The 144179-nt window shown below is 39.2% G+C and overlaps 1 protein-coding gene across 1 annotated transcript; it reads right to left on the reverse strand.

Annotated features, from left to right (window-relative positions):
• Positions 1-14592: 14592 nt before the first annotated feature.
• On the reverse strand, positions 14593-55819 carry LOC130923249 (uncharacterized). Its single transcript, XM_057848796.1, has 16 exons — positions 55009-55819; positions 52014-52064; positions 46629-46732; positions 44563-44692; positions 44435-44484; positions 43618-43723; positions 42978-43112; positions 42797-42908; positions 42650-42711; positions 38505-38630; positions 38337-38428; positions 38132-38245; positions 35473-35669; positions 35072-35201; positions 19563-19756; positions 14593-19461 (listed from the first exon to the last, which is right to left on the reverse strand). Exons 1-16 carry the CDS (start codon positions 55817-55819, stop codon positions 19227-19229), a joined length of 2649 nt encoding a protein of 882 aa, XP_057704779.1. The 3' UTR covers positions 14593-19226.
• Positions 55820-144179: the final 88360 nt, after the last annotated feature.

Here is a 144179-nt window from a genome sequence, read left to right on the forward strand (position 1 = left end):
AATTTGACATCATCCCATTGCTACCCTCTAAATTAGTGCAGCTGAGGTTACACAGGTTTACCACACAGTAAAACATAGCCAGCCAGAACTACAATAGTGCTGACTGTGGACACAGGCTCAATCAGAAGATTTTGATGTGATTCCAAAATGGTGAAGAAAATGACTTTGGGAAGAATAAAGCAAGAGGCACTGTTGAAAAAAGTCCTGGGTCCAAAGGCAGTGGGTGATCTTAACGTCACCCATCCCATTCTCCATACAGACCGATGCCTCGAATAAATTGAGCAGGAAGATGCATCCCCTTGCTGTCCAGTACTTCATTCCAGAGTCTGGGCTCACCAACAAAATGCTGGACTTCATAGAGAATGCAGACGAGTCAGCTGCTGGAATTGTAGCTCTCCTGGAACATTCCCTTAAGAAACTTGTCAATGGATCACGTGACCGGATTCAGTGCCGACAACACAAATGGTGATTATGATATTCACAACTTCGTTTTCACTAACCTGCAGAAAAAAACAAAACAATCTGCTGCAAGGAAACTGCCATGCCCACATAGTGCACAATACAGTTTTCTCATCTAAAAATAGATAGATTTCTATGCATTTTAGGAGTTTTGGGGGTGCCCCTTTTTTTCGCCCGTAAGGCTTTGGGCGCGAGGGGGGCGCCCCTTATTTCTATTTCTGAAAGGTGGCAACCCTACCTCTAGCTCTAAAAAATAACTTGCCCACAAAAGTGCTACCACTGGGTTTATTTTCCAGTCTTTTAAAAAGGAGTAAATCTCTCTCCCAGTAACTGGGAGCATCCAACATAACGTTGAGCATGCGTCCGTTAACGGTGTCAGGGCGGCAGACCTGTCTTGAATTTTGTTCGGCAACGAGCGGCTGTCATAAAGTTATGAATGAAAATCATTGTTTTTGAACCTTTATGAATCATAACCGAATCGTCACGTGTCGAATCGCGATGCATGTAATAATTGATTTTTCTGAACTCCTCTAATATATGTATATATATATATATATATATATATATATATATATATATATATATATATATATATATTTGCTTTATTTTTATTGTATTCATATAGGACAGCGGTTTCAAACGTGTGGCCTAGGCTCTGATTGTGGTCCATCGGACAATATTTTTTGCTACAGTGCCCTCCATAATTATTGGCACCAGCTCAAAGCTCAATCTTGGTCTCATCTGACCAAAGCACACGGTCCCAGTTGAAGCCTGGGAACGTGTGTATTTTTGTGTGAGACCAAGATTGAGCTTTTTGGCAACAAACACTCTAGGTGGGTCTGGCGTGCCACGAAAGATGCGCATGCTGAAAAGCACCTCATACCCACTGTGAATTATGGGGGTGGGTCAGTGATGCTGTTTCGCTTCCAAAGGCCCTGGGAACCTTGTTAGGGTGCATGGCATCATGAATGCTATGAAATACCAGGACATTTTAAATCAAAATCTGTTGCCCTCTGCCCGAAAGCTGAAGATGGGTCGTCACTGGGTCTTTCAGCAAGACAATGACCCTAAACATATGGCCAAATCTACACAGAAATGGTTCACCAGACACAAAATCAAGCTCCTCCCATGGCCATCTCAGTCCCCAGACCTTGTTTTGTTGGCAAAAGGGGTTTTTACAAAGTATTAATACCAGGGGTGCTAATAATTGTGACACACATTATCTGATGTCAAATAATTTTTTCTTTATGTGGGATTTTTTCCCCACTGAATGAATGCACTTGTATTGAAGGTTGGATTTTTCCTTTTTTTTCCATGAAGGTCCAATATTATTTGAATTAAAAAATATATTAGAAGCCAAAAAACACATCTTTTTCACGGGTGCCAATAATTATGGAGGGCACTGTATTTTGGTATATTTGGTACCTAATTGTAGCATTAGTGTTCCCCACTTTTATCTTGCAATGGAAATTAAAAATATATTCATATAAAAATAATTTTAAATAAATAGAATTATCCCTGTTAAACAAGACTGTAAGATGGATATTCAATAAACATTTTTTTAATATTTGCGTGTCTGTTCTAACAGGCGGATAGTGGATTTGACATTTATTTATCTCCTCGAGTTGGCAGAAAAAAAACGCAAGTTTTTCTCAATGTTTAAATAGTCCACATATTTTTATGATCATTATAAATGCATTTATACAACGAAATAAAGCTGGAAAACCTTGTTAAATATATTTCTCGTATGAGACCAAAGCACCACATTCGTTTACATTCAGCGAAGCCGACACAGGTTTCAGTATAGCACCTTCAATAATCAATTTAAATCCTTTCCATATCCCGCTCCTACCGCAGTTGTTTGCTTTTCTATTCCCCTGTCTTTAGTTTGTTTTTCACAAGCTGCTCCATATTGAAAAGGAAATACCGGGATGCCTGCGTAGGGGCCAGGGCGGGAGGAGAAGATTGAAAATAGAGCAGGGCCCCTGCGTTCACAAGCGCAGGCATGCACAGCGCCTTCTCTGTTTTATCCAAATTATTTATTTTATTTAACATCCATACATCTTTTTCGCAAAAATATATAAATACATATTTATTTTTTTAAAAAGTTAGCGAGAGAGAAGTCGGCCCGGCCCGACCCGACCCGACCGTAAATAATCACACATGAGTTGCTTCAGAGTATAAGACGCATCCTTTGCCAAACTATGAAAAAAAAACTGCGACTTATAGTCCAAAAATACAGTACTCGATGACCTGAGCTGGCAGTGAATGAGTTAAGCCATTGATCATTTTTGAATAGGTCTCTGCTGTCATGACCACTGTCCATGAAAGAGTTAAAAGGGAAAAAAATGAAGATATGAAGCCTTCCACTGTCATTAGAGAAAAAAAGACATCCAATAAACCTCGTCTCTTTCAGGGGAGAAAGCAAGCATTTACATAATTTGTCATTTTGGTTATGTACATGAAAAGGTCACCTTGTTATCTCATACATGGCCGCATATTGCATCAGTTTTTGGCCTGAAATCTGTTTATAGACCACAGCTGTAAGAGTGACTCTCATGATGGAATGGGAGAGTAACCTTTTACCTCATGTTTTCTGCAAAGGCCATCTTGTATGTGTGTAGCTCTCCTCTCTTGTGCGTGCGCGTGTTTGTTGAGGCAAAGCTGCTGGCTGCTTTTGTGAAGCAGAAGAGTGTATCCATGCTGAAATGGCTAATTAAGAAGTACAGTGTAGAACCTCATATGAGGCACCAACAACATATTAACACTGCATGAACAACTGCAGGTTTTAGCTTGAATTTGACTTCTAGCGTCAATGTAGTCTGCTTATTGCTGATTATGAGGCCAGTGAGAATTTCACGAATGCAGCATTATCCCTTTTTTGGCCTCGTGTGTGCATTGTGCTCTCGACCCTGCGGGATTTCTTCCACCCTCTGTCGGCACCTCTGCTGATGCCACAAGCTTGGCATCAAAGGCCCATTAAAAGGGGCTTCTTCTAAATGAACTTGACAGCAAAGCCAAGGCATGTTGATGTGGGTGGACATGCAAATCAATATTTCACATCATCAGCCGCTGGTTGGCGGAGCATAGAGGCACAGTCAATGTCGCATGTGATTTGGACCACATGAGAAAACCAGGTTTCACTTTTCTAAATTGTGTTGCAGCGAACAGGATTGTGTCTTTTGTTCCCATTCATGCAAGAAATACTGCTGACTCCGTTTAGAGAGAAAAGATCACTATGAGTGAAGCAGATTGAGGGCATATGCAATTGTATCATTTAGGTTTACAAACCTGTCCAGTAATGTGTCACAACGCATGCATGGTTGACGCCGCTCAGCATGCCCGTGAACAGCAAACATGTCATTCAGCTGTAAATTACACTTCAGACAAGGTCACCTTGGTTCGGAGGGGGAAAAACGCGAGCAGAGGGTGTAATGCACTCAACGTGGCAGAGATATATACCGTATCATTTCGGGAGAATCAAATTACATATACAGAAGAATTGCAATGTTAATTTGGAGTACCTAAAAATGTGCGATCAGTTTTGCTGTTCCTATTGTGCTTTTGACAACCTTTCAAAAATTGCAGATATTTGAAATCTGATTAAATTTAAATAATAACATTTTTTTTAATTATATTTATTATGGCCTCCAATAACTCAAGGTGATTTTTCTTAAATTCAAAATATTTAACACATTAACTGCATTTGACAGAGATCAACATCAAATCCGTTTTAACTGGGGTAACTGACATTGACAGCTCATGTTTCAGTGCCATAGATGTCGTTAGATGTCCAATCATTTGACTGGGAGAAAATGATCGCTGCCAGCCCTCCCACTTAAATAAGTATAGTCAAATAATAACATTTTGTTTCATTCAAATTTGAGGTACATCGAGGTTAAAAAAGAAATTGTCAAAATGACCGAAGAAGATAAGACACGCTTGGCTCAGAAGTCTTGAGCAAACATGCATATATGGACACATGGACCATGTACCATAATTTTCGGACTATAAGGCGCACCTGACTATAAGCCCCCACCCACCAAATTTGACACGAAAATGGCATTTGTTCATAGATAAGCCGCACTGGACTATAAACCGCAGCTATACTCATTGTATTATGGGATATTCACACCAAAAGATATTAAACGGTAACAGTTTATTTGACAGTGGCATCATAAGACTGCCATAAGACTAAATGAACCACCACATTTGCAGCCAAATAGTTCAAAGCTTCATTAATTCAAAAAGCTTAATTTGGCCATCACTGTTCACTTGGTGGAAACAGTCAACCTCTGCTGCCACCTGCTGTCAGCACTGTTGTCGTCCAACATGCCGCCTAGCATGCATTGTAGTGCTACAGATGTAAATAACAATCAAAATTCATGTTCTGTGCTAATTATTTCTTCAGTTACTGTTCCAGTGGCTACATTAATTTCTAGTTAGGTATTTAGTAACACTTCATTTGACAGTGGCACCATAAGACTGTCATAAGACAATCATAATTATGACATGACACTGTCATGAGAGATAATTAATACTTATAAGAGAAGTCAGTGGAGTTAGTGACATAATTTGCCGAATGAAACCTCATGACATCTGTCATAGGCATTCAGTAATGCAAATGATAGTGTCAATTCATAATTTGCGGGATGACACCTCATGACATTTGTCATAAGCCTTAAGTAATGCAAATGAGCAAATGATCGCGTTAATTCATAACGATGACGGTCTCATGACAGTCTAATGACGCCACTGACAAATAAATGGTTACTAATTAACCCAAAGAAATCAACAAATAAGCCCCACTGGACTATAGGCCGCAGGATTCAGAATGAGGGAAAAAAGTAGCAGGTTATAATCCGAAAATTACGGTAAATTATATTTCTAGTATAGTATAATGAAAGCCACTTGAAAAATAGCAACTCTTGAGTGTTTTTTTTTTCTTTTTCTTTTTTTCTCTTTTTCTCAGAGCTTATTATGGCTGTGTTTACATGAGAGCACTCGAGACAACTTTTAAGATGCAAACCTTAAAATGAAAGTTTCTGAGCGGAGAGTTTATTCAAGAATCATTTAAAAACTAACCACCACAAAATGTTCATAAAATGCACACTTTGCATCCAAGGGGCATAATGCCTTATTCAAAGATACATTTTGTTGTACACTTTATTTAAACATAGCTATAACAGAAAAAGCGAGAAAAGCTAGGCTTCCTGTGGCACTGGAACAATCTCCGTCCTTGAATGACTTTCAACTCCACACCATGCTCCCTCAAGGAGACATGTCTTAGCATAATACAGAGAGCTTAGGAGTCATTGATATGTGCTCTCTCAGCTCTGACAAGCCCACCCTCCCAGGCAAGGAGTCCCCCTTCCCCCACGTGCCGGCTTATTGCCAGAATGGTTCCAAGTCTTTGCCATGCCAGCTTTGGCACCCTTGACCGTTAACTCTGTTTCAGTCACACTTCCCTCCCCCCAGACATAGTGTATAGGACACACGGCTCAAAACAACATCAAAGATTCTCACTGGGAATGATACATTAGTAGAAGAAATGTCATCCCCACTTGTTCAAATCTTTTTACCCCATTAAACCGGGGTATTTGAGTATCTTGCAATATGTTTCTTGTGCATGGGTGCTTTGCCAGATATGAGCATGGGCGGGCAAGGTCAAATCCATCCCTACAGTCCCCAGCTGGCACTAACCCAGTCACAGGGGTGCCTGCAAGTTGAAGATGTTTTCATGCTGGATGAACAATTTCTCCAGCATTTTCCCCCCTGTCCATTTGCATCACTGACAGTCGACCTGAACGACATCAACATGGAGCCACTGTAGCAAAATACTTTTATTCTGGGCAAGTAGGAGCGAGAGCCTCTTGATACCTCACGATACGATAAGATTTGTGATACAAAGCTCACGATAACGATGATCTGACGATTCCATCATTCTAGCATATTCTACATACAACTAATAAACAAAAAAACAAGCGTCTGCTGTGAATTGGAATGAGTTTATCATTAGTAGACATCCAACTTTTGAACTGGAGGGGGGCAGCGAATGAACATTCGTTCATTTGCTGCCATCCCTCCCACTTCAAACGGATTGAACGTCTATGGCCGTCAGTGGCAGCCAATGCCAGGCAATGAGGTAATTTTGGGCAATTTAAGGCCATTTACCTGTTGATTTTCAATTACTTCCTGTTGATTTTGGGGTATTTTATGGGTCGCTTCCTGTTTATTTTGAGTTACAAAACAGGACGTGACCTGGGAATCACCTAAATGAATAGGCAGTGACTTAAACTCAACAGAAAATGATCTGTAAATGCCCTTAAATGAACAGCAAGTGATCTTTAAATGCCATGAAAATCGGACAGAATGACAGTGAATGCTCTGGTTTCGAATGAACGAACGTTCGCAGTCTAAATGGATTGGGCGTCGAGCACCGTCAATGGCAGCCTTAGAGTTAACTGTGACACTATTATGGTAGAAGAATTTTGTAGCAACTTGTTGGTTCCTTTTTAAAAAAAATTTTTTTAATTCAAACGTTGACACCTTTTTAAAACGATATCTCAATTCAAGGCAGGAGCATATCGATAACCTTTTGGGATACAAAATATCACGATATATCACCATTTTGATATTTTGTCACACCCCTTTGTCAAGTTTGAAGAAAATGCTTGATTTCATGCAAGTTAGATTTTGTATTTCGCCATTTGCTAAAATATTCAAATAAATCATTCTCCATTTGTATTATTATTTGCATGGCCCTTGGCAGTGGGTGTGTCGATGTGCAAGTGTTGAAACTTTATAAAGACAAAGTAAAATAACTCATGCATTAATCGTTTCAAGTGTGGTGTTTAAGACTCATTGACACACTGTATTAAGTACTGGAGAAAACTAAAAAATGTATTCTGTTAAGTATTATGTTTATATGAAAACGACAGCAGCTCGGCACCCTGCTGTCAAAGAACCAGGACATGCCCACGAAAGCGATTTCGTTCTAATCACCGAGACTGCAAAACTCGACAGACAAACCTGCGCACTGTGCATGTTTATTTTCAAGATCAGGCTTTCGTTTTTTTTTTACCCTAATTTTTTTCCCTTTTTTTCTTCTTCATTGGGTGAGTCGGGCTGGGGTGCGAAGCAGGGCTGGGCGCGCGCTGCGGCTGGGGGAGCAGCCGCCCCGCTGCCTCCCCCTCCCCACCGCCGGAGAAACCACATAGATGACAAAATTCACTACACACGTTAGCCCCTTTCACATATACCTCTACACCGTTAAAATCCCAGGATTTAAACGGGTAGCCCTTGTGTGTAAAAGCAATGTGCCGGGCCGACTGACACAGAGATTATGGAGACATTTAAGGGGCAAGGCACGTTTGAAAGCATGTGTTTGATTCCCAGGTCACAGCACAATGGCTGATGACGTAAATATCATCACGGGCCAATTCTCATTTCCTCTTTCTTCACAGTAAGAAGAAAAGCGGTAAACAAACATCACAATTTTCAACATGGTAAACTGGAAATGGCAAAGTTAAACTGAAAACATAACAAAATTAAATAGCTACTGGATTGTAGAGCCGATGAAGAGAGTCTATTGTCTATCTTTGGAAATGTGTGAGGTTTTTTTCTTGCCGATGTTGGGGTCTGCAACTGCGGAGACAAAGTTGTACCTCAAAGCAGAAAACAATAAAGGGATGCGTTCAAGAGTTTATTAAATACAAACAAAAATACACATGCATGTCCACGTTCATGACAGCGTTTTCCCCAGTTCCTCGTGTTCCTCGTCCTGCCTCTAAAGTAAGTTGATTTGTTAGCCTGACTTTTGTTTGTTAAGACTTTTTGGATTCCTCGGTCATTTTGTGGGTACTTTGTTTTTTGTTGGCATTAATTAAAACATTATTGCACCGCCTTTTATGCCTCGCTTCTCCTTTCCTGCTTTTGGGTCCACACATGTCGAATGGCGGCCAGCAAGTTAATATCTCGGCACCCTTCTCTTGGATCGCTTGGGCTTAAATACAGTCTTGCTGAGCTTTAATTGACTGCAGGTACAACGTCATGAACGCTCCCACGACCGGCTCTGTAACAAAACATGATCTGACCAACAGAATGTGACAGCCAATACCGACTGAAAATGACGTAATGTCCGGGTTATAAAATTGCACCAGCAGCCCTCCCCGCACAGAGAGCGCCGAGCCGGCAACACGGGACAAGTCTGTGAAAGTGTCCAACCCGCGTAATTCCCGGGATATCTCTCCATGCGTGACAGCAATTACACGAGTAAATCCCGCGTCACTTTACATGGGATTTTACTGGGATATGTGTGTGAAAGGGGCTTTATTTTATCCTGTCATATGCGTGAAACAGTGGTAAAAACTGGAAATCAGTTTTGAATAAATGATTGAGAAAGTGTAGTTGTAATTTCTTGGTACTTAGACCCATAAAACACAAGCAATATCACCTCCTGTCATGACCTAAAAAATGAAAGAAAGGGGGAGCTTCCTCATAGACATGAGACAGAATTCACAGCAATTACTAAAACAGTAACAACAGAACAGTAACGGGTGAATTATCTTTGTGCAAAAGTGAGAGATGAGGCTAATTCTCTACGAAGATGAAGACCCTGTCACCCAAAGCTGATATATGATGTACTAAAGAAGGGCTTTAATGGACTAGTCAGTGAAGGAGAGAGAAAGATAGAAAGATAGACGCTGAACATGACTGCTAAAATTTTATACCACATACAAATACTGCAATTAACTTTTTTTTTTTTTTTTTTTTCAAAATTAGGATTGGGTTTTTCAAAAAGAATGTTTTTAAATGATCCTGGATTAACAATGTACAGTAGGTTATGATCAGTTTTTATGTATTTTATTGGTTACGGATTATGACAAACTCACATGCTGTTTGTCCACATCAGACACTGACAATAATCTGTCATAATCTTTCACCAACCCTTTAGTGCTGTTTTAATACTCACATCATTTATTAAAACTAAGCCGAGAAGAGGATTTAAGAATGCTGCAGGTAATGTGTGCCTGTATGCCTTCTATTACATAAGGCCAGCATGTTTCCTTTCTTGCAAATGTATCCTTACACCTGATGAATGACCTGGTTTCGTTTATCTCAAGAGACATCTCCGCGCATGAAGATGCATGAAACGTCAGGCCTCTGTTTCCCCTCTCCAACCGCCTGTCATGGACTCAATCCTGCCTTTAGATGTGCTCTCCTCAGGGCATGAATCAGAGAAGATGTGATGCGTCAACCTTCCCTCTTTCTCTAAAAGTATCATCCATCCATCCTAATATTTTGTCATGCCGTCCCTTTTTTCCTCCTGCTGAGATTAGCTCTCGTTTTCTTCTTTTCCACTCACCGACTTTGTTCACGCCTCTCTGTCTCTTTTTATCTCTACCAACCCCCCCTGAGCTCCCACGCCTCTCTCACTCATGTCTTGGTAGCGTAGCATCTCTTGGAGCTGAGGGACGCCCGTGATTAGGACAGAAGAGAACCGGCTGTATGAGAGAGGCAAACTCAGAACTGGGTCATCATTGTTTCTCCACGAGACTCTGCAGATGAAAAGCTTGAAGACGAACGCAGAAAACGATGCACGTCGCAGCGGCGTCAGACCGAGACATTTCTGGGTCTGCAAAAAAATATTCATACAAACGAGTCAGCACTAAAACATGAAATTCAACGTAATAGGAGCTGAATAAAACATGCTGCTAACCCCATTCCTCATCTCTGAACCCTTCAACGTAATAATCATCCATTAGTCTACTCGGGCTATATGGTAGTTATGGGGATAAGAAGTGCAGTGGTCATGAAACAAGGCAGAAAATTCATTGGTTGTCAGACAGGTAATAATATTTTGGAACTGAGAGACTTTTTTTCCCCCTCCCACTGTCTCTAATTCCTGTCCTCTGCAGCCATTTCTCTCTAGGCATCACAGCCCTTTAGCAGACACTCTTGACAGGGTCTGTCCCACTGGCCTACCATTCAGCACTCATCATGTGCACCATTTCCTCTCATGGTTCCCTTCTGTGTGCTTCTTCCATCTCTTCCTTGTCACAACACCTTCAGTTAATCCCCATAAAGCCACTTTGATCGGTGTATAGTGAATATGTGTAAGATTTTGCATGTAACCTGTTCCACGTGTCGCAGTCCTAAACCTATGCCCTGAAGCAGGCTCCACACGTACCAATAATCACAAAAATTTTCAGCAATACCTTTTTACCAGAGTTCAGTATTTATACAAGTAGGGAACTTTTTATGTCGAGTGTTTTTACATTGTTTCTCTAAAGTCTTAACACAAATGACAAAAAGAAAAGCCTTACCAACCTCAACTTACCCACATAGCAAAATATCACTGAGGCCAACATGTGCCAGATGTACTGCAAATTTTAGCTCAATTTCGTAAAATGGATCCACCCCAGTGTCTTTTGAACAATGGTCCAAACTCAATATGGATTCACTTGCTGGATCAGCAAACGGTTTGGGGCCGAAACTGGTCCAAAGTAGCAGAAACCATGTTAATGTATGGCCTATATATGGCAAACGTTACCCAATCTGGGGCAGCACTGGGCCGGTTTGGTATCAAAACCATTTTCAGTATTAAAGTTGGGGTCCATTTTGTATCTTTTCGTGCCACTTATTAATGCTAACATAATAATGGACCATAACATTACAACTTTGCTTTTTCACAAAATATTTTAATTGGAGCAAGCAACTCCACATTAAAGATGACCCATTTTTAGACTGTAAACAACATATTGTATTTGTTAAGGTTCTGGGGTAATGGGGGACCTAAGCGTAGGGAGATGAGAGGCAGACTGGCATTGGTAACAAGAGTTTATTGACGATCAGAGGGAGTGGCAGATATTGTCCGAAGAATCTGGTGGCCAGTTTGGTGATAGAACAGGTGAACGGGAATGCAGGCGTTCTGGCAGGCAAGCAGGACAGGATCTAGGAAAAAAAATAAAATAAAAAAAAAGCTCAGTATCAGGATTACAAGATTCTTTGTTAGATGAAAGCTGGAGTCTCAAACTTGTGTAGTTGAGTTGTTGATCTGGCGATGATGTGAGGCATAGGACTCGTTTAAGTAAGCTGCTGACGATGATCACAGACACCTGGTCCCAGGCTCACCCATATGTCAGATCCTGCAATCAAGGCAGTGACACACATAAACAAACACAAGGAGGAGAAGTGGGGCTCCGGGAGCAGGGGCCCTGACAGTATTCCAACATTTAAACATATATAGCAATACAGAGTAAATGTTTGTCAGGAAATGCGGGCAGGCAGGTAGTGTGGACCCAATTGCAGGGAAACAAAAAGCAGCAAGGCAGGTGGCGGTGAACTCAAAAAACGTTTTAATAATAACTAACCAAAAGCACAAAGTACAACCAAAAGGACTGTGGATCAAAAAGGCAATGTTCAAACCAAAACTTACTTAAACGGAGGGACTGGTACACGAGGGCTTGGACAGGACTTGAAATTGACATTGACATAGACAATGACGCAACAAGCAGTGAAAACAAAATGGGAGCTTGTACACACACACGCAGACAAGGGGTAACGAGACAACGGGGAACAGCTGGGCAACACATGAGGATGCAGGTTGAAGGATACACTAGGAGCAGGCAAACAGGTGAAATCGATGGCCAATCACAGGGACAAGTCACATTAGGAGAAAACCAACACAAAACCTAACATGTTTTCTACCTCCATACTTTGAATTACTTAACTTGGAGACATGGCAGATCACTTGAATACATCGGACATTTATTAACGCTCGATTGTATAACTTGTTTAACAGTCAAGCAGTGACTTCAAATAGGTCAAAGGACGATTGTGACTTATAATAAAGCACTTACCATAATAATTTGCCGTCCGCTGAGATGCTGTTTCCTGACTCCTGCGTGTTATCCTGTTCAGTGTCGCAGCGCGGATGCCCGCCTTCAGGGTTCATGCTGTTGTGACGTCTCAAATCAACCGTTAAATTTCAGATTTTGAGCACATCAGGTCTGCACGGTCCGCCCCAGAACAGTGCGTAACCTATCATCTGGACTGTCAGATTAATGATCCTGGCCGCATCTGGCGCACTGACGTTCAGTGAGTGTGATTGCTATGTGAATCTGGCGAGCTGACGCCGGATCTGGCACATGGTCACCTGCTATTGGGATAGTTAATAAATAATCTAAGGGTTAGCCTCTCTTTTTATTCCTTTTTGATTGCTGTTTAAAAGCACTTATTGAGGTTAAGGCTGATTTATGCTTCTGCGCTGCGGTGACGGCAGACCTATGCAGTTAACGCAGACCAGGTTTACGATTCTTACATGCGCCGGCAAAAAATGCTGACTACGCGTCACATCAACGTGTCGTGACGTGACGTCAAAGGACTGTGATTCAGAATGTTGTTTCCAGTTCAGCACAACAACACCGCCATTTTCAAACATTCGCAAACATCTTCTGTGTCGCATACGCTTCATCATTTGTATTAACATATGTTGTTCAATATTAATTAGCTGCAGCTGCAAATATACACGTTCCATCTCCATTGCCATTGCTGTCTATGACCGGAGGAAAACTAAAGGAATTCGACGAGAGTCCCCCCAAAACCGTACAAAGACAACGCCACACCCCTGTTATGGCTTGGTGGTGAAATACAGAGCAACACAATCCTTGAATTTCGGTCTACACTGTCGCTCAGCCGTCAACGCAAAAGCCTAAATAAGGTCTTACCTACATAATGTTAGAACATGTTTTCTAAAACTGATATTTAAACACATCACTGTACCAGCCCATTATAAACAGTCGTTGTAGAAATTGCACCGAGAAGTTTCAATCTATTTGGTCAGATGCCTTCACTTTGTCACAAAAGTAATTTAAAATGACAGAAAGAGAAAGAAATCAGGAGGTTAAAAAGTCCAAAACTTGACAATAACTTTTAAAATGGTAGGAAGAGCATACATTGAAAGATTATAAGGCGACCAGATGTTGAAAAACATAGTACCACTGATCAAATAAAGACTTAGTTACATATTAACTATTAATGAAAAATCCATCCATTTTCAAAACAGCTAGAATAGCTTGAAAAGGAGCATTATTGGCACTTCTGTTCTCTTCAATGTGATTGAATACACAGAAGAATAGAAAGAAACTAGTAAAACCAACAACAGATTAATGCATTATTAAAGAAAATGTTTTCAATTTGATGACAACAACGTTTTTAACACACAAACATACAAAAACTGCATGTCTCCCCCCCATATTCTGGGAATTCAGGGGGTCACTGAAAGTAAAGATATCGAGTCCTTTACTGCCACCTAGTGTGTGACAAGGCATTTGGTAGAAAAATAATCAGGTGCTGCATGTTCTGTAGGTTCTTAAGCACGTTAAAATACTGTATACTGTACATACACATTATATATATATACTGTATATATATACTGTATATTTTTATTATATTATGTATATACAGGATATACTGTATGTATATATTTTCCCCAAGTGGAAAAAGTTTAGGGTCTAAGTGTATATATATATATATATATATATATATATATATATATATATATATATATATATATATATATATATATATATATATATATATATATTTTTTTTTTTTTTTTTTTTTTTTTAAACCCTTTATTGCCAAATGCATCACATTTACCTAAAATTTCATGATTTTGAAACCAATTCAGAATTTTGACATTTCTTTTTGGGAAAAAAAATGATGGATGCAAGTCAACACATGCATCTGCAGGTTCCATGAGGGAAAAAAAAAAAAAAAAAGGATTTAGCAAGGGTTATAGATATTAGAGGGCTTATTACACATATTCATTTGTACTTTTCTTTTTACAAATTTGAAAAAAAAAAAGCTTTCATCAGGACCTTATTTTTCAAATTTTGGGATTCTCTGATAATTGCTTCATGTTGCAGGTATTTAAGGGATATATATATATATATATATATATATATATATATATATATATATATATATATATATATATATATATATATATATATATATATATATATATATATATATATATATATATATATATATATATATATATATATATAAAATATGTATGTAATACTATAAATGAAATTTCTTCTCATCACATTTCCCACCATTAAAAATAGCCATTAAAATTTTCCATTTTCTTTTAATTAAACCTTTTCAATAGACTCACACAAAGGCCATTGTATTCTCAATTTTTCAAAAAGAATGTACTATCGTTGAATAATACAATGTGCTGACCTTTCTCAACCATTGTCAGCCAAGAAATGTAAGGAAATTTCCCTAATATATTTATCTCATGCACAGCACACCTTATACTTAATCCTAATGGCCTTTTCATTAGCCTTTTATCTGTGTAGTTGGGTATATGGAGTGTTACAGCTTCTGTAAAGTGGTTGGTTCTCGCCTACATCCTGTGCATTCATTTTAAATGGTTAAACCATTATTAACCTTACAGTGCACTCATCATTCAATCATGTTCCACAATTATTAAGTTGTCTCTCTGACTTAATATCATCAGAAACTCATACTGTATTTATTGACACATTTGTGCGGTTTCAAACTTAACGTAATTTTCAGCAGCTCCAAAACGTACAATGTGTGTCAGAAAATAGCAGAACTGGTGTCACAGAAGATAGATTAACCCCCCCCACACACACACACACACACACTTCGAGCTTCTCATTCAAACCTCTCTATACGACCGCATCACATTTTTAGTCCACATCAACAAATTTGACCACTGTGTCTAATCATATTATTCAACATACTGTGAGTTTTATTGATGATATTTCCTTGCCTGGTTGTACCTGTTATTTTTCCTAAACGCATGGGAATCACCATGCAAACCAGCTGTGACTGAAAATATGATCTAATTAGATTCCTTCATAATGAAACCCTGGAGACAATATCGCAGTGTGAAAAAGTTTTTTCCTTCAGTCTGCCGGTAGATGGCAGTATATCCTCAGGTTATGTGGTTTAGCGGTCTACAGCAATAATCTAGGCGGGAAAGAGGTCAACACACCGCACATTTGACGGGGAACGGGTCAATACACAACCATCTCCTGGGACTCTCCTAAGTACCAAATTCAGCTACTGAAAGTGAGAATTGCCAGAGGAAAGGAGAAAGGACAGAAGCGCCACCTCCTCCTCAATCAAAATGAATGAATAAATGAATAAATAAATATATAAATAAAAAACAAAAAAACTGATGTTTAACCATAGTCGGAATTTGACCTTTGGGATGGGGGAGGGGGGCACAACATGTTGATGATCCTGAAACAGAGTGTCAGCAATACAATGAACTTACAAGAATATTTATAATAATAAGTTGAAAATGAGCATTTTCTGTTTCCCATCGTTCTTGAGGGGAATTCTAAATCAGGCTGCTTAAGGACAGCTATAATTTTCACCAAGCTCGTCATCCACTGAATATGAAAGACCCGCCGCTGTCGTGCCAATGTAGTTACCCCCGTCAAAAATTGTATCCCCTGGGCGGAGCCACTGCGCTGCACTGATTTGCTTGATTTACGTGTTTTGGTGATGTAGTTATCTACGCGATTTTAAAACATGGCCCATCCATAAAAAAAAAAAACTTTTTTTTTTCTGTCGTATAACTTAACATACGTACTGAACGAAAAAAAGGCAATATTTTACCGTTTTACTCGTAGGATGACCTATAACTGTTATTACTTTAATTCAAGTCCTGTATGGCGTTTCTCCAGTTTAATAAACTTCTATGTCTAAAACATAAAACAGTGGTTCTTTTCTGGGTTCAATTAATTGTTTAAGTCGTCATAACTCATAACTAATGTGTGTGTGTGCCCTCCCGCGGCCAGGGGATATAATTTTTGACGGGGGTAACTACATTGGCAAGACAACGGTGGTGGCTCTGTTCTACAATTAGTGTCTTTAGCGGGGCAAACTGAAACTCTGCTCACCATTTTGATGGTGCTCTCTGGCGTTTCATGGTCCACATTTTCAGTCTTTGGTTTTTGCTAATTAGTTGTCGCTTTTGAAAGCTTAGGTTTGAAAAAATTACGTATATCCATCTTGCCTCTTCATTTCTCCGGTGCTTTTGGCTAAGCAAAGCAAATAACCGCCTAAGGTGCTAGTCACATGATCTGTCCGAAAAATAATTTTGACCGATTAAAGAATATCTTTTTTTGTTCATTTCATTCATTTTTGTTGTTTGTTTTAATGCTTTACAACTTTTATAGACAATATTTTACCAGAAAATGCTCAATTTTAAATTCATATGTAGGAAAGTCAATTACATGCAATTACACTTTTCGGCCACCAGAAGGGCCCCCTTAAACTCTGCGTATGGGTTTAACAATGATCCATAAAACCATCCTGCACTAGCACAAAATCATTCCTGTAATGAAATTTCAAAACAAAGGTACTGTATATGATTACATTCACTCATTTCCTATCCTAACCAACAAGAGATGGGTTATACTCTAGACTGGTTGCCGGGCAATCCCTGAGCATACAGTATACAAACAAACAACTACTTACACTCACATGTAAATTTTGTAAAATAGACAGTTGCATTTTTTATTGACAGGACCAAAACTACTAAATCTCTTCCGGGTAAGCCCAGCTTCTGCTACAACCAACCATAGATTCTAATTTAGGAATGAGTGTTTGTCTAGCATTTAGTGGACAGGAATTCCCTTGCTTCACATCAGACATCTATGCTTTTGTATTGGCTCGTGTGGGATTTGGGCAGGAAACCAACGCTAATGCCACCTCTTCCACTTCAAACAGATGTTAGGCTCCCTGAAATGTCAAGGGGGGGTTAAGGCGGTGCAAGAGAAATGCAGCCACAGCACTTACCTACGAGCTTATCGGTGTGCGCTGGATGTTGTTGCTGAGGCTTTTAAGGCGAACCAGATGTAGTACAGGTTGCGCAGTGCCACTACGTGTTAGGCACAGCCTGGGTCAACTAGAGGCGCCTTGGCAGTCAAATAAGAGCAGGCTGATGTTCATTTAAATGTGCTACAGATGTTTTTGACTAATATACTGTACAAGGTCTTATGGCTCATCTTCCTGACTTGAGAATGGTAGCAGGAGTGTTACATCCTGACTGTGTTTTCTGGTTTATGTTGGTCACCATGGCTTTCTTCTCTTGCCAGCAGCAGTGTTTATAGGATTGTGTCTCATTTTCCCCAGTGTTAATTCATTTCCATAAAGACAGCCATGACACATAGTCTCCTCTGACCTGAGTGTTGCTCTACTTTTCGTAGCTTCATCGCAAGCAGGATTTGCTCCTACGCGTGGTATTTTAACTCACTGGCTAAACGAATGTTCATTCAGTGCCAGCCCTTCCGGTTCAAATCGGACATGTACCTGTGGCAAACTAGTTTAAATTCACTGCAGGCTGAAAAGAGCCACATGATTGAACGTCTATCATCGTCAATGGCGCTGAAAGTATTCTGATCACTGTGAGTTATTCTACTACTTTTTATATCCTGGTGTCGCATTGTCGTGCAGTTTTGAATAACGTCTCAGCTATAACTTCCTGAGGTATGACATTATCTGTGTCAGCTTACAAGTTGTGGCTTGGTCAACTTTATTTTCCCATGTACGTGCCAATGTTTTTCCGATGTGCCAGAGTCGTATTTCTCCCTCTTTGTGAATATTTTTTGGCAAGCTGCAGCTCCCGCCCGGATGACATCGAGCTCCATTTCTTTTTATTGCCAAATTATATTACGATTGTTAGTGACCGTTGACCTTTGCAGTTTGGTTTTACGTCCTTGGGCTCTTTGGACCCCCAGCAGCCTTGGTCAGCAAGTGGTACTGTTTGCACGGTCAGGCTTGCACGATCCACTGCCTCTTAACGAGGGAGAACAAGGCTGAAATGAGGCATTTCTGCAACCAGGGGTTTATTCCCACAGCCCAATGGTTTACATTACAACATACAAAAAGCCAAACGTGACTCAGCTCCCAAAGAAAATCGTCCGTGTGTGTCCTGAAACGAGAATCCGCACAGCATTCAAGCGTGTATGTAACTACGTTTCATGTTCCTGATATTCCAAGGAATTCCTCTGCGCCGCAGCAAGCATGCATTGTTTCACCCTTAGGAATATACTCTGGCAGATGTTGGACAAGCATGCGCCTCAAAAATCTGTGGCGCTAAGGATTTGTATTCTTTTACTCTTAATTTATGGCTCTCTCAAGTGTCATTAAATTGTACAATGATAGCCAATGGAATACTGAATGGATATTAGCAGGATTATTAGCGATTGAGAGTAAAGACAAGTATTTTAAGATCCAGATTGGGTCGATTGTGATGGGAAAACACAAACCCTTCTTGAAAATGGAGGCGTGTTGACCAAATTGTAGCACGCTTTCACGTAATAACTAGTGCCACTTTAACATTCACTGCATGTTTTAGTAACAGTCTGTCTGCTGGACATTTAATTTAAATAGAGCCTGTAACACAAGCCATATTTAAGTCAAACTTATAGTAGTATAGTATAGTACAGTATAGTAGTCATACAACTTTTGCAGTCGGAAAACATTGATGAAAATATACCGAGCACTGTGACACTCCCATGATACTTGGTATGCAACTGCAATTAGTAATTATTAGCACCGGTAAAAAAAAAATAATAATAATAGTAACCATAATATTTGAATTACCCCCAAAGAACATCAATACAGTATAATTTCACCACCATTTTCATCAGTTTTCACTTCTTAATCCCTTTTTGTTTCCATCCCATGAACCCCCATTGACATCAGATGGCCATTAGCTTGCGCAGTGATGGAGTTTCCATGGCGATCACATCTCTTTCTGCTTGGAGAGGATTAGGCTTAACCACGTGCTGCAGGATAAGTGGGGGTTGGTGTGAAGTGAGGGTCGCAGGGGTCTGCCGAAGCACAATGATTTGAGCGCTGGTTAGATGGAGAAGAAGGTCACAAAGTTCTTCTTCTGTTGAGTTGACCACTGGCGATCCATTCACCTCGACAAGTCTACAGAAAGATTAATGCTCATTATTTTTTTATCTTACGGAAACGACCATTTTGTACTTTTTTTGTGTTCTACGGTAGGAGTGAATTTGTGCATGTGATACCTGTCATCCACACACAGTTGCGAGTTTTCCACCTTGACCACCACTAACCCAATGCCTTCTGTGTAACAACATGTAAACCCGAAGCAGCCACCAGGTCCACACTGCTCCTGAAAGACCATCAGCATGGCAGGAGACTGTGGTGACACAAGCTGGCTCAGACTCCCAATGGTCGTATTCTTTCTCTGGGTACTCTCCTGAATGCAGAAAACAATATTACTCTATCTCTCTCAATGACAGAAACATACAATTCTAGTTAGTGATATCCCTGTATCGGTGCCCGTTATGAGTATCGGACGGTATCGGTCTTGGTCACAAGATCGGATACAATCCAGTAGTCGTGTATTTACACTACGATCGGGCTTTTCGGATTCTGTAAATCAAACCACCAGGCAAATTTGTCCACTAAGTGAGACTACTGCTCTTTAGAAACTAATGACAGTAACAAAGCATTGTGTAATATTTGTAAAAAAAAAAAAAAATTCTTGAGGAGGTACCAGCAGGGCTCAGTTTAAAGCAAATAATATTATTTGTCATTTACTGGTTATATTATTTTTTGATTTATTTTTACTACCGAATTTTTCGGACTATAAGTCGCAGTTTTTTCATAGTTTGGCTGGGGGTGCGACTTATACTCATGAGCGACTTATGTGTGAAATTATTAACACATTGTGATATCATTTCACATGTTAGTTTGGTGTTTTGGAGTGACACTAATGGTTTGGTAAACTTGTTAGCATGTTCTTTATGCTATAGTTATCTGAATAACTCTTAATCGGTATGGCCACGTTCGCGTTCTGCCTTTGGCAATGTGTGTTCAATTGAATCATTGACTTTTTCATATTGAAATGCATGCTTTTTGTTTGTGGCGCTTTCACGCCCACGTGGGGGCGAGCTCGCACTTGTTTACGCGAAGAAGAGCGCTCACACGCCAGAAGAAGGCCTGCTACGCAGCGTCTCTGAGCAAGTGAGCGAGAGAGAGACACGGCTGCGAACCTACGTTCATTGTTTATGCTTGTAAAATATTTCTACAGAGGCAACGCCTGTGTGTATCATCTTTTCTGTTGTTGTGTGTTTTCCACCCGCGATCGGACACTTAGAGCCAGTTGTGTGGTTGTTTGAACGATGTGCTAATGCTAGCGAACACATGCTAACCGTTTGTTTTGTTGCTGTAATAGCACCTGATTATCATTTATTTACGTTGATGCCAACCTGTTTGGTATCAAGGACGAAATTGATTCGGCAAATTATACGGACGTCCAGCATCGTCATTTGGGAGTTTAGCTCGCTGTATAGCCAGGACCGAGCCGTAGCGTCCTGGTGAGGACAATATATTCGCATTTCGTTGTTCATGCACTGTACACCTATTCAGCATGTTGTTCTCTATTGTATTGTTTTATTAAATTGCCTTTCAAGATGACATATCTGTTCTATTTGTTGGATTTTATCAAGTGAATTTTCCCCAAAAAATGCGACTTATACTCCGGTGTGATTTTATATTTTTTTTTTCTCTTCGTTGGGCATTCTATGGCTGGTGCGACTTATACTCAGGTGCGACTTGTAGTCCGAAAAATACGGTAGTTAAAAAATATAAGTATCAGATCAGGTATTGGCTAAACATATCTTGTAAAATATTGGCTGTGTAGTCAAATAGCATTTGGACAGCGCTAGTTCTAGTCCCAATATTTGATACAATGTGCTAACCGCTCGACAACCAGTGTTGCCAATAACACCTTACTAATCATTGCGTTATTGTAATCTGATTACTTTCTTTCAGTAACGAGCAATCTAACACGTCCATTTTTCCAAACCAGTAATCTGATTAAAGTTGGTTTCCTTAGTGTCTGTGCGTTACTATTTTGTTATTCCCTCACAATATATATGTAGAATGAAGAATATTGTAGTCCTGTACGAAGAGCATTTTGATTAAAAAATGTTAGAAAGGTTCCCGATTTGCGTTCAATTCCATAGTAACCGATCATAGTTACTCCCTGTTTTGAGTCACACACACAAAGTGTTTTGGGACTGAGAAAGGCGTGACGAACGCGGGTGCACATGCGAGCCGAGTGCAGCCATTTGTTCAGATGTACGAGGGAATGTTAATCTGTGTGCGTCCATGAAAGAACTTGAGTATTTTTCCTTCATTCTGGAGGGTTCCAGCGATAGGTTGGAGCCGCTACATGCGCAGCCATTTCGTATCTTTGCCGTTGCAACGGCGGGGAGTCGGCGAGCATTTTTTTGGTATCATATTCCTATTGCACATTTATGCCGTGAGGTGTTGTGTTTGTTTAGCATCTTTGGGATCTGTTGTAAGTCTGATTGAGTGTAAAAGTGCTTAGTTGCCCCTACGTTTTGTGGCCAAATTGACCTCGTGTGTGTACGCCATACTTTCCGGTTGCGCACGCACATTCGTGCCTGCCCCCTCCTTTATGTTTATTACACTGTGCTATTTATTTGTGTGTTGTTGATTATTGTGCAGTCAACTGGCATTGTTTTACATTGGCACTGATATGGTGTTAGGCTTAAACTCTAACCCGAAGTTCAGAATTTTTGACATTAGGCTTAATCTTTGAGTTAGCGGGGGTTTAATTAGTCGGTGGAGTTGATTCCAACAAATTACATGCAATTTGTCGGTTATTTGTTAGTTTCAGGGCTGCGGAGTGGCTAAGCTAGTGCGAGTCAATTGTGGTTGAAATGAACTCCATCGACTAGTTAAACCCCTCTAACGCAAATATTAAGCCTTATGTGAAAAAGTCTGACCTTCCCCTTTAAATTAAATTATCGGAAAGTCAATTGCATGCGATGACATTTTTCTGTTGTCATTCTTATGTTGAGGCAGCAAAGGGAGAGAAATTGGTAAAAAGTAACCGATAACTTACTTTTAAAGTAACTTAGTTACTTTGATAATAAAGTAATCAGTAAAGTAACTGGATTACTTTTTAGGCATAATCAGTAATTAAATTACTTTTCCAAGTATTCTGTGACAATACTGTCAACAACCATAATAATAATTAACAGGAAGATACCCAATATGAAAGGAAGAAACCTAGAAATGGCCCAAAATAAACAGGAAATGACCCGAGATCAACAGAAAGTACATTGGAAATTCCACAAAGCCAACAGGATGTCACCTGATATCAACAGGAAGTGAACTAGAAGTACTCCAAAATAAACAGGAAGTGCCCTAATTGGAGTTTACTGACCAGCAGAGCAAAGCATCCCCATTTCTGCAGAAATTGTATCTTCTAGTAATAATCATACTGTTTAAAAAAAAAAAAAAAAACGTTGATGTTGCGCTTTTATTGGATTGTGTATGTTTATCGTATGAATACTTACATAAATATGTTTAACTGAAAAAGTGAATTTTCATTTAGAATTTGCTAGCATTGAAATGCACAGTAAAAGCTTTATTGCAATGTTACAAATGAAAACAAAGGTAACATACTGTACAGGAGTTGGACAAAATAATGGAAACACCTTGCATTTTGCCATTATAATCATTGAACATAATTGTTAAAGAATGACATGAGGAACATTCTCATGAAGTTGAGCGTCTCGTATGGCCGGCACAATCCCCAGACTTCAACTTAATTGAGCATTTATGGTCAGTTTTAGAGTGTCAATTAAGATGTCCATTTCCACCGCCATCGTTTGTAAAAGAGTTTCTAACTGAAGAACGGCTTAAAATTCCTTTGGAAACAATTCACAGTTTTATGAAAATTAAGGCTGTAATTGCAGCAAAAGGCGGACCTACACCATATTAAATTAGTTTTTGTTGATTTTTATAAGGTGTTGCCAATTTTTTTTGTCCAACCCCCGTACAAACCCCAATTCCTCGTAAATGAGGCAAATTTTTTGGGCATTGTTTTGTTTTTCAAAGGACTATAAAGTATGTGTACATGTGTCTTTGTCCTGACAATGGGACATATGGTCACACTTAAAAAATCACTTAAAATAAGTGCACATACAGTACTTTAAATCACATCATCACATGTAAACATCGTTAAAAGGTTGTGGCATATGTCTCTCGTATATGTAATTTCCTCGGCTACGCAACTTCTAGAAGGGAGACTATTACAGATCCGCTGCGGCGAGGTCCCCGGAAGATAAGACTGAGTGTGCGTCAAAGCTTGCAGACCACCAAGACGTGATGATTAGCGTTTGAGGACATCACACCACAAGTAGCTTGTGGGGATCAGAAATAACTTGTGAGTCTGACCGCTGAATTCCTCGGTTCCCTTATCCAGCTTCTTGGCGTCCTACCCCCGCCCTTTCTCTGTTAGGCGTGTGAATGTTTTACAGCAATTGATGTCGCTTCACAAAGGTCAGGGGTCAAAACAAAAGCTTCTCTCGCCTCAGACATGAGAGCCAGACAGGATGTATCCTCAGAAATGCATCTGAATCTCCTTGGAAAGTACAAGCCAATGCGCACCATTTTCTGTTAGTTGCCCTCAATGTTGGACCGATGCCGAAAGATGGTGGAATTTTTTTTTTTTCATGTTTATCCGCATGATTTGATCAAACACTTAACCCAGTGAGGGCAGCCACAGGCCACATGAACTCAAGACTACATAAGAGATTGAAATGTTACTACAGGCAAGCACTGAAGAAATATGATTTTCTGAATAGAGATTACTATACTGCTACTTACAAAAAAAGGTGCAATATATTTTCTCTGCCATGAACAGTAAAATGATATAGTTTGATGTAGTGTGACAAATCAATCTTTCAACAGACCAGCAAATATGATGACAGATGTTAAGTGATTTTCACCAGTTTGCACACATTCAAACTGTATGGAAAAGAAATATGATATTCAACATACACACTGTTTGGAGGACAGGTGTCAAACTCAAGGCCCGGGGGTAAGACCACACATCATTTTGTGTGGCCCGCGAAAGTATATTCGACTTCATGTTTCTAGCTAAAATAAAAATTTAAAGTGCTCAATGTACGGATTGACAGAAATAAAATTTTTAAACAATCTGGTGCGCACCAGAAAGTTCCCTTTTATAGGCCACAAACTGCGAGTGTGCATCGGACACCAGCAGTTTCGGCGTGCTAAAATGATAATACAGGATTTAGTCGAGCTTTATAGCTGAGTCCAAGATTGAAGTATAGATATTACTTGTTCATCATTACTATTACATTGTCTCATAACGCACTAGAAACAATCGGTGTGCACCAGATAGTTTCTAGTGCGCACCACATACTATCTGGTGCGCACCAGATAGTTTAAATTTATTTTATTTCTGTCAATGTTCCTTTAGGGGCTCTGCATCAATGAAAGATCGAGTACTATAGAAACTACTTAAAATTAAATTAGAGAATATTTACATTTTCCCCATTTTAAAACTTCAAATTAATAGATCTCATAAAAAAACATCGCTATATAATCATAACATGTTTAAAAAGTATTATGATCATTTTTAGAAGTAAAATAAGACAGTATTGAGTTTTATCAATTAAAACAAAATAATGAAATAAATGAGAATATGTATAGTGTTTTTTTTTTTCCTTGAATAAAAATGTTATGAGAATGAAAAAAAAATCTATGAGATAATATGTGCTATTAAAATGCTATGCAAAATTTTGGAAACATAGGGAAACATTTTCTCTCGAATGAAACCTTAACACCAATATGGCGACACCAATATGATACGCACCGGGTCCAGGCTGTGAAAACATTACGAAAACTATTCTGTCCCAGCAAAAGCCGGGGCCCCATGGAGTACAGTCTGTATGCTCAACAATCCCAGTGGTGATAAACAACAAAAAAAGGGCTAGATTGGCGCGAAATAAAAAACGTTCAATCAACTCTGCCAACCTGTTAAGCATAGTATGTCATTCCCAAAACTCACCAGTGAATCCAGTCTGGAATCTGCAATTGGCTCTGCTAAATATCAGATCTTTAGCTGGCAAATCTTTCTTAGTTAATGATTTTATCAGCAAACATAACCTTGACATGATGTTCCTAACAGAAACTTGGTTAGATCAAGATAATAGCTCTACAGTTCTGATTGAGGAAACTCCCACAAACTTCAATTTCTTTAGTGTGCCAAGAACCCATAAGAAAGGAGGTGGGGTTGCCAGTCTGATTAGGGACAGTTTTCAATGCACGAATATTTCATGTGGTCAGTTTGATTCCTTTGAATATATTGTCATTCAGCTAAAAAGTCCTTGCAGAGCTGCCTTGGTAACAATTTACCGACCACCAAAGTATAACACAATGTTTTTTGATGAGTTTACCAAAATGCTGTCTTCTGTCTGCATGGACTTTGATTGTGTTGTTTTAGTGGGTGACTTTAACATTTATGTTGATAATCCTGAAGAAGGATGTGCTAGAGAGCTTTTAAATATTTTGGATACATTTGGTTTATCTCAGCATGTCACAGTTCCAACACATAACAGAGGGCACATACTGGACTTAATAATATCCAAAGGTCTTAACATCTCTGAGGTCACAGTGAATGATGTTGCTCTGTCTGATCACTACTGCATTATGTTTAAAATGACCACCCCTGTCTATCCTCTGAAAAGGGAAACGGAGATGATTAGGAAGCGTTACATAAGTGATAACACTTGTGCGTTATTCACACAGGCCTATGCCTCACCATTAACCCCTACAACAGCTCCAGTGGAAGAACTTGTAAATAGTTTCGGTTCCAGTGTGATGACTGTAATTGACACTATTGCCCCGATTAAGACAAAAACTTTGTCAAGAAAGAAGAGGTCACCCTGGAGAAATGCCATACTAGCTTTAAAACAAAAGCAAGATTGTAGACGAGCAGAACGCAGATGGCGAAAAAACAAACTCCTAGTTTTTTATGTTATCTACAAAGAGAGTCTTCGCAAATACAACCAGGAACTGAAAAATGCTAAACAGTCATATTTTTCAGAGATCATTAGTAGAAACACCAACAATACTCGAACACTATTTTCTGTTGTTGACAAACTGACAAACCCACAAGCATCAATACCTCAGGAATTGGCATCTGAGGTGTCCTGTAATGATTTCGCAGCATTCTTTACACACAAAGTACAAAAGATTAGACAGACTGTGTGCAACTCCAGATTAACAATTGTTACACTAAATGCCTCCCAAAATGTCCCCCACGTCAATCTTAGACAGTTTAGCCTCTTGGACTATGCCACTTTAACAGAAATTGTGTCAAAATTAAAGCCCACAACATCCTGCCTTGACATCCTTCCTTCAAACTTTTTCAAACTTTTTCATTGCATAGCCCCAGACATACTTCAGATTATACTGTAAATACTTCTCTCCAAACAGGAGAGTTTCCACAGACTTTAAAAACTGCAGTAATAAAACCTCTCCTAAAAAAATCGAATCTGGATGCCTCAACCATTAGCAATTACAGGCCAATATCAAATCTGACATTCCTGGGGAAAATTATCGAAAGGGTTTTGTTCGAACAGATCCAGACTTTTATGATGCAAAACAATCTTTTTAACTCATTTCAGTCTGGATTTCGGCCACAACACAGCACCGAAACCGTGCTTATCAAAGTCCTAAATGATATTCGTCGGAATACCGATGCGGGCAAATCATCTGTTCTGTTACTATTGGATCTCAGCGCCGCATTCGACATGGTTGATCACAACATACGACTCAGCAGATTGGAACAGTGGGTAGGGCTTACTGACACTATTCTTCAGTGGTTCACATCCTATTTACATGATAGGGATTTCTTTGTGTCAATCAGAAACTATCAGTCAGAACGAACCAAATTCACGTGTGGAGTCCCTCAAGGGTCAATTCTTGGACCACTCTTATTTAACATCTATATGCTTCCGTTAGCTCAGATAATGGAACAGTATGACATCTCCTATCACGCCTATGCAGATGACACACAACTGTACATTTCTGTGTCCCCACATTATTATAGTCCCTCAGTCTCCCAGAGTAAATGCATTCATCAAATCAATGAATGGATGTGCCAGAATTTTCTCCAGTTAAATGTGGAGAAGACAGAGGTGATCATTTTTGGGCCAAAAAAGGAAAGGTCAAAGATTAGCAGCCAACTTAGCACAATGTCACTTACAGTTGCAAATCAAGTCAGAAACCTTGGCGTAATTATTGACTCAGACCTAAAATTTGATAGCCATCTAAAGTCCGTCACTAAATCCGCTTATTACCACCTAAAAAATATAACCAGAATTAAGGGGCTTCTGACTCAACAAGACATGGAAAAACTCATTTTCAGCAGATTGGACTATTGCAAAGGTATATTTACGGGTCTTGATAAAAAATCAGTCAGGAAGCTGCAGCTAGTACAGAATGCTGCAGCCAGAGTCCTCACAAATACAAGGAAGCTGGACCACATTACACTGGTTTTGAAATCGCTACACTGGCTTCCAGTGAGTCAAAGGATAGACTATAAAATACTGCTCGTCTACAAAACACTTAATGGCATTGGACCAAAATACATGCTTGACTTGTTAGATTCCTATGAGACATCTAGACCCCTAAGGTCGTCTGGAACCGGTCTTCTGCATGTTCCAAGAACAAGAACCATGCAGGGTGAGGCAGCATTTAGTTATTATGCTCCTCCCCTCTGGAACAAGTTACCTGAACGTCTGAAGTATGCTCAAACTGTTAGCTCTTTTAAATCAGGGCTAAAAACGTTTTTGTTTAGCATTGCATAGCCATAACTGGCTATATATTTCAATCTACCTGCTTTCTATTCCTCTTGTGCTTATCTCCATTGCTGATTTCAATTATTATTAGTAGTAGTAGTTTTTGTTTTTGTTTTATTTTTATTTTTGTTTTATTTTTATTTATTTATTTTTATTCTATTTGTGATTAAATGCGATCTTTTGTCTTGGTTTTTACGTTGTATTGATTTAAATGTGATTTGTATGATCTTCATGTGATGTAAAGCACTTTGAATTGCCTTGTGTTGAATTGTGCTATATAAATAAATTTGCCTTGCCTTGCCTTAACTAAGACGTAGCAAGTGTTAAACAAGTATTTAACATCCTGGTTTGGAGCCAAGTGAAATAATTCATTCCAGCCTAAAACTGCCGTGTTACGTGCGATGCATCCTATTTATAGCCCCTTTCAGATATACACTGAACACCGGTTAAATCCTGGGATTTGAACGGGTAACCCTTAAGTCTGAAAGCAACTTCCTCGGTCGACTGACACGGACATTAACCAGGTCACGTCCTAGTATAATGTCTGAGATTTACCCGGGATGCGGCATGTGTGAAAACAACTGTTTAATTCCAGGGTCACAGCCATACGCGGAGATTAAGGGTGTGCCGGGGGGTATAGCCCCCCTAGTGGCTAAAAATGTCATTGCATGTAATTGACTTTCCAATATATGAATTGAAAATTAAGACTTTTAAATTAAAATTAAGCCGGTAAAATGTTGTCTATAAAAGTTGTAAAGCAATAAAACTCACACACGCACACACACACAGCTGGGATGCCTGTATGTATGAGCACGGGCTGACCTAATATCCGTGCATATGTCTTGTAAGTTCATTTTATTGCTGACACTGCGTTTTGGGGTCATCAACATTTTTGCTCCCCCTGCCACAGAAGTCAAACTCCACCTATGGTCACAACGCGAAGGCTGATGACGTAAATATCATGGCAGGCCGATCGTCATTTCCTCTTTCTTCGCAGTAAGATGAAAATCGGTAAACAATTATCGCATTTATCAACACGGCAAACTGGGAAGATGGCAAAATTAAACTGGAAACATAATGAAAATAAATTATGTTCGCATGGACTCACCCAGTAAAAACGTTTTTTTTCTTGGTTATCGTAATTGATATTTTATCCATTGTGCCGCTCATATTATGCATGAAAGTTGCATTTGTTGTTCTTTTGTCTCTTTATCACTCAGATTGCCCCCATTTCAATCTTTTCCTATGCTTACTAAAACACACTTGCATAGTTGATTCTTTAGCTGCACTGCAAAAACACACCTCTAAAACTAGTTAAATTCCCTGGTTTTCAGTGTAAATCTATTAGAAATAAGTGAAATTATCTGTCAGAGCTTAAAGTTAATTTTACTTACTTAGATTTCTTGAAATAATAGAAACGGCTGGCTGAAAATAAGCTTATTTTAAGCAATAAATCAGTATATTAAATCATAAAAAGGCTTGCTTGTAGAAATGTTCTTAATTAAAATAAACATAAAAATAGACATTGTTCAAAATATTATTTGAAAGCAAATATTTCTTGATTTAGGTGAAAAAAGGTTTAGATGTATGGTCTTAATAAGAACAAAAATAGTAATACTTACTTTAAGTAAATGGCCGAATCCGACATGTTAATCTGTTAACTAGTCTTTAACACTCAAAACAAAATGGAGAAAATTATTTGACTACATTTAAGAAAAATTATCTAATTAAGACATTATATATTGCAATGTTCTTAGTTGGTTGAAGTTTGACAAGACTTTCAGACCATTTACATTTCCTAATTCTACACCATTGCAGGACTACACTGCAAATTCCTAACGTCTTAATCAGATTATTTTTCTTACATCTAGTCAAATAATTTTGTCCATCTTGTTTTGTGTGTTAAAGACTAGTTAACAGATTAATGCGTTAGAATATCCCACTTTAAGTAAACATTACTATTTGTTCTTATTAAGCCTATACATCTAAAGGTTGGTCTTTTTTTTTTTAACCTAAATCAAGAAAAATTTGCTTTCAAATAATGTTTTGAACAATATTCTTGAATTAAGAACCTTTCAATATTCAAAAGCTTTTTCTAAGTTTAAATATATTAATTTATTGCTTAAAATAAGTCTGTTAAACTGATTTTCAGCTAGCTACAGTGGGGCAAATAAGTATTTAGTCCACCACTAATTGTGCAAGTTCTCCCATTTGAAAATATTAGAAAGGCCTGTAGTTGTCAGCATGGGTAAACCTCAACCACGACAGACAGAATGTAGGGAAAAAAAACGCAGAAAATCACATTGTTTGATTTTTAAAGAATTTATTTGCAAATCATGGTGGAAAATAAGTATTTCGTCAATACCAAAAGTTCATCTCAATACTTTGTTATGTACCTTTTGTTGGCAATAACGGAGGCCAAACGTTTTCTGTAACGCTTCACAAGCTTTTCACACACTGTTGCTGGTATTTTGGCCCATTTCTCCATGCAGATCTCCTCTAGAGCAGCGATGTTTTGGGGCTGTAGTTGGGCAACACGGACTTTCAACTCCCTCTACAGATTTTCTATGGGGTTGAGATCTGGAGACTGGCTAGGCCACTCCAGGACCTTGAAATACTTTTTACGAAGCCACTCATTGTCATGCTGAAAGACCCAGCCACGTCTCATCTTCAATGCCCTTGCTAATGGAAGGAGATTTTCACTCAAAATCTCTCGATACATGGCCCCATTCATTCTTTCCTTTACACAGATCAGTCTTCCTGGTCCCTATGCAGAAAAACAGCCCCAAAGCATGATGTTTCCACCCCCATGCTTCACAGTGAGTATGGTGCAATTCAGTATTCTTTTTCCTCCAAACACGAGAACCTGTGTTTCTACTAAAAAGTTATTTTTTGGTTTCATCTGACCATAACACATTCTTCCAGTCCTCTTCTGGATCATCCAAATGCTCTCTAGTGAACCACAGATGGGCCTGAACGTGTATACTTTCTTCAGCTGAGGGACACATCTGGCAGTGCAGGATTTGAGTCCCTGGCGGCGCATTGTGTTACTGATAGTAGCCTTTGTTACTGTGGTCCCAGCTCTCTGTAGGTCATTCACTAGGTCCCCCCGTGTCATTCTGGGATTTTTGCTCACCGTTCTTGTTATCATTTAAACGCCACGGGGTGAGGAGGGAGTTGAAAGTCCGTGTTGCCCAACGACATCCCCAAAACATCACTGCTCTAGACGAGATCTGCATGGAGAAATGGGCCAAAATACCAGCAACAGTGTGTGAAAAGCTGGTGAAGAGTTACAGAAAGCGTTTGGCCTCTGTTATTGCCAACAAAGGGTACATAACAAAGTATTGAGATGAACTTTTGGTATTGGCCAAATACTTATTTTCCACCATGATTTGCAAATAAATTCTTTAAAAATTAAACAATGTGATTTTCTGTTTTTTTTTTTTTCCACATTCTGTCCCTCATGGTTGAGGTTTACCCATGTTGAGAATTACAGGCCTCTCTAATATTTTCAAGTGGGAGAACTTGCACACTTAGTGGTTGACTAAATACTTATTTTCCCCACTGTATCTTTCTTATTTCAAGAAATCTACATGAGTAAAATTTACTTGAAGCACTGGCAGATGAATTTAATTATTTCTACTCGATGTACACTAAAAACTAAGGAATTTAACTAGTTTTAAGGAGGTGTGTTTTTGCAGTGTATAAGAAGTTCCACAGTAGTGTAATTTCACTGTCATTGTATAAATACAAACCACTGGGTATGCGCATGCAAGTACACACAGGTTCTTTTCAAACAAAAGTCCATGAGCGAGCAGAGACAAGCCAATACATTATTCTTTCAATTTCCCCTCTTTAAGAGTCTGTCTGAAGTTTTTTGTCCGAGCTAAGACGCTTATTTAAAATCATTTCCGCTATTTGTTGTGCTTCCCCTCCACCCTTCGCACTCTTCCCTCTGTTTCTCTTTCCCTTCCCTCTCGACTGCTTTATTGATGCTCGCCAGTTGGAAGCGATCCGTGGAGATTAGACGGCCAATGATGAAATATTTCCTTATTGTCTGCAATGCGGGGCAGCCTACGAGACCAAATACAGGGCGGTCTGCTCCTTATTAGAGCAGTGGCTCCATCAGTTCCCAGGCTGCTCCTCAGTCCTGACCTGTGTGTTAACTCTGATTAGGTCATATGATAAACATTTACGCTGCTGCTTTTCCCACAAGCTCGGCACCTAAAAAAGCGTGGCCCTGGGGCAGCAACGTGACACGGGGCACCATTCAAAGCCCAAGCCGCGTGTGTCCTTTCATGGCACCTCGTTAGGCCTTCTGCAGCGGGATAAAAGGCCCACATTAAAAAAGAAGTGGGCTCCTCCGGGGATAGATGGAGATAGTTTTACACATCCTGGTCTATTTCTCTGTTGCACTTTCCCGGTGCCTTTTGTCGCGCACATTCCATTGTTGGTATGGTCACAGGCTCTCGGATGTCGGCGTTAAAACAACATTTTCTCAGATGATGTGCATGACCATCCAGAACTTGTGTGTGGGACACCCTGCCCAGCTTCAACCGACGGCCGAGTAGAGTTAATGCGCCATTGTGTTGTCACTCGGGAGAATGGTTGTGATAGGATCAAAGATGATGGCCATAATAGGGTCACTGACCTTGACACGAGGAAGTCATTTATACCTTCTACGTCTCACATCTATTGTTACTTAAAGAACAATACAAGAGCTTCACAGTGATGAACTAGAATGTTAGTCAGCTCATTACAAATCTGTTAACTTTTTGTTTTTTTAAATGATGCACTTACTTGTGTGTGTGTGTTTGTTTTTTTGTGCCTGTGCATCTGTTTATTACGAAGGGGTATACTTCCTATTAAGTAGCACAAGGTAACATAAGATACTATAAATGAACAGACATGCCATTATTGATTCTAGAAACTGACAGGGACAGACAACACCTTTATCATGTGCCAGATATATTCTCAATCCTTGCACTATTTTAACTAATCAAATGACAGTATTGCAGATTGCCCGCCCTTCATAATTCAACAGAATATTATCCAAAATGTACTGGAGTAACCCCAGAATGCTCCAAATTGTCCAGACTGTTACCAAAAATCAACAGAAGATGACTCCGAGGTGCCCCAAACTGGCTGGAAGTGACACATAAATGCCCCCAAATCAACAGGAAGTGACCAGTGAACAGGAAGTGACCCAAAAATGGCCAAAATGAACCGGAAATGATCTAAAATGTACAGGAAATGACCCCGAAATGCCCCAAAATGTACAAAATGTGACCAAAAACCTATAGAAATTGACATACAATTTACCCATTGCCCGGCATTGACATCGATAGACATCCAATTCTTTTAAACTGGGGGGACTAGCTGTGAATGCTTATCTTCCAGTGTCATTGATGGCGCTAGCCATCCAATTCATTTTTACTGGTATAGGCGAATGAACATCAGTGGCAACCAATGAGTTAACAAGGAAGTGACGAAGACCATGTCTACGTAGCAGGGTATTTGGTAAAAATAACTTTTTCTACGGTTTGGCCTATTATCCACACGTACATTTTGGGCATTGAAAACAAGGGTTCTTTTTTTGTTCGTTTACATTTTTTTCTTTTCTTTCTTTTCTTTTTTTCTTTTCACCTGTCCTGTTCAGCTGCTTGACATAGAGAGTGGGATTCTGACTGTTCTATTGGTTTGAACAGTTTTAATGTATAACGTGGGGGGTGTTACATACTCCCATTTTGGAGCGAGGGCTCTTAAAAACTCCGTCCAAAGTGAAGATGGGCGAATTCTGCATTTGCGGCGCCATCATGTGGACACTGATAACCGAAGATTTAATTGTGGAAACGTCACATACTGGGAAAAACTTTGTCGTCACACATGAGACCAATGTTTACATCATTTACGGTTTGATCTAATCATTGGACAGGTGCTTTATGCGTATGTTTATTTACAAACTCTTGCAGTGCTTCATATTTATTAAGAACACATGTGAAGGCTGAGGGTATCAGGGACAATTATATTTCGCGCATTGTTATGAATGTACTTAAAAATGAATGAATACGGTTGGCTATGGAAGCTTTTTTTTTCTACAAATGTGCTGGTGTAGACATGATTATTTTCTCCGGACGTATTCGGGCAGTATTCTTGGTTTTAAAAAAAAAAAACCCTGCTAGGTGCAGACCCATAGGGGAGCATAGTACCACACGCAATTGCATTTTCTACTTTATATTAGGTGTTGTTTTGTCCCTTTAAGATGGCAACACTGATGGCGCAGTGACCAAAAGTTTGTATGGTAAATGGACAGTACTTATATAGGGCATTTATGTACATGGTTACCATGCCCAAAGTGCTTTACATTAGCACACATTTACCCATTCACGCACCAATGGTGCTGCTGCCATGCATTGGAGGCAAATTTTGGGTTCAGTGCTTTGCCCAAGGTCACTTCGACAGTGGGCAGTCGTAGCCGGGAATCGACCCGCTGAAGGACAACTCCAGCTACAAACTGGGCCACGGCCACATATGTATAAAATTCTGGTCGCTGGACTCAAAACTTCAAAATTGTTAGACTAAAATTTCAAATTATGTTCTTACAATACACCGTTGTATGTAATCCAAACTAATTGAAACTTGACCATGACATCAAATGCTCCTTGGCTTTTCCTGCTTGGTGGCAAAATGCACTCTGAACTCAGTATATATTTAGCAATCAAAACCTGATTATTCACACACTAGACCTTTTCTCATATACAAACTGATATTTTGTCAAGCTGTTCACTAAACGTGTTTTAATGTCAACATTATGCCATTCCATGCCAGTCTCATACTACATTTTAGCTAAGTACCTTAATATAACTGTCCTGCAGGACATTCTGGAGATGTGCAACCTGTCGATTGAGATGTACCATGGAGATTTCCTCCTTAAACACCTGGCAGTTGAGCTTCATCTTCTCCAAAAGACGAACATCCAGCTGTCTGGATGGAGAGACAAAACGTGAAGTCACTGGAACAAATGGAGTAAACTTTATTTAAATCGTATATGACAATGGCAATCAAAACCAAACCATGTTATCTTGGAGAAGGCACAAGTGTTTGTCACTTCTCATATATTAGAGCTTGTTTTAGCCATATCTAATCAAATGGCCAGTAAAATGTAACACATTTTAAATATTTGGCTACAAAATACAATCAGGTGTCTTACAAATACCGGTCTATAATGAGATTGTCAGCAAAGAAGACATTTTACTTCTTCCTGTGGGCAGCGGTGTTGTTGATGTGCTCTCGGAGGGTGTGGAGACTTTCTCTCTTGTCAGTCAATCTTCTGTGGAGAACTTTTAGTTTCTGCTCCAATGCAGCTGAGCCCAGCATTTCTAAATTCCCATCCCCATCTGAGTTCTTTAATTCCGAGCAGAAAGCCACTAGGCCGAGGTGGAGCTCTTGCACCTTAAAGGCATGAGAAGTCAATCACTGCACAGTACATTGATGGATTATATTGCAATTGCAGAAAAATAAGTTAACCCTTTTTATGGAGTATAAAGTATGCAACTCATTGACTGCCATTGACAGCACTAGACGTACAATCCATTTTAATTGGGAGAGGCTGGCAACGATCATTTGCTGACAGCCTCTCCGAGTACTATTTGATTTTTTATTTTATTTTTTTTAAGTAAACTTTAGTGTGTTAATAGGGACCATCACCAAAGTGTATTTCTCATTTTATTCCTATTAAATTCATCAATTTTGCTTTTATAAACATTTTATGAATGTTATACTTCATTAGAAAATTAAATTAAAAAAAACAACAAAAAAAACCATCAGTAATGAATAATGATTATAATGTGCCCAGAGATGGGTAGAGTAACCAAAATTTTACTCAAGTAAGAGTAGCATTATTTCATAATAATATTTTACAAGAAAAAAAAAGTAATCATGCAAAAAATATACTCAAGTACAAGTAAAAAGTATTTGGTTAAAAGAATACTCAAGTAATGAGTAACATTGTGAGTAACTGCTTAAGATGTTTGATTTTTTTTTTTTCTCGGCACCAAGTTATCTATATGAACTGTTATTATTATACTGTACTATAGCATATAACATAACCACATTAAGCCAAAGAAATACAAAAAAACAACAACATTGAATTCCAGCGAGAGAAAAAAAATCTACAGAAATTAGACATTATTCATCCAAAGACCATGATTGCCCTCTAGTGGAGAAAACATATTTCCTATTATGAAACTAAACGAATCATATCTCCGGTTTTCCGTGGTCAATCAATGCCAAAAACTGAACGATATTAAAATTCGTGCTTTCCACTCATGCTGATGGCTATGTAAAACATTTTTTTTTTTTTTTTTTTTTTTTAATTTATATAACAGTACTTTAAAGATGCCACATGATTGAACAGGCTGGCGTAATCATAGATCGGTAAGCTTGACTGCAAGCAAGATTGGTATAATGGAGTCATGTGATTGTTGTTGCAACGTCTCATCAGTGAAACTGGTTGAGCTACTGTTGGCATCTGTGGCAAAAAAAAAAAATCTATCTATCAATCTAATATGTAGAATAAAGATCAACCAATGAGGTTTCTGCTAAAACAAGCAGCACCTGACTGCAATCAACTGATTACAGGTAGTCATTGAATATAACGGCATTTAACACAATGTGCCTCACAGTATCTTATTTTTGACTTTTTCTTATTAATATGATGTTTAATATATGTTTGTTGAAAGTTACCGTAATTTTCGCACTATAAGGCGCACCTGACTATAAGCCGCCACCCACCAAATTTGACACAAAAACATCATTTGTTCATAGATAAGCCGCACTGGACAATAAGCCGTAGCTGTCCTCCCTGTATTATGGGATATTTACACAAAAAGATATTAACCGGTAAGACTTTATTTGACAGCGGCATCATAAAACTGTCATAAGACCAAATGAACCACCATGAAGCTTTGAACCAATTGGCTGCAAAGCTTCATTGCTTCAAGGAGCTTCATTTGGCCATCACTGCTGCCTTAGGGGAGACAGTCAACCTCTGCTGCCACCTGTTGCACACACTGTTGTAGTCCAACAAGCCTCCTAGCATGCATTGCAGCGCTCAAGATGTACTGTAAATAACAATCAAAACTCATGTTCATTCTAATTATTTCTTCAGTTACTTTTCCAGTTGTATCATTAATTGCTTGCTCTGGTATTTGGGGACACGTTATTTGACAGTGGCGCCATAAAAGCCATCATAATTATGACATTACACTGCCATGACCATTAATGAATGCTTATGACAGATGTCATTTTGTGTCATCCGGCAAATTATCTCACTTTTGAATAGATGTAAAAGATCCGAGCTGGACATAAATGGAGTGTAGGTGACATAATTTGCTGAATGATACTTAATGGCATTTGTCAGAAGCATTCATTAATGCCCATAATAGTGTCATGTGTCATGGCAGTCTTATGACGCCACTGTCAAATAAAGTGTTACCAAATAAGCCGCACTGGACTATAAGCCGCAGGATTCAAAATGAGGGAAAAAGCTAGCGGTTTATAGTCCGAAAATTACGGTAGCTTGAGGTTATGGGGTATTTTGGGGTACTTAAAGCGTTAATTCTGATTTACGCAGAAATTCGGGTTACTTCTCCAGCCTAGGAACGGAACTCGTTCACAACCCGACTATCTGTACACATACAAAACACCAGATTCGTGAAAATATATTCATCTCGTTTGGTTGGAATGAAATCCAGCAACCATTGCAGCCCTTTGAGGACCGGTTTGGCACCCTCGATGTTAATATTTTGGACTACATAACCAAAAAGGCTGTTGTTACGTCTTTATGATGTTAAATTATTTTAGATTACCAAAAAAACTCATTTCCTTATTAAGGGCTAAAGATCAGCTCTAACCTGGAGGATGACATTTTGTAGTGACTCCACCTGCAGGTTCAGCTCTCTGATTCTGTCCTCCTTTTGTATTCCACTGGACCTGTTGACCTCTGGGCTATTCTGGGAGGTTGGATTCTGTAGTGCAAAGCCAGTAATTATTATCATTTTTGGAAAATATCAGAGGATTTATGTTTTTAAAAACAGCAACAACAATTACCAGCCTTACTCTTTTACACAAATGCAGCTCCAGCTGCCTGTCAGATGGGGATGTCAGCAGACTCCCAATCTGCTGCTCCTGTGAGAGCTCAGCCGTGGAATCTGGAAATAAAAGCAGATGTGCACATGATGTCTTCATGCCGTTGGGATGAACAGCAATATGTTTTTTTTTTGGTACCTTTCTGCTCTTTCAGTGAAAAAAGGCTCCTGTCATCCGTCATGCCCAGCATTCTGAGACATGAATCAATTATTTTGCAAATTGTTGTTTCCTTAGGGGTTCTGAGGTGAACTATTCGCTCTGATGCTACAACACATGACACATTTATGTTAGCACACAATACTTACTGAATATGTCCTTTTCATGTGGGGTACAGGTGGTGTACCCCTCTGTATGTGTCCCCAGCATTTGCAAAATATAGACAAATAACAATACACATTCACATTAACTCATATAATATGACTTAACGTGTATATTTTCAGAATGTAGTCGGAAGTATGTGTATTCTGGGAACTCCCACACAAGCACAGGGAAGAGTATGCAAACTCCACACAAGAAGGCCAGAACCGAGATTTGAACCCAAGCCTCATTGTGAGACAGACGTGCAAACCACCAGACCACCATGTTGCCTCCTATAATTATAATTTAACTAAATAATATTGTCCTCCCAAATCATACAACCGCATTGAATGCAGTGCCATTTTTCATGTCAGCTCCATACAAATTGGAATTCCATATAATATCCGGAACAATATCCCGTTCTGAAAAATTCATTGTGCACTGCCAAAAATAGGAGTACCGTAAGAGTTGAAATTTGTCCCTCAAGTTGACAGGGATTCTCAAATAAAAGTTAAAGTTTGCAGAAGTTATATAAACCCTTGGTCGGGAAGAGCGAAAGACAAACATGAATTATAGACGGATTATGGACAAAGAGTGTACCGTATATTGTTGGTTTTCACATTGAAACTAATGTAGTAATAATGTTGTTCATTGTTGTATATTGACTAAAGTTAAAAAAAAAAAAAAAAAAAAAAAATCATAATGAAAATTTCAATTTGGTACACTCATTCCTGAACTCCCCCCCCCCCCCCCCCCCCAAAAAAAAAAAAAAAAAAATGTAGTTCAAAATGAAACAATCAATCAGCTTTCACATGTTTTTCTTTCTGTTTTGCTTGAAATTCTTTCCTGGATTTATCTTCTGCACACTTGTTAGCGTCACACACGCACAGCTCCGCCTTATCAAGTCAACTTGGCACAACTTTATTTATAAAGCACTTTAGATCAGACCTGAACTACAACATCGACAACAATACAAAAGAACTCTCTTTACATTGGCAGTTCGTAAACATGATGACTTATTGGCAGAGGTGGATAGAGTAGCGAAAAATTTTACTTTTAAGTAAGAGTAGCTTTACTTCAAAATAATGTTACCCAAGTAAAAGTAGAAGTAGTCATTTAAAAAATGTACTCAAGTACAAGTAAAAAAAGTATTTGGTGAAAATAGTACTCGAGTAATGCATAACATTGTGTATAACCGCTTAAGATGTTTGATTTTTTTTTTTTAAACAATTGTATTTTTTTCTCAGTTATTACATCACAAAGTTTTATTACAGTAATCTATATGAACTGTTATTATTGTACTGTACTATAAACTATTACATAACCATATTAAGCCAAGAAACAAGAAAAAAAATATCATTGAATTTATTGAGAAAAAAAAATACATAAATGAAGCATCATCCATCCAAAGAGCATGAGTGCCCTATAGTGGATAAACATTTCTTATTATGACATGATCGTATCTCCGGTTTTCCGTGGTCAATCGGTACCAAATAAAATCTTCAGAGACAGGTTGAAATCCGCGTTTACAAGTCATGTTGACCACAGCGCTCTCAGTAAAATAACAGTTTATTTTGCTTTAAAGATGCCACGTGATTGAACAAGCCGACGCTTTAACAGAATGGCAAGCTTGAGTCTGATTGGTATAATGGAGTCATGTGATTATTGTTGCGACGTGTCATTGGTGAAACTGGTAAAGCCACTGTTGACATCCGTGGCAAAAAAAAAAAAAAAAAAAAAAAAAAAAAGTAAAAGTAAAATCTAATATATTGAATAAAGAAGAAAAATGTAACGACTGATGTAGTCCAAAGTAGTGGAGTATGAGTGGTGTTTCTTCTTCACAAATCTACTCAAGTAAAGGTAATAGTATGGCTTTGTAAAACTACTCTTAGAATACATTTTTCTCAAAAAGCTATGCAAAAAGTTACTCGAGTAGATGTAACAGAGTAAATATAACACGTTATAACCCACCTCTGCTTATTGGCACTTATGTAAGTGTAGTAGTGGGCGATATGACGATATTAAATCGTTAAGTACTTAAATATGTTGGCGATCTCATAAAACTGAAAGATCATTAAATCGTATATGGTGTTCCAAAAGTGTCATATTTTGTTGTTCATTGACTTTTACTTTCACGTTGATTGCATATGTTGATAACATATGTACTATTTATATTAAGACATTTTCAGAAAGCTTATTGGCTTAAACTGTTTTTTTTTTTCTTTTAGGGTTTTACTTTCATGTTTTTTATGACAAAATGGTCAGTAATGTGCAAATTATTGTGACGAAATTATGATCATGATTTTTCTTTTTTAAAATCGTGATATGATCTTTTTGCCATATTGCCAACATCATTGTGAGTTGTATAGTGGTATGAAAAAGTATCTGAACCTTTTGGAATTTCTCACATTTCTGCATAAAATCACCATCAAATCTGATCTGATCGTTGTCAAAATCACATGGATGACAAAAAAACTGTCTGCTTTAACTAAAACCACCATTTATAGATTTTCATAATTTATCGAGGCTAGTATGCCAACAATGACAGAAGGGGGGAAAATAAGTGAGTGAACCATCACATTTAATATTTTGTGGCCCTCCCTTTGGCAGCATTAACTTAAACTAGATGATTCCTGTAGCTGCAGATCAGTCGGGTACATCGATCAGGACTAATCTTGGCCCATTCTTCTCTACAAAACTGCTGTATTTCAGTCTGATCCTGGGATGTCAGGCATGAATCCCTGTCTTTAGGTCATGCAACAGCATCTCAATGGGGTTCCAGTCTGGACTTTGACTTGGTCACATCACAATGTCTATTTTGTCCTTCTGAAACCATTTTGAAGTTGATTTACTTCTGTGTTTTGGATCATTGTCTTGTTGCAGCATCCATTCTCTTTTTAGCTTCAACTGTCTGACAGACGGCCTCAGGTTTTCCTGCAAAACATCCTGATAAACTTTTGAATTCATTCTTCCATTGATGATTGCAAGTTGTCCAGACCCTGAGGTAGCAAAACAGCCCCAAATCATGATGCTCCCTCCACCATGCTTCACTGTGGGGATGAGGTGTTGATGTTGGTGAGCTGTTCCATTTTTCCTCCACAAATGACATTGTGTGTTCCTCCCAAACAATTCAACTTTGGTTTCATCAGTCCACAAAATCTTTTGCCAAAAGTTCTGTGGAGTGTCCAAGTGCTTTTTTGCAAACATTAAATGAGCAACAATTTTTTTTTACTGCAGTGGCTTCCTCTGTGGTGTCCTCCCATGAACACCATTATTGGCCATAGTCATCTTTGATGCACGGCCACTGCTTGGGAGAGAAGCAACAGTGCCAAACTCTCTCCATTTGTAGACAACTTCTCTGACTGTTGATTGATGAACATCCAGACTTTTAGAGATGGTTTTGTATCCTTTCCCGACTTTATACAAATCAACAATCCTTGATCGCAGGTGTTCAGACAGCTCTTTTGACCGAGCCAAGATGCACATCAGAAAACGCTTCTCATCAAGACAATTCTTACCAGGTTTGTGTTTTATAGTGGGCAGGGCAGCTTTAAACCACTCATCAGTGATTGGGCACACACCTACCTGATTTAAATTGTTTGGTAAAAATTATTGCTCTTGAAAGTTTCATTTGGCAGAGGGTTCACTTACCTTTTTCCCCCTTGTGTCATTGTTTGCATGCTATCCTCATTAAAATATGAAAACATATAAATGTTTGGGTGGTTTTAGTTAAAGCAGACACTGTATTTTCATCTTTGTGATTTTGACGAAGGTCAGATAACATTTGTTGGTGAGTTTATGCAGAAATGTGAGAAATTCCAAAAGGTTCAGACATTTTTTCATACCACTGTATATAATTCACCCAGAGAATTCAATTTCCAACTACCGTGATTTTGTTCACTTCTGATGGGTTTTATCTTGGGTCTGTACCAGTTTCCTGAATTTTCTGAATTTCATCAGAAACCACTTCCTACCCCAATTCTTACCATTAATAGTGACCTCGATCAAATGTGAATTCCTCTGTGCCAAGCCATTTTGGTTGTTGTGCCTAGTATTGAAAAACCCAACAACAACAACATTGACTCAGGTTTATAATGCAAATAGGCATTGTGAGCGACAAGGGTAGATTGTACCTGATCCTGAGGGACGGTCTGCTCATGCTCAGACAGTTTACGTGTGGAGAGGATTTTGATTTGATCATTGGCGTGAGATTCTCTTCGACGTGATTAAACCTGAAAGATCCTACTGAAAAGTGAACATTTCAGTTTACTTCAAAAGTGTTAAAACATTTGTCTTGGTGTATCAGAAGCGTACCACAAGTATTTGGTGGGTGCAGCTCATTATAAATAGCAGAAAGTAGCTGCTCTTTTTCTTTTAGTGTGTTGATGTGGAGGGTGTCGAGGATGTTGACATCAATAGACGCGATGTCTGCTCCACACAAATTTGCCTCTGCAACACAAAGGGTCATGTTGATGCTTAAAATCTAATTATTTTAGTACATTTGGATATAATGAAATGTCTCAGTAATCCAGTTTCCAAATCAGATATTTTTATTGTAATATTATCATTTATTTCACCCATTTCATGAACTTGATCAACATACTCTGACATCAGTTTTAAAACTGGAAAGAAACATCACTGGAGCAAATCTATTCGATTATTGTGATGGCCATGACAACTTTATTACCGCAGGAACTAAATCTTGGTTGTGCGCTATAAATACTCGTAAAATGTAAATCGTAAATCTATCACACCAGAGCCCTTTGAAGAAAATACGATCCTGTATCTGACTCTGATTATGAAATTGTCTATTTAAAATTGAATACATGAATTCTTTTATCTTTGATTTTATTTGAAATAGCTGAATAACACATCATCTGCCTTGCACGTTAACATGAAAATGTCTGGCTTTGTTATGCAGCCACTGGGTTGGGAAGGGCGGCATGCAACTTACCTTGGATGAAAGGGAGACATTTTTGCAATCCAATGCTGGTGAACCACTGGCAAGTCTCATTTGTGTTTCGCTCCCTTAGAGATTTGGCCTCCTGCCTGTCAGCCGTCTAGAGGGCGAAGAGGAGAGCATTCATACCTACGATTCATGACTAATGTGCTTTCCAATCTGTGAATAATTTTGAACAAAGTTATAATGATGGCGTAATTATATCATCCTACTCAATAACCCTTTTGTGTTTGTGTTAACTGTAGTTCGTTTGATGAAAACAGGAAACACTCCAGTAAGCATCTGGTGCTTTTACTGCAGAGTGAAAAAATTTGTGTTTGATATCAAACGATGAATCATGAAACATGATCCACAACAGTTCAGACTTTAGTTTCAGGTATTTGCATCTGGCTCTGATACAAAATTTTAGGGAATGCAATATTTTTCCCCAAAACATATTTTCATTAATCATTAGTATTGGCCAGTGACCACACCTAGCTGACCTACTGTACTTACCTAGCCTTATATTCATTCGTCTCTCAATCGACTATAACATGCAAGTGCTGATCATGTCTTTAAATACTAATAATAATAATAAATAACTGCATTAAGATATTTCCATTTAGTGTGAATACACGTGTCGCTAAGGATACAGATATTACTCTGTAAATCCTGGACACTAACACTGAAATCCTGAGGCTATTTTCAGAGCCATTGCTTTGACAGCTCTAGAGATCTGGGAAATATAAACAGAGCATAATCTGCAATCGCAGTCAATTTGGGTCGTGTGCTGATGCCACCCTGAAGGCTCTGCTGTGATGGTACACAGTACCTTCCCTGGGATGTTTCCATTTTGGTCCTTACATTTGGGAAGGCATGACGCTACAGGAAAACAGTGTGATGGTTAAATTTGCTGTTATATGAATTAATTTGCCTTTATTAAAGCTACAAAAGACCCACCTAAGGTGATACGCCGTTGCCGTGGAGACCTATTGCCTTGTTGTTGCTGGTCTGAGTTCTGGGTTAATGTGTGAGAACTGGCACACCCACTTTCTGTGTCTCTTAAACTGCAGGAGCGAGTGATTGGCCTCTAGAACATTAACAGAACAGAGCAAAAATCCAGTGTCATCAATTTACCACTACGGGTTGTAGAGCCTTGCCGACTTTACGACTACACAATGAAACTTAGAGCACAACATCGATCAGTTCTTATTACATTTTGCTTGCGGGGGAGGCAGAGCCGCTTGCATCAGATGAGTGTGGGGAATGAGAATTAATCCATAACCGTAATTCAAAAGTCATCGATTCGGTGAGTAGGTGAAAAACAGTAGTTGGGAAGTTTGAAAAACATTTTCAGTCAGTGGCTGACGGCGACTTGCTTTTTTTTTTATTTTTTTATTTATTAACTTGTCCTATATTAACTTGTCCTATTCAGCTGCTTGACACGGAGGATGGAAATCTGAGTGTCCGATTGGTCTGAACAGTTTTAATGTATCACATGGGATGGCATACTCACTCTGTGATCATTCAATGTACCTCATTTATTAGGAGAAAGCAGTGAACAAGAGGGGGTTATGGGGGGACAGAAGAAAAAAAGGAGAGAGAGAGAAACAGAAGAAGCACAAACAACATGATTTAGCCTGATGACCAATGGGGGGGTTGGGGGGATCAGAAAGATAAGTGATTGGGAGGGGTGGAGTGTAGACAAATCAGCCATGTGGCGTAGAACCCAGTATTTGTGTGTGTCCCTTGTGAGTGTGAGCATGAGCATGTTGGCATCCTATTCTATGCTGTCTGATCGCTAATCCCGACACAGTTTTTCTACTTGAGTGTGTCAGATTGCTAGCCTGGCTCTGCCAGACTATTCTCCCTGTATTTTTCAAACACTGATAGTATAGTCTGGAAACCATCCCATTAACGGCCTTTTCGAGCAGGTACAAAATCAATCGACAAATCAGATTCGTTTATTTGCGTGACGTGTTCTTCACGAGCAACGTCACTCTTGCGCGTCGAAAGTCGTCTCTTCAGCAGCACAGATGGTGAACGGCAGAGCCGAGAATATGTTCCAATCCACGGTAAAATCAGTTTTAAATGACCAAAAACACATCGACACGAGTCATTGACAACAGTCTGTCTTGCGCTAGCCATGTCGAATAAACTCCGCTCTCTTCGTATGTTTACTTCCGCGCGCAAGTCCATCGTCCTGCGGTCGCCATTTTACTAACGTCACGTCTGCCCGTCGCTGATTGGTCCACTCCGCTGTCTGTTTGCTGTGGCTTGCTCCGCCCTGGAAATTGTTTCCGTGGGAATGGTGGCCAGACTCAATAGCTGGAACAGCGTTGAGTCTGGTGTACCAGGCTATCAGATTGCACTTAGTCGTGCGTGAATCCCATTAGACTTGTGAAAGTCCTGCAGACGAGTGGAAATGCCGCACGGGTGCCTCCCTATGACCATGGCCCTTCCCCAGCGAATCGGGGGGGCGAGCCACTGCAGCCCATCCCCCCTCCCCCAGCCCGGCAAAGGGGCCACCGTCATCCCCACGAGATCCAGGGTGGTCCCCCAGGCCATCCGTGCCCCCATCTACCGGCCTTCAGGGATGGGATAAGGGGACGCGGCATCACTCCATACACCCACCCAGCCCACAAGCCACCATCGCAGCCCCCCAACCGGCACGGCCCACCACGCCCGGGGTAGGGCAGTATCCCCCACCGGAGCAGGCGATACCCAGGAAAATCCCTGCTGTCTTTACAAACCTGGTGAAAAGTTACAGGAAACGGCGACTTTCATGAGTGTTGACTTGGGGGAAAAAAATCTAATCTCATGCCAACCCCTATATACAGCCAGTAATATATTTACCATCATGGAAGTACTGCACAATAAGAGTCTTAGTCAGATAATGAAAATGTTTCTGGTGAATGTGCAGAGACTCTGTAGATACCTTTAAATACATTAGAGGTAAATGTATAGGTCTGAACAGAGAACATGTGACATTGTGGGCAAAAAGATGAACTGCTTGGCCTTCATACCCTCTGGTGAGTAAATGCATCCATTGTGGAAGCCTGCAGTGGAGGCCGGACAGTAGCAATCTTCAGCATGTCGGAGCAGCTGACATCACTTTTGCTTAAATCATCTACGAAGAAAAACATGTTGATTAATGAACGCCAGTGGCGTCGTTAGGCCTCTTTTAGGGTGGCTTCAACCCCCCGAAAGTATTCTCAAGCCCCCCTAAATAATTTGATGTTTTATAATAATAATAATGATAATAATAATAATAATAATACAAAAAATGCTGACATATTCACTATGATGTTGCCAGAATATTATTTTAAATCAATAATCATATAACCTGTCCTTATTAACTTAAATATGGTCATAAATCTGTCAGTTTCCCCTTACTCCATAGAGTAAGGTATAGTGCCCCTACAGTGCATCGCTTTCCAATCCAATCCACTTGTTCATATAGAGAACGCCCACATCTTTGAATATCCTGACCGTGTTTTCGCAGTGACATTGTTAGCAGTCGGTACTACGTTTTTTTTTTTTTTTTTTCCCACAGTTGGTCTCTGTGCACGTCTTACCTTTGTTGTTTTGCGGTCAAAAGTTACATACCAGCTCTAAAATAATGCTGCTACTTAGCTGCTGCTAGCTAATTAGTCTGAAATGCATTGAGAGGGTCCTAGTAGAGTTAAGTGTGTACTCTTGTCACCACTATCTTTAGGGTGACTTCCTTCTGGATCATCAGCTGTGTTTCTTACTTTACGCGTAAATGAGTACAGGAGCTGAGCTCAGTCACATATGATTATCATCAGTGGATAGTCATTAACATAGTAATACTGGATACTGGATACTAGTAGTACTATAATAACACTGGAACCTTTTCAGGGTTGATTAGTGGAATTTATTGCTTTATCACTGGGGTTGGGACCTTTATTTGTGCTGCATTGAATGAGGTGTGTCCAAACGTTTGGCATGTACTGTATGTATGCATGTATGTAAATATGTTATGTATAATGTTTGAATATATGTTAGTGTGCATGTGTGTAAGGCAAATTAGCATGAACCAGATATTACTTGAATTCAAGTAATTAGTGGCCTTTTTCAGAGTTTGAAATTACAGGCATTTTTGTTACATATGTGTCCAAAATGTAATCTGTGCGATTTACAAATATTTGGGAACAAACAATTACTGTGTTGTGAAAATCATGGCATTAGCATCATGATTTTAAATACTATATACATATATATGTGTGTGTGTGTGTGTGTGTGTGTGTGTATATATATATGTATACATATATATATATATATATATATATATATATATATATATATATATATATATATATATACCAGGGGTCGCGTTAACCGGATATTTTCCGTCGTTGACCGGTTTTTTAAAACGGTGACGGAAAAAACTGAAATCCGTCCGTCATTTTGACAGGTTGCAATTCACACCCCAGACCACAGGGTGGCGAGTCAGCATATTAGCTATTGTCTCTCTTAATGCATGACGTCGTTGGCTCTTCTGTCAGAATATTGTAGCATCACCGGGGTCTGGCGGCGGCACCGTGATTGACACATCAACGCGAGGTTCTTATTGGTGCACCCGGTGTGCCAGCGCGTCATCCAATCACCCAATCACATGACGTCACAACTCCGCCCCCCCTGACCGGAGCCGCCATATTGTGTGTCAGCTCGTCATATTTACACATTACCGCTACGTACATGCCTCCTATTACGCCGTGTTTTTCTGCTCGTTAATATTAATAATCAAAATGGTGAAGATGAGAGCGAGATGGACTGCTGTAATTCGACAAGAAGTCTGGGCACCAAACGATCACCACAGACTATGTAGTAGTCTTTTTATATCTGGTAAGATGCATTTAATATATATTTAGAACATTTTGGGCTGACAACCACAATTAAGATCATTGTGTGACGTTGGTGATTGGGGTCTATATCGTTGCCTCTTTTTCTCTGGGGCGGAGTTGTTGGTAAGCAGAGTTAAAAGGGAGAAAAATACCACGACTTCCGTGTCTAATTTTTCGCGGCCAAGCAAGTGTTACAATATTAATTAAAAATGAATGAAAACTAAATACTATTGAATATATCATCATTATCATTTAAAAAATTTAAGTGACGGGTAAAAATAGACTATGACCGGATTTTTATGACCCTGTCAGTCAAAATGACAGACAACGAAAATGTCTAGCGCAACCTCTGATATATATATATATATATATATATGTACATACAGTATATATATATATATATATATATACAGGGGTGCACATAATTGGTCCGCATGCGCACATGCGTACTGGACGTAGACAAACGCGCTGGCCGTCAACGGCTTCCATACGCTTTTGCGTACCGATGGCTGACCACTGTATTTGCGGCGGACACGAGAAAATAATTTCTCAAAATGTCGAAGAGGCAGGCCCCACTGAGTAATTATTTCCGTGTTCCCCCACCTACGTCAAAAGACAGACAGACGACAGAGACGTCACCGGAGCTACCGGAAAAAAAGGACTTTTGATGAAAAGTGGCTGCAGGAGGTACAATGGCTAGAAGTAAATGATGATCGCACAGAAATGCGGTACAAAATGTGCCGTGAGAATCCCAATGTCGCTGATAAGAGCAGCGCATTTTATGTAGGGTCAAAGAATTTCAGCCGTCCAAACTTTCAAAAGCACGAAAAAAACAGAGCATGTGGCATTTAAGCAAACTATCGAAAATCGATGTCAGATAGGACCCCACTCGCCCTATGGACAAGTGGTGGAATAAAGGTAATGAAAACGGCGCCGTGCACTGACAAACATGTTTTTGTTCGCATTTTACAAAGCTAAACATGCACGTTCAATTAGGTCTTATGAGGAGGACATCCCACTTTTACAAAGGCCTGGAGTTAATGTGGGAGCCGCATAATGCCCTTTATTTTGAATTGTTTTTTTAATGTTTATTTCTTTACATTTCACTTTAAAGTAATGGCAATTTTGTTGTGCCATTTGATGTTAATCAAGCATTAATTGTTAATGTAATTAATTAAAGTTAATTGGCACTAAGTAAAGCTTGTCATAATTTTATCGCATCAGGCGGGTCGGCTCTCAAGCTCAATGAGGACCAAGTCACATCTCCAGGTCCTCCTCTGAGAACCTGGGCAAAAAAAATATGTGCACCTCTCTCTCTCTCTCTCTCTCTCTCTCTCTCTCTCTCTCTCTCTCTCTCTCTCTCTATATATATATATATATATATATATATATATATATATATATATATATATATATATATATATATATATACACAGTGGGGAGAACAAGTATTTGATACACTGTCAATGGGAAAACCCATTGGCAGTGTATCAAATACCTGTTCTCCCCACTGTATATATATATATTTGTTTGTTTGTTTTTTTTTTGTGAAGTTTTGTGCTTGTAAGCTACGTTCACTTACATCCTGTGTAACTGTTCTTAAAACCTAATGGCGCCCCTGATGAACGCATTCTGGTTAGTGGGATATCACTTTGTTAACTCATGGGAAAATAGCTTTTAATTTAATTTTTTATTCTGGATTTATAATCATTTTTTACATGTTGTCACAGATGTTTGTTGAAAATGGATTGTCACTGATAGACATGGCATATTGGAGTTGCTTGGCAACAAGTCAAGCACAACATCTACGAGTTGATGACGTGCTTTTTTTGACAACTCAAATTCCTTCCCAGAGAAATGCACATTCTTGGTCAGCAAGCAAGTTCCATTTTTATCTGCAATCATAACAAACCAAGAATATGATTTTTATCCCAAGCATAAAGACTCATTCGAGCAAAACGCTGAACTGGAATGAAGCAGTACAATTCGGATTTTAACCTGTATTTTCTGACAAATTTGATATGTTCTTAAAGGATTTTTTGGGGCTTTATCCACAAAACACTCAATGAACAGATGTGTGAATATTGTCAAATATAATTAATTATTTTTCCTTATTAAGAAGGTGCAAATCCAACTTTTACAATGTCAAGAATAGTAGCCTTCTGAATTGTTTACACGACAAATAAACCACACTAATTTATGGAGCTCATGTTTTCCATTCCAGGTTGTTCTGAAAGATTAGTTTGACGTAGATCGGAGATCCGGTTAGCATCAGATAAGAGAGTTAACGGGTTTATGTGTGTCAGCAAAGGAATCTGTTGCGGTTCCAGGAGAGACATCAGGAAGAGGAGAAGTGGGGCAAGTTTACTGACACTGTCTTCATCACCTGGATGACCTTGAAATTTGTGAAACGCCCTTTCTTATCTTGTTCTGTGACATGGTTTAGCCAAGAATTGCAAAATGATGAAGCAACTAATGGAGGATAGCTGTACACCCACAGCCCTACCACAGTTGGGCACAGACTTCACAAAGTCTCTAACTTCACTGAGTCCAAGTATAACAAGAGGACAGAACATTTTGGGCTGGCTTAACGACAGAGGTTGCTGTTGCCTTATAGGGTGAAATTAGCTGCTGAGGAAAGATGGACGTTGTTCCCAGCCTAAGGAAGCTGCATCAGGACACGTCAAAGATCGAGTGAACTCTCACACCTCAAAGTGGCTAGCAACAACAGTGCATCCTTGCTTAATGCTCGTACACACAGACGCATTAGTCAATCAGTTGTATGAGCCAGGCAAGACATTCTAATGCTTACGATAAATGGCAGACATAACAACCTGACTTGAATCAGCGCCCAATTTTACAAGCTCATACATGGATACGTTCAGTATGTACCTGAATCATGTCAAATCAATTATTGCTTTCATGCATATAATTTCAGGAATTTTTGCATAATCCTTCCGGCACATTGTAACGACAATATATATACTACAGTATATTATAAACAGCAAATATACAGTACATTATACTAATGGAAATGGTAGCCCAAGAGTTAATAAAATGACATTTTAGGGAAGCGCTTACATTTCTCTGCAGTCGGTGCAACGCAAGCGACTAATTATGCAGAATCCCATTTAGCGGATGTATGTGATGGCTCTCTTTCAGTATTTTTGCCCTCGGCTGATTTGAGAGAAAAGAAAGCGCTTGTTGAGTGACAACCCAGGGAGGAGAGCATGCTGAGTCACAGGAACTCAAAACCTGGGAACCGTCGTTTAAGCCAAGCACTGGGACTACGCACACAATAGCTAAAATGGGATTCAAACAAAGGGGAACTTCGGCAAGTCCCAAAGGAGGCGTTCGAGGCACTGTAGCGATGTCTCATAATGACTGCAATTTCATCTGAATGGGGAACGCAGCTCAACAGCTGGATGATGTCGACCATCATCTGGTGCCGTTTACCTCGCCTCTCTCCTTCCAAATGGAAACAGACCTTTTAAATTTGAATACAAATACTTACTTAGTACATGTGTCTAAAGAAAAACTCACCCAAGTTGAGCTCAGTAAAAGGCAAAAGTTTTATTCCAGTATTGAAGTTACCTGAAACATAGAAAGATGACAGAAATTTAATCTTTGAATGAAACCCACTACTCCTATCACTAATATTATTATTGGTTATGTTCTTCAGAGAATCGATCTTCATGTCAAGTCTCTAATGGTTGTAACCTCAGCCTTTCCACCATCTGCTACATGACATCTGCTAGTAACTCTGTACATAGAACAAAGAAGCTTAGAATCTGGTGCTTTTATATTTCTATTTTCCCTTAGCAAGGCTGAACAACTCTCATTTCAATTAGCATTAGCGTCTGACAGTGAAATTCATTCTGTGAATTTCTCACTGAGAGTTGACAAAATGCTACTTTATACGGATCTATAGAAAGAGTGAATGGTTTAATTCTTACTGGAATGAATGAATAAATGGATGAATGGATGAATGGATGAATGAATGAATGAATGAATGAATGAATGAATGAATGAATGAATGAATGAAAACGTATCTGGAAGTAGGGTTTTTTTTGCATAAGATGGCATACCAACAAAATCAGCCATGAAGGTGTAAAGAACTGTATTACCCCTCCCACTATGGGAGCATGGCTGCAAACAACCACAATGCTGAACATCATTCGAAGTGTCAATCACAAGTGGCTACATTTTTCTACTAGAGTAGTACATCTACTTACGAAATTGGTTTTGAAAGTAGTGTCGTAAAGAGAGAATTCCGTAAGTAGAGACGTTTTCATGTAAATGCCCTAACCCATTCCAAGCCCTCCAAAATTCAGACGTACATTGCTGGCCGAAAGTATTAGCACCCCTGCAATTCTGTCAGATAATGCTCAATTTCTCCCAGAAAATGATTGCAACTACAAATGCTTTGGTAGAAATATCTTCATGTATTTTGCTTGCAATGAAAAAACACATAAGAGAAATGAATTTTTTTTAAATTATCATTTTACACAAAACTCCAAAAATGGGCCGGATAAACGTATTGGTACCCTTTGAAAAATCATGTGATGCTTCCCTAATTTGTGTAATTAACAACACTTGTTACTTACCTGTGGCACATAACAGGTGGTGGCAATAACTAAATCACACTTGCAGCCAGATAAAATGGATTAAAGTTGACTGAACCTCTGTCCTGTGTCATTGTGTGCACCACATTTAGCGTGGAGAAAAGAAAGAAGACCAAAGAATTGTATGAGGACTTGAGAAACAAAATTTTGAGGAAGCATGGGCAATCTCCAGGCTACAAGTATATCTCCAAAGACCTCAATGTTCCTGTGTCTACCGTGCGCAGTGTCATCAATAAGTGTAAAGCCCATGGCACTGTGACTAACCTCCCCAGATTTGGACGGAAAAGAAACAATGACGAGAGATTTCAACGAAAGATTGTGTGGATGGAGGATAAAGAACCTCGACTAACATCCAAACAAATTCAAGCTGTCCTGTAGTCCGAGGGTACAACAGTGTCAATCCGTACTATCTGTTGGTGTTTGAATGAAAAGGGACTCTATGGTAGGATACCCAGGAAGACCCCACATCTGACCCAGAGACATAAAAAAGCCAGGATGGAGTTTGCCAAAACTTACCTGAGAAAGCCAAAAATGTTTTGGAAGAATATCCTCTGGTCAGATGAGACAAAAGTAGAGCTTTTTGGGAAAAGGCATCAACATACAGTAAAGTTGACAAGAAAAAAAACGAGGCCTTCAAAGAACAGAACACGGTCCTCACAGTCAAACATGGCGGAGGTTCTGTGATGTTTTGGGGTTGCTTTGCTGCCTCTGGCACTGGACTACGTGACCGTGTGCATGGCATTATGATGTCTGAAGACTACCAACAACATTTGTAGCATAATGTAGGGCCCAGCGATAGAAAGCAGGGTCTCCCTCAGAGGTCATGGGTCTTCCAACAGAACAATGACCCAAAACACACTTCAAAATGCACTAGAAAATGGTTTGACAGAAAGCACTGGAGACTCATAAAATGGCCAGCAATGAATCCCATAGAACACACGTGGAGAGATCTGAAAATGGCAGTTTGGAGAAGGCACCCTTCAAATCTCAGATACCTGGAGCAGTTGGCCAAAGAAGAATGGTCTAAAATTCCAGCAGAGCATTGTAAGAAACTCATTGATGGATACCGGAAGCGGTTGGTTGCAGTTATTTTGTCTAAAGGTTGTGCTACCAAGTATTAGGTTGAGGGTGCCAATACCATTTTTGGAGGTTTGTGTAAAATTATTATTTTCATTCTCTATTGTGGTTTTTCATTGCAAGCAAAATAAATGAAGATATTACCACTAAAACATTTGTAATTGGGTTGGGGGAAATTGAGCATTATCTGACCGAATTGCAGGGGTGCCAATACGTTTGTCCAGCAGTGTAAATCTTTTATGAAGCATAGAACTGAATCCAAATATGTGACAAATACATGTTACTATTAGATTATTGCACAATAATAATAAAATAAGAGTTTTGCATAATGTAAAAAAACAAAAAATAAAAAATAAAAGTTAATGCACTCAGGTAAAGCTGTCGCAACACGATGGGCGAATGAAGAAGACGTTGGGATAAATACATACACATACAGTAGAGGTCCCTCTTAGCCAATTGGATGCCAGGAAGATGCTTGGCAATAGCCAATGGCAGAGCAGCTTTAAATATGTTATGTTCAATAAACTCTGAGAGTAGCAGCCCATACTGTATTTTTGCCTTTCGTATCCTGAAATTTCTGTCGTAACAAGAGGCAATATTTTAATGTTGAGGTGTGTCCTAACCTGAAAATTCCTAATGAAAAGACCTTTATAAGTAGAGGTACTATTGTATAAATATCCCCCCCCCGAATGTTAAGGTTTAATTTGCTAAGCTTTAAATACTAATTCAAAATGCTCTGGTTTTACATCCCTGCTCTGTGTTTTAGCAAAATCTGCCATTGCTGCATATTTACAAAAAACAAGGAGCTAGATTATTTTCTCTATTCCTAAACTCACGTTTGTGCTGAAGTACAGGAACGGGATCCACCTGATAAACACGAGACAACATCGCTTTTGGTTTTTCTTCATCCTCATCTTTAATTGTCTCCCTTTCTTCTGGCAACTGATCACTATTGCCCTCTTCAGAATCCGTTGCTTTATCAACAATATTCTCAGTGTCTGTCAATTCAAGCGTTGCTTCTTCTGCCTCCATATTCTCCTCATAGTCACGAGCATGACAGCTACCTCTACTCTCTGCAATGTAAACCATGCTTTCTTCAGAATTTATATCAAAGAACTGATCATCCTCGATAACATCAGATGGAGTGGGTGGAATCAAGTTGATCTCGCAATGCGCCAAGAGGCTCCCAGAAGCTGGAGTGCTGTTATCACCACTTCCAAAGAGGAAGTGTTCCTCTTCATCGTCATCTCCAATTTCTTCCCAACTGCTGGAAGAGCAGATCTGTCTTGCTTGAGGCTGAAGAGGTAGCGAAGACAAATGCTGTACTCGTTTCTTCATCAGAGCCCTCGGACAGGTCGACACAGAGCTAGCAGAGCGTCCCATTTTGTTTCTTGGGGACACAGGCTGTTCGTCAGATAGACAAAAACTGGTATTAACTATTCCCAGATCCTCCACAGTAATGTGGATAGTATCCTTATCACACACTTGTAAAGGTTCCTCATTTTTCTTCTCCTGTTCCTGTAAATGATCCTCCTCTCCATTTTGCAAACAGGAGCAACAGAAGAAGACCCTATGAAAAAGATGCCGGGTTCTCCTGGGGAAGCAACAACTCTGACCTTTCTCGCAGTTCATTCCTGGACTTTCCATGATAATAGCTACCGAACAATCCACTGGTTTCATACCATCTTATCAGATAGCTGTGTAAAATCACAACCCTGCACTTTGGATGAAATATGTTTTGGAAAATGAGGCAATGCAAACACTCATTTGCAAAATGGGTTGCTATGGAAAGGAGAGAAACCGTTCGTACATTGTGTGCCAGGTGAGCACTTGAAATACAGAATCTAATCAGTGTCCTTTGATATGTTAAGCAGCATAATGTGGACGCCTCTTTCAAAGAGATGTAAAGTGCAAACACAGACTATACAGTACATTTATTTTCAAAATTTACAAGGCTACAATAGGTTTTAAAAAATAATTCTGTTGGGTTCTGCCTAGAGATTTACATTATTGTTTTGTTGCTTACTACAGTTTTGAATCATTTGAAGTGAAATTCTGTTTTCTTGTTTGGACGTGATGGTATTATTATTATACCAAGACAGTGTTTCGTTTCCTGGTGTGTCAGTTATTGGGACCTTAGCAGTGTGTTTGGAAACAGGTGAGAATATGGGCTGGCGGATGCTTTGCTGTACAGCCCCTATGACCCCCGTTCCACATGCCTAGTCCTGCTGTCTGCTGCATGATAAGTCATCCAGCACCAACACTAAGACCCATTTTGCCACACCACCCACAATGGAGGATTCTATGAAAAGATTATATCTGTGTTTTGATCCCCCACACCCCTCACGCTAGCTTAGGTAGGCTCCCTCTACCTGTGAACTTTATTAGAATAAATGGCATAGGAAGTGATGTGAATAGGAGTTTTGACAAAAATACAAAAGTATAACAATTTATAATAACTATCCATTATAACTAGTTAATAGATCATTAGTAAACTGTTAATAAATTATTTGATTTGTTAAGTGTTTGTTAACAGTTTGTTAAGCATTATAAATGATTCTTTATAGATTTCTAATATATCATAAATAAACTGATGAAAAAATGAATGACTTGTAAGTTGTATGTCAATATTTTTACCTACACCTTATGAATTAGTTACTATTAGCTTGTAAATGGTATATAACTAACAGATGACTTATTAAGTATCAGTTGATAGTTTATTTATGTTATTAGGATGTTATTCGAAAGTTGCAACTATTTATCATTTCTTAATTTTTAGCAAATGAGGAATAAGTACTACTTGAGAATAACGTCCTAACTAATACTTAATATGTTAACTTTCTCTTTACAGATCAGTTATTAATAGTTTGCTAACTATCTACTTTGAAGACAAGCAAAAATGTTGAACAAGTTCAAGGTACTGAAATTTGATGGGTTATTTAAAATATCAAATTTTTGTACCTCAAGATTGTTCCACCCATAGGCCTTTATTGTGTGCTGTATTTTACGCAAGAACCACACCTACTTTACCACAAAAACACCACAGATGAAATGTTGAACATTTGGTTTAATGCATAGAAAAACACATATTGAGCCGTCAGATGGCAGAACAACAAAATATAACAGTATAGTAAAAACCCATGAGTTTGGGTTTAAACCCTAAGGTATGATTTGGCCACGCTTTTGTGCTAAACACAGTATAAAGTGAATTGATGAGGGGCATTTAATGTTCATACGTCACAGCACAGCAAACTGTTAACAAATACTTAACAAGTCAACAACAAATCCTTTATTAACAGTTTACGAATGATGTATTAACTAGTTATAACAGATAGTTATTATTAAGTGTTACCAATTGATGTTTTGAAAAGTTTACATTGGCAATGGCATAAATTCCTAATCCAGAAATATGTATAAATAATATAAGAACAAGCATAACCTCATTTTTAACACAATATGACACAAAAGGGTAAGCTGTTTATTTCAATTGCAGCACATGTAGGTACTTTCAGGCAGATACCAGCATTAGTCCACAGACTGGGTGGCTTTCCTCCCATAACATCTCTGAGGCTGATGGGAAAGTATGTGGGTTCATTTACCTCACATTAAAATATACCACAACAAAGCAAAGAAGCTGAAGAACATCACAGTGCTTGAAGCACAATTGACGTAGTGAGGAATGTTGCAGCCAGCACACAGATGAAAGCACTCTTATCAAATACAAGGTGTTTAGAAATGCATTGTATATGAGGGAATCTTAATTGAAGCTTCCCCCGTATTACTTCCAATCAGTAACGCATACCCAGCAAATGGGGGCAGTAGAGAGCAAGCTTACAACACTGACAGGACACAAACATAAACCAGAGCCTACCACTTCTCTGAACCACCTCCTCTGGTATTCACAAAGCCTGGATAGAGTTAAACCACACAAGTGCTTTTCATTCACAGCTCTTTAAAACCAGCTTTCATGATATCTTGATCCACTATTTGAAATTATATCAAGTTTTGTCATAATTCTTTTTACATGTTGCTCAAAGCCATAAGGAAACTAAAGCGGTGTATAAAGCCCTGTAAAGCAGTTTTTCCAGACTTCTTTATGTATACTGTATGTTAAACATATTTGAAGATGAGTGCTATAAACATGCAAACACTGAGAAAAATCAAGCACTGAATTTACAAGCTATAGCGTTAAATTATTACTGTTTATACATTCTCTGTTATTCAGGTGCTGGTCTTTCAATGAGGTGAGGCTCAAAGTGTGTCCGCCTTTAAGTACTTCATGACGGTGGAGGGGCTCAGAAGCACCCGCTGCATGGTAGTCCAGCCGTTTTTAACAATGAAAGTTTCACTAGGATGATTAAAAAGTCTCCGTTTCAACTCAGAGCACTGGAATGAAAGTTGCAAAATGCCTCCCGCAGATGGTTACACAACAAGATTGTTGATTCACTCATTTCGCTGTCAATCACAAATTGATTCAGCCTCAGACAGATCGTCCAATCAATATGCAGAGAAGCTGAGCATCAAGGCCAGCTGAGCTCCACCCACTGCCCATCGACCTTCAGAGACGCTGAGCATCTGTTGGGCAGGACAGGCCCAGCATTCATCCAATGCACCCTCAAATCTGTAGACCAGGGATGTCCAAAAAGGTCCTCAAGGGCCATTGTGGGTCCCAGTTTTTGCTTCTACCAATCAAGCCGGACAGTTTAGCCAATGAAGTTTCTGCTAAAACAAGCAGGACATGACTGTGATCAACTGATTACACTTGTAAGATACCCGATTGGTGAAAAGGTGTCGTCTTGTTTTTTTGTAGGAATAGACTCCAGCCCCCACTGCGGCCCTATATGGAACAATTTGGACACCCCTGCTGTGGACACTCAGCGTCCACACTGTTTAAAGCAATATGAAGCTGCCCGAATGAATGGAAAAAAAAGCTGCATTCAACCAATGATAAGAATGTGAGTTTAGAGCATTGTATCGCGTATTTATTCAATGACATTTTCACACAAAAGTATTCATTGCATCATTTATTTTTGACATTTTAGGGGAAGCTGAGCTTCCCTTGCAGTCTTAGAGCAATCGCCTCTGGTTCTAGTGGCAAAAACGGTGTTTTGTGATGCAGTTGAACCCTATGGTATTATTTGTCACACCTCAATTATATAAGTTGTGAGCACCATCATTTCATTTATTGCCGTTCCCAGTTAGTCAAGTAGTCATGAAACTTTCACCTGTTTCTACATAAAATGTGTGGAGCCATCATATAATGTGTACCTTTCCAAAAAGAACACCATTCCTGAGGTGTTACACCAAACAAGGTGCACAGAGAGAGCAAATGGTGAATTGGATGGCTCCACTGCAAAACTGTTCTGCTATGTGGCAGCACTAGTCAAGCCCACTATTGGGCTTGATGAGCTGCATTAATTTTCCAGTCTCGCTTGTATAAACCCACACAACAAAATACACGTCACAGAAAGTTAACTGTTATTACAAACACTAGCTCATGAGCTAACGAGCTAGCAAGCTTGCTCAATTGCAGCGGAGTCATCCATAACATCAGTGTCTCGCGAGGTGTTGTGTGTGTCCTGCCTAACAGTGAAACATACATGAAGTAAAACTTTTCCCTATCCTTTTATACAGTTTGTAGCTAATGTTTGAAATCAGGTGATAATCTTCTATCAAACTGACAAATTTACAAAAACTTATGACGAATGCTAGGAGACAGACACAGCAGACAAGATGAATGTAACACAGCTGCTATTGCCTCGGGCCACTTCTCGGAGACATGAGTGAGAAAGACACGGAAAGCCATTAGTCTCTGCTCCCACAGTGACGATGTAAATTTCAAACAATCCCAATCATTTGTGTTTAACTAGGCCTAAGAGGGATTTGTTTGATTCTCTCCCTGGATCCTGCCTGAGTGGCCACTATGGACTTGCAGATCTGCTCTAAATGCTCAGACATATTGTCAGGGACCGCCGGGGGGCAGTACGTGAAGAAAAGGTATGGGTGGACCCGAAAGCAAGGGAATAGGGAGACAAGGCAGGGTGGTGGAAATTCAGAAATCTTTTAATAATGAAAAGGTCAAACAAGGTAGGCTACAAACAGAAGCTCAGAAGCCATACAAAAGACTGGGAATCAAAATCAACCTACTATAAACAGGTACTTGGCTTGGATGGGGGCCAGGGAATACACATCTGTCAATGACAATCTTGCAACAAAGACTGACAAAATATGGGAAGCTTAAATACAGACAAGGAGTAGCGAAACATTGAGGCACAGGTTGGTGACACAAGAGGCAGTTGATTGGTCGACACACAAGGAGCAGGCACAATAGTAAACTATAGTATCCAGGAGTGTCCAAGTCTTATTTGACTGAGTCTGGAATGCCCCCAGGAAACAATTCAGCCAAAATCGACCCTCTGACTCCACGCCCTCACCTCTTACAATGTTGCACCAGTGGGAATCATGTTCTACACTTCCTGTCATGTTCAGCTTTGCTTTGCCATCACACACCAGAAAGTTCAGACACATCTGCAGCACAACTGTTCTATGGAGATTCAAAACTTTGACTTGAATCTGTTCCATTCATAACACCCTCTTTTCTTTGAACATCTCTTCCGGTATTCCACCATTGAATCCTCCGTGGAAGTCCGACTTCCAGAGTGTGCCAGATATTTGCAGCTTCCCTTGTGGCTGACATTTAATAGCATGAGAAAAGAAGTTTGGTGGAGGGGAAAAGAGGGCAGTGACCTTGAGAACTCATGGGTTGAACTTTCCCCTCTATTCCCCCACCATTACTCCGCTCCCTAATCAATTACTGTTGGCAGTAAGGAGACCACCAATGATTAGCGGGAGCGAGGCAGACGTGGTTTGGGGGGTTGAAGTGTGAGGAGGGGGCACACGAGTGGGGGTTAGGGAAAGAGTGAAGAAGTCCCTCAAACCACTTTGATCTAAACTAGCATGGGAAAAGAAACATTTAAATTGGCCTTGTTTTTATTATCAGTGAAAATAAAATTAACACATTTTACTGTAATCTTGATGTACACATGCCAATGCCAAATTCTGTTTACTGACAGGAGACCAACCAATTATCAAATCATTTCAAGACTTTTCAGTCTGTGAGAATGAAAGCTGTTCTCACGGTCAGTGTTGCTACCAAACTCAACAAAATCACTTGTTTTAGATTGGCTGATTGTCTTCCTTGGATCTAAGTGATTGATGTTTAATTGGATGAGAGGAACTCTTACACCACACCCACTGGCAACTATTTTTCTCTTGCCTTCAACCCCCCCCCCCCCCCCCCCCCCCTTTGAATCTATTATTCTGTGGCTTCTCACCATTAACTTTCTAAGTTTATCTCTTTTATGGAGTTGGGTCACCAACCAGCCATCCCAAATGTCATCATTTCTCCACTCTTGTTTCATGGCCAGAGGCAAAAGAGCACAAATAGTTTATATTTGAGTGGGTGAGCGAGATATACACAGACGGACAGATTAAATAAAGGAAGATAAAAGGGGCCAAAAGAATGAAAAGACAAGGGATTTGTTCCAGAAAGGGGAGGAACTGACTTGGACTAAACGCGACACCTAGAAAACCTGCCTTACGAGATCCTCCGGGGTGCTCCCCAGCTCAGTTTTCTCTTAATGGTATCATGAGCACGACTAAACACTTGTCTCCACTTTTCCCATGGGAACACCGTTTTGTGACATTGCCAAGCACTCTGATAAAGTTATCTCACTTCGCTCATGTTCCCCTTTCCGGATATGCCCTGTTGAGACTAGCTGTGAGAAGATAATGTTAAATCAAATTATGTTTTATCTGTCAATTCGGAGCCAACTCTGATTATCGTCACCGCACGTCACCAAGCAACGACAGCTCGACTCTAACTCGGGCAGTTTTGGAATGTAATGCGTTGTATTGTTTGCCGGGCCAGGTTTGTGTTTTGTCATGGGATGTTTTTCACAGGCAGACAAGGGTGGTCACTGCGATGCCTCATCGAGCAGGCATCTCAAAGCTCCTGTCACGAGAGTTTAGAATGGGCAAGATCAAGGACAAAGGCTTCCAAGTGGCAACTTGTCCGTTTGAGGTCTCTGAAGAGATGCAAAGAAATCACTGCAAATTAATTTTAACACTCAGTGAAAAGACAGATTAGTGCCGAGACGCTGGCACAAAGGGTGTTAAATTCGGTGAGCAGCACGCTTGACAACAGGCCAGACCTGGGACACATTAGCCTCAGCTGCCAACAGTGACCTATTTTCCCCTAAAAGACGAGGAAGGATTTCTAGCATCCTCTATTGTGCACAAACCACACCACTGAAGACTCATCTACATTCCCCCATTTTGGGCAGCATGCCCTTTGATGCCTCCTATAAGATTTTAATTAAGTGTGTCAGGTGATTAGATGGCCCATATTGATCTGGGGGGGCAGATGTTTCAAGAGCCAAGCAGAGCAAATAGCTCTGTAAAGAATACAAACACGGGCCTTAACTATTGTGGTGGAGACTTTAGTGACAGACCCTCTCTCTCTTCAAGCGAGCGAGAAAAGTGATTTCAGCTTCAATTATCATCTTTAGGGGAGGAAATAGTGAGCAGATGGCAACAGTGGTCACGGGCCTCAACACGATCAGCGCTGTTCAGGGACGTCTTTTCTTTGAAACAAATTTACCGTAGCCTCATGAGTTTATATTCAAGTGTTAACACGACACAGTAGTGAGAACACTAAAAAATATCTCACCTATTTGTTTTGAAAATGGATCGGGTAAGTATGTTGTATTTTTTTGGTAGCTTTTTATAATAATTATCCATTAAAAGTAGTTAATCGATCACTAGTAAACTGGTAATAAATGATTTGTTGTTGAATGTTAGTGTTAAGTTCGTTAAGCATTTATAATAATTCCTTATCGATAGTTAATATATCATAAATAAACTGAGGATTAATGAGTAATAAATGGCTCTGTAAGCTGTATGACTATTATTTATACCAGGGGTCGGGAACCTTTTTGGTTGAGAGAGCCATGAGCACCACATATTTTTAAATGTAATTCTGTGAGAGCTTACAGTATGTTTAAAAATACAATTAATGTGTGCATTTTATGTGATTTCAACACTTTTAATCTACAAAGTATCGGAATTCTTTTTAACAACATTGTTATGCTGTTGCTAATCAATGATGAGTGTTTCTTACCATTAATGTGACTTCTGGTGCTGCATGGTTTTGCTGATTGCTTTGCAGTCTGGTTGATGCTTGGTGGGGTTAAGCTTCATGCAGGCATTGAGAAACTTATGCACGAAGCACCATCAGTGCACACTAAAACAAGTTTATGCATGGGTAGATTTTTTTCTTTGGTGAACTCAGTGAAGGACTTGAATAAATCCTCCCCTCTTTGTTGTCCCTTTCATAGTCAAAACCTTGCAATCATGCTGAACTGGGATAAATAACTTACGTCTGTTGACTTATCCAAAGCGAAAGAAAAAAACGGCGCCGCATTTATGGCCTCATGTCCGGCTGAAAAGTACGATACTCCTCGTCTTTTTTTCTTTGTGCCATCTTCTCAAAAGGGTTTCTAACAATGCGGAAAACAAAACTGAAATGAGGGAAGTTTACATCCTGATCTCACACACATGCGCACATTGCCTGCTATTTTCGACAGCAAAACACAGCAACTCCACCTGAACAGTGTCTCTGCCTCATCTGCGTTGCCTATGCGATATAGATAGATAGATAGATAGATAGATAGATAGATAGATAGATAGATAGATAGATAGATAGATAGATAGATAGATAGATAGATAGATAGATAGATAGATAGATAGATAGATAGATAGATAGATAGATAGATAGATAGATAGATAGATAGATAGATAGATAGATAGATAGATAGATAGATAGATAGATAGATAGATAGATAGATAGATAGATAGATAGATAGATAGATAGATAGATAGATAGATAGATAATACACACAACCACATATATGTTTGCCACTTTCCCACTAAAATTACTGTGAACTGGCTTTCTAGTCGCCGGTGACCGTCGCCGTTTCGTGCAATGTGCAAAGGAGTTTAACGGAACTTTTTTTGCTGTTTTTTTAGTAATTAAAGATTTGTTTGCGAGCCAGATGCAGCCGTCAAAAGAGCAAGATCTGGCTCACAAGCCATAGGTTCCCAGCCCCTGATTTAAACCTACACCTTATAAATTAGTAATATACCATTAACAAGCTAACAACAACTTACTGACGAATGACTTATTAAGTATCAATTAGTAGTTTATTTATGTTATTGGGACATTATTCCAAAGTTGCAACTACTCATCTTTTCTTAATCGTTAGTAAATGAGGAATAAGTGCTACTTTAGAATAAAGTTCCAATAAAATACATAAACTTACATACATAAACATGAAGCAGAAAAACATAAATGTAGTGCTTTAATAACAAATACTTAATATATTAATTAACACTTTACAGATCAATTGTTAATCGTTTGCTCACCATCTACTAAACTTTGAAGAACAGCAAATAGGTTGAACAAGTTCAAGGTACAGTAATTTCATGTGATATTTTAAATATCAAATTTTTGCACCTCAAGATTGTTCCACCCACAGGACTTTCTGTGTGCTGTACCTTCCGAAAGAAACACTACAGATGAAATGTTGAACATTTTGTTTAATGCATAGAAACACATATACTGAATCATCAAATGGCAGAACAACAAAATACAAAAGTGTAGTACAAACCCATGTGTTTGGGACAGTTTTTGCGCTAAACACAGTACAAACTGAATTTATGAGGGGTATTTAATGTCCATACATCATAGCAAACTGTTAACAAATACTTATCAAGTCAACAATAAATCATATATTAACAGTTTCGCAATGATGTATTAACTAGTTATAACAGATAGTTATTAGAAAGTGTTAGCTTATATATATATATATATATATATATATATATATATATATATATATATATATATATATATATATATATATATATATATATATTTATATATATATATATATATACTGGACTGTCTCAGAAAATTAGAATACACAATATTCTAATTTTTTGAGACAGTCCTGTGTATATATACAGGACTGTCTCAGGAAATTAGAATACACAATATTCTAATTTCCTGAGACAGTCAGTCATATATATATATAATATATATATATATATATATATATATATATATATATATATATATATATATATATATATATATATATAACCAGGGGTGCACATATTTTTTTTTGCCCAGGTGCTCAGAGGAGGACCTGGAGATGTGACTTGGTCCTCATTGAGTTTGAGAGCCGACCCGCCTGATGCGATAAAATTATGACAAGCTTTAATTAGAGCCAATTACCTCTAATTAATTATATAAACAATTAACGCTTGATTAACATCAACTGGCACAACTAAATTGCCATTACTTTGAAGTGAAATGTAAAGAAATAAACATAAAAGCACTAATTCAAAATAAAGGGCATTCATATGCGGCTCTCACATTAACTCCAAGCCTTTGTAAAAGTGGGATGTCCTCCTCATAAGAGCTCATTGAACGTGCATGTTTAGCTTTGTGAAATGCGAGCAAAAACACGTTTGTCAGCCCATGGCGCTGTTCTACAATAACTTTATTACGCCACTTGTCCGTAGGGCGAGTGGGGTCCTGTCTGACATCGATAGTTTGATTAATTGCCACATGCTCTGTTTTCATTCATTCATTCATTTTCCATGCCGCTTTTCCTCACGAGGGTCGCTTCGTGCTTTTCAAAGTTTGGATGGCTAAAATTATTTGCCCGTACATAAAATGCGCTGCTCTTATTAGCGACATTGGGATTCTCACGGCAAATGCTGCACCACATTTCCGTGCGAGCATCATTTGCTTCTAGCCATAGTACCTCCTGCAGCCACTTTTCAGCAAAAGTCCTTTTTTTCGGTAGCTCCGGTGATGTCTCTGTCGTCTGTCTGTCTGTCTTTTGACGGGGGTGGGGGAACACGGAAATAATTACTCAGTGGGGCCTGCCTCTTTGACATTTTGAGAAGTGATTTTCTTGTGTCCGCCGCAAATACAGTGGTCAGCTAGGCCTGTCGCGATAACAAATATTAGTGTGCAATAATTATTCTCATAAATTATTGCGATATGCGATATTATTGCGCCCCCCCAATTTTTTTTTAACCAATTTACAATAACACAGTGAGAATACAGTATACATTAATAGATAAATTCAAAAATACTTTTTAAGAAATCACAACTAAAAACAATAGACCATGCCTCTTAAGTAAAAAAAAACAACAATATTGATACCGCACAGCACCACAGAATAAATAAAATGTGTTTAAAAAAAAAAAAAAAGAGAGAAAAAAAAATTGCACTTAATAACTTAAGCATTTAGGCAAATGAAAACTTTTCCCCGTCATAGCTTCTGCAATGGAGTTCCATAGGGATGCAACGATACAGTTACGTCACGGTTCGGTACGATTTTTGATACGGGGGTCACGATTTTCGATCCGATTCAATACATTTAATGCTCTGTAAAAAAAAAAAAAAAAACAATTATATTTTTTGTTTCGGGTTTTTTTTTTTTTTTTTTGCTAGCGAGCAAAAATTAAATTGCCATCATATAAACATGCATTTTAGTCCATAATATTTACTGTATGTGCTTACTTCTTACTGATCTGAAAAATGTTTGTACAAAAGTGCTGAGAACAATCTTTACTGTTTGTAAAGTGAGGCAAGGCACACTGTTGATTGCTACAGCTTTCTTAGCAGCTAGGTTTACTACATGAGCAAGACATCCTATTTGTGGTCCGAATCCATCTGTGTCACGTACTGAATTAACAATATTTGCAACATTATCTGTAGTCACTGGTATGGAATGATTTGGCCTCCTTAACTTCCATTCAGTCATGACAGTTTAGAATTCATCAATGTAGTATATGGACTACGTAACCCACAATCACTCTGTGCTCACGTAGCCAATGGCATGGGATGTAGCACATCTAGTGTGCCATTTCATGATATCTAGTGTGTGCGCGCATTAAAAAAGTTAACAAGCGCCGCTGAAGTCACGTCTGCTCATTACTACACAACACCAGCATATGACACAGCGCTCTTAATTTCATTCAGCTGTTTATTGTCAAAGCGAGGTTGTTCGTAGCAGCAACAATGTTTTGGCTGACTTCGTTGTAAAAATCCGGCGTTGTGCCGAAAAACAGCCACCCGCGTGAAATGTCACTCCTGACGGGAGCGCCCACACGTCAACGACACCGGCGCGCTGTAGATTGTCCACAGTCACTCCGGAGCACTGATGCGGCCGGTATACGTTGAACAACAGGATATAATGGGAACGATTGGCTCCGGCGCTACTTTTTGCCGGACTTGGAACGAAGATGCATTTTGCGCAGTTGGTAACGAGGAATCCGAACTTTTAACAGCACGTCTGCCGCACGCACGTGCACGCGAGGCAATAAATCGCAGCGGAAAAATTACCGCCTTCATTTTTATATATCACGCGATAAATGGAATTATTGCATATTGCGACAGGCTTATGGTCAGCCATTGGTACGCATAAGCATATGGAAGCCGTTGAGGGCCAGCGCGTTTGTCTATGTCCGGTACGCATGCGCGCATGCGGACCACTTATGTGCACCCCTGTATATATAGTATATTAGGCGTGTGACGATACACACAAGTCACGGTTCAGTATGTACCTCTGTACGAAGGTCACGCTTCGGTGCGAGTTCAGTGCAACAGGAAAAACAAAAAGGCTTTTTTTTCTCACAGAATTTGAAAGTTATAGTTTGTCTACACAGCAGAAAAATAGTACTCTATTTTCAATTAATTTTACCCAACTGGATGCCAAGAACTGTATGCAAAAATAAAAGTTGCCCGAGAGTTTAAGATGACATTGCCACGCTAAATGCTAATGCTAACGAGAACACTCCGAGCCACCTAGCCAATCATCATCTTGTTTGCAACGGTGACACCACCCCCTTCCCCCCTCCCCCCTCCTTCTCTGCTCTCTCCCAGAAAGCTGTGACAAAATCAGACAACTCGCGTTTCATTCATCCAAATTGTAGTAACGCGTTGCAAAGATTGGAAAAATAATTAATTAGATTACTCACAACTAATGCCGTTATTAACAATGTTTATTATATGATGCAATTATGTGTACTCTTTACTCATTTTAAGTTACAATTCTCAGAACAGGAAGAACAACGTATGTACTCATTAAATTTGTTGTAAACATACGGAAAATATGAAACGTTGTCAATATTTAGAATAACGATTGCAAACTCCCTCTAACACACTAATTACAAAAGACAGCATCAACAGTAGCATCGCTTAGTCATTGTACATACTCATTTTAACTTTTCAAATGGTGTACACTACCATGAAATGAAGGTCAGCCAGAAACATGTCATAAATCCTTTTCTGACATACTGTTATTACATATACAATCGAACATTTTACAGCTTGCGTAGCTGTGTGTTTGATTTTGCTTGGATTGTCTAATTAAATGAAAAGTTTGTAGTTTATACAGCATGTGAGATGTTTGTCATGAGTTAACCCGCCTGCTGCCAATGTTTGATAGCAGTGTGAAAATCATTATTAAATGGCTTCAATAGATTGAAGGACATCAGACATAATCATTTAATTCACATCATAGCAGATTGGGATAACTTATTACTCAGAAACGCCAGACAATCAAAACAAACATTCCATTGAGTACACATTAAAATGTTCAGTGAAATAATACGCTGTATCTGTAAGTATGATTACAGCACCCAAGTACATTATGAGATAAGGTAAAATGAAAGCTTGCTGCGGCAGTTTTTCGAATTTGACAATGATGAAGTGGTGTAATTTACCGAACTGTTTCTGGAATTGCATTAGCGGTAAAATCCCTGTACTTTTACCTGATATAATTACTACATTTCCAAATTCTGAGAATGACCCAACACATTTCCACACATTGGAGGTTTACAGATGGCAGCAGTCGTAAGCTCTGGTGACGATTCAAGACATATTCTGTAATTCTAATTATTGGCAATCACTGTCCAAATTTTACAGCACATAAAATGCATAACACTTATAAATTTTACAATATCCTCAAACACAATGTTATTTTTGTTTTGAGCAAGGAGTTTTCTTTGGTGGCAGAACTATTACATCTGGCAAGGCTGACTCTCAATGCACTCAGAAAAAGCTGGTGTTAGTGTTGGACCAATAATCTTTGGGACAAATAAATCATTTCACTCTCATTTTGGGGTTTCTAATTTATATAATTTGTGGTATAGTCATTTTAGCAGAGTGCTTGTTGAGTGACACCACATAGAAATGATGTTATGTGTCTTCTGTAATGAAATGTGTGCTCCGTTTGTCCTGGGGAATTTTTTTTATATGACGGGGGAAAAAATGTATGGACACTGTAGATGTTTTTCTATGAATCTTACTTAAATATTGATTTAATTTGAATCTGCCTAGATAAATCATTTTAATGGGACTGATAATATTTTTACCAGTTTTTCAAGTAAAAAAAGCCAACATTTATCAAGTGACAGTGTATTTAGATAACATAGTACCAAAGAAATTCAACTCGTGTTGAATACCTTGTTTGTATTTTGAATTTGGCCCTCGCAGCTATCATTGTGACGACTTGTTTGAATGCAGTCATGCTGGTGACTGACCTTCAGTATCAACCAGAAATCTCCTTTGCAAGTTAATAATTTAACCCTTTTCGGGCACTCAATTAAATACTAGGATTTTTTTCAAGTGGACGAAAGGCGCACTCATTGATTCGAAAAATTTAGAAGAGGAAATACCTCCGTCAGAGCGGCGAGGAGGGAGCATGGTGTGTTGCTGCACGAAATGTAGCATAGGCGCACCCTGCTCCGCTTGCATTCACAAGCGAAGCAAACCGGACCGAGACCCGAGATTTTTAACCGGACCAGTGTTCATTGGTTTGATCCGAACTCGAGTTCGGATGCGCATTCACATTTACAAACCGAAGCGGACTATTTGAGAAAAAGAACTCTGGCCCGTTTAAAAAGGACCAAACGTTGCAAGTGATGAAGCACTGTAAATGATCAGGAAATTACTCAAAATGAGCAGGAAGTGACCCAGGAATGCCCCAAATTTAACAGGAAGAGATCTCAAATCAATGAGAAGTGACCCATAAATGCCCCATAATCAACAGGAAGTGACTTGCGGGTATTTACCAACCAGTATAGCAAAGCATCCCCACTTAATTTATCTGAAAATGACATTTTCTAGTGAATTTAATTTTTTAAACATTTGATGAGTATATTTGTTAATTAAAATATTAAAAATGAAATTATAATTAGAACAAACGATAACATGATTATGTATTCATAATTAATTCATAATTCAGTTTTTTTTTTAAATGATCAAAAATAGCCACTTAACTGCTGGCCAAAAGTATTGGCACTCCTGATATTCTGTCAGATAATGCTCAATTTCTCCCAGAAAACGATTGCAATTACAAATGCTGTGGTTGTAATATCTTAATTTATTCTGCTTGCAATGAAAAAACACAAAACAGAATGAGGAAAAAAACTAAATTATTATCATTTTACACAAAACTGCAAAAATTGGCCGGACAAAAGTATTGGCACCCTTTGAAAAATCATGTGATGCTTCTCTAATTTGGGTAATTGACACCACCTGTTACTTACCTGCGGCACATAACAGGTGGTAGCAATAGCTAAATCACACGTGCAGCCGGTTAAAATGGAATAAAGTCGACTCAACCTCTGTCCTGTGTCCTTGTGTGTACCACATTGAGCATGGACAAATGAAATAAGACCAAAGAACTGTCTGAGGACTTGAGAAGCAAAATTGTGAGGAAGCATGGGCAATCTCAAGGCTACAAGTCCATCTTCAAAGACCTGAATGTTCCTGTGTCTACCATGCGCAGTGTCATCAATAAGTGTAAAGCCCATGGCACTGTGGCTAACCTCCCCAGATGTGGACAGAAAAGAAAAATTGACGAGAGATTTCAACAAAAGCATGTGCGGATCGTGGATAAAGAACCTCGACTAACGTCCAAACAAGTTCAAGCTGTCAAGCAGTCCAAGGGTACAACAGTTTCAACCTGTACTATCCGTCGACGTCTGAATGAAAAGGGAGTCTATGGTAGGATACCCAGGAAGACCCCACTTCTGACCCAGAGACATAAAAAAGCCAGGCTGGAGTTTGCCAAAAGTTACCTGAGAAAAGCAAAAACGTTTTTGAAGAATGTTCTCTGGTCAAATGAAACAAAACTAGAGCTTTTTGGGAAAATGCATCAACATCCTCATCAACAGAGGGTACAGGGGGAAAAATGAGGCCTTCAAAGAAAAGAACATGGTCCCCACAGTCAAACATGGCGGAGGTTCCCTGATGTTTTGGGGTTGCTTTGCTACATCTGGCACTGGACTGCTTGACCGTGTGTATGGCATTATGAAGTCTGAAGACTACCAACAACTTTTGCAGCATAATGTAGGGCCCGGTGTGTGAAAGCTGGGTCTCCCTCAGAGGTCATGGGTCTTCCAGCAGGACAATGACCCAAAACACACTTCAAAAAGCACTAGAAAATGGTTGGAGAGAAAGCACTGGAGACTTCTAAAGTGGCCAGCAATGAGTCCAGACCTGAATCCCATAGAATACCTGTGGAGAGATTTGAAAATGGCAGTTTGGAGAAAGCACCCTTCAAATCTCCTGGAGCAGTTGGCCAAAGAAGAATGGTCTAAAATTTCAGCAGAGCATTGTAAAAACTCATTGATGGATACCGGAAGCAGTTGTTCACAGTTATTTTGTCTAAAGGTTGCGCTACCAAGTACAGGTATTAGGCTGAGGGTGTCAATACTTTTGTCCGGCCCATTTTTGGAGGTTGGTGTAAAATAATAATGCTTTTTTTTATTTTTTATTTTTTTTAAGTAAAATAAATGAAGATATCACTACCAAAGCATTTGTAATTGCAGTCATTTTCTGGGAGAAATTGAGTATTATCTGACAGAATTTCAGGGGTGCCAATACTTTTGGCCAGCAGTATATACTATAATACTATAAAGTTTAAGAGCGCATGCACCCTTGTGTACCTCTTATGTAATTTATGCGCATAAAGACAGACAGCATTTGTGGTTCATTATAAAATTCCACGTTTGAAATAAAATCTTTGCACGACAACATTTTTCAACAAAAGCTTTCAGCTTGGTCATGAAACATGTTTGCTTTGCCACTTGTTGCCAGGCAAAATCACACATAAAAAAAGTAATTGCAAATTACAAAGTAATGTCATTCTGCCACATACTGTATCTGCAGCGCTGTACAACAAGTAGTTCCAACTAAGGCTTGTAGCAAAATAAGCGAACACAGCCATGTTGTTAGCGAAAGTTGGATTTGTATACACAATCACGTCACACCCTCTTTGCCTTATCCGAGGCTTGAATGGAATGCATCGGAATCTAATGGCAGACAGGAAGTCCTTATTGTACTAGTGCAGAGATCCCGGAGCCAGACAGCATACAGGAGCGATGTCACCCTGGCCGGGCCAGGCATATCTTTGTGCTTGCTCACCACGTAACAAAGAGGCAAATAAACACTGTTACCCTCATCGGTCTTTAACTGTCATTTCAATTAGGCAGCGTAGTGATGGAAATCCGTGGCCTGTGTTTTTCCCAGCCACACTGTTACCTCTGACCCTCATGGCTCGTGCCTGAGGTGATTTTCTTTATTAGTCCATGGGGTCAGTATTTAGCCCCATAGCCATCAGTAGCGGGCTTAAATCTGCAGAGTCAACACTCTGCCTTCCTGACTGTTAGCTGTATTAACACACTGAAGCTGCACAGCCCTTCCACTCCCACTCCCCAAACATCCTCCCTAAGGCCAGATAACATCTCTGTCCCATCCATTCACGAGGCAACCCAAAGCCTGTGCTGTGAAGCTGGGGTGGAATTCCGTGAGGTCTAATCATTGTCATTACCAAACCATTAAGGTTTGAGTTACACAAGTTTTGAAAATGTCAGAGATTTCGTCACTTCAGCAGCTTGTATGATGTTGCTTTAATACACCGGGGATCTATAGTTATCAGGAAGAAAGGTCAAAAGACTAAGTACCTGAAGTAATTTAGTGTACACTATTTATAGGTCTGCCGATAGAACTGGATTTTATCACTTTTGCCAGGTTTTCCCTTTGATGTAAGTAGTACTAAAAAGGAAGCGGGTCCACAAGCATAAGATTTTCCAAGTAACCAAACTTCTGGCGTCGAAACATTTGCATGTTTTGTTACTGTAAATCATGTTGCTGTTTATTTAGCATCCTCAAAGTCCCATCCATTGTGGTTTCACTTCGAAATATGTTGCTGCTTGGCTTTTACTTGCATTTTTCTCAACATATTCCATCAACTCTGTGACAGAAACCAGTAGAGACAAATGGTAATTACGCAGAGGCATAAATCTGTTCCAAAATAAAATGGGCTGTTGTTATAATTCATACAAATAAAAAGTCTCATAAAAGGACAGGCAGTTTTTGTTTAACACATCCTCTGTCATATTTTCACCGCCAAAAAAAAGTAAGAACTACACTCTTCTTCTTAATAGTTTATTAACCAGAACATTACAATAAATGCAAAAACAATCAAAAAGGCCTCAAATTCTCATAACTACTACGGGCAACAATTTCCAAAATGTCTTTTTCAAACTCAAACTGTATTAGTATTAATTATCGGTTCAAATGCTTACAATGGCACAGATCTGAACTGACTAGATCACATACGCTGTATGTTCATGACGTTAGCTACTGTTGCTGAGGGAGGATACGCTACCGTTTGTCCCCAATAGGAAATGAATGGAAATCGTGTACGAAGGAGATGTTTACAAAGCTAAACCTACCAATTCCCTCCGAAAATGATATCCCTGGTGCCAAATTCACTTGCAAAGATGTGGAAGTACATAAAAATGTTCAGTTAAAGAGATGGCTTGAGTGTCGAGGGCTGAAAAGACGAAAAAAACGAGCCGACCTTAGCATAGCCTTAGCTTTTTTATCGACACCTTTTTCTTAGGCGAATGACAATGACATTCTCCTGTTTCAACAAGCTATTCTTTACCACCAGCCCCGTCTTTCCTATATATTATATCCTCTGGTTGTCCTATGTCTCTGACTGTTCTTGGGGGGAATTCATATTTTGTGTAGCGATCGCAAACGCTACTCAGTAACAGCCAATGAACGCTTTTAATTTTTTCGTTATTAACAAATCTTAATTCTTTAATTTATTTACACTTCCCCCTTACTAAAGTTGTTTCCATTGTAATTCTTTTCAGGTCATTCATTGTCAGACAGGAGCAGTACGGCACAACGTCATGCAAAAAAAATAATTCAAAAATATAAAAATGGTTGATTCAGTCTTCATATTTTTTCCTCCCGAGTTTTTGGTTTCGGGAAATGTATGAAGAAAACATCTTTCATATGTCGTAATGTCTAGAGTCCTTTCTACAATTTCCAAAAAAGCAATGTGTGATCGGCATGTTCGTTTTTGAAAGATTATGGGAGAAAAGTAGCACAAATAAAATTTTTCCATGCGAGGGTGGGTCTATAATGTCCTGCTTCGGCTTTACTTCCGCTTTGCGATGCGACGTCACGGTCTAAAAACAGCATGCGTGCGGTACGCCATTTAGACTACTCGAGTGGACTCAAGTCGCAAATTTGATGACTCACAACTCGACTCGGACTTCACTCGCTTGAGCTGGAAGGGTCCCACACTGCACTCGACTTGTACGGCAATAACTTGAGGCTTGACTTGACTTGTGAGACGATGACGCAAGACTCGACAAGCTGACTAGAAAAACTTGGATTGTAGATGGCCTCCAACCAGCCAGTGATCTGCTTGGTCGCCTTGGCCGCTTATGCCACGCCCTCACAGATATGATGGCAATAAAAATATCTTTTTTTTTTGTTTGACAGTGAAGTTTCCCTCAAAGATAAACCTGAGGGCTTTGCAGGTGGACTGGGGAACAATGGTGAAGGCCTTGAATAACCTGTGACTCAACATGTCTTGAATAAACTTAACAACCTTTTGACCTTACACGACTTTTCTTTACAACCTTGTGACTTGGTTCAACTCGGCATGACCTCGAGACTCGGCTCAACTTGACTCGACAAATAAACTTATGACTCGACTCGACTCGACTCTACATAACCCCATGATTCGGCTTGACTTTACTTGCCCATAACAGGTAAGACTCGGGACTTACTTGTGACTTGGATCATAAGCCCCTTTCACAAACACTTAAACACAGTTTAAATCCCAGGATTTAAACGTGTAGCCCTTATGTGTGAAAGCAATTTCCCAGGTCGTCTGACACGGATATGACTCATTTACCGAGTCGCGTCTTAGTATAATGTCCGGGACTTTCCCGGAAGCGGGGTGTGTGAAAGCAGGCGTTAAATTCCCGGGTCACAGCACAAAAGCTCATGACGTAAATATCACGGCGGGCCGATCGTCATTTCCTCTTTCTTCACAGTAAAACGAAAAGTGGTAAACAAACATCGCAATCAGCATGGCAAGCTGGAAATAGAAAATTAAACTGAAAACATAACAAAATTAAATTGCTACTGGATTGTCAAGCCGAGGAAGAGAGTCCATTGTCCATCTTTGGAAATGTGTGGTTTTATTTTGTTGCCGATGTCGACTAAAAATGACGGAATGTTCGGGTTATAACACACAGAGCGCCGAGTCGGCAAAACGGGACAAGTCTGTTAAAGTGTCCAACCCGCGTTATTCCCAGGATATCTCCCCATGTCTGAACACCTTGACACGATCAAATCCCACGTCTTTTTATCCGGGAATTTTCCGGCATATAGACAAGTTTCCAAGGTACTTCCGCTTTACTTCCGCATTTCTGCTCGCGACTTCTGTTTTACACTTTCTCCACCCAAATCAACAGTGGAGATGGAGTGCCATTACGCATCAAAATCACTCAAAAAAGACTATTTGGAAATACCGCATCCATCTCCCATCATCACCATAGGGGAGGACAACATGTTTATGAAAGCAGATGTGGAACCAAGCCCGTGCCACCACAAAGACTGGGTGTTTATGTAGCCATGTTGCCGCTGGTGTTGTGGAAGGTATGTTCTTCCTATCCCTGCATTTTAATGTGTCCGGTGCTCAAAAAATACTAAAGCTAAAATCTTGCACATAAAATGACTTGTTGTCTTTGATATTGTTATTACGATGATGGTTGTAATTATGATGATGTTTAATATTATTTACTACAACTACTGTACTGTTGTGGCTGCAACACATGCTATCTGCTACCAGCCTGTTGCTAATCTGTAGATGTAGGATGGCTCAATTATGTTCAATTTGACTACAGTTCTGTGTTTTGCATCATAGCTGAGACATCATTAGCTTTGCTAAATCAATGTATACAACAATAAAGAAATGGAATACAAACACTCATCCACTACAAGTCATACATGGGCTTCTTACCCATAATGCATTAATGCAAGTGTTACAAGTTTTTGTTCGTTTGTTTACAGTTGGAAAATGCTGTTAGGCAAGGGAAACCACCTCGATGTGCCTCACAACAACACTTATTGTACGTCGATGGACATATATCAGGACTACATTCTACTTTGATGATGGAAGGCTGGACTTATGCTCCACCTTCGTTAATATTTTTCTACTTTATAAATTGGGATTTATTGACCTGTTTTGCACATGCACTAATTGCTTTAAATAAAACAAGAAGGGGAATCACGTTGTCCAAATGTTTTATTGCGATCGATATCTGCAATAAAAAAGTATGACGTACTATTTTTGTTTATGTGTACATACCTTGTAGTATTTCCTTGTAACAACAAAATTGGTGTCAGCCCTTTTGCATTCGGCAACTGTAATATTATTTGTACTTTCACCTCATTTTGGTCACTCAAGTGGTCGCTGTATCAATCTACACCTCACATTAACACAGGCTGCACAGGTTGTTATAATTTTGTCCACAAATGTTTAACGAAGTGATAAGAACAAACATACAATCTTTAAGGTAGATTCTTAGGTTTAAAACATGTCCTAACTTACTGTCTGGACCTTGTTTCGATTTAATGCGTTTGGCGAGGTAGATCCATACTGATGCATTGTAGCTACTTGTTGGTCGCTGATCAAAACATTCCACTTCCAACCACATATATAGGCGCTTCCAGGAGTTCACGCACAGCACAGAAAGTCTCGGAGTTGCATCTACGCCATGCTGAATCCATTTTTCGAAATTCCGTGCATTCCTCTGGTTTGATTTTGCATTTTTAACTTTGCAAACACACTGCTAACTTCAACTGCACTTCATGTTGTTCTGTCTGAACCAGAAGAAGAAATTATCAAAGATGGCGCCGCCCATGTTTCTCTCAGGAAACTTGTCTATATGTCTGAAAGAGGCTATAGTGACTCGTGCAGTTGTCTGTGACATCCGGTGATCAGCGATCATTCACTGACAGCCTCTCCCAGTCAAAATGGATTGGCAGTCAATGGCATCAAATAAGTGATACGAGTGACCAAAAAAGGGTTAAAATTCTGTGCTCCACAAAATAGCCACCCCCACTCTTCCTTAACCCATTTAGCTACCTGAATTTAATCTCATAGGAGATCTCAACTCCACAAAACCCAGTCAATTTAAGTAAGATGATGCCTTGTTGGTGGTGGTCTCTAAAGACCAGCAAGAACAATAGATCAAATACCAATGACGATGCTTTGAACCATTGTTGTCTATTCCTCATGCCTATAATACCAGTGGCTCACCTCCTCCTGTTGAAGCGAAAGTGACCCTTTTTCAAAGAACCTATGACCTTTAAAACATCCACTAAAGTAAAAATATATAATGCATTACCATCCATACTGATGTAATAATCTGATAAAAGCCTTGAATTCCCCTACATGTGACTGCTGCTTTGAACCTGCAGTATGTTGACGGGTTGTGTTTACTCTAGAAAAAGGAATAACAAATGAGAGTTATTTTGCTTTCATTGCAAAGAAATCCTATCAATCTTTCTGTCGTTGGATACGGGTCTTTTGTGGTTCTTTAGTCTTCTTTCCTTGCCTTTCCTGACCCATTAAAAGCATTGGCCCTGAAATATGAGTCATCCACAGGGAGCTCAAACAGAAGTACGCTCAGGAGAAAAGCTTGGTCGCTGAAGAAGACATTAATTTCGTAATCCAGTTTTGCATTACAGAACTAAAAAACATCTAAAACTGAATATTTTCTAGAAGCAGATTGGGCAGGCTTGCCAGATTTGATGTCACATTTCCAAATACAATATTTGAGGGGCGGGTGGGGGTGGGGGGTGTTCCAGAGAAGAATTTGAACCTTTGATATTAATCGCTATCTGCTTGGTAGAAGACTGTGATGACAGAGGAGTTGATCACTCGCTGAGGGTGGAGCCCATGCATATTTGTCTGCAGTTCTACAGTAAATGTTGCCGTCTCCACCCAAACTCTAACCACTGCACATTCTCTTTCCCTGAGCTGTCTGCAGACATATTGCACACAGTGAATGTGCCATGTTTCTATCAAACGTTTCCATAAGACATGACCACAAAGAGACTGTATAATAGAGAAAATAGCGTACCATATTTTCTAGACTATAAATTGCACTTTTTTCATAGTTTGGCTAGGCCTGCGGTTTATACTCAGGAGCATATATACTAGTATGTTAAATAGATAATTTCACATCATCAGATATTTTATTTTATCACTGCCTGACCATTGAGTACACATTACCCATAACCAGGAACGAGATGGCATTCGTGGCTTGTGTTTAGGAAGCACTGCAAAAAAGTTACAGTATCTTGGAACCAGTGGCGGATGCTGGTCTTTCAATGAGGGAAAGCTTAAAGTGTCTGCCTGTGAGTGTTTTGTGATGGTTGAGGGATCTCAGCGGCACCCACTGCTCGGTAGGGAAAGAAACTAGAGTGACAGAAGTCAAGTGTCCATAAACAAGCAGGTACAACAGAAACAAAACAACCAGAAATAAGCTTGATTTTTCTTTAGTCATTTAGTCTCCGTTTCAACTCTGAACAATGGAATAAAAATTGAAAAATGCTTCTCGGGGATGATAATACGACAAGATCACTGACTCACTCATTTCACTGTCAATAAAAAAGGGGTTCAGCCTTAGACAATCATTCAATAATCATGCAGAAAACCAGAGCGTCCGGGCCAATCGAGCCCCGCCCACTGTCAATAGAAACCCAGAGACGCACGGCATCAGATGGGGGGGAGGAACCCAGCCTTTAGCCAATGACTTGTCTTGTTTTGCTGTAGTGGAACAATTTACTCTCAACTCTGGAGAAGCACAGCGTCCACACTGTGTAAAGGACTGTGAAGCTCCACGAATGAATGAAAAGTAAGCCGCATCTTAACCAGTGATAAGAAGCTAATTCTGAACAAAGGTTGCGCGCGTTGTAGCACAAATTTAGTCAATGACATGTACACAAAACAGTATACATTTGATCACTCATTTTTGACATTTTGCGGTAAACTGGGCTTCCCTTTCAGTCTTAGACCAATCACCTCTGCTCAGGACATATATTTATAGTATGTATATTAACTCATTCAGAAAATTCTGTTCTATTGCTTCATGAACATGGAACCAACCAAGAAAGATTAGACTCTCTTCTTTCAGCAGAAAAAAGTGAGTACATATATTTTTTCCTTTCTTTAGAAATCAGCATTAGAAAATAGCTTAGTTTGAGCAATTTTCCAATTTCTGATGAAAAAACTGAGAAATTTAGCTTTTTTTAAAAGCATACATTTCAAACATAACTTTGACTTTAACACAGCTATTTTTCACTTTTGTGACATCCCAAACATCTGAATAATGTTTTCGTTCTACAAAACAACATAAACAACAAGACAAATAGAGCTTTTGATCGCAAAGTAAAAATTTATTTACACATAACTAAACTATTGAACTGTTGAAGTATTTATGCACATAACAACGAGGAAGGCTCTCGGCTGCTCTGGGTTGAATGAGGTGGCTCCCTGATGAGTCCGGATCAAGATCTCTCGTCTCACTTTTTTCATCATATTCATCATCTTCATCGTTGGTTTCAACCTCGGGCTCAGGAGTAACGCAACGTGAGCTCCGCAGAACGCGTGTAGAACCTGACGCTGTTGTGGCCGTCACCGTCTGTCTTATCAAGATAGATTTTTTTTAATCCTTCTGTGACGATGGTTTCATTTTCTTTTCAAAACACTCCTCCAGTGTCGTTTGCCTATTTTTGCCGCGTCTTCACAAGATCACTCTAAATTCCGTTTCCTGACTATTTTTCCTCACTTCCTTTCTTGGCCCGAGATGAGTTCTTACAAAATCCGCTACTGCCCTCCAGTGGCCAGTTTAATCGCTTTAAAATGAGTTTTGAGCATTGTGCATTGCAGTTTATGTGCAACAGAACCTAGAGATGCCTCTTGTCAAAAAAAAAAACCGTAAAACATGTATAAATACATTTTTGGTACACTGAAACCATTAAAATTAGAACGTATTTATACGTTTTTGGGAGCAAATGAGTTAATAACAGTAAAAAAGTATTATCGACTTGGAGTCGGTTTGAATCATGAAGGTCTATATGTGGTTTAATTTCCATTTATTATTTTTGATGGTCTCGGCTTGTTTTTTAAACCCTAGTTTTTTAAAGCTGTAAAAGTAGCTACAGAAATCTGGAAAGTCTTAAATTATCTGTGGAACCGAGAAAAGGAAGATATGCGACTTGAGTGAAGAAAGGATGACATACGAACTTTTCTGGAAACTAGTAACCAAAGCTGGGGGATGTGAAGCTACTACAGCAAAGCTAAGGTAACAGTCAGTGAGCAGGATAAATACTCAAAGCTGTGAATGAAAGGCTGTGTACAAGCTATGGTAAAAGATGAGAAAGTGGCCATTTTTGAGCTGAAGTGCTGGTGTAGCTTGCTTATCTAAAGGACTCTCATGTTAGGTCTATGGGACTGCAACATTGCTGGCCATTAAGGTGGTTTACGTAGTTGCCAAGACAACTATTCAGTTCATTAGAAGTCATACTATTTAGCTACTCGGCGAAGAACATACATTTTTCCCGGCCAAAAATTTGACTTATACTCTGCTACGACATACTGTATACGTGTCCCCCCCAGTCATAAAGCAATTTCTGACTTGATCGACCTAGACCCTAGAGCAACGTATAATCCAGAAAATACTGTATGTATTCAGCAACAGCGAACAACATAGAATATGGGAGTGCCTTTTATGCTCTATCTCTATCTCTTGAGGCACAGACAGTCTACTTATCTCGAGGAAAGGAGGCAAGCTGTCCCAAAACATCTGATAAACATGGAGGCTGGGATGAGTGCTAAATCAGACAGTGAGCAGGATCAACTTCTCCTCCAAAAATGGAGCCTACAGTCGCTGAAGTGGAAGTGACTAAGCCAGCCCTGCCAGGCTGTGACCAACCCTCCTCTGCTGAGGGTCCACTGCCTCAACGGGAGGAGACCCTGGTAGCAGGTGATCCCCCTTCAGACGAGACCCAAGAAGTGGCTCCATCAGCTCAACAGGAGGAGAACCACCCGACCGTGCGATCCTCTTCTGACGAGGCCCCATCCAGCCCCAAATCCTCACACTCCAAGACGCCACCACGCCGCCGACTCCAGACTAAGGCCCCATCCAGCACCAAATCCTCACACTCCAAGACGCCACCACTCTGCCAACTCAGTCAGGCTAAGGCCTCATCAAAGCCTAAATCCCCACAGTCCCGGAAGCCACCCCGTCTACGACTTAGTTTGGATGGAATACTGAGTTAACCTGGTTGGGACTCAATGGATCTAGATAGCAAGGTTAACCAGTCTCTTGATCTCCTCAAGTTCATGTCTTCGCTTCCACCCTGTACCTGTCTCACCCGACAGGTGCCAGGAGAAGATGGCAACAAACCAACCAGCCTCCCCTGGAATTCTCTCGGGGCAAAGCCAAAGCACTACAACTCTGGAACTACACGGTGTTATCCTTCTATCGAGGAAGCCATGTTGGCGACACCAATATGATACCCACCGGGTCCAGGCTGTGACAACATTACAAAGACTGCTCTGTCCCAGCAAAAGCCGGGGCCCTATGGAGTACAGTCTGTATGCTCAACAATCCCAGTGGTGATAAACAACAAAAAAAGGGCTAGATTGGTGAGAAATAAAAAACGTTCAATCAACTCTGCCAACCTGTTAAGCATAGTATGTCATTCCCAAAACTCACCAGTGAATCCAGTCTGGCATCTCCAATTGGCGCTGCTAAATATCAGATCTTTAGCTGGCAAATCTTTCTTAATTAATGATTTTATCAGCAAACATAACCTTGACATGATGTTCCTAACAGAAACTTGGTTAGATCAAGATAAGAGCTCAACAGTTCTGATTGAGGCAACCCCCACAAACTTCCATTTCTTTAGTGTGCCAAGAACCCATAAGAAAGGAGGTGGGGTTGCCAGTCTGATCAGGGACAGTTTTCAATGCACGAATATTTCATGTGGTCAGTTTGATTCCTTTGAATATATTGTCATTCAGCTAAAATGCCCTTGCAGAGCTGCCTTGGTAACAATTTACAGACCACCAAAGTATAACACAATGTTTTTTGATGAGTTTACCAAAATACTGTCTTCTGTCTGCATGGACTTTAATTGTGTTGTTTTAGTGGGTGACTTTAACATTCATGTTGATAATCCTGAAGAAGGATGTGCTAGAGAGCTTTTAAATATTTTGGATACATTTGGTTTATCTCAGCATGTCACAGTTCCAACACATAACAGAGGGCACATACTGGACTTAATAATATCCAAAGGTCTTAACATCTCTGAGGTCACCGTGAATGATGTTGCTCTGTCTGATCACTACTGCATTATGTTTAAAATGACCACCCCTGTCCATCCTCTGAAAAGGGAAACAGAGGTGATTAGGAAGCGTTACATAAGTGATAACACTTGTGCGTTATTCACACTGGCCTATGCCTCACCATTAACCCCTACAACAGCTCCAGTGGAAGAACTTGTAAATAGTTTCACTTCCAGTGTGATGACTGTAATTGACACTATTGCCCTGATTAAGACAAAAACTTTGTCAAGAAAGAAGAGGTCACCCTGGAGAAATGCCATACTAGCTATAAAACAAAAGCAAGTTTGTAGACGAGCAGAACGCAGATGGCGAAAAAACAAACTCCTAGTTTTTTATGAGATCTACAAAGAGAGTCTTCGCAAATACAACCAGGAACTGAAAAATGTTAGACAGTCATATTTTTCAGAGATCATTAGTAGAAACACCAACAATACTCGCACACTATTTTCTGTTGTTGACAAACTGACAAACCCACAAGCATCAATACCTCAGGAATTGGCATCTGAGGTGTCCTGTAATCATTTCGCAGCATTCTTTACACACAAAATACTGAAGATTAGACAGACTGTGTGCAACTCCAGATTAACAAATGTTACACTAAATGCCTCCCAAAATGTCCCCCACGTCAATCTTAGACAGTTTAGCCTCTTGGACTATGCCACTTTAACAGAAATTGTGTCAAAATTAAAGCCCACAACATGCTGCCTTGACATCCTTCCTTCAAACTTTTTCAAAACTGTTTTTCATTGCATCGCCCCAGACATACTTCAGATTATAAATACTTCTCTCCAAACAGGAGAGTTTCCTCAGACTTTAAAAACTGCAGTAATAAAACCTCTCCTAAAAAAACCTAATCTGGATGCCTCAACCATGAGTAATTACAGGCCAATATCAAATCTGACATTCCTGGGGAAAATTATCGAAAGGGTTGTGTTTGAACAGATCCAAACTTTTATGATGCAAAACAATCTTTTTAACTCATTTCAGTCTGGATTTCGGCCACAACACAGCACCGAGACCGTGCTTATCAAAGTCCTAAATGATATTCGTCGGAATACCGATGCAGGCAAATCATCTGTTCTGTTACTATTGGATCTCAGCGCCGCATTTGACACGGTTGATCACAACATACTACTCAGCAGATCGGAACAGTGGGTAGGGCTTACTGACACTATTCTTCAGTGGTTCACATCCTATTTACATGATAGGGATTTCTTTGTGTCAATCGGAAACTATCAGTCAGAACGAACCAAATTCACGTGTGGAGTCCCTCAAGGGTCAATTCTTGGACCACTCTTATTTAACATCTATATTCTTCCGTTAGCTCAGATAATGGAACAGTATGACATCTCCTATCACGCCTATGCAGATGACACACAACTGTACATTTCTGTGTCCCCACATGATTATAGTCCCTTAGTCTCCCTGAGTAAATGCATTCATCGAATCAATGAATGGATGTGCCAGAATTTTCTCCAGTTAAATGTGGAAAAGACAGAGGTGATCATTTTTGGGCCAAAAAAGGAAAGGTCAAAGATTAGCAGCCAACTTAGCACAATGTCACTTACAGCTACAAATCAAGTCAGAAACCTTGGCGTAATTATTGACTCAGACCTAAAATTTGATAACCATCTAAAGTCCGTCACTAAATCCGCTTATTACCACCTAAAAAATATAACCAGAATTAAGGTGCTTCTGACTCAACAAGACATGGAAAAACTTATGTATGCATTCATTTTCAGCAGATTGGACTATTGCAACGGTATATTTACGGGTCTTGATAAAAAAATCAGTCAGGAAGCTGCAGCTAGTACAGAATGCTGCAGCCAGAGTCCTCACAAATACAAGGAAGCTGGACCACATTACACCGGTTTTGAAATCGCTACACTGGCTTCCAGTGAGTAAAAAGGATAGACTATAAAATACTACTGCTCGTCTACAAAACACTTAATGGCCTTGGACCAAAATACATGCTTGACTTGTTAGATTCCTATGAGACATCTAGACCCCTAAGGTCGTCTGGAACCGGTCTTCTGCATGTTCCAAGAACAAGAACCAAGCAGGGTGAGGCAGCATTTAGTTATTATGCTCCTCACCTCTGGAACAAGTTACCCGAACGTCTGAAGTATGCTCAAACTGTCAGCTCTTTTAAATCAGGGCCAAAAACGCTTTTGTTTAGCACTGCATATCCATAGCTGTCTATATATCTCAATCTACCTGCTTTCTATTCCTCTTGTGCTTATCTCCATTGCTGATTTCAATTATTATCAGTAGTAGTAGTTTTTGTTTTATTTTTATTTTTGTTTTATTATTATTTATTTATTTTTATTCTGTGATTAAATGCGATCTTTTGTCTTGGTTTTTACGTTGTGTTGATGTAAAGGTGATTTTTATGATCTTCATGTGATGTAAAGCACTTTGAATTGCCTTGTGTTGAATTGTGCTATATAAATAAATTTGCCTTGCCTTTCCTTGCCTCTAGCAATAGTGTCCCCAAATGCTTTATGGATCACAACATTTTTTGAGAGACGAGATGATTTAAGAATGTGACGCAAATCCATTTGTGCCGCTTTTCTGAATAACCAAGCATGGCAGTAAGACTTCACGCACCAAAACAGTTTCCCAGTGTAGCAGACCAAATGCCCAGGCTCTGTTTTCAGGTCTGAGCTATTCCCGTGAAAGGCCGGAGCCCAGAGCATCTTATCACATAATCACTGTAAAATTATCGGCATGCGGACTGCAATCATCTTCATTTGCCACATATTAAACGCTTGTGCAAATCTCTAAACCATGCTCTCTACCAAAACAGCCCAGTCATTCCAAATCAAACCTCCTGATGTGTTTTTTTTCTACAATGTCACTACAATATCTGAAGGTTGTATTGTAAACAGGGGGGGAAAATCATTTAAAAACAAGCCATCTTACCTTAACATGAGCAGCATTTATTATTATTCCATGTTGGGTATGCATGCATTCTTTCATGAGAAAAGTAACACACTGATGTATCATGCATGGGCATGAACGCAAAACTGTCTGACTGACAGAGAACGGATTAAACAGAATTAACAGTGTCCAGATGCAGACTACATGAATTCAAACACGCTGGCACACTGCTCTAGATATTTAACAGTGTCAGCCCAAGCTATCTGTTGTCATCCCAGCGTGGTACCTGGTAATGTCGTGCAAGTGTGTTAGATTTCCACAAACCAAAACACACTATATAAAAATGTGCACCAGATCCTTACGACTGTAGCAGCGTGACTGGTCCGGCACATGTGCTTCTTTGTTTTCGATTTGTTGTTTAAAGCTGATTATAGAAGGCCAGATGGACCTCAGTGCGATGGCACCCTCCTGCTCACGCACACACATCTGTATGCTCGGGTAACAAAGAGAGACAAACTGGGTCACCTCTTACTCAAGCCAGATTGAATTTTGTGAAGAATTTTGTAATCAGTATGTTTACTATTTCCACGTCATAGTAACCACCCTTAGATCTTAAAGCATTTTAGGGTCAAAGTATTGCAAGAGCGCAATAATGACCTTGAGAAAATGCTAGTAGTTAATATATTATCTGGAATATGTATAAATAATAAATGATCTGTAATTGTAAAGATAATAAGGATTTTTTGATTGACATTGTTTGTCTGCTTACAGTATATATCATTACACTGTAACTATCATGATAAATGATATCTTCAGTGTATCCCATGCATTAAAATTTATGTTGATTGCAGATGACACCAACATATTCTATAGTAGTGATAATTATAGCGAGCCTGTAACTACCGTACATAAGGAACTACAAGCTATAAAGAAGTGGATGGATATGAGTACAGTAGTATGAACAAGTATCTGAACCTTTTGGAATTTCTCATATTTCTTCATAAAATCACCATCAAATGTGATCTGATATATGTCAAAATCACGCAGATGTAAAAACAGTGTCTGCTTCAACGAAAACCACCCAAACATTTATAGGTTTCCATAATTTAATAAGGATAGCATGCAAACAATGAAAGAAAGGGGAAAAATAAGAGTTCAACCCTCTGCCTAAGGAGACTTAAAGAGCAATTGAAACCAGTTTTTACCAAACAATTTAAGTCAAGTGTGTACCCAATCACTGATGAGTTGTTTAAAGCTGCCCTGCCCACTATAAAAAACACACCTGGTAAGAATTGTCTTGATGAGCAGCACTGTCTGATGTGCATCAAGGCTCGGTCAAAAGAGCTGTCTGGATTGTTGATTTGTATGAAGCTGGGAGGATACAAAACTATCTCTAAAAGTCTGGATGTTCATTAATCGACAGTCAGAGAACTTGTCTAAAAATGGAGAGAGTTGGCACTGTTGCATCCCTCCCAAGGAGTGACTGTCCACCAAAGATGACGACAAGAGTTCAGCACAGAATACTTAGAGAGGTAAAAAAGAATCCCAGAGTGTCTGCTAAAGACTTACAAAAATCACTGGCACAGTCCAATATCTCTGTGCACACATCAACTATATGTAAAACTATGGCCAAGAATGGTGTTCATGGGAGGAATCCACAGAGGAAGGCACTGCTGTCTAAAAAAAACATTGTTGCTCGTTTAACGTTCGCAGAAAGGCACTTGGACACTCCACAGAAATTATTGCAAAATATTTTATGAACTGTTGAAACCAAGTTGAATTGTTTGGGGGTAACACACTACGTCATGTGTGGAGGAAAAATATAACAGCTCACCAACATCAACACAAGCATGGTGGAGGGAGCCTCCTAATTTGGGGCTGTTTGCTGCCTCAGGGCCTGGACAACTTACAATCATTGACGTAAGAATGAATTCAAAAGTTTATCAGAATGTTTTGCAGGAAAACCTGAGGCCATTTGTCAGACAGTTGAAGCTAAAAAGAGGATGGATGCAACAACAAAACAATGATCCAAAACACAGACGTAAATCAACCTCAGAATGGTTTCAGAAGAACAAAATACACGTTCTAGAGTGGCCATGTCAAAGTCCAGACTTGAACCCCATTGAGATGCTGTAGTTTGAGCTAAAGACCGCGATTCATGCCAGACATCCCAGGAATCTGACTGGACTACTGCAGATTAGTCCTGATCGATGTGCCAGACTGATCTGCAGCTACAGGAAGCATCTGGTTGAAGTTATTGCTGCCAAAGGGCGGCCACAAAATATTAAATGTGATGGTTCACTTACTTATTTTTCCGCCTTCTGTCATTGTTTGCATACTATCATTATTAAAAAAAAATGAAATGAAATATGAAAACCAATAAATGTTTGGGTGGTTTTAGTTAAAGCAGACAGTTTTTTTCATCTGTGTGACTTTGACAAAGATCAGCTCACATTTGATGGTGATTTAATGCAAGATGTGAGAAATTCCAAAAGGTTTAGATACTTTTTCATACCACTGTAAGTTATCCCTAAATATGAAGAAAACAAATGCAATACTGTTTGGTAATCTAATGGAAATTCTGAGTTGCAAATAACCATTGAAGTTGAACCTATTTAAAGTGTAAATGAAGCAAAATTTATGGGTGTTTTAACTGATAACAAGTTGTCATGGAAACACCATATCAGATACATTTTTTTTTTCCCAAAGGTCTGTCAATCATAAATAAAACAAAACAATACCTTGATGTAAATGCACTTCGTACTTTATGCTGCACTTTGGTACCCCCATACTTTACATATAGTGTTGAAGTATGGGGAAACAAAGTGCAATAAATCAATAAGCTATAGTACTGAAATGAGCCATCCCAAATACTGTACACATCAATTGTTTTTTTTAGATCACACACATGATTGATTTATTCAATCCAAACTGTTAAAAATTAATAATCTTGTAAAATATAATACATATACATCAGGGGTGTCCAAACTTTTTGCAAAGGGGGCCAGATTTGGGTGTGGTGAAAATGTGGGGGGCCGACCTTGGCTGACGTCCTTTACGTAGAACAATATATTTAAGCAAATTTTAGCAAGCCATTCAGTGTGGCACATTTGCTTTATTTTATTTTTTTTAATGAATAATTTCAACAATCTTGCAACTAGCCTTTGTGGCGTTCACTTTCGACTCTCGGGCATTTGCGAAATACTGCTGCTGTGAAATCAAACTAGCTTCAAGTTGCTTCAATTTCGCGCTGCGTATCTTCCCTGTAATCTTGTCGTACATGTCAGATAGTCTTGTTTGGTAATATCGCCTAACATTGAAATCTTTAAAAACAGCGACTGTCTTTTTGCAAATGAGGCAGACACAGTTTTGGCGTATTTTAGTGAAGAAATAGTCCAATTTCCACCTGTCTTTGAAGTGTCGGCCGTCACAGTCAACTTTCTTTTTTTGTTGTTGATTTTCGCTATTTTAGAAAATGGAAGTAATGGGTCACACGGGGGTAATATTGTTTAGCCCTTAGATACCTGCAACATGAAGCAATTATCAGAGAATCCCAACATTTGAAAAATAAGGTCCTAATGAAACCTTTTTTCAAATTTGTTAAAAGTCAAAATGAATATGTGTAATAAGTAGAGATGATCGATAGGGTCCGATCACGTCATTTTCAAAGTATCGGAATCGGCAAAAAAATATCGGCCATGTCTTTTTTTAATATATATATATATATATATATATATATATACAGGTATTTTTTAATTAAATCGTTTTCTAATTGTATTTAATGTTACAGACATAATATATTACACTCATCCAGAGTCTTTAGTTTAGGCTTAGGTAGGGTTATCAAATTTATCCCGATAACGGCGGTAATTAATAATTTTCAAAATGTATCACATTAAAATATTTAACGCAATTAATGCATGAGCTGCACGACCCACTCATGCATTGTTTTACCTATACAGAGAGATAAAAGGCAGCGTAAAATAAAAGTAAAAAGTAGAGTGAATTTTGGCAGCCTTTGGAGCCTTTTTTTAATTGGCTAAAGCCTTACAATCCCTCTCCCTACGATTACAAGTATCATGGGAAGCAATGTTGGGAAGCAAGGTAGCAATTGATCTTTTTCTTAACACCTTATTTTATTTCCCAACGCAGAGAGGATATATCAATTGGTAGCACTACGCACAGTCATGGTTCCACTTCCCATCATGCATTTGGGCATGGCTACAGTATCATTTATTGAAAGCTCAACAAATACACTAGATGGCAATATTTAGTCACAATATACAAAGTCACAAGTCTTTCTATCCGTGGATCCCTCTCACAGAAAGAATGTTAATAATGTAAATGCCATCTTGAGGATTTATTGTCATAATAAACAAATACAGTACTTATGTACTGTATGTTGAATGTATATATTCGTCCGAGTTATATTCATATTTTTCTTAATGCATTGCCGAAATGTATATGATCGGGAAAAATTATCGGGAATGATTGGAATTGAATCAGGAGCAAAAAAAAAGCAATCGGATCGGGAAATATCGGGATTGGCAGATACTCAAACTAAAATGATCGGGATCGGCTCGGGAGCAAAAAAACATGATCGGAACAACCTTAGTAATAAGCGCTCTAATATCTATAACCCATGCTAAATCATGTTTTTTTTTTCTCATTGAACCTGCAGATGCATGTGTTGACTTGCATCCATCATTTTTTTTTTTTTTTTCAAAAAGAAATGTCAAAATTCTAAATTTGTCTCAAAATCGTTAAATTTTATGTGTATCAAATGTGATACACCTAACAGGCAGTGCTGCTGCCTTTTAGTGGGTAAATGAGGAGCAGCATTTCGTGTGTAAGCTACTTCATATGCTGGTTGCAGTACTGCTGACCAATTTATTAAGTCTGTGTGCGGGCCAGACATTATTGATTTTATGACAGAGGCTGGGGTCCGGATGAAATTTGACCACGGGCCGCATTTGGCCCCCGGGCCGGACTTTGGACATATCTGTTCTAGAGGTCTTGGGTATAAAACATTTAATTATATTGCTAATATTAATATTATTATATATTCTGTATAGTGTATAGAGATATATAAATATTACATGTGTTATATATAATAATTATTACACATATGACAGTTACTTATATGTATGATTACACACGTACAATATACTGTTTATAATGTAAATATCGGTGTTATTATGATTATTGTAACTATTATTAGTATTGGTACAATCATTATGTTTAGTATAGTCGTTGTATAAGTGTCTTGTTGTTATCATTGATGTCATCATTATTAATATGGTTGTTGCTATCGTCGTTGTCATTATTGTTGTGGCTATTGCTGTCATTTTCATTGTTATAATATTGTCACCATTAATCGTGGATAATCGAGTCCATATTTTATAGTTATTAACAAATACATTGAGTAAGATCACAGGTGTCAAACCGATTCCAGAAAGGGCCTAGTGGGTGCAGGTTTGCTTTCCAACCAATGAAGAGGACACCTTTTCACCAATGGCGTACCGCAAGCAACACGTCACTTCCACTCATTAATATTCATGACATTAGCTACTGTTGCTAAGTAGGGACGCACCGCAACCGTTTGTCCCTAATAGGAAATGAATGGAAATCGTGTACGAAGGACATGTTTACAGAGCTAAACCTACCAATTCTCTCTGAAAATGATGTGCCTGGTGCCAAACTGACTGGCAAAGATGTGGAAGAACATAAAAATGTTCAGTTAAAGAGATGGCTTTAGTGTCGAAGGCTGAAAAAGACGAAAAAAACGAGCCAATCTAAGCATAGCTGTAGCTTTTTTATCGACACGACTGACAATGACATTCTCCTGTTTCAACAAGCTATCCTTTACCATCAGCCCTGTCTTTCTTATATATCCTCTGGTTGTCCTACGTCTTTGTGTAGCGATCGCAAATGCTACTCAGTGACAGCCAAAGAACACTTTTAATTTTTTCATTGATAACACATCTTAATCCTATAATTTATTTACACTCCCCCCTTACTAAAGTTGATTTTTTTTTATATATATATACTATATATGACAGAAACGGTAACAGTGGCAGTCAGATACCATTGTAATACTTTTCAGGTCATTCACAGGCAGTACGGCACAACGTTACGCTAAAAAAATAAGTTAAAAATATAAAAATGGCTTACCTCTTTGTCCTCTGAAAGACCATGCCAACCCAACATAATGTTTACTGCATATGAAACGTGAATGGATTCGCCGAGCTTGTGTTAAAGTCCGCGCAAGTTGATTCGGTCTTCACATTTTTTCCTCCCGAGTTTTTGGTTTCCGGAAAGTATGAAGAAAACATTCTTCGTGTGTCGTAATGTCTAGAGTCGTTTCTAAAAGTTCCAAAAAAGCAATGCGTGATCGGCATGTTTGTTTTTGAAAGATTACCGGAGAAAAGTAGGCAAGGCAAGGCAAATTTATTTATATAGCACAATTCAACACAAGGCAATTCAAAGTGCTTTACATCACATGAAGACCATAAAAATCACATTTAAATCAAAACAACGTAAAAACCAAGACAAATGGTCGCATTTAATCACAGAATAAAAATAAATAAATAAAAATAAAACAAAAATAAAAATAAAGCAAAAACTACTACTCCTAATAATCATTGAAATCAGCAATGGAGATAAGCACAAGAGGAATAGAAGGCAGGTAGGTTGAAATATATAGACAGTTATGGATATGCAGTGCCAAACAAAAGCGTTTTTAGCCCTGATTTAAAGGAGCTAACAGTTTGAGCATACTTCAGACGTTCGGGTAACTTGTTCCAGAGGTGAGGAGCATAATAACTAAATGCTGCCTCACCCTGCTTGGTTCTTGTTCTTGGAACATGCAGAAGACCCGTTCCAGACGACCTTAGGGGTCTAGATGTCTCATAGGAATCTAACAAGTCAAGCATGTATTTTGCAGGCATGAAAACCTCTCACCTTTCGGCGAAATTCGCCGTTTTGAAGTCAAAAAGGATGACCTACGTGAATCGTGTAGATACGAGGAGAAAAAATTTTTTAAGGGGGGGGGGGGGGGTCGTTTGTAGGCATGTGCCAGTTACCTTCACGGATTACCATGCTATGAAAACGTCGCGGTTACAAAACCACTAAAATTTTCCGTCATACAGTAGTACGTATTCGTTATTTTTCATGTGTCGAAAATGCAGCCAGAATTAGCTTGGCGCGGCAGCGCTTACCCCTTCCCCTGTTTGATGCTGCGTGTGTCAGTGACGCTATTCCAGCAAACCCAAAAACAAGCACTCCAATCGCAAGGCGTAAATTCTTCAATTTATTGATCTCTCAAATCGTGGTAACTGAAATATACCAAATGAATACATTTAAAACGTTGTACACTCGTATTTTTCCACATGTGAGTAGCTTCAACAGTTTAGCTTCATGAAAAAGTTCGTCAAAAACAAAACACAGATTTTCCTTTCAAATTCAATACACAAAGTTACTAAAAACTTACAAAGACGAATGATAGGCAAGGCTTAGCTAGGACAGCAACTTCATTGAGGTTAATCACAGCCGCTGAGAGAGAAACTAGTTTGTATGCGGGGAGGGAAAAAAAAAAAAAAAAGAGCGTCAAAGATCGCTAATTGCGACAGATGATCTTGTACTAAGCACAAATTCACATTCGCTGGAGGAGGTAAAGTATCACTCCCAATTGTTTTTAGATGAATGCATTTGCCAGCATATTGAATTTAGTGAGTAATGGTTTTCATTTTCATATTTTGTGGTATGACAAAGTTACTGCCGTTCGTTGCAGCTTGCGTTGAACACTGCCGGAGCGTCCGGTGAAAAAATAGCTCCCGTTAAGGTAGCGTCAAGCTTGTGTATTTAACGGTAATATAAAAGCAGTGTTGTCAATAACGCGGTATCGTCATGCGTAACTAATCTGATTACTTTCTTTCAGTAAAGAACAATCTAACGCGTTCATTTTTCTAAATCAGTAATCTGAGTAAAATTACTTTCCTTGATGCCTGTGCGTTACTATTTTGTTATTGCCCCATAATGTGTGTAGAATGAAGAATACTGTAGTCATGGGAGTGACATCACATGTCACATTTTTTAATCGGGGATGGAACAAAAAGGGTCACGTGTATTACCATGATGCGTGAACGCTGGGAGTTTGCGGCCAAAACAACATAGCCTTGCTACCTCACCAGGATGCAATGAAATAGGCAGGAGATATACTACAAACGGCTGCATTTGCACACTGGAAACACAGCCATTACTTCACATTTTTGTCCAGTAAAGATAACAAAAATATCTCCGTGCGCTGCAAACTTTGCGCTGGCTCAAAAAGACTGTCCACCGCTATAAGCATCCAATTCAAGCACCACTTGGAATTACAGCACAACAGGTAACACGACAGCCAGGACTTTTTGATACTGCTCGTGCTCAATCCTCGGTTCAAGCTCAGTTGTTGTTGAGGGTTTTGAAAGCTTAGGTTTAAAGAAATTCTAAATATCCATCTTGCCTCCTCAGCTGTAGTTTTGGCTAAGCAATGCAAACGGCTGTCTCTAAGGTTCTATAGTCACATGATCTGTTCGAAAAATAATTTGGACCCATTATGAAATACTTTGAAGGATTCCTGTTCATTTTATTCATTTGTGTTGTTTGTTTTTTTTGCTCTAAAACTTTTATAGACAACATTTTAAGGGCCATATTCTATGGTCTTTATTTTAAAGGGGAAGTTCAGAATTTTTTACATTAGGCTTAATCTTTGAGTTAGCCGGGGTTTAATTAGTCGTTGGAAATGATTTGAACAAATTCTGTGCAGTTTGACAGTTATTTGTTAGTTTCAGGGCTCCGGAGTGGCTAAGCTAGCGCGAGTCAATGGTGGTTGAAATCAACTCCTTCAACTAATTAAACCCCCGTTAACTCGAATATTAAGCCTTATGTGAAAAATTAAAATGGTCAAATTCGCCACATGTAGGACGTTTTGCCGACGGCGGACATTTTGGCAGAACGCCGGAAATTATTTCCTCCACACCTTTCTCACCTTTCTATGCAATGAAAAACAGTTTTGAAAAAGTTTGAAGGAAGGATGTCAAGGCAGCATGTTGTGGGCTTTAATTTCGACACAATTTCTGTTAAAGTGGCATAGTCCAGGAGGCTAAACTGTCTAAGATTGACGTGGGGGACATTTTGGGAGGCGTTTAGTGTAACATTTGTTAATCCGGAGTTGCACACAGTCTGTCTAATCTTTAGTACTTTGTGTGTAAAGAATGCTGCGAAATGATTACAGGACACCTCAGATGCCAATTCCTGAGGTATTGATGCTTGTGGGTTTGTCAGTTTGTCAACAACAGAAAATAGTGTGCGAGTATTGTTGGTGTTTCTACTAATGATCTCTGAAAAATATGACTGTCTAACATTTTTCAGTTCCTGGTTGTATTTGCGAAGACTCTCTTTGTAGATATCATAAAAAACTAGGAGTTTGTTTTTTCCCCATCTGCGTTCTACTCGTCTACAAACTTGCTTTTGTTTTATAGCTAGTATGGCATTTCTCCAGGGTGACCTCTTCTTTCTTGACAAAGTTTTTGTCTTAATCGGGGCAATAGTGTCCATTACAGTCATCACACTGGAACTGAAACTATTTACAAGTTCTTCCACTGGAGCTATTGTAGGGGTTAATGATGAGGTATAGGCCTGTGTGAATAACGCACATGTGTTATCACTTATGTAATGCTTCCTAATCACCTCTGTTTCCCTTTTCAGAGGATGGACAGGGGTGGTCATTTTAAACATAATGCAGTAGTGATCAGACAGAGCAACATCATTCACGGTGACCTCAGAGATGTTAAGACCTTTGGATATTATTAAGTCCAGTATGTGCCCTCTGTTATGTGTTGGAACTGTGACATGCTGAGATAAACCAAATGTATCCAAAATATTTAAAAGCTCTCACGCGCATCCTTCTTCAGGATTATCAACATGAATGTTAAAGTCACCCACTAAAACAACACAATCAAAGTCCATGCAGACGGAAGACAGTATTTTGGTAAGCTCATCAAAAAACATTGTGTTATACTTCGGTGGTCTGTAAATTGTTACCAAGGCAGCTCTGCAAGGGCTTTTTAGCTGAATGACAATATATTCAAAGGAATCAAACTGACCACATGAAATATTCGTGCATTGAAAACTGTCCCTGATCAGACTGGCAACCCCACCTCCTTTCTTATGGGTTCTTGGCGCACTAAAGAAATTGAAGTTTGTGGGGGTTGCCTCAATCAGAACTGTCGAACTCTTATCTTGATCTAACCAAGTTTCTGTTAAGAACAACATGTCAAGGTTATGTTTGCTGATAAAATCATTACTTAAGAAAGATTTGCCAGCTAAAGATCTAATATTTAGCAGAGCCAATTGGAGATGCCAGACTGGATTCACTGGTGAGTTTTGGGAATGACATACTATGCTTAACAGGTTGGCAGAGTTGATTGAACGTTTTTTATTTCTCACCAGCCTAGCCCTTTTTTTGTTGTTTATCACCACTGGGATTGTTGAGCATACATACTGTACTCCATAAGGCCCCGGCTTTTGCTGGGATAGAACAGTCTCTGTGCACATCATATTGGTGTCGCAAACATGGCTTCCTCCATAGAAGGATAATACCGTGTAGTTCCAGAGTTGTAGTGCTTTGGCTTTGCCCCGAGAGAATTCCAGGGGAGGCTGGTTGGTTTGTTGCCATCTTCCCCTGGCACCTGTCGGGTGTGACAGGTACAGGGTGGAAGCGAAGACATGAACTTGAGGAGATCAAGAGACTGGTTAACCTTGCTAGTAGCACTAATTACGTTGGGTCTATGCGAGGGCGAGTCTATAATGTCCCACTTCGGCTTTACTTCCGCTTTAACGATACGACGTCACTGTCTAAAAACAGCCTGCGTGCGGTACGCCATTAGATCTTTTACATGTGTAATCAGTTAAACTTTGTCAGGTGCTGCTTGTTTCAGCAGGAAGTTCATTGGTTACACTCTCTGCGCGTTATCGGTTGGAACAAAGTCGAGCACCCACTAGGCCCTTTCTGGAATCGGTTTGACACCTGTGAGTAATGCTGGTGCTGATGGTGATAGTTACAATACAGTATAAGGTGATACATATCTGCTGCAATTTCGGACTCTAAGGCGCACCTGACTATATGCCGCACCCCATAAATTTGACAAGAACACTATTTGTTCATATAGACCCTACCCACCGACGTCACAAAATCACGTGATCGCTGAATTGTTCCGCCCCCTTGTCCATCATTTTGTGTCTCTATTATCAATAGTCTCAATTGATCGAGCAACTTATAATGCATTTCATGGAAGACCCGGTGCTTTCGGATGCCGTAAACTCACTGTATGCGTTGCAAAAAAGGCGTTATGTGGAAAAGCTTCAGTTTATCCATTCGCCAGATCCATATTTGATGCCTAAATCGATGTTTTTCGACCCGCTGTCTTCGCCGTATTTGCCTGACATCTGCTAGCTACCCTGATATTTACAACTATCTTGTCCACACAAAATCAGACTATTCTCACGAAAGTTTGAAAAACTTTAAGAGCTTGGAGGCTTATAAATACTTCGTTGCTGGTTGGGTGAAACAGGTCCTCGTCCACGAAAATTCGGCAGGAATCTATCTTGTGCTTGGAAAGGTGAGTTACGAAATTTTCAATTCGAAATCTTTTGTTCTTGCTAACATCCACTGTCAAGTCTAATGTATTTCATGTCATTTGTCAATGGAGCTAAGGCTTTTAATGTTTATATGGTTTAGCGATAGCACTCTCACTACATTCATACATTTATGTTGTCGGCGATTAGCCTAGCAATGATCTTAATTGTGGTTGTCAGCCCAAAACCCTCTAAATATATATTAAATGCATCTTACCAGATATAAAATGACTACTACATAATCTGTGGTAATCGTTTGGAGCCCAGTTTTCTCGTCGAATTGCAGCAGCCCATCTCGCTCTCTCCTCTCCGGGTCTCTCGGAATCCGGTAGAACTTGTCTCTCCGTCTATCTTCTCTGTTATTGCAACCGACCGCTACACACGCCTTCACCATTTTGATTATTAATGTTAATGAGCAGAAAAACACGCCGTAAAAGGAGGAATGTACGTAGCCGTAACAGGTAAACACGATGTGTTGACGGACAATTGGGCGGCACCAGTCAGGAGGCCGGAGTTGTGACGTCACGTGGGTAGGGTCTATATAGGCCGCACTGGAAGATAAGCCACATGGATAGTCACACCTAAAGACTACTGTTGTCACAATACTATAATATTATCAATTTGATATTTTTTTAGGAAGCCTTTCAGTGCCATTGGGCGGTGATAGATGTCCAGTCTTGTGGCTTATGAAAAGCAAAATTCTTCAAAAGACTACGACGAGTCGACGTCCAATCCATTTGAACTGGGATGGTGGCAGCGAATGAATGTTCATTCAGCCTCCCACTTCAAACGGAGTGGACGTCAAGTGCAGTCAACGGCAGCAAAATATCCTCCATTACTATCAAGAGTCGTGTAAAATCAAATTTACCCCATGACAACAAAATTCTCTTAACCTGTGATAGCCCAAGAACAATAGATATCTGAGTAATCATATTGTATCCCGATAGAACATATCAGTATTAATACAATTCAATACGTTTAACAACCCGACTAAAGACATACACCTTATCGGCCTGCAAAATCCTTATATAAGACGCACTGGACTATAAGCTGAAAGGTTCAAAGAGGAGGGAAAAAGTAGCAGCTTATAGTCCAAAAACGACGGTATATAGATGAAAACGAGCATGCAAACAAGTTTATATTAGGGGTGTCAAACGATTAAAATTTTTAATCGAGCTAATTACAGCTTCGAAATTAATTAATCGTAATTAATCGCAATTAATCGCAATTCAAACGATCTATAAAATATGCCATATTTTTCTGTAAACTATTGTTGGAATGGAAAGATGGATATATATACATTCATCATACGGTACATAAGTACTGTATTTGTTTATTATAACAATAAATCAACAAGATGGCATTACCATTATTAACATTCTGTTAAAGCGATCCATGGATAGAAAGACTTGTAGTTCTTAAAAGAAAAATGTTAGTACAAGTTATAGAAATTTTATGTTAAAATCCCTCTTAATGTTTTCGTTTTAATAAAATTTGTAAAATTTTTCAATCAAAAAATAAACTAGTAGCCCGCCATTGTTGATGCTAATAATTACTTACACAATGCTCAATTGCTCATGGGTGCTGAAGCCTATAAAATCAGTCGCACCCAAGCGCCAGCAGAGGGCGACAAAACTCCGAAAAACACAACAAGTACACATTTCACTGTGCTGTCATTTTAATGTTTGAGCGGGGCATGTGCGTTAATTGCGTCAAATATTTTAACGTGATTAATTTAAAAAATAAATTACCGCCCGGTAACGCGATAATTTTGACAGCCCTAGTTTATATGTCAACACATTCAATGTAGCCTGGTGTATAGGAATGCCAAGGGGGGAGCTTTGATGCCGGGGGATAACCCCTTGGTGCAGGCTACCAACTCTTGTCTTTTAATGCACAGTTAGGACATTTAGTAATGGGTGGTCCTGTTGCCTGGAGGTTGCTTCCCTCTGGCAGCAGGTTCACAAATAACATTGGATAATGAATAATACACACCTCAAAAACAATGGTTGTCACCATGAGCACCAGTAAAGTTGTTATTATGTATATTTTGACTCTTCAATGTACAATCAATATATGGAGACAGTGGTGATGATGATGGCGGTGGTAGTGATAGCAGTGGTGATGGTGATGATGGTGATTATGGCGATATTGACAAGTGACTTTATTCTCATGGAAATTATAAGGAGTGAATTGGGGATGGCTTGGCTTCTTTCCACCCATTTTTGATGTACATATGTTTTTTTTAATTATTTTGTTATAATCACGGTTACTATTAGGGGGGTTCCCCCCTGTTGTTGTTGTTGTATTTCTTTATTACTGCTCCAAATCTATCAATCAATCAATAATTCAGTGTAGGTTAACATCATGTAACATGTAATACAATCCTTGTTCAGATTGCTAATTGATAAGATTTTTAAGAATTTAAGAATTTTCTTCTACTGGTTTTTTGGCAGCTGTATTTTTGTGACTGATTTTTTTGCAGCTCAATTTCAATGCTTATAAAAAGTCAGTGTTTGTAATTCAGATTAAAAATCTTGCAGCACAGATCCATACGTTCATGCAACCATTGATTCATTCATTCTCAACACCTCTTATCCTGATCAGGTTGCTGGAGTCAATCCAGCAGGCTTTGGGCAATTTTTTTATCCCTGTCATATGAATTATTATGTTATATTTGGTAAACGTATCGAAACATATTTTTTGTGTTTTTGTCTTGTGATCAGATCACATTTCATGAAGAAAATTTACGAGGCGTTTGAGAAATTTCAAACGGTTCACATACTTTTTCCTCACATTATACCATATGTACCTAATGTTGTGGCATTTCCTGTGAAACCAGAACAAAAATTAATAGTTTAATGCATTTACCGCAGCTTTAAACGCAACTCTGCTCCTGGGACTCATTCCTCCCTGCAGTAACATTCTCCAGTGACCCTCCAAACGTTCCATAATTCGGCTGAGGGATTGCAGTGGTCAATTAACACTGTGCGCATAGCTCCTGGTAGATTGAATAGTCACATATATAACTGAAAGAAATAAACCCAAAACCACAGTTTCACTCTGACCGAAGCAATAATAACACATCCAGTGGAAACCTTGTATAATGAAAAATGGTTTGTAGTCCCAAAACTATAATAGCACCTATTGTGCTGGTGGTTTGACAAGCACAATCTTCAGAAAGGACATTTCATTACAACCAATAGAGCCTCAATCATGTGTAAAATTTTCAGTTCAAATGAGCCCGCTATCGTATCAATCGTCAGAAGCGTAATGTTAATAGGAGGCCCCTTCTTCAATCTGACCCTTTGTGCTGTTGGTCCCATTTACAGTATCAGAGTTCAGCTTAATTTTGTCTTTTCTTTTTTAATCAAGCAGGGCCTCTTACTGATTAACGTTGGGCTGACCCAGGGTGTTCGTACCAATATGTTTCCTCAAGATTAGAACCAAACCTATTCTTTCTATTGAAGCAAAAAAATCAGTCAAACAACACTATGATTTTTTTTTTTTTCTTCAACCACTCATTCCGGAAGACAATGGGAGGGCCTGCTTATTTTAGAGAATTAAAAAGGAATGCAATTTACCAGTAAAACATGGTTCTAAAAGAACAGCGGAAGTGCCACTTACATGTGACAGCGATGTAAATCAGTCAAGAGTTTTCCTTCTTAGTCACGCACAGTCTGAGGAGAATCCATAAGTATGCACAATTTTTTCTATTTCAATGTGTCTGTTACCATGAAAAATCACTTGTTTTGGACTGAAATCTGTGCGTAACTCCTTATGAGTGCTCATTGAAGTCACTGGCTGCCAATAAGTGGGCAAGACTTCCATAGCATTTTGACTGGAAGAGGAAGCAAAAGATCGCTCCCATGAGCATCCACAGTCAGTCCGTCTAGTGGCAGGGATAGACAATACCTTAATCTTGTTTAAAGACAGATTTTAAATTCACCAATGTGTAGTAGTGGAGAAAAACATAAATATTTGCCACTACAGTGGTACCTCTACATACAAAGTTAATTCGTTCCAGGACCTTGGTTGTAAGTTGAAATGGTCGTATGTCAAGCAGGATTTCCCCATTAGAATAAATTATAATTCCATTCATTTGTTATACAGCCCAAAAACCTACACTAAATATTTGATAAAAACTGCTGGCACTACTGCAAATAGCAACTACACAGAACAAAACAAATAAAATATGAATATAAATCGTAATAATAATATAATGATAGTAATAATAATAATTCCTATAATAATGTAACGAATCGGATTTTATGTGGCGGATGTATTTTGCGTGGTGTACCTGAACACACCGCGTGGCTGACATACCAGAGTGAGAGAGGGCTTTTTACTTTCACTTTTCATGTTCAACTGCGGCGGACAGTAGCAGTGTTGTTAATCTTACTTTAAAAAAGTAATTAATTACAGTTACAAATTACTTCTCCCAAAAAGTAATTGCGTTAGTAACTCAGTTACCTGAATGTAAGAGTAATTAGTTACTTGGCAAAGTAACTGGTGATAATTTTCATGTTTTTTTTTCTAAAAAAAAAATAAAATAAAAAAAATAAAAAAACATCACACAATCTGAAGTTTAAAGGGTTTTGGGACAATTGGCCCTAGCCCAATTCTTTACCCTAAACACAGGGGTATTGCGGATATTGCGATAACTAGATAATAACCTTTGCTATGTGTGGAAGTCATTTAATGTTGTGAATCAACCGTTAAAGTTGTTAAAATTGCTCCCGTTATTGCATTAGTTCCCTTCTGTCTATTTTCGACATGTGTAAGTTTTAAAACTGTTTTATCATTTAAAGATAGATTTAAGTTAAGTTTTGCCAATTTAGGAGCATTTTAGATAAAAAGTGACTTAGGTTCGCTAGGAAGGTTCTCTACAACAGAGCCTTCCTGAGAAGTCTACTGCTTTAAGATGGCAGCTGTTTACTAACGCATCTAGTTCTTTCTTATACATGTTGCTAATGCCACCATGTCTGTCATTTGCATCTAGTTCTGTATATTTGTGATATCTACTGAAGCATTATGTGGTCGTAGTTTGTAGGCTATCGGCTACAGTCAGGTATTATTGGAGCCACCTAGCATAGTAGCATCACATTTGCAATGGCGTCACACTCCCTTGCCTCCTCCACACTCCTGCTCTGCTCTCTCGACTTTTTCACTTTTCTCGCGTCTGTCAACCAACATTGTAACGCATAGTAACGCACGCCTTTCCCGCCTCAGTAACGGTAACGGCGTTGCCAAGATGAGAAAAGTAATTAATTAGATTACTCACTACTGAAGAAAATAATGCCATTAGTATCGCCGTTATATTCTAACGCCGTTATTAACAACACTGGACAGTAGGCATGTTGTGTTGCACACGTTCTCAAATCAATGATTAAAAACCTGACAAAGCTGGCGATTTCTTTGGCGATATTACAACAATAATAATTAACACCTTAACTTATGAAGACTGGCGTACAAAGGTAAGAGGAGAACCATCGAGATTGTAGATATTCTACGGTCGGATTGTCGAGCCAGTTCACGGAAGCCCACATCATGCTCATATTTTCCATTTTAGATTCAATGGTATGTGTCACCTTTTCCTTTTTTTTTTTCGACCTGCACTAAACTTCGTGGAACCCATGTTGATTTCTCTCACAAGAAAATCCGTTGTGCGTCCGCATAATCTTCTTGGAACCCATGTTGATTTCTCTCACAAGAAAATCCGCCGGCCGTCCGTCTTGCGGGAAAATAAACTCCAGCGATGTCATAAATAGACGTATTTCGAGCGTGTCGTCTGATGTAGAAACAAATCGCAAGTCAAGTTTTACGTCGGATGTAGAGATTTTAATTTCTTTTTTAATGTTTTGTTGCTCGCGTCAACTGCGGCGGACAGTTGGCGTGTTGTGTTGCTCAAGTTGATGGAATAAATTATTCGAAATCTGATGAAGCTGGTGATTTCTTTGGCGATGTTACCACAATAATAATTGTTACCTTAACTTATAAAGGCTGGCTAAGAGAGGTCGGAGGACCGTCGAGATCGTAGATATTCTACGACTGTATTGTCGAGCCAGTTCACGGATGCGCACACCACGCTCATATTTTTTTTTATCATTTACATCTTCATTTCAATGGTAAACATCACCTATTTCCTTTTTTCATCACCTGCACTAATCTTCTTGAGACCCATGTTGATTTCTCTCACTAGATAATCCGCCTTGCTGCTGTCTTGTGGTGCTGTTGTAATCGTCGTATTTCAGGCATGTCGTTTAATGACGAGTCAAATTTTACAACAAGATATCGAAAGGTTCGTATGTCAATGCGTTCGTTTGTCGAGGTACCGCTGTACTGCTTATACTTTACGTTACTTTTGGAGTTTATTGCCAAATATAGTCACTTGCCCCATCAAGGGTTAAGGTTTCATCTTGTGTGTGACTGTTTAACCTGACGCCCCACCGTGTGGTTAAATTTTTCCTCATCTGAGCCTAGCCAGCGATTTTGGTATTAACCACAACATTATGAATGATAATGATATTGTTGATGTTTAATAACTTTCATTATCACTACTTTTTGTGTGTGTGTAAATGCTCATGGAGATTATTCTATAACACTAATATTATTATTTATTGAAACATTTATTATGGTTTTCCCTTTGCAGTTGTAACAGGATCCAGGATTTGTGGGAATTTTTCCCCAGTCATCCAGAAGAACATGTGCAAAGTTAGAGGTCACTGATGTTCGAACAGAGAGACGGCCTGGCTCGCCACCTCATTTTGGTTCATTCCAAATGTGTTGGGTGGGCTAAAGCTTAATTTTTTTCTCACTAAACTCATCCATGTATGCCTTCATGGACCCAACCCTCAGTTTGGCTAGAAATTTAACAAGCCCAGAACATATCTTACAATGCAGAACTATGCTTCATGGTTGACAAAGAATAGTAGTAATCGTACACTGACAGATTAATATGGATGTTCGTCCCCTTGTATTCATTAAATGCATCCAGTTGTTGTCGGAAGTTGATGAGCAATAAAATTATTTAGCATGTTGAGCTTTTAAAAAAAGAGAATAAAGTAAATATATACAGTGGAACCTCTACTTACGAAATTAATTGGTTCTGGAATTCTGTAAGTAGAGATGTGTTTTCCATGTAAATGCCCTAATCCGTTTCAAGCCCCCGCAAAATTCAGACATTAATCTTGTATATTGCATAAAAATGCATCAAAACATGTAACAAATACATGTTACCATTAGATTATTGCACAATAAGCATAAAATCTGAGTTGTGCATATATGAAGATAAAGAATAAAGAATAAAAGTTAATACACTCATGTAAATCTTTCAGAACACGAGGGGCGAAAGAAAATGACGCTAAGATTCACATATACACATACAGTAGAGGTCCCTTTTAGCCAGGAATGCTAGGCAATAGCCAATGGCAGAGGATGTTACATTCAGTAAACTCTGGGAGCTGCGAGTACCAGCCATTTTTGCCTTTCGTATCCTTAAATTACTTTCGTTACAAGAGGCAACATTTTCCCATTGAGGCTTGTCTTAACCTGAAAATTCTGTATGTACAGACCTTCGTAAGTAGATGTATCGCTGTATATGCCCCTATCCCCCTCTCACTAATATTTGATTAACTCATTAGGTTCAATTGAGAACGCAAGACGTCCAATCCATTTGAAGTGGGAAGGTAGCAGCGAATAACTTCCCACTTCAAATGGACTGGATGTCTACTAGTGATAAACTAACTGCAATTCACGGCAGAAGGATGAAAAGAAACACGCGATTGGACATCTATCATAGTCATTGCCACTGAACGAATTAAATGTTTCCACTTTTACAGACTTTCACAACATCTTAACAACTCCAGTTTTTAGAGTAGCATCTATTTAAAACATAATGCACACATCTATAATTTTGTAAAACTACTTATTCTGTGTGATGGATAGAGGTGTGCACCCTGCAAGGTGCTTGACAGTAAATCACAGGTGCATACTTATCTCACACCACGTCTTGTAGCAATAGTGTCTTGCATGTTGTCTTATCTTGTGCAGCTTCTCACAACACAGTAGTGATTTTTTTTTGGGGGTGGCTAGTGAAATGTTTTCATGTCTAGACGTTGCACAAAAATAGACACACTGAATGGATTTGGTTGTGTTGTCAGCTATATCCTGCCCACAGAATCATTGTACTTTTTTCACGAGTGAAACAAGGCCTCTTCCGTCCTGTGACTTCACAGTTCAATTGACCTGTCAGCTAGACTGGGAATGTTGATATAGCCATAAGGATGGCTGTGATAACGCTGTGGTATGATTCGAATACTTGCACAGTAATGCATGACTCGTACATTCTACTTTAAATGGCACACTACAGTAGTAGTTCAAATTTAAATATGTGAAAGGGAGGTTTTGCTTTGAGAAAACTGCCATTTACTAAAATGCTAAATAGAGTATTCACTTGGTGCATGTGCCTGCTCATAACAGTAAGGATGTTTGATTAGCATAGAACTCACCTCCTGTGTGTGTGTGTTTTTAAACAAACAAAACTTTAGTGGATGGCAAACATTTAGTCTTGACTCTTCTGCATGCAAAATGTCTGACTCTCATTCACTGAGGCCATTGCATGAAAAGGTTTCAGACTCTAGTGCTGTGCCAGTGATGACATCATCATTTCTTCTCCGATGGCAGAATGTTGAGGAGGATGACGTGACAAAATAATTTCTGCTTACTAATGTGTCAACGCCCTTAAAATGTATATGGCGTGGCAGTAAGTGTGCCATCACTTCTTTCATATTGTGTTCACTATTAATACTGCGTTCTGTTTTGTAGTGACCAATTTCCTCTGAGAAATTAAATGGTTTCTAGCTGGGAGATCATCAGGACTGACTGACTGACTGACTATTTATATTAACCCCTTATGGGGCAAGGGGCTATTTTTAGTAATTAAAAAAAATAAATAAATGAACCTAGCTACAATTAAAATGACCATAAAGAGACACACAGTAACATTCTGAAGTAAGGTGCCCCCATCAATCAGCCGATTGCATAAATCTTGCAGGACCGGTGATTGGTCAATCACTAAAAATATAACTGACCATGTCCACCGTTAGTGTCCAGAGTCACCTAATCACATTAGCCCGCTAGCATTTGGTCGCACACATTCGTGACATTTAAGTGCGCTTGTTGGGTATTTTTATAATTTGTGACCCAACTACAGTGGGGCAAATAAGTATCTAGTCAACCACTAATTGTGCAAGTTCTCCCACTTGAAAATATTAGAGAGGCCTGTACTTATCAACATGGGTAAACCTCAACCATGAGAGACAGAATGTGGAAAAAAAACCAGATAATCACATTGTTTGATTTTTAAAGAACTTATTTGCATATCATGGTGGAAAATAAGTATTTGGTCAGTACCAAAAGTTAATTTCAATACTTTGTTATGTATCCTTTGTTGGCAATAACGGAGGCCAAACGTTTTCTGTAACCTTTCACAAGCTTTTCCCACACTGTTGCTGGTATTTTAGCCCATTCCTCCATGCAGATCTCCTCTAGAGCAGTGATGTTTTGGGGCTGTCGTTGGGCAAAAACCCAACTCCCTCCCTCCCTCCCTCCACAGATTTTCTATGGGGTTGAGATCTGGAGACTGGCTAGGCCACTAAAGGGCCTTGAAATGCTTCTTACGAAGCTGCTCCTTTGTTGCCTTGGCTGTGTGTTTGGGATCATTGTCATGCTGCAAGATACAGCCACGTCTCATCTTCAATGCCCTTGCTGATGGAAGGAGATTTTCACTCAAAATCTCTCGATACATGGCCCCATTCATTCTTTCTTTTACACAGATCAGTCGTCCTAGTCCCTTTGCAGAAAAACAGCCCCAAAGCATGATGTTTCCACTACCATGCTCCACAGTGGGTATGGTGCAATTCAGTATTCTTTTTTCCTCCAAACATGAGAACCTGTATTTCTACCAAAAAGTTCTATTTTGGTTTCATCTGTCCATAACACATTCTCCCAGTCCTCTTCTGGACCATCCAAATGCTCTCAAGCGAACCGCAGATGGGCCTGGACATGTACTTTCTTCAGCAGGGAGACACGTCTGGCAGTGCAGGATTTGAGTCCCTGGTGGCGGATTGTGTTACTGATAGTAGCCTTTGTTACTGTGGTCCCAGCTCTCTGTAGGTCATTCACTAGGTCCCCCTGTGTGGTTCTGGGATTTTTGCTCACCGTTCTTGTTATCATTTTGACGCCACGGGGTGAGGAGGGAGTTGAAAGTCCGTGTTGCCCAATGACAGCCCCAAAACATCACTGCTCTAGAGGAGATCTGCATTGAGGAATGGGCCAAAACAACAGCAACAGTGTGTGAAAAGCTTGTTAAGAGTTACAGAAAACTTTTGGCCTCCGTTATTGCCAACAAAGGGTACATAACAAAGTATTGAGATGAACTATTGGTATTGACCATATACTTATTTTCCACCATGATTTGCAAATAAATTCTTTAAAAATCAGACAATGGGATTTTCTGTTTTTTGGGGGGGGCTTTTCCCACATTCTGTCTCTCATGGTTGAGGTTTACCTATGTTGACAATTACAGGCCTCTCTAATATTTTCGAGTGGGAGAACTTGCACAATTAGTGTTTGACTAAATACTTATTTGCCCCACCGTATAATTTTTAACAATTGTAATTTCTGCCATTTTTGCAACGTTAATGTGGGAAAGAGTGAAATTTGTATTCACGTTCCATGTTGTCCCTTTGTTGTAATTGTTTTGCGTCGCTAGATGGCCCTATTACTGTCTTCCTTTTGGAGTGAATTCAGTCAGATTATACTTGTTTAGCGAGAATTCACAATTGGCTCACATTCAAAGTACACCAGCGTTGAAAGGTAATAAAAATGTGAAAAATGAAAGATTAAAAGACCTGATATAAAGGGTGATTAAAAAAGAATGACCTTATTTCATGAGCAAATATTTCATAAGTAAAATAATAAGTAATAAGAGGGAGTGGGTGTTTAAAAAATCAGATTTCCCAGTTTTCATCAAATTTAATAACAACAGCGATCAATTCAGTTGATCCTGAAGTGCTTCAATGTGGGCCTATACAAAATATCGTTTGAACATCGCCATCGCAATTGATGTGCAATTGTTTTTTGTTTACATGTTAACTTTTGTATTACTTCATAAAAGCAGTAAGTGTGCTGATCCTGGATCCCTTTTATATACAGCAAGCCTGAATTAAACAGCATTATATAAATTAGGGATGTCCACGATACGATCACGCCATTTTCCAGAGGATCTGAATAGGGTGAAAAAGATTAGGTTTTAATTTTAAAATAATATATTGGTAAATGGTTTTATACTTGTATAGCGCCTTTCCACCTTTCAAGGCCCTCAAAGCGCTTTACACTACATTGCCATCCATCTACTGGTGTCACAGCACCAGGAGCAACGTGGGGTTTTTCTTGGTCACCAGTGCAACTGGCGTTTGGTACTTAACATTAACGATGATTGACCGGTTTGTAGCTTTGATCTGGCAAGAGAAGCCTCGGTAGCTCTACGATCAAAGGCACAAATGTGTTAATCATCGTTAAACTTGTAGCCCAGTCTTAAGTGTGCTGTGCCAACTCATTCATTGTGTTATTGAGAGACTGTTCTCGCAGCATGAGTGTCAAAGCCTGAGTAAATTTGAGTGGACTCACTCAATGAAGCGTTTAATAAAGACAAGCATTTTTCTACATTATTCTTGTTTAAGAATACTTCACATTATGAAGGCGGCACGGTGGGACAGTTGTTAGAAATCCACCTCACAGTTCTGGGATCATGGGTGCAATCCCAGCTCCTGCCTTACTGTGTTGAGTTTGCATGTTCTTCCCATGCCTGCGTGGGTTTTTCTCCAGGTTCCTGCTACATCCCAAATTAATGTGCATGGTATGCTGACTGAACACTCCAAGTTGTCTGTAGGTGTGAGTTTGTGCGTGAATGGTTGTGTGTCTATATGTGCCCTGCAACTGGCTAGTAAACTGTTCAGGGTGTACCTCGCTTTCTGCCTGGAGTTACCTGTGATAAGCTCCAGCACCCCCACAACCCTCGTGAGGATAAGTGGTTCAGTGTAGTGTGGGTGCGCCTACATTTTGTGCTGGTGCACCTTAAGAAAAAAAGTTAGGTGCAACAAATGCAAAAAGTAAGTGTGGAGTCTTGGCAATATATATCACAATGTTAAATTTTTTAAATATTGTTCAACCCAATCCCAAAGAGAGCTATCCAAGTTATCTGGACAAAATTCTTCTATTTTTAATATCGCAATGTATTGCAAACCCCTCAAAAATCGCAATGATATTTTTTTCCAATATCGTTCAGGCCGACTTCAATGTTTTTTGGGAGGATTTCTCGTATCATATTGATGACGTTTGTGCTGCAAAGGGGTTACCATATTCAGCAATTGTAACATGGGAAATAAAACATGACCGTTAGTAAGATACTTGTATAAGTTTTTTTTTGTTTTTGTTTTTGTTTTTTACATACGTTTCCTTCATAAAAATTTTAATCATGAAGTTCAGAAAGATTCTTTTTGAATCACCCAGTATTTTAGTAGTTTGCTTCTCCAGAAAATCTATTCGTCAATTTCCTCCAGCCTTGTGATTTTCTTTTCGTAAAGGAAAACACTGTGCATTTTGATTTTTGGTCAAGTAAATTAGAATTTAGTAGTTTGAACTTTTCAACTTTTTTTATTCAAGAACTACTGCATGTGCAATTAAAAAAAGTCTTGCTACACAGGTAATGTTCACTGTTTTGCAACAAAACAAGGTTGACTGGAATGTTAAAGTTGCATGCTGGTTTTTATGAAAAAAAATCAGAATTGGCAAAAATCGAGATTGGCAGATTGGCTTTTCAAAAATCGGTTATCAGCCAGAAAATTGTAATCGGTGAACCCCTACATCACTAGACTTCTTTTTTTCGAAGTATATAACTCATTGCCTGCCATTGACAACCATAGACATCCTATTCATTTAAACTGGGAAGACTAGTTGTGAACGCTACATTTTGACTGGAAGAGGCTGACAGCGATCATTTGTTGCCAGCCTCTCGTGAATAGATTGGACATCTACTGCTATTAATGGCTCCCAATGAGTTAACTGAGTGCCCTATAAAGGGTTAAAGCACAGTTGGGATTGATGTTGATTACTTCTATTTTATGTAGCGTCAGTTTTAAACCTATTTTGGCCCAAATTAGCCCGCAAGGCCAATTTATATTTCAGCACTGACTGCAGATAAAGGCAACAGTCTTTGTGTCTATGACAGATGGAATGTAACTGGGGATTAACTGGGCTTCAAATGGCCTCATGCAGTTCAATAATGACCCTCCGTGATTGCAGTTTGTTTGAGACTCGCATTACAAAACATAGTTATGTACTCGTTTGAATCATCATCCGGTCTAGACTCATCTCCTTGGCTCAAACAGGCATCACACCTAAAACCTCTGGCTCAATCAAGGCTTGTCTTGCAGTGCCCACGGTGGTTAATGTTCAAGTTAAATCCGCTTCCTATACTTCACATATCTATTGGAGGAGGAAACATTTTCCCACCCTTTTCTCACGTTGTATCTCTTGCATTTCAGCTGAATTCTCCTCTCCTCACTCTACAGTCTCAAACAGAAGAGGGCTTCAAGGAGAGGCAGAACCAAGTCAGACAGGGCTGAAAGAAACGTATTGTGAGGTCACATTCTTTGCAAATTCAAGCAGGAGCCAAGTCAGTAGCTGGCGGAATTACCCCCATGAATCATGCCCATTGTGATGTCTACCCAGGATGAGAACATGGAAAAGAATTAGGTATAGCACAGCCTTATCAGTTTCCCATTCGGACCCCAGTGCGACCAGGCTGGACCTTCAGCAGCCCTGAATGTGGAAATCCTCCAAAGCCATGTGTTGTTACTTAAGGGTGTGATGCAGCCAAGTTACTGCGCACTTTTCCATCCACGCCCGTCCTCCTGCCTGTGTACTTCCTTCCCTCACATTTTACCCGAGATCTTTGTGGTAGGTCCTGGAGTTCAAGCAATATTAGGTTGCACCTCTTAAAACATTTCAGTCTATGTGGTGAAAATTAACAAATGGAAAAATAGGCAAATGTAACATTTGGCTTGTAGCTTTTTTTCATTTGACTAGGACAGTTTAAAAAGACCATCAGATATTTATGGTCCTGCATTTCTAGTTTTTGTTTTTTAGTGCCAAAAACCATTTTGTTTGTGCAAAATTGCATCTCTTATCAATACATTGACAAGTTGACAAGGAAAAATATAAAGTTTATACAGCCAAGCATAGCTCTGATATTTGATCGCACTCCAAACCAGTTGCATTGAAAATAACTCAATCAATCAATTGCTGTTACAAAAGGGAGTGACTACCTTTTGAGTTAATTTAACTCAAGAATTTGGGTTTTATGAAGAGCCATTTTTTTGTAAGCCAAGTGATGTTTCCAAAAATATTCCAACGCGATCATTTGACATAACTTGTTGGGTTAAATGTACCACCCAACTTTTTTCTCAAACTAACACAAGTGATAGTTTATGTCTTTTTGACCCAACATTTGTGTTAAATGAGTCATTTGAATTTTGTTGATTAAAACAACCCAACATTGTCATTGTTCACTCGAGTCTAAGCATAATGAAACACACAGACCAAGGTTTGCTGGATGGTGTATACTTACTACAATGTAGGGTTACTTCAAAGCAATTAAATAAACATTGTCTATTTACTCAGAAAAAAAATGACCATTGACTACTTGGGGGATAAAAAGCAACTTTTACCATGTCCACGTCGAAGACCAAACCGACCCAATTACTTTCTTTTTTTTTTATTTATTTATTTGACTTGAGACAGGCCAAGACGCATGAGGGTGTAATTCAAATCTGATCAAGGCCACTTTTGTCTGAGGAATTGAATCCGATATTGGCCACATTTTTTTAGAACGTGACGGTGGTCTGAAGTGTCAGGATACAGGCAACTGTTGAAGACATTAATTTGTATTGCTTACCAACAGGTGAAACAGCAGAGGCTCTTCTTCTTCCTCCTCAATGTCTATACAATCAACCAACTACTTGGATTGGACAGTTTTAAGATAAATCTTTGGAAATCACAGGCCTCCATGTCAAATATGCTACACCATTTGCTTATTCTATTTCTGCCGCTGCCTTGTGACATATTTTTCTGCATTTGTGCAAACAGGCCACTTTACTCAGCGCATTGTTTTGACGCGTCTTATTTTTGCTCTTCTACGCATGCGCAACAAGTTGCAGGCCGCTTTGGACAACAGTAGTCTGAACGGACACACAAAAAGGTCCAATATGACAAAAATCGGATTTGAGCATTATGACCTGCGGCCTAAAAATGCCAGGATTAATGATCAGGTAGCATTGAGTTGGATGGCACCATATCCACAATTACATGTGATTCACATAATGCTGGGTTTTACACCTCACATTGCTGATTTGTGTACACTCCTCCCTGCCTAATCACGTCTCCTTTTGACTCTTTCTCCTCACTTATCAAGCCCCAAACATGTTGTCAACAGTTAACATAATTCGCCAAAGATAGCACCACTATATTCAAAGGTAGCATAGATGTGTAACAATTCATTTCTTGTTGTTGTTGTTTGTTCTACTTCTCTTCTGTTTGCTCCCTTCCTTTCTGTCCCCCCTGTAAACTCTTCCTGCTCGCTGCTTTCTCCTAATAAATGAAAAAATAATGAACAACCACAATGGGAAAAATTCAAACTCCCATATGAGAAAATTAAAACTGTTGAGACCATTAGGACCCTCGGATTCCTATTTTCCGCTGCTAAGCAGCTGAACAAGACAGGTTAAAGCAACACTTGGGAACTTTGCAACCTTTATAAAAAGTTTTCATAACATTTGTGATAATATGTCGTTGTCTGTCATTTTGACTGACAGTGTCATAAAAATCCGGTCATAATCTATTTTTACCCGTCACTTACATTTTTAAAATGATAATAATGACATATTCAATAGTATTTAGTTTTCATTCATTTTTAATTAATATTCTGTCCGAACAAGCTTAACAAGAGGCAAACAGACAGCGGAGTGCACCAATCATCGACGGGCAGGTGCCGTTAGCAAAGCGATGAGGGCAGGACGAGGGACTTGCGCGCGGAAGTAAACATACGAGGAGAACGAAGTTTGTGCAACATGGCTAGTGCGAGACAGACTGTTGTCAATGACTCGTGTCGATGTGTTTTAGCTCATTTAAAACTGAATTTACCGCGGATTGGAACATATTCTCGGCTCTCCCGTTCGCCATCCGTGTTGTTATAGAGACGACTTTCGGCGCGCAAGAGTGACGTTGCTCGTGAAGAACACGTCACGCAAATAAACACATCTGATTTGTCGATTGATTTTGTACCTACTTGAGAGGCTGTGTCCCAGACTTTTCTCTCAGTGTTTGAAAAATACAGGGAGAACTGTCTGGCCGTGCCAAGAAAACACTCAGTTGCCTTGACATTTTTCCGAGTAAGGCCAACGACGTCATGCATCAAAAGAGACAATAGCTAATTAATATGCTCACTCGCTACCCAGTGGTCTGGGGTGTGAATTGCAACCTGTCAAAATGACAGATGGACTTCAGTTTTTTCTGTCACCGTTTTAAAAAAACGGTCAATGACGGAAAATATTCGGTTAACGCGACCCCTGCATCCCATCCCCCTTCCCCCATTCGTTATAAAGAAGGATGTTGATGTGAACGGGAAAAAAAATGCGAAAGAAAAAGGGAGGCTACCAGGATAAAAGGACACAGAAGAATAAACATTGGCCCGGCTTTCACCAGGTTGCTTGACCCTCCACCTCACCCAAACTCGTCAGCGAGTCAGTACAGAACAAAATCAAGCGTTTATTTTCAACATCGTTATATGATATTGTTTTGCCACAACTGAATTCATTACCTCACCACTATTTATCCTTCACACAGCCGCTGGCTACAGAAATGTCATTTAATCCAACTGCAGGCGACCGGGTGATCAGGATTTGCAATTTGCAAATCCAATCTTCCTTAAAGCAAAACATTCCCACTTTTGTCCAGCTGTGCCGCTAAAATCGACCAGAACTGTTCCTAGTGATGCTTTAAAAAAAAAAAAAAAATCTAGCTTATGTTAATCACATGCTTCGAATATTGCCATGTGAATATCAGAATTTATGATTCATTACATGTCTTACTTTTCTAACACGTTTTGACAGATCGACAGGTGTAGAGAAAAAAAATGAATTTGGCATACTACGGAAAGATAACTTTGTGGGAAATGGCACGTCAGCATGTTGTACTTGATAGCGAATTTAAAAGCTGTGTGAAATAGGTCGTAAAACTTTATGCATGTGACTTTTCAATCGACGCAGGGCAGGACAGGGCAGGGTTTGGGCAAGAGTCAACCACCATTCTCAAGCCCCTCCTTTCAGGCCTCTATGCCTGGGAAGGCCAGCCTGGGTGCGGCTGGCATGGAGCTGTGAGGGCCCTCATAAGGGCATGACACAAGCACTGACTGCATATATCCGGGGAGTGAAGTCTTTGTCATAACAGAGCTCTAGGCAAAACAAAATAAACAGGGGAGAGGAAGAAAGGCAAGGGTGGGGAGCGATAAGAGCAGGGAGGAAGCCACGAAGAGAATAGCGGTCGATGGGAAATGGCGGGTAAGTCGGGATCCGAGGCCAAGGCTCGCCCAAGTTGATTACTATTGAGGAAGCCCCAAGTCTATTAGCCCAAACAACAACCAGGTGTTGCTGTGGCGGTGGTGGCTTTTTTTCACTGAGGTGTAAACGACCTGCTCCTTTTCAAGCTCCAACGCGGGAGGCCGGGAAGGCGGCCAGACAAGCGCCACGTCTCCTTGGGCCATTCGTCTCGTTCATTTGGTTCCGTCAGGGGTCTTGTTCATCTTCGGATACATACCCCCATCTTTGACATCACCCTAAAACACTGTCACGTTCTCATTTTTGTTGCATGTGGGCGTCTTTCCCAGTGTCATACCATCTTCTGTTAACTGTAACAGTTTGCTTTCCGCAACCAAGCCAAGAATGAGGGGGGTCGCCAGAACATGTCTTCTTCCTTGTGAGTTTACTGAGAAGTGGAGAGAAAGAATCCCTGGCAGAAAAAAAGTGTAGGGGTTTTTCAAAAGAGTCACTGAGGATTTATTTGACGGAACAAAAAAAAAGGAAAGTCAGGAGACTTTCTGGCGGTGAAGATATCTATATTACCTTATTACGTTACCTCTCCTTACATCCACAGAGAAGGCATTTCACCACAGCTGGCTACTGTCTCACAGTAATGACCACTAGACTGCAAATTAGTGCCAGTAGTCGAGACCAACCCCTTTACTTATTGGTTCTAGACTAAAGACACACGATCGGGCTACATGCCAATCAGGTCAAAAGCTGCCTGAAATCTTTCTCCCAGAGCAATGGAGTCCAGCTAACTGAACATGAGTAGTTTTGATCAGGCCTTTCCAAAAATCCCCATAAATTCCATAGGAACATTTCTTTTTATTATTTCAACCTAACTATTAATGTAGTCCAGCGACAGACAGAACAGCAGGTGTTTCTGACAGGGTTTCTCTGGAACCTTTAGAAGTCTAAAAGGAATTGAATAATTTATTTATTTATTTTAAATGGCCTGAATTGGCATTCAAATTTCCTCTATCCAATTTTCCAAACAAAGTATTTAAAATGTGAACGCATAAGTATAATATAATGTTTTTTGTAAATTATTTAAAAAAAAAAAAAAGATTTGGTAAAATTTATCTGATTCAAAAATTCACCAATTTACTGTTGTGGCAACATTGCGATTTTAAAATCTTGACTTCTTTTGTAAAACTATATATATATATATATATATATATATATATATATATATATATATATATATATATATATATATATATATATATATATATATATATATTAGGGCTGTCAAACGATTAAAATTTTTAATCAAGTTAATTACAGCTTAAAAATTGATTAATCGTAATTAATTGCAATTAATCGCAATTCAAACCATCTATAGAATATGCCATATTTTTCTGTAAATTATATATATATTCTGTAAAATAAATTGTTGGAATGGAAAGACAAGACACAAGATGGATATATACAGTGGGGAGAACAAGTATTTGATACACTGCCAATGGGAAAACCCATTGGCAGTGTATCAAATACTTGTTCTCTCCACTGTACATTCAACATACGGTACTCCACTGTACATTCAACATACGGTACATAAGGACTGTAGTGGGCATTTCACTCTACTGTCATTTAAATCTGTCTATGCTGTCCTCACTCCGAAGCGTCTACTTTTTCCAAAGCTAGACAGCTAGTGAACGACGCCTTAATAACCAGACTTCTCCCTTTTTCATCTGATTTATTAATAAAATAGCCTCAAACCATACTCCTCTTTAGACCGTCATAAAACTACAACAACAAAAAAGTACACAAGCATTGCATTAGCAACAACGTTAGCTTAGCACGCTATACAGGTTCACTAAACATAAACAAAAAGCGTCTCATACAAAAAAACCACCATACTTACGGACAAATCTTGTCCAAGGATCATATAAGCACAACATTACAACGTAGGCGTCAGCCCGAGACGTCGTGCAGCCATATTGAACTGGCAAAAAAAAAAATAAACCATGTCGCAAAGCGGCCACAAGAGTTCGCTGTTAGACAGCACAAAAAGCCTGCTGTAAAACTTACCAAAAGGCAGAATACTGTCTGAGCGGGACATGTGCGTTAATTGCGTTAAATATTTTAACGTGATTAATTTTAAAAATTAATTACCGCGCGTTAACGCGATAATTTTGACAGCCCTAATATATATATATATATATATATATATATATATATATATATATATATATATATTTATGCATGTATGTACGTGTATGTATGTGTATATATACATACATATATGTATGCATGTATGTATGTATGTATGTATGTATATATATATGTATGTATGTATATGTATGTATATATGTATGTATTTATGTGTATACACTGTATATATGTGTGTATGTGTATATATATGTGTATGTGTGTGTATATATATGTATATGTATGTATGTATGTATGTAGTTATATGGCGGAAAACACAGACAAGACTGAAAAAGCAGTTTCTGCTCTTGCACCCCTCTTTAAAATAAACTGCTGTACTTTAAGCCAAAAGAACTGTTGTGTTTGATAGAACAACATGTCTATATGGTGCAATAGCAGATTAATGGTGAACTAAGCCCCCAAACTATTTTTAACTATTTTTATTTTTTCCATTTTACCCTGGAAACCCCAGTTTAGACGTCGTGCAACCGCTTTTGTTTCAACCAAGCCATAAAAAGAAGTTAAGTAATTATATTTCTTATTCAAAATGTCCGTCATTATTAGCTTTGAATCATTAATTGATGTCTAATATTTCGTTTAAAAAAAAAAAAAAAAAAAAAAAAAAAAGATTAAAAAAGTATTCACTCCCATATTTTAAACTTTTAAACAAATTACATCACAATGAAAAATTTGGTGTCTGTAAATAAGTTACGGATATCTACCTCATAACTATGCCTTATTTTTATTGTTTTTGTCGCATTTTCCCCAATATGTTAGATGATCAGTAATTGATCCAAACAAAGAAAAATTGTGGGGGGTAAAAAAACGTTTAAAAGGGTAAATATATGAAAAAGAACATCTCGACCACTCGATGTCTATGATTTCTGCATCGCGACCCTTGTTGTTATACAGTGGGGCAAATACAGTGCCTTGCAAAAGTATTCGGCCCCCTTGAATCTTGCAACCTTTCGCCACATTTCAGGCTTCAAACATAAAGATATGAAATTTAATTTTTTTGTCAAGAATCAACAACAAGTGGGACACAATCGTGAAGTGGAACAACATTTATTGGATAATTTAAACTTTTTTAACAAATAAAAAACTGAAAAGTGGGGCGTGCAATATTATTCGGCCCCTTTACTTTCAGTGCAGCAAACTCACTCCAGAAGTTCAGTGAGGATCTCTGAATGATCCAATGTTGTCCTAAATGACCGATGATGATAAATAGAATCCACCTGTGTGTAATCAAGTCTCCGTATAAATGCACCTGCTCTGTGATAGTCTCAGGGTTCTGTTTAAAGTGCAGAGAGCATTATGAAAACCAAGGAACACACCAGGCAGGTCCGAGATACTGTTGTGGAGAAGTTTAAAGCCGGATTTGGATACAAAAAGATTTCCCAAGCTTTAAACATCTCAAGGAGCACTGTGCAAGCCATCATATTGAAATGGAAGGAGCATCAGACCACTGCAAATCTACCAAGACCCGGCCGTCCTTCCAAACTTTCTTCTCAAACAAGGAGAAAACTGATCAGAGATGCAGCCAAGAGGCCCATGATCACTCTGGATGAACTGCAGAGATCTACAGCTGAGGTGGGAGAGTCTGTCCATAGGACAACAATCAGTCGTACACTGCACAAATCTGGCCTTTATGGAAGAGTGGCAAGAAGAAAGCCATTTCTCAAAGATATCCATAAAAAGTCTCGTTTAAAGTTTGCCACAAGCCACCTGGGAGACACACCAAACCTGTGGAACAAGGTGCTCTGGTCAGATGAAACCAAAATTGAACTTTTTGCCCACAATGCAAAACGGTATGTTTGGCGTAAAAGCAACACAGCTCATCACCCTGAACACACCATCCCCACTGTCAAACATGGTGGTGGCAGCATCATGGTTTGGGCCTGCTTTTCTTCAGCAGGGACAGGGAAGATGGGTAAAATTGACGGGAAGATGGATGCAGCCAAATACAGGAACATTCTGGAAGAAAACCTGTTGGTATCTGCACAAGACCTGAGACTAGGACGGAGATTTATGTTCCAACAGGACAATGATCCAAAACATAAAGCCAAATCTACAATGGAATGGTTCAAAAATAAACGTATCCAGGTGTTAGAATGGCCAAGTCAAAGTCCAGACCTGAATCCAATCGAGAATCTGTGAAAAGAGCTGAAGACTGCTGTTCACAAACACTCTCCATCCAACCTCACTGAGCTCGAGCTGTTTTGCAAGGAAGAATGTCAGTCTCTCGATGTGCAAAACTGATAGAAACATACCCCAAGCGACTTGCAGCTGTAATTGGAGCAAAAGGTGGCGCTACAAAGTATTAACGCAAGGGGGCCGAATAATATTGCACGCCCCACTTTTCAGTTTTTTATTTGTTAAAAAAGTCTAAATTATCCAATAAATTTTGTTCCACTTCACGATTGTGTCCCACTTGTTGTTGATTCTTGACAAAAAAATTGAAATTTTATATCTTTATGTTTGAAGACTGAAATGTGGCGAAAGGTTGCAAGGTTCAAGGGGGCCGAATACTTTTGCAAGGCACTGTAAGTATTTAGTCAACCACCATTTGTGCAAGTTCTCCCACTTGAAAATATTACAGAGGCCTGTAATTGTCAGCATGGGTAAACCTCAACCATGACAGACAGAATGTGGGAAAAAAAATTACATGATTTGGTTTTTAAAGAATTTATTTGCAAATCATGGTGGAAAATAAGTATTTTGTCAATACCAAAAGTTCATCTCAAAACTTTGTTATGTACCCTTTTTATGCAATAAGGGAGGCCAAACGTTTTCTGTAACTCTTCACAAGCTTTTCACGCACTGTTGCTGGTATTTTGGCCCATTCCTCCATGCAGATCTCCTCTAGAGCAGTGATGTTTTGAGGCTGTCGTGGGGCAACACTGACTATCAACTCCCTCCACAGATTTTCTATGGGGTTGAGATATGGAGACTGGCTAAGCCACTCCAGGACCTTGAAATGCTTCTTACGAAGCTGCTCCTTTGTTGCCCTGGCTGTGTGTTTGGGATCATTGTCATGCTGAAAGACCCAGCCATGTCTCATCTTCAATGCCCTTGCTGATGGAAGGAGATTTTCACTCAAAATCTCTCGATACATGGCCCCAATCATTCTTTCCTTTACACAGATCAGTCGTCCTGGTCCCTTTGCAGAAAAACAGTCCCAAAGCAATATTTTTCCACCCCCATGCTTCACAGTGGGTATGGTGTTCTTTGGATGCAATTCAGTATTCTTTCTCCTCCAAACATGCAAACCTGTGTTTCTACCAAAAAGTTATATTTTGGTTTCATGTGATCATAACACAATCGCCCAGTCCTCTTCTGGATCATCCAAATGCTCTCTAGCGAACCGCAGACGGGCATGGACGTGTACTTTCTTCAGCAGGGGGAAACGTCTGGCAGTGCAGGATTTGAGTCCCTGGCGGCGCATTGTGTTACTGATAGTAGCTTTTGTTACTGTGGTCCCAGCTCTCTGTAGGTCATTCACTAGGTCCCCCCGTTTGGTTCTGGGATTTTTGCTCACCGTTCTTGTTATCATTTTGACGCCCCGGGTTGAGATCTTGCATGGAGCCCCAGATCGAGGGAGATTATCAGTGGTCTTGTATGTCTTCCATTTTCTAATAATTGCTCCCACAGTTGATTTCTTTACACCAAGCGTTTTACCTATTACAGATTCAGTCTTCCCAGCCTGGTGCGGGTCTACAATTTTGTCTCTGGTGTCCATGGACAGCTCTTTGGTCTTGGCCATAGTGGAATTTGGAGTGTGACTAACTGAGGTTGTGGACAGGTGTCTTTAATACCGATAATGAGTTAAAACAGGTGCCATTAATACAGGTAACGAGTGGAGCCTCGTTAGACCTCGTTAGAAGAAGTTAGACCTCTTTGACAGCCAGAAATCTTGCTTGTTTGTAGGTGATGAAATACTTATTTCCCAGTCTAATTTGGAAATAAATTGTTTAAAAATCAAACAATGTGATTTTCTGTTTTTTTTCCACATTCTGTCTCTCATGGTTGAGGTTTACCCATGTTGACAATTACAGGCCTCTAATCTTTTCAAGTAGGAGAACTTGCACGATTGGTGGTTGACTAAATACTTATTTGCCTCACTGTATTACCATGTTTCACCCATAAAATCCCCCAAAAATCCGGCTGTGGCCATTCACATCTGTTTCTTGACACTCGATAATACATGGAGTTTTTGGATCGACGCAAGGTAAGTACGCGACAATATCTCGTTAAAATCATGGCGTCTTTAATACTGCTCTCATGTGCTTTCACCTCCAGTTAGGGTATATTTTAAATGCCCTTGTGTTCAAAATGTTGTTTCCCCCTACAAAATTGAGATTTTAAGCTTTCCAATGATGTATCACACATGCATATAGGACAATTTTGAAATTGGGTCAAATTGGGGGTCTCAGAGCGGAAGTCACCTGAGTGTTTTCCTGCCATATATATATATGCTGAGTGTTTTCTGCCATATATGTATATATATATATATATATACATATATATATATATATATATATATATATATATATATATATATATATATATATATATATATATATATATATATAATATATAAGGGCTGTCAAACTATTAAAATTTTAATCGAGTTCATCACAGCTCTTAAAAATTAATTAATCGTAATTAATTGCAATTCAAACCATCTCTAAAGTTTGCCATATTTTTCTGTAAATTATTGTTGGAATGGAAAGTTAAGACACAAGACGGATATATACATTCAACATACTGTACATAAGTCCTGTATTTGTTTATAATAACAATAAATCCACAAGATGGCGTCAACATTATTTACATTCTTTCTGTTAAAGCGATCCACGGATAGAAAGACTTGTAGTTCTTAAAAGATAAATGTTAGTACAAGTTATAGTAATTTTATATTAAAACCCCTCTTAATGTTTTCGTTTTAATAAAATTTGTAAAATTTTCAATCAAAAAATAAACTAGTAGCTCGCCATTGTTGACGTCGCCGAGGGGTGACGTCACAGCGGGCTCCCTGCCGACACCACAAGGTGTCAATAGCGAGTTTTAAAATACTTAGAAATCAAGCCAATGAGTGTGATTTGTCCCTCGACTGACGCCGTAGTTCCCTGTTTACTGGTCCATCCACGTCATTTGAGTGCTGACTTCACAACGTACAAGACCTCTGATAGTTTGTATATTGTGACTAAATATTTCCATCCAGTGTATTTGTTGAGTTAAACGAAATGTTTGAATAGAGTTTGACCAAAGTCTGAGAAAGTTTTATGTGTATTTTGCATAGCTATTTTGGTTGAGAATGCCAGTTCTCTTAGCATTGTTGTTTAACTGTATGAGAATAGGGCCTCATTGATACGGATTGAAGCACTTTTCTTTTGTTTAAAATGGACCAAACAGTGCTAGTGTGAAAGCGCCCTAAAAGTCTTCAGAAGTATTGACTCTAACTTACATTGAGCTGTCGGAAAGCTCTACTTAGACATCAAATTTACAAAAAAAATTGTAGAGAAAAACACAAAACATATTAAGAGGCCATCTTTTAATGCTTTACGTCCAAATATTCTGCAATTTTACATGAATATGAAACTGTATGTGAATATAGTTACCTCTTTGACATCCCATTGTACATTAACCTATAGTTTGCCCATCTATTTTTTAGAGGGGAACTTCAAGTGTCAAATGTTGGAAAAGTAGGGATCAAAAATCAAACCAGTATCATGCGCAAAACATCAGAAAATTTCATGGGACTTTTTAGCTTGTTGGCCAAGGGGAAAAGTATAGAGATAACCATGAAATCAGAAACGTTGCTTGTTGTGACATGCACAGGAAAGTGTGGCTCGAGTCCTCTTTTGTATAGGTTAGAAAATGGCATACTGCACTGTACTGAATATTGCCTCCACTTCACAGAAGAAATTGAAAAAAATAATTTCATATTCACTCTTTATTTTTGCTACAGCCCAAATCTCTGGTACTTAGTGCAGGATTGATGACTGTGTACTCAAGTGAACCCACACAGTGAGGTGGTGCTTAATCTCTGCACCTTTTGTTGCCCTCGTGGCTTCTGTATCACTTTGTGCAAGTCAAAACAAGAATTCCAGTCCAGTAATGATCCCTAAGAGCCTCCTCTTCTTCTTTCTTCTGAATATTTGCACTCTAAACAGCAGCTTCGTGTTCTGTTTTGTGTTATTTTCTCCTTTTGCCACCGGTTTTGCTTTACCTCTGGATTACAAGTTGCAGTGACCTGGTTCTTGTGTCGTCTTGTGTCAACTCTCAGCAAGGATGTATGTAAAACATCCACTCAGCAGCCACACAAACCGTTACAGGAAGCAGCATTGGGGATAAACCAGGCGGAAAAGCCACTCATCTACAAGATGACCATCCGATGTGGTATGCCGACATGATATGGGTCTATGTGGTGGTGACGTGCATTCATCTAAAAGCATCTTGAGGATTTTGGTCATAAAACACACTGACAAGAGAAGAAAGCCAAAGCTCTGATCCTAAGCGTTTATAATGACTGGTTGTGTGTCATCCATAGAGACTGATCGTGTTCATGTTTGCTGTGTTTAAGTCTGTGATCCTCATGCTCTATACTGCTGCCTTGCTGAGTACAATGTCTCACATTGTGGGAAGGGAAGAAGCTCTGGAATCTGTCCAGATTCATTATCAGTACCGCGCAGGCGTTCCAGGGAGGGTGTACTCAGATTTATGTGAACAGTGACTGAAGTATAGCACGGGTGGAGAACATGCAGGTGAAAGTAAATGGCAAAGAACAAGGTGTGTGCTTGTATTTGAGTTTGTACATGCCACTGATTAAACATTGGAGGATTTTATTTTTTCAAGGCCTCGCGATGCAGATTTTAATGACTCAGCTGCACTCACTGGTGGGATTGTGCTGGAGGTCATTGTATGTGACTCCCCATGGGTTGATTATGACAGTTCAACAAATAACGTCCGGATACAGTACAATATGGGACTATTAGAAAAAGTTCACATTTTTTCTACAACGCTTTTGACAGCAATCATTACATTTCACATTTTATTGGCAGTTGAAGTGAATTTCTACACAGGTTTCAAATTAGCGTGGTCCTGATTAGAGTTGTGGATATTATCGGGTAGCCGATAATATCAGCCGATAAAAGCATTTAAAAATTATATCAGATATATCGACATCGGTTTTTCATAATCGGTTTTGTGCCATTATGCATGTTCCCTTCAAATTGACTGTTGAATGTGAATGAATGAAGCCTTCCGCCTTTGTTGAAGGGCTGGTCACAGCTTAGCACTGCAGTTATGTTTATTGACCATTAAATGTCTCCAAACTACGATGCTTGGGATTTTTTATATGAGCATTATAATTATTAAAGCATCCAGTGGGGCATCACAATACAATCAGCCATAATTTGTTAAGTCAGCATTGCATATACAGTGCTGCTCGAAAGTTTGTGAACCCCACAGCGATGGTCAGATTTTTTGTAAAAAAAAAACTAAAATAACCTTATTAAATGTTAAGTTATACCCAAATCCACAATACTGACATTCCAAATAATGGACTGAAACAAAAGAAATAGTTATATTGTCATTCTTTATTTAACAAAAGTGGTTGATTTAAGAAAAACTCAGATATCATGTGTGCAAAAGTATGTGAACCCCTTCAGTTAATAGGATATTGCGCCTCCTTTTGCAGAGATTACCTCAACCAAACGGTTTCTGTAGTGACTAATCAGCCTCTCACATCTACTTTGGGGGATTTTTGCCCATTCTTCCTTGCAGAACGCAGTCAGTTGAGAGAGGTTTGATGGGCGTCTGGCATGAACTGCTCGCTTCAGGTCCCGCCACAGCATTTCAATGGGATTTAGGTCAGGACTTTGACTGGGCCAGTCCAGAACACGAATCTTCTTCTTTTTCAGCCATTCCTTGGTTGTATTGCTGGAATGCTTTGGATCATTATCATGTTGCATGATCCACCTTCTGCCAAGCTTTAACTTCAAAACAGATGGCGTCAGGTTATGTTCTAGGATTTGACAATATTCCTCAGAATTCATGATTCCCTGGACTATGTGGAGTTGTCCAGGTCCTGAGGATGAAAAGCAAGCCCAGATCTTGACATTCCCACCTCCATGCTTCACTGTTGGGAGAAGGTTCTTTTGGTGGTATGCAGTGTTGACTTTTCGCCAGACATGGCGGTTTTGGTTGTGACCAAACAGTTCAATTTTGCACCTACATCAGTTGATGAAAACTCTTTTTAATTTAGTCTCGACAACACAACTGTTAAAAAAACAAAAAAAAACTACTGAATTGATTGATTAGGAAATCAGGTTGAAATAATAGAAAATTCCAAAATGTTGAGGGGGTTCACAAACTTTTGAGCAGCACTGTATCGGTATCAGTTTGACATCAGTATTTGATTTTTTGAGTTGGACAATATCGGGATATCGGTTAAAAATTAATTATTGGAGAACTCTAGTCCTGATCCTACACTCAGTATCGGTACGGTTGTCCGATACGGCTATTTTTGGAGCATCGAACAGTTTCGGATTTGGTCATGAGATTGGAGCCAATCCAGTATTCAAATGTTTTCAGTTTTTCAGCCGCTGGAAATCAAACCACTTGGTAAACTTGTCCGCATAGGACTACTTTACCAGATAAAACAAAGATAAAGAGCGTTAAAAGAGCGTTGTGTAACATTTGTCAATTAAAGTGGAGTCACTCAACAAAATCAACACCACGAGTTTTGTTTTTTCTTTTCTTTTGACAATATTATTTTATTTTATTTGCAAAACTGAGTTGTGTTGTTTGAAATTTTCTTAGCTTAGTTGGTAGTTTGTTGCAATACAGTTCATTATCTAAACCAAAAAAAAGGTACATGGAATATTGTTTTCATTATATTTATTGTTCTAAAAATGTAGGTAACAGATCAGTATTGGAAAAAATCAGATCGGATGTTCAAATAAAGTCTGTATCAGGACATCCCTAGTTTTAATAAAAAGCCATTATTCTGCGCGTCACTAAGTCTTATACTGTACAGTATGTTATTAACTGACGCAATATTTACAGCTCTCATTTTGGGCACAGGCTGCTTGCTTGAGCTGTTCATGCCCTTTTCCCGCCCTGTAATGCTAAAGTATAGTGCACTCCTATTAACCAACCTCATTATATTGTATTACGATAAATTTCCACAAGGAAAGCCCAATTTGTTTATTAAATCCTCAGTATTTTTCCTGCCTTGGTTTTTACTCAGGTTTGGTGGATTTGATGAGCGCGCAGCAAACGTTACCTTATTTTGGATCAAGTCCATCTTCTGACCAAATCCTCCAGACGACGGTTCCTTCCAATGACATGCTAAAAACATCATACTGTAACTGATGTGGCAAAGCCATTTGGAGACCAAACTGAATTAAAAAAAAGAAAAAAGAAAGTATGTGTTATTTCTGCATTCAGTGGGTGCATTCCTTTTACTTTCCAAAAAGCTAAATTCCCCAGCCTGGAGCACATGAATGTGATAGGCAATGGAATGCACCCATGCATGAGTACCACATAACCCATAATCAAAGCCATGTGTTCTATGGTGCCCTGTATATTTGAAAGAATATGCAAGATGACAATTCAAGATATTTGATTAACACCCGACATCAGTGTCCTCTCTGTGCTGTTCACTTAAGAATTCAACCACAAGCCGTTAACATATTCATGGGGGTTGTTTCTATTAGAGGAGATTTAACTATACTCCAAAGGAATACAACATTATTAGCGGCAGTGTCATGGAGCTATGAAACCAAGAGGTTCTATGTTGTCACTTTGATCTTAGCCCGACACCTGAATCCGACATCTAGGAGAAAACTTTTAAAAGTCGTGTTTGTCTGGTTACCACGGAGACTTAGGTCCTCATCATCTTGCTATCTAGGCTTTGATAATGGCCGGGAGGAGCCCGTGCCATTGCTCCTCAGCATGAGGAAATACCTAAAGACATAATAATCATTAAATGATTATACCAACAATATGGGCACTGAGTCATTTTGTGTGTGCGTTTTCCCTGGCTGCGACTTAGGAGGCACCTGTGATCCATCAGACCACCATTACAGTCTAAAATGATCACGTTCAGGATCCTGCTCAAGCATCCTGTTTCTACCGTACATGTGTGCTGCCAGGCTATGTTTTGTTTTAATCAGTTTGCCTGTAATCATGATGGGACGAAAGATGCGGGTAAGACAACTTCCTGTTTTTCATTCTCTGTCTTGACCTCCCTGCCCCAGTGGCTGGGCTGAGTCATAGCTTGGTAGCGGTCTTACATGTGTGAAGATGAGGGGAAGTGAGATCACTGGTGGGCCCTCTTGGGACCAAATCACTGTACGTTAATTCGCCACACAGTGGCCCCTTCCCAGGAGCACTCAGCACTTAGCAGCAGCAGGTCTTAAAAGAATAAAGAGTTGAACGCTATTGTAAAACGTTTTAACGTTCGAATAACCCACCAGCCTTGCAAGTGTTAACTCTGACAACCGACATCTAACTTTGAGTTCTACCCTAGATCTGAAGGTGGTACTCAGAACAGGTTGCTGTCATTTCTTGTGCGATGTGTTCCATCTGGTAAAGTAAAGCCAAATGACATTTCCCTGGAGTCAAGTGGAATAATCTCCAAGATGCTTTCCTTGGATAAAGAAGGGAAGTGATGATCATGATTTTCTACAAGCTGCTTTGATTTGTGGAAATGGAGACCAGCAGCTTGTCTTGGATCACTGCTACGTCTAAACTGGCAAAGTTCAAAGCAAAATGGCTGAAGAGCAGCCAAGCCCACCCACACCTGACAATCCAGTCCTATGTCCAATAAAAAGGAAATAACATGAGGACAACACGGGCTGAAAGAATCAAGGCCTACCACCACGGTCATAAGTGTCCGGGTTACTGAGCAATGAAAGGTGTTCAGCCATGTATGACTGGCTAAATAGGCTAGTGTTGCGTTAAAGACTATAACCAAAACCGGACAAATACTTTCCCCTACCAGAAATCACGTAGGCTAGGTTCATACCGCAGGTCTTGATGCATGAATCCGATTTTGTTGAGTTTTTCCGACTCGAGTCAGGCATTAACTTGATGGTCTGAACGAGACAGGTTGCATAAAAGTGGACCATTTCAAATCTGATTCAGGTCAATTTCGTATGTGGTTAAAATCCGATTTGGGCCACATTTTTCCAAAGTGTGGCTCGGTCTGAACTGTCAAGTCCCCTAAATCGGAACTAATGCGGCAATTATGTCAGCAAAGCGCTGGTTAGACATGGCACTAGGGTAGCGGTGCAGCTGTGCATTAGCGTTAGCTTCTAGCTTTAACGCGGCTTATGGGGAAGGGGCGGGCTTGACAGCATTCATAAAAAATAAAATGTGTTGAGGATAAGCCTGAGAATGCTCGGTTTTCTCTCTGCTCCAAATGAGCAAAATTTCAAGATTGCTTACATGGCCGAGAGTCGGGGCCAACTCTCCGTACGTATGTGCGTCATGCACGGTCAGTGCGTGCATACTATCAATCCATGTAAACTTTGAATATAAGACTAAACGGGGCTTATTTATGTCTGTTGTTTGTGTCCTCTTTTTGAAAATCGAAATATGATCACCCTTGAATGACGTTGAGCCAGCATGTGTGATCATGTTTTGATGCTGCTGCGCATGCGGGTCAGTTTGATCAGCGCATCTTGGACTGCGAATTAGTGCGCGTGCGTGCTACTTGAAAGGGCTCAATGAACAAAGGCAGTCTGAACGGGCACGTAAAAAAAAAAAACACATGACAAAAAATCGGAATTGTGCATTAAGATCTACGGTATGAACCTAGCCTTAGACCAGGGGTGTCCAAACTATTCCACATAGGGCTGAAGTGGGTGCTGACTTTCATTCCAACAAAACAAGATGACACCTTTTCACCAATATAGTGTCTTACAAGTGTAATCAGTTGATTGCAGTCAGGTGGTGCTTGTTTTAGCCAAAACTTAATTGGTTAAACTTTCTGTGCTCAATTGGTGGGGACAAAAACCAGGACCCACAGCGGCCTTTGAGGACCTGTTTAAACACCCCTTACTTAGACCAAGTCAAGACCAAGTGGTTGTCATGACCAAGACTGACTTTTGGTTGCTGAGTTGAGGCCAGACCATGCCCTTAAAAAGTGGTCTTGAACAAGAAAAGTCCCGAGTGTACCAAACTAAATAGTCATTGAAATATATAGAAATCATCTAAATGGCAGTAGATATCATGAAAGTATCTGAATCATCACTGGGGAGAGAAAATTAACAAATGTGAAGACTTTTAGCTCAAGGGACATGTGTTTAAGGATTAAAGGGTAGGATCACTGCTACTGGGTTCCTCACTGTTGTTCTTCTTGAACTCTTAATTTAGATATGCAGAAGCTTTTTGAGGATGGTCATACACTCAACCTTTTAAATCAACTATAGTCTTACTGCTCAGATTTGCAGGTACTATGCTAAAGTATTAATATCACCTCTTGGAGTGGACAGTTATACAGTACGCGCCGAATAACAATTTTTGAACTTGTGGGAATTCCCAGTTTGAGAAATGGACTCCAAATTCCCATTTGTACATGTTTAGTTAGCACGCTTCTACTTCAACTTCTTTTTTGTTATGCTAATGAGTGAAAGCTTGACAAATAGCACAGTGCTGGTAATTCAATAATCAAAACTATTCCTCTATAAAGCGTCCAGAATTTCCTCTTTGCCGTCATCATTTGTTCAAGCACACAACAAACAGATTTAGAGAGCAATGTGACAACCTCTGACGGGCAGCGCATTAAAGCTTTGCATCATGTCATATGTCATCTGTTAAAGCAGTTGGCATGGCACCATGTTGATGTAATATGGCAGTCATTATCAATCCACAGCCCCTGCCAAGGGAGGAATACCCTCAAATGTCATGTCTGATCAGCATTGTTGAAAACCACACTGTCCACAAAAGCAAATTTGTCACATTTTCAGAATAGCGCCAAATCGACTCCAGAAATATTAATTGCTGCTTTTTATTGGCCCTTGGTAAAGCGGAAATAATCACATGTTCTGCAATCCTAGTATTCATTGGTTGTGTGAGAGCTTTCACTGTTAGTATACAGAGATATAGAAGTACTTGCCAAGAAAAATGCAACAGAATGTCTTGCCCTGAGCACAGATCTATTGAACCAGTGCTGCAGTGTAACAGAGCTGAATTATCATCCAAATCTACTGTACATCACACAAAATATATGATACATACACGGTAAAATAAAGTATCGTCAGAAAGATGCTGTAATGTTTCTTTTTAACTTGTGTTGATCAGTTTGAGTGCAGATGCATGGCTTCCTGCCATATGTGCAGCTGTCAAAACCTCGGCAACCTCAAACATGTGCTCTATTTTCAAACAGATTTTTACATGTTCGTAGCAGAAGACATGAGTTATCAAAGCTGTGTCATATTCATCTACTAGTTAACAGTTGTAAACAGTCGTTAACATTTCCTTTTTTCATCTGTATGATTTATTCAAACGTGTTTCTCCCCATCCAACTGATGCATATCTTTGTTTACAATGTGTAATGGGCAGTGTTGATAAGAACGGCGTTAGAGTATAACGACGTAACTAACGGCGTTATTTTTGTCAGTAGAGATTATCTAATTAATAGGCTTTTTTCCGTTTTTGCAATGCCGTTACCATTACTGGGGATGTAAATGCATGCTTTACTATGCGTTATGATGTTGGTTGAATGACGTGAGAAATGTTTGAGAGACACAGAGAGCAGAGAGGGGGAGGGGTATATTGCTATTGATCCTGAAAAGATAGGTGATTATCTCTGCATTTGGTGATTTTTGTGCATGTAGTGTAAAATCTGAGACTTTTATAACCGTTTTAAATTGTAGAACCGGAATCAGGACGAAAGTTTTAGTGCATATAAGCAGGCAGGAGTGTCTGAAAAATGCAAAATTTGCTTTTGTTGAATGAAATTAAGATGATTCTGCATGAATTCCTCAATTATTAAGTTTATGATGTGAAAATTGGGTGATTTATTAGCTGTTGAAAACCTATGTTAAAATTGCACTGTGCCTCTAGCGTAAAATCTGAGAATTTTACAGCGATTTTAAGTTTTGTTATACATATATGAAAAATATGGCTGTCAAACGCTTAAAATTTTTAATCAAGTTAATCACAGCTTAAAAATGAATTAATCACAATTAATCGCATTTCAAACCATCTATAAAATATGCCATCTTTTTCTGTAAATTACTGTTGGAATGGAAAGATAAGACACAAGACGGATATATACATTCAACATACTGTACATAAGTACTGTATTTGTTTATTATAACAATAAATAAACAAGATGGCATTAACATTATTAACATTCTGTTAAAGCGATCCATGGATAGAAAGACTTGTAAAGATAAAATGTTAGTAGAAGTTATAGAAATTTTATATTAAAACCCCTCTTAATATTTTAGTTTTAATACAATTTGTAAAATTTTCAAACAAAAAATAAACTAGTAGCTCGCCATTGTTGATGTCAATAATTACACAATGCTCATGGATGGTGCTGAAACCCATAAAATCAGTCGCACCCAAGCGCCAGCAGAGGGCGACAAAAGACAAAAAAACCACAAGTAACAAATGGACATGACACTGTCATTTTAATCTGTTTGAAAGGGGCATGTGCTTTAATTGCATCAAATATTTTAACGTGATTAATTTTAAAAATTAATTACCGCCCGTTAACGCGATAATTTTGACAGCCCTAATAAGAAAATAATCAATCGGGATTTCATAAGGAAATGACTTTGAATTTTTTGATGCCGCTGCTCATGGAGACTCATATATGGCTAAGGTAGGTGCCTGTTTTGGTTTTAGGTCGGTAGCAGCTTTGATTTTGAAAATATTTGAATTTGAAGTTTTTGAAAACAGGTCCCCTACGAATCGGCCCCGTTTCCCATGTCATGTCAATAGGTTATGAAGTCTATCGTTTAGTTTACCATTGATGTCACGGCGGTGACAGAACTACAGTCCTAAAGTTGTGCAGTTATTTGCGACATCATTTTTGATATACAATACTGGGGAACAATGCCATTTGTAAAAAGTGATGCTCCTATTTTGCTAACAGTTTTGCTAACGTTCATACCAAAGAATAACTCAAAGCTTACATCAATTTTGTCTTCAATCTAACAGCCACAGATTTGACACTAAGTCTATCAGTTTGTGAGATATTGACAGCTAGCATATAATTAACGCAAGAAAGTGGAATGCTTGCATATGTGTCTGCATCCTGAGAGTATGTGAAAAATATGGCTAATCCCTAATATCCAGAGGGTAGGGAAGGGAGTACTCTCAAACACATCCGTAAAATACCTTTCTGTTGTGATGGGGCAAAAGATTGGACTTCTGAGGCCGCAACACGCAAATGTGGTGCACTTATGAATTAATGCAAATTGCAACCATATGAGGCGAATGGCAGACAAATAAAGAGAAAATAGACGATGACTGCAAGGTCTACTGTAATTAGAAGCAGTGGCCTTGTTGGAAATACCTCACTGAATTGATTAGATTGGTTTTGTCTACAATGTAACAAATACTTTATGGAGGCCTACTTGGCAAATAAAGTCTATTATTTGGCCATACATTTTTTGTTGTTGCATTTCTTTAGAAGTAGGCTATAAATAGTAGCCATTTGAACTGAGTACAGGATATATTTTTGGTCAAACATGTTCTGAGTAGCCTACAACAAGTCAGACATGTTACTGAAGATTTGTATTGCACTAAGGCTTCAAGAATTTATGCAGGCACATTCAGGGCAGTTTAAAAAGAAAATGGTGCTTTACTTTTTCTGAAATCCTACTATTTTCACTTGAGAACACTCAAAACTTGCCGTAATTAGACCTATTTCGGATTTTCTCACAAAGGCTAAGAAAGAGTAAAGGAGAGTTTTTTGTTGTTTTTCCTTCAAAATAAGAAAAAATAAATAAACCCGAACCACTTCTAAAGGCCCGCTCCCATTTGTACATACAGCTAAGCTTTCAGTCTGCTTTTAATATTGTACCAGAGCAGCTGGCAAGCTGCATCACACACCTGGGTAAACACACAGTTCTGGTCCTGTTCACTTTTGCTCTCAAAGCCCAATAGCTAAACATTGTCTTTAATCTTCATCCTGTTCTGTCTCACAAGACTCATGTTAAACCACAGATCAGTCACATGGCCACTGGCACTGTCCTCTCATACGTAGTGCCATGCATTTTGCATTACCTCAAGAGGCTGACAAGCAAGAGCCCTCAAGCAGAACTGTTTGTATCGGTTCTGATGATGTCAGCCTCTGCTTTTTGCCACCCCCTCACTATTCCGCACCCCACTTACCGCCACTATGTACAGTATGCCAACCCAGCCAGCAGATTTATACAAAACTCCCAACCACACTTTTCAACACGCTCAGGCTGCCAAGGGCAGGAAATAGTCTATTAATGTCCCACCTGAAGATGGCGTAAGCTGCCCTCACCCATGCCTACATCACTATGGTTCATCAACTTATTTCATATTATTGGAAACTATTGCTTGTGCGCTGACCTTCCCTCTACTTGTTGGTGACAAAAACCCCTAAACTGATTGAAGAAAAACACTCTGGTTAGGATCGTCTTGTTCTGTACGGAATATAGGACTGGCTTAGCAAGAAAAAAAAGTGTCATTCATAAATCTGACACTAATGGGTCAGTAAAATCATCAGTGAAAATAAAGTCAGGCCCTGTCTGTCCTCATAATGCCTTAGTAAAATCAACCATTCAGATACTGAAAGTGTAACTGGCAAGTTGTCAACTGTTTGTGGTTCATCATTGCAGAAACATTCCTTCAGCCTGACACAGACCTGTTCCCAGGGGTAAAAGTGGGCTGGAACGCACCGGATCGGCGTTCCGCCAAGAAATACGATGGCGGAACGCCGTTCCGGCATACGGTGCTTTGATCCCGAAAATATGACGGCAACTGTCAAAACCCAATGTTTAAAAAAATTAAAAAAAAAACTGCCACGCTGCCACACACACATCTCCAATAAGAACAATCTACTAATGTCAAATTTACATACACAAGTGTTAACAATACAAGCCTAATAAAGAGCTTGCTTAGCGTCATCCGTTTTCACTGATTTTTATTATTCATTTATTCTACATAGTTCTCCCCAGCGTCTCTCTCTATCTGACAAGTCGCATTGTAGCCTGTAGCCCTTTTCACACATATTACCAGGGAATTTCCCGTATAAGGTAACGCAGGATTTACTCTCGTCATTGCTTTCGTGCATGAAAAGATTCCGAGAATGAAGCCGGTTGGACGCTTTCACAGACTTGACCTGTGTTGCCCACTGGCACTCTCTGTGCGTGGAAGGCTGCTGGGCGATTTTATAACCTGGACATTACGTCATGTTTGGTCAGCATTGTCACAATGTTGGTCAAATCCGGTCGTGTTTTGTTCCGGAGTGAGCGTTCCCCGACGTGTAACTGCAACCAATTTAAGGTCATCAAGAGGTAAGATCGGGCCTAAAAAAATCCAGCCCGACCCGACCTGACCCGGGTCCGCTGGTATTATTGCCCGACCCGCCCGAGCCCGATCAATTAACTTGATTTGCAGGCCCGAAAAAAAAACAAAATGTTATGTTTTATTTGTAGGCCCGAGCCCGGAAAAATACCCGAAATTTTATATTTTATTTGTTGGCCCAAGCTCGAGAAAAAAACCCTCAAAATTCTATGTATTATTTGTGAGGAGGAGAGGGAAGGGATGCTCCAGTCAGGCCTGGACAGATCATTGCTTGCTGCTTGGAAAAACGGACTGGTTGCGTTTTACGTGATCACATTTGGTGACAATGCCTGCGCATTAAAGCCTGTCTTTTGTAACGAATTCTTAGTTGGCAGAAAAAAACCACAACTTCTCTTAATGTTTGAATAGTCTACATATTTTAATTATTTAATTATATTTGCACAACGAAATAACGCTGGAAAAGTGAAACTGTAAATAAACAGATGCGGTTTTGCATCGCAGATGAGAAAGAGTAAAAAGAGGGCGCATGGCATGCTCTGGCTCTGCAATGACCATACAGCGCCTTGTCTTTTTTATCCAAATTATTTCTTTGTTAAGTATTCCTTTGTTTAACATCCATACATCGTTTTGGTATACGTATATAAATATATATTTATTTTTAAAATTTAGCGAGAACCCCGACCCGAACGTAATGATTGACATTTTAATTTCGTTATGTTTTCAGTTTAATTTAGCCATTTCCAGCTTGCCATGTTTATAGCCCTGCTTTCACATGCACCAGGAGAAAACCAATGCAGGCATGGTGAGAACATGCAAACTCCACACTGGAAAGCCGGAGCCCGGGATTGAACCCTTGGTATCAGAACTGTGAGGGGAACGTGCTAACCACTGTGAAACCTGTTGTTTTATTGTGTGTTATATTTATAACTGTGCCAAAAGTTCTTGCATTTTGGTGGTTTTAGCGACTCTGTGTTTTTTGTCATTTAAAACTGAATTTACCGCGGATTGGAACATATTCTCGGCTCTCCCGTTCGCCATCTGTGTTATTGTGGAGATGACTTCCGACGCGCAAGAGTGACGTGGCTCGTTAAGGCCAATTTTGCTTCCGCTGCAGACCTGTATCGTCAAAGAAGACTCGATTTATGACCCTCCAACGTAGCCTCTCTCTGTGACCCTGTTACGTGTCGCACTTCAAGTATATGAAGAATAAAGCACAGGTTTGGTGTCAAAAGAGTTGTTTTGATGTTTAATTTTCAACTAGACAGTTCATACACTTGATACATCATCATCACTGATTGAGAGTGCCTCGGTGCTTTTATGAGACCTTGTTTACCATCAAGGCTTACAACGCAGTTTAGGAAGTTCCATGGCCGCCAGAAATCTGCTATGGCTTCCAACTAGTTGGTTGTTGGACACGGCAAAGAAAATCGGGCTAGAGGGCTGTCCACAATTCTTTGCAGACCTCGGACAAAACGCGGGGCACCGTGCTCGACACCAGTTTGAAGCTAGCCGCCACAGCTTGCTGGCTTCCACCCGAGGCTAAAATTCGAAATGTGACGGCATCAAGCCATCAACAGTCCGACAGACCACCTCCAAAACAGTCTTTTGCGTCGCCTGCGCCTCCACATTTGCATGATCAACATTTGTTGTTCAATGTTGATGAGCTGAAGATCCACATTCAAGCGTTTTATCTCCATTATCATTTTAGCATAGCTATGTAACCGGAAGAAAACTTTAAGTCGTCAAGAGTCCCCCAAAACTCTACAAACACAACGCCACAAACCTCTAGTGGCTTGGCGGTGAATTACAGAGTAACACCGCAGAACAATCGAATGCTCATTGAAGCCGTAGTCGCTTCGCCGTCACCGCAACGCAGCAGTATAACTCAGGCTTTAAGAACACGTCACGCAAATAAACGAATTTGATTGCACGGATTATTTCGTTCTGGTTTTTTGTAGCTGCTTGTGTTTGGACACTTGACTTCTGGCACACTAGTTTCTTTCCCCGCCGGGAAGCTGGTGCTACTGAGCCCCTCCACAAAGTACTCACAGACAGACAGACTTTGAGTTTCCCCTCATTGAATGGCCAGCATCCACTGCTTTGTTGTTATTGGTCAAGAAAGCTATTCACATTTAACTTTGCTGTAGTACAATAGTTTTTTGCTGTTTTTTTAAGATAAATTGTATTTATATTGTATATATATAAGTTTATAGTAATGGTTGTGGACGCCTAATTGTCAACTCCAAGAAACATTTGAGGTTGAGATATGAAAGGTCAACAAAATATTAAATCCATGATTTTTGCTGTCACATCATAAGTCCCAAAGATGGCAACCACTCGTTCAATTCAACTCTCTTTGTCTATTTTGTGTCTGCATTTTTGCCAGTTGCAACCACAGATGATTACATGTTGGTTGAATCAATGTAAGGACTGTGATATATCCACTTTACATTGCTACTCTACACCAGAGGTGAAGGGAATGCAATCCCTCCCAGGTTTGACTCTCTTTTTTTTTTTTTTTTTCTTTTTTTTTTTTTTTACAAGTTTGATCTTTTGTAAACTCACCTTAAATGGTTAGCTATTAGTCTTTGGGAGCAATCTTGTTTTATATTGGACCCAGTTTCCACTGATCTTGTGGTCACCTCTGCTGTTCTTTCAAAGTTTCAGATTAAGAGAACTTTATTTGTGGAAAATGCAGCAATTAAGGCCAATGAGTTTGATAGGGATGTTCAGGTGTGACATTTATTTACATGTGCTTAAATGCTGCAACACCTTACCCCGGATATTAATGGTGAATGTATAATCCCATCTCTCCATACCTCCCTTAGTAGTTTTATAGTGTCCCGCCACCCTCTCCTGTGACGCCATGGTTTAGAAACTTGGGGCGATTAATTGCCTATTTAAGCTGCTAGAGTGCACTCAAAAAACAAGTTTGGACCACACTGAATGCCCAAATTAGCAACGTGTACTGTCACTTTGTGTCAGCCCACAAGCCAAGTTGCATCTGTCAGGCTTCAGCACCACTGGAGGTAATGGATCCGCACTTTATCCCGAGTAAAGCAATCCCCATGGCAACCCACCCACCTTTCTCTCTTCCTTCATATGGCCTTGATGAGATCCAGACTTAGTGTGCAAGCATATTAAAGTGGCCCAACAGTGTCAGCAGGAGAGCTAAATGGAAGGTAGTGAAATCTTTTGAACCTCTGTAACATTACAAAAGTTCTAAACACATCCAGCTGAGTCCAAAGTTCAGGGAAAACATAAAAGCCCTTTCCCTATGTTAACTTGGAGGATGATAATAGGCGAACAGCACTAAAACTACTAAGACAGTCCACAATCAAAGGCCTAGAGGAAGGACTCCCTGCACCTCTCACCGGCTACTAATGGCCTGTGTGTGTCACACAAAACTAATCTGACAGTCGTTATATCTCCTCTTTTTTTGGGTGCCTGGTGATTAAACTCCATTAACTATGGGTTAATTAGAATACAAAAGACTTAGAAGCGCAGTAATTACAGCTTGCTAGGTCACCCTGAAAGCAAAGTGATGGTTGGCTGCTTATAGGCATGACTTTGTGAGCGCCAGACTTCTTTACAAGAGTCCAACTTTCTGCTGACATAGACAATTATTCAGCTTCTGGCTACAGTGAAGACGAGCGACAATGCTGCGTGAGGCTTCGCTATTGTGTATGTGCGCCTTCAGTTATGTGTTGGCTGTACAGGCTCCTCTGTGGCATTTTAACCACACACACGATAAATACGAGCTCGCGGTGAGGCCGTGGTGCTCCGGGAATGCTCACATGTGGCCTGGTGGCGCTCACCACCATTGACAAGGGAGTTAGGTGGCTTTTGGTCAGCAAGATTCCTGGTGGAGTGCTACATGACACCGTGGTTGTCCGTGCTAGCTTCCTTTCTGGCGCAATACTTTCACTGAAGTGTATTATTTGTTTACTCCACACACTCACGAAGCAACCAATCACGATATTGTTTACGGACTGACAGATCTCACTAAGGGACAAATATGCACTAAAATAGCAGCAACTGAAACAAACATGGAATGGCATGGCAGACTGCAACATTTCTCAGATAAATTATAACTGTGCGAATGTCTTTGGATATTTATTTATAAAACAATAAAACAGCCTTCGCTAGGCCAAAGTTAACTCAGATAAAACTGTCTTGGCCAACAGAGGAGATTTTAGAAATTAAAAGGACAAGCATGGAAGTTTAGGAATTTCAGTTTGATGCCAAGCAAAATATGAGATAAGATCATTGCTCCCTGGACTACAAGTTTATTTTCTTAAATAAACATAAAATATTACAGGGCTCTCTTTATATGCAATGACTGATTCATATTCTATCTACAATTCATTTTCTGATACTTGAACGTGACTCAACAAGAGTCCTCATCCATTCGTTTTGTTATTGGCAGGGCCTGGGACAGTTATTCTGTGTGAGCACTGTGAGCACTCTTAGCAAATACAATGTTTAGTTAGGTCATCGGACAAATAACCTAGTTAAGCTAGTTATTCAGCCTAGTTGCGATCGATTTACAGTTTTTCCCAATTGCTTTGGTATGTTTCTCAGACCAGACTTGCAATTCTCAAAACTACTTGTTCAATCCTCACAACATCGCAGCACGAGTGCACATTAAAAAAGCCTTTTCTCATTCCTTTGATCAACTTGCAGATGTTTTTGTGCATCCATGCAAATTATTTTGTACAAATCTCTGCTGTTTCCTACATTATAAGTTGCATCTGCCATGATGGTCGAAATGGATGATCGTGGGCCTCTATTGAATAGTCTCACCACCCACAACATCTAGTCATCACTTCATTGTATAAGCCTTTACATGCAAAATGGATGAACATGTTGTCAGAATACGTCAACGTGTGTGCTTATTTCTGAGCTTTTTCATTACTTATTTTACGTAACTTATTTTAACCTGCCAGAATTTGTAATAGTTTGGGACAATGTTGAGTTTCCACCATGCCAACATAATCAGGGAATGGTTTGCAACCCATAACCGAATGATAATGAGGTTCCTACCACTATACCAGTGTTGTTTTTGGCAGCCATTTTAATTTTCGTCTTGATCTTCGTCTAGTTTTTGTTCACGAAAACTCAAGACTAATTTCGTCTACGTAGTTTTAGCCAACGTTTACTAAGAGTGCTTCGTCTGTAAAGTTAAAAAAGAAAATAAAAGATCCCAAAATAAATTAATAAATAAAGGTTTCCAACTATTTTGATTGAACATTGACAGACGAGCACATACTGTAGCGTCTTCAAGGACCACGCAAACTTTTTAGAACACAACTATGCACACAGCAGGAAAAAGTATATTAGTTTCAATTATAACCACCTGGACGCCATGAATTGTATGTAAAAATAAGTTGTCCGAGAGTTTAGAGGATGCTTGCCATTAGCATTAGCCTAAGGCGAATGCTATGTTAACGCTATGAGTTACATTTAGTGTGTGATGATCACTTAGCAAAGACTTAAAGGCTAAAGCAACATTGCATATTCTCTCTGGTCAAGAAAACACATTTTACCATGTGTGCAAGCCTGCATGGAGATTGGAGACGACACACTGGGGGGAGTCAGGAAGTGGCGGGCACAGCACTTGCGAGTGACACAACCAGACACTGCTTAATGTAGCCTAACTACACATAAAATGTCACACATTGTGAACATGTGACGGAAACTATTGCACATATATAGACAAAAACTGGAATTCGTCTTATTATGTTTTAGTCTGCCAAAACACGTTTTTAGCTCTTTATTGTCTGGTCATCATCATGGAAAAAATTTTCGTTGACGAAATCTTTTCGTTAACATCAACGTTGACGAAAACAACACTGCATTATACTCCCCATTCCTCAATCCCATAGAAGAATTTTTCACACATGGAGATGGAAAGTGTATGATCGCCAGCCTCACAATCAGATGACTCTCCTGGATGTCATGAATGCAGCATGCAGTGACATCACAGCAGATGCCTGCAGAGGCTGGGTAAGGCATTCAAGAAGAGTCTCTCCATGCTGTATAGCAAGAAAGGACATCAGTTGTGACGTGGATGAAAATTTGTGGCCAGAGAGGAACGTGAAGATGTATAGAAAGAATGAGTGACTAATCCTTACAGCATCTAAAGTTTAGTTGTGCATGCTGATTGTCTTATGTGCACATTTCTAATTTTGCTTTTATGTTATATTTCTTTGTTATACTCAGTACTGTCTTTTGCTTTCTGTATTGAAATGACATGGTCTGTAAAGATGGTAAAAACAGTAAAAGTGTAAACTGAATCTTGTCCAGTCTCTTGGAATCTATCTTCCACACACAAAGGTGTAACTTGCAATTTTCTTCAAAATTTATATGCACCATCTTCAGCATCAGAGCCTTCCACCAGAGTAACTGTTCAATTCAGAGCATGACTAAGCAATTTGACTGTCTTGCCTGTACACAATAAAACAAGGACTTATCATTCTAACAGCATTGACATGTTCATTGACACAGAAATGTAATTTTGAGCTATAGATGAAGTATTTTGCACAGAAAACTGGCTTTTGCAGGTAATCCATGTTGTTTTGCTATTTTTGCAACATGTTGTGAGCATTGAGCAAGTAGTTTTGAGAATTTGAATTCTGATCTAAGAAACGTACCAAACTGAGAAAAACTGTAATGGCCTAGAACAGTGGTTCCTGCCCGCCCAGTTGAAATGGACTGCATGTCTCTCGTCATCAATGGCAGGCATTGAAGTAAAGTACGTGTATATGCCACTGCACTGTACTGTTCAGTAAAATTATACTACATGTGGAAGTTGTTCCTATGTATTTGAAATGAAACGGTTTGTTTGTTTGTTTGTTTCTATTTTTCACCTGTCCTCTTCAGCTGTTCAGACACAGAGAATATGAGGGTTTCTAAAGTTTGAAACAGTTTTAATGTGCCACACGGGAGATGTGGTCTCCTCTATGGGTTGTTTATTTTGTCATGCCCTTTGGGAAAATGCAGCTAAACAGATGAGCACTTAAGGGGAAAGACAGAAAGAAAGAAAAGCAGGAGTAGTGACACAAAAACTGATTAATAAACTGTCATACAATTGAAGACACTTTATGTGCTACCCAATTGTGAGTAGCATTTCAAGCTTGATATAGCTACCATTACCAAGGGAACACCATGTGGGGACAGGAAGCGCCCAGTTACCAGAAGGATAAGAAAAGGGAAAATAGGTTAGATGGGGGGGTGCAAGCACTGTTAAATGTGGACCATTAAAGAATCAACCTCCTACTTTTACCTATGTAATTGCTAATTCTGGAACCAACAGTTATATACCTGTCTGAAACACTTCTTAAACATTAAATGTGAATTGTTTGTAGATGGTTGAATACAACGGAACACTCGAGGGTCGTGGTGGTGCTGGAGCCTATCCCAGCTAACTATGGGCAGTAGGCAGGGTACAACCAGAACCATTGCCCTTGAATGAAATGACTTGCATGAATTAAAATATTCGCTGGCAAGTAGTGTGTTGTTTTCGTCGACGATGACGACAACGAAATTATTTAGTCAACACTTTTTTTTTTTTTTACGACGATGACAAAATGATAACGAGCTAAAAACATGTTTTGGCAGACTAAAATATGACGAGACGAATGCCAGTTTTCATCTGATGAGATGAGAACAAGACAAAATGCGCAATAGTTCCCGTCACATGCTCACAATGTGTAACATTTTGTGTCACTCGTGACGTGCTGCGCCCCCTCTCTTTTAGGACTCACCAGTGTGTTGTTTTTAGTTTCCATGCAGGCTTGCACACACGGTAAGATTTGTTGTCTTAGCCAGAGGAAATATTTAATGTTGCTTTAGCCTTTAAAGGTCTGTGCTGAGTGATCATCACACACTAAATGTAACTCGTAGCATTAGCATAACAGTCACGTTAGCATTAGGCTGATGCTGACGGCGAGCATCCTCTTAAACTCACTGACAACTTTTTTTTACTTCCAATTCGCTGCGTCCAGGTGGGTATAATTAATTGAAACGAATGTACTGGTTTCCTGCCGAGTGTGCGTTATCACCACGCTACAATATTTGCTCGTCTGTCAATGTTCATTCCAAATAGTTGGAAACTATTATTTATTTAGTTAGTTTTATTTTACAGATGAAAACATTTTTTGCAAACGTCGACTAAAACTAAACGAAATTAGTCTTTTTTTTTTGTAAACAAAAACTAGACGAAGACAAACACATTTTGAGATGACTAAAATATGACTAAGACTAATAAGTATTATTGTCCAAAATACTAAGACGAAAATGAAAAGGGCTGCCAAATACAACACTGCTGGCAAGCCAACTAATCTTAGCTGTCCTCTCATAAAAGTTTCAGTTATAAGACAAGATCCTGAAAAAAAGCGTCGAAACTTAAATCACATTTTAAAAACTACAGAACAACATAATGTTGCCTTGCGATACACCTCATAAATGATTCAACAAAATTGGGTGTGTATGTCTAAATGCAAAGTAATTTCCCAGGTTATTATTCTCTTGGTTATTTCATACAATGCTATTCCTTCAAATCTGTGTTCTAGGACGGCCCATTTCTGTTCAAGCATGACTATGCCCAAGTGCAAAAACAAGGTCCACAAGGGTACACTTGGAAATGAATCAAGAAAATTCCCAGGGCCAATTCTTGCGCAAAAGACTGAAAGATGATTTAGCTGTGTTTTTACTTCCTGTTGTTGTAATGGCCAAGCGTCCAATTGTGTGTTTTCTGGCCGGCTCGCAAGTAAAATAAAAAGGAAAACATAAACCGTGATTAATGTTGCGGTGTTTATAACATCCATTATTATAATCCCGCTCTCATGGGCAGATAAAAATCCAATAACTATGCCAAATTATTGATGTGGATTCATTAGTCATAATGGAAGGGTTTTGAAATAATGCTTATCCCTAAAATGGTTGTGCTGAATCAGAAATCATTAAAGACTGGCATGAACTCACACGTTTGGACTGGAATGTGAAAGTCGTTGACAGTAATTCATAAAACTAACAAAAAAACAGTCACCAAAGTGATTCAATTGAGTCACTTATGTTGCGGTCTAGCCATTAAAATCCCAAGCAAACGTCAATCGTTTTCCGAAAGAGTGCGTGTAAATCATGAGCCCATGAAACAGTTTCCCT

The sequence above is a fragment of the Corythoichthys intestinalis genome, chromosome 10 (assembly GCF_030265065.1).
Source record: "Corythoichthys intestinalis isolate RoL2023-P3 chromosome 10, ASM3026506v1, whole genome shotgun sequence".
NCBI classification, from domain to species: domain Eukaryota; kingdom Metazoa; phylum Chordata; class Actinopteri; order Syngnathiformes; family Syngnathidae; genus Corythoichthys; species Corythoichthys intestinalis.

Coding starts and splice junctions, on each gene's coding strand:
- LOC130923249 (XM_057848796.1), bottom strand. CDS start 55,819: ATGGAAAGTCCAGGAATGAACTGCGAGAAAGGTCAGAGTTGTTGCTTC. Junction 52,065..55,008: donor TCCTGTACTTCAGCACAAAC/GTGAGTTTAGGA, acceptor TCTATGTTTCAG/GTAACTTCAATACTGGAATA. Junction 43,113..43,617: donor ATGTCTCCCTTTCATCCAAG/GTAAGTTGCATG, acceptor TTTGTGTTGCAG/AGGCAAATTTGTGTGGAGCA.